The 143097-nt window shown below is 40.2% G+C and overlaps 9 protein-coding genes and 1 pseudogene across 19 annotated transcripts; 6 read left to right on the top strand and 4 right to left on the bottom strand.

Moving 5' to 3' along the window:
• Positions 1-228: 228 nt before the first annotated feature.
• On the top strand, positions 229-3578 carry LOC103724172 (leucine-rich repeat extensin-like protein 3). Its single transcript, XM_008815344.4, has 3 exons — positions 229-594; positions 688-1695; positions 3228-3578. The coding sequence occupies exons 1-3, from the start codon at positions 513-515 to the stop codon at positions 3257-3259; spliced, it is 1122 nt and encodes a 373-aa protein (XP_008813566.2). The 5' UTR covers positions 229-512; the 3' UTR covers positions 3260-3578.
• Positions 3579-5797: 2219 nt separating this feature from the next.
• On the bottom strand, positions 5798-21430 carry LOC103724169 (flowering locus K homology domain-like). Its single transcript, XM_039114246.1, has 7 exons — positions 21223-21430; positions 18718-19007; positions 9593-9839; positions 7715-7863; positions 7328-7588; positions 7028-7222; positions 5798-6243 (listed from the first exon to the last, which is right to left on the bottom strand). The coding sequence occupies exons 2-7, from the start codon at positions 18994-18996 to the stop codon at positions 6055-6057; spliced, it is 1320 nt and encodes a 439-aa protein (XP_038970174.1). The 5' UTR covers positions 18997-19007; positions 21223-21430; the 3' UTR covers positions 5798-6054.
• Positions 21431-44219: 22789 nt separating this feature from the next.
• LOC103724144 (ureidoglycolate hydrolase) lies at positions 44220-56174 on the top strand. The gene is made up of 12 exons (XM_008815310.2): positions 44220-44511; positions 44683-44768; positions 46235-46309; positions 48402-48530; positions 50222-50308; positions 50535-50737; positions 50814-50916; positions 52650-52741; positions 52895-52957; positions 53941-54181; positions 55338-55378; positions 55888-56174. The coding sequence occupies exons 1-12, from the start codon at positions 44314-44316 to the stop codon at positions 56001-56003; spliced, it is 1434 nt and encodes a 477-aa protein (XP_008813532.2). The 5' UTR covers positions 44220-44313; the 3' UTR covers positions 56004-56174.
• A 1761-nt stretch (positions 56175-57935) lies between these two features.
• On the top strand, positions 57936-66102 carry LOC103703544 (protein WVD2-like 1). Of its 4 annotated transcripts, XM_039114245.1 has the most exons (9): positions 57941-58087; positions 59607-59794; positions 60901-60908; positions 61029-61285; positions 61802-61890; positions 61977-62070; positions 62159-62230; positions 64480-64590; positions 65561-66102. In XM_039114245.1, the coding sequence occupies exons 2-9, from the start codon at positions 59781-59783 to the stop codon at positions 65840-65842; spliced, it is 927 nt and encodes a 308-aa protein (XP_038970173.1). In that variant the 5' UTR covers positions 57941-58087; positions 59607-59780; the 3' UTR covers positions 65843-66102. The 4 variants fall into 4 exon arrangements, with proteins under 4 accessions (XP_038970172.1, XP_038970171.1, XP_038970173.1 ...); XM_039114243.1 differs by having other exon boundaries at positions 57940-58087; positions 60901-61285; XM_039114244.1 differs by lacking the exon at positions 59607-59794 and having other exon boundaries at positions 57936-58087; positions 60901-61285.
• A 4734-nt stretch (positions 66103-70836) lies between these two features.
• Positions 70837-76866, top strand: LOC103724171 (renalase). Of its 3 annotated transcripts, XM_039114240.1 has the most exons (9): positions 70841-71090; positions 71127-71343; positions 71850-72119; positions 73320-73446; positions 74771-74832; positions 74957-75187; positions 75345-75466; positions 75557-75695; positions 76481-76866. In XM_039114240.1, the coding sequence occupies exons 1-9, from the start codon at positions 70957-70959 to the stop codon at positions 76634-76636; spliced, it is 1458 nt and encodes a 485-aa protein (XP_038970168.1). In that variant the 5' UTR covers positions 70841-70956; the 3' UTR covers positions 76637-76866. The 3 variants fall into 3 exon arrangements, with proteins under 3 accessions (XP_038970169.1, XP_038970168.1, XP_038970167.1); XM_039114241.1 differs by lacking the exon at positions 76481-76866 and adding an exon at positions 76081-76449 and having other exon boundaries at positions 70837-71343; XM_039114239.1 differs by having other exon boundaries at positions 70842-71343.
• A 726-nt stretch (positions 76867-77592) lies between these two features.
• On the bottom strand, positions 77593-80887 carry LOC103724167. Its single transcript, XM_008815339.4, has 2 exons — positions 80505-80887; positions 77593-80254 (listed from the first exon to the last, which is right to left on the bottom strand). The coding sequence occupies exon 2, from the start codon at positions 80148-80150 to the stop codon at positions 77910-77912; it is 2241 nt and encodes a 746-aa protein (XP_008813561.1). The 5' UTR covers positions 80151-80254; positions 80505-80887; the 3' UTR covers positions 77593-77909.
• Positions 80888-85666: 4779 nt separating this feature from the next.
• LOC103724168 (iron-sulfur protein NUBPL) lies at positions 85667-94955 on the bottom strand. Of its 2 annotated transcripts, XM_008815340.4 has the most exons (8): positions 94547-94955; positions 94321-94441; positions 93233-93355; positions 91890-91987; positions 91160-91286; positions 89780-89865; positions 87876-88001; positions 85667-86041 (listed from the first exon to the last, which is right to left on the bottom strand). In XM_008815340.4, the coding sequence occupies exons 1-8, from the start codon at positions 94592-94594 to the stop codon at positions 85871-85873; spliced, it is 900 nt and encodes a 299-aa protein (XP_008813562.2). In that variant the 5' UTR covers positions 94595-94955; the 3' UTR covers positions 85667-85870. The 2 variants fall into 2 exon arrangements, with proteins under 2 accessions (XP_008813562.2, XP_038970165.1); XM_039114237.1 differs by lacking the exon at positions 91890-91987 and having other exon boundaries at positions 93243-93355.
• A 679-nt stretch (positions 94956-95634) lies between these two features.
• LOC103724166 (pre-rRNA-processing protein TSR2) lies at positions 95635-99755 on the bottom strand. 2 transcript variants are annotated; one of them, XM_008815338.3, is made up of 4 exons: positions 99364-99755; positions 98937-99028; positions 98034-98147; positions 95635-96253 (listed from the first exon to the last, which is right to left on the bottom strand). In XM_008815338.3, the coding sequence occupies exons 1-4, from the start codon at positions 99578-99580 to the stop codon at positions 96026-96028; spliced, it is 651 nt and encodes a 216-aa protein (XP_008813560.1). In that variant the 5' UTR covers positions 99581-99755; the 3' UTR covers positions 95635-96025. The 2 variants fall into 2 exon arrangements, with proteins under 2 accessions (XP_008813560.1, XP_038970166.1); XM_039114238.1 differs by lacking the exon at positions 98034-98147.
• Positions 99756-103237: 3482 nt separating this feature from the next.
• On the top strand, positions 103238-109389 carry LOC103724165 (myosin-binding protein 1-like). 4 transcript variants are annotated; one of them, XM_039114235.1, is made up of 5 exons: positions 103238-103349; positions 103532-103729; positions 104539-105819; positions 105910-107470; positions 108909-109389. In XM_039114235.1, exons 3-4 carry the CDS (start codon positions 104643-104645, stop codon positions 107445-107447), a joined length of 2715 nt encoding a protein of 904 aa, XP_038970163.1. In that variant the 5' UTR covers positions 103238-103349; positions 103532-103729; positions 104539-104642; the 3' UTR covers positions 107448-107470; positions 108909-109389. The 4 variants fall into 4 exon arrangements, with proteins under 4 accessions (XP_038970163.1, XP_017702390.2, XP_008813559.2 ...); XM_026800397.2 differs by lacking the exon at positions 103238-103349 and having other exon boundaries at positions 103440-103729; positions 105910-107124; positions 107155-107470; XM_017846901.3 differs by lacking the exon at positions 103238-103349 and having other exon boundaries at positions 103425-103729; positions 105913-107470.
• A 763-nt stretch (positions 109390-110152) lies between these two features.
• Positions 110153-114392, top strand: LOC103724164 (annotated as a pseudogene).
• Positions 114393-143097: the final 28705 nt, after the last annotated feature.

Below are 143097 nucleotides of genomic sequence, written 5' to 3'. Positions count from 1 at the left end.
CTAAAATAATTTTCTGGCTGCAACTCATTTAACTGTCAGGGATGTGTGTCTGTTAGGAATTTGACCAACCCCATCAATCCCACTCAAGAAATGAGAGAGAATGTGTTTCATTGAGTAGATAAGAAGCAAGACAGAAAGGCTAAAACACCCTTCTTTCAGTTTCTCCTGCTCCAAGCAAGCACATATGCTAAAACTAGCTTAGGAGAAACGCAGGTTCGCCTAAATATAACAAGACCATCCAGCTCCATCAACAATTCATAAACAAGTTCCCAGGCTCATCTTTGTTCAGCCTCGCCAATTCTTTTTCTTCCAAAGAAGGAACAAAAGAAGGGCAGCAAAAGCAGCATCGGCGATAAAGCTCGGCATTCCACTTTACTGCCGGCCTCTCAAAGCCCCCTTCATCTCCCTATAGATGGGCAACACAGAGCTACTTCAACCGGCTATAACTATCCCATGCTCCACCAAGTGTCTTAAGAGTGGCTTTGGATTGACTCTAGAATTACGCCTCTCGGATGGATCTAAGAATAGGCTTCACAGGATTACTCTGCTTCCTCCTCATCTATTTCTCTACTGCAACCTTCTTCGTTCATTGTGGTAAGCCATTTTTTTTTTTTTAACTCGCAATTTATGTTTCTTAGCAACTAACACGACATTTGTGAATTCTTTTGGGATCTTTATATTGAATAGAGGCAAGAAGCTCAAGGCAGTCCCAGAACTCCTTAGGCTTTCAAGAGGTGAAATATCCACATAGAAGCTTACAACTTGAAGTGTCAAAGCGTTTGGACATCTACTCACCCTCAGATCCCAACTACGTAGGTTCTCCAGACTCATTGCCACCATTTGGTGATGCAATGGGCCCTACCTCCTCCCCCGATGAAAACCCGCCTTATTGTGTTTATCCCCCACTCACTCCCCTTCCACCTTCCACCCCCCTTCCAACCCCTATAGCCCCCATTCAACCATCACCACCATCTCCGCCTCTGCCTCCGCCTCCGCCACCAATTTCCACTGCTCCGCCGGTCCTCACCCCGATCCCGCCGGGATATCCCACACCACCAAGCCCACCTGAGGCCGCCCCAAGTCCACCAGAATTGGTGCCAAGCCCACCAACCTACATTCCGGGTCCACCATCCGGCATCGTGCCAATTCCACCAGCATATGGGCCCAGCCCGCCTATCTATGTGCCATACCCGCCGCCAGGCATCGTCCCGAGCCCGCCGGGCATCGTCCCGAGCCCGCCGGGCGTCTTCCCGAGCCCGCCGGGCGTCGTCCCGAGCCCGCCGGGCGTCGTCCCGAGCCCGACGCCTGTCGTCCCGAGCCCGACGCCTGTCGTCCCGAGCCCGCCGGGCGTCGTCCCGAGCCCGCCAGGGTTCGCGCCCGGACCACCAATCTTCCTACCTCCGGTGGTATACCCACCGCCGCTCGCACCGCCGCAGGCGCCTGGCGGGCCTTCTCGGGGCCTTTGGTGCGTCGCAAAGCCCACCGTGCCGGAGCCCATAATCCAAGAGGCCATGAACTATGCATGTGGATCGGGAGCGGATTGTGACTCCATCCAGCCCAATGGGTCGTGCTACCAGCCTGATACGTTGATCGCTCACGCTTCCTTCGCGTTTAATAGCTACTGGCAGCGGACCAAGGGGACCGGGGGGACGTGCGATTTTGGAGGAACTGCCATGCTGGTGACCAAAGATCCAAGTAAGTCTAGTGATGCATTCATGTAGTAATTAACACTAAAATTAATAGGAAAACGGTCTTTTTTAGATCTTAACCAGTTGCTTTAGTGGCTAATTAGTGATTATACACCGCAAGGGACCAGTTAATGGGCCATGAACACATTAAGGCTGAGCATGAATCCCTGTTAGTTGGTGTATGTTAGAGTTTGTATCGTCGCACATAACCATATAGATGCACTGATGCACTGGTAGGCATGATGTAACTGAACTTATCAAAAAACTTCAAATCGCAATAAGTTATTCTATGGCCAAATTAAAAATGGTAAGGACTGAGATTGCAACAGTAACCCTTGAGTTACCTCATGTAGGTGTAATTTTTAAGCTATATATACTTAACCAAGCACTGAAAATTGAATTAAATAATTATTACAAATACGACCAAATAGCTTTTCCACTTGCCGGAATTAACGCTATAAGCATCATTCTAGTTGCGTACAAATGGCAGTTGCTTGTAACTAAACTGGTCCAAGACACAAAATAAGTAAAAACATCATATTGGTATGCCACAAAATCAGAAGTCATGGGAACTCCTCACAAGGTGGGCGCATGGCAACCGCTTTACATGGCGAAGTACCAACCGTGGACGTGACTTTGCTGTCTTAGTGAAGATTTATATTGGTATACTTTAGGGCACTGTGCAATCTTAGAGGGTTGTCATCGGAGATGCACGACCATCAAATAGAATGGTCCACGAGCATATATTGTATTTTGACATGGTGAATGTTGTTAAATGGTCATCTATCTTCTGATAATGGCCATCGAGAGCTACATAACACTTTGCAGTGCAGCCTACGCACCGCAGAGAATTTGGTCAATTTAGATGTAACTAAATAACATCATCATGGTAGGTAGCAATATGTGATTTGAGATTTTTTTAGAACTTATTTGGTTTGCGGAAAAAAAAAAATTCTTATTGAAATATTTTTCCTAAAAAGCAGGTGTATAGGTATATAATACATGAAAAAGTAATTTTTGCATGTTTAATTGATCATGAAAAAATGTTACAATTCAGAATAGCTTATATTTGGTTGAGCATCTATTTTTTTTAAAAAAAATGTAAAATACTTATGATACTCTTAATAAAAGAATAAAACTTATTCTATTCTATCTAAAAGTTTAAGAGTACTTTTTTAAAAAAAACACTAGGAAAATTTAATTTTTCCATATCTCAAATCGATTTTTTTAATAAAATATTAAAATTTTATTTTTTTGAAAAACTACTTTTTATCTTTTTTATAAAAAAAAATTCCAACTATGTATAAAGTATTTTTTTTTAACTATATTTTTTTTCCTCCTCCCAGGTCAGCAATCTTTCTACTTGTAGGCACATGCCTAAGAATTTACTGCTCCGAGCGAGTTGCTCACATCATTATGATCTTTTAGATGTTATAACTGCATATTTTCAAATTTAACTGTTCTACAATATTCTGTACACGCGAATTTAATATTTAGAAGACTCATTGCTAACTTTTCTTTCTCCTTTTTTTTCCACAGGTTACGATGGTTGCCGGTTCATCGTCTACTAAAGCTACGAAGAAATTTGGATACACCCTAACATGATCTATACAAGCCAAAAAAAAGACTTGTAATTATTCATCTTTCTGTAATTTTCTTTCTTTACCTTTTTCTTTCCTTTTCCTTCAAATTGCTACCGTAATAGTTGTTTTTTCACAACTCAACCCTACATGGGTGCATTACCAGGCTGCCTAGGGAGTAAACGGAGAGTTTTCCCTAGTTTGCGAGAGAGTCATCTTTATTTTTATTTCAGATTGTAATATATACGTAGAGAATTCTACCGGTTCTACCGGGCTTAAATAAGTTCATGGAAGTTACATTTTAGTTTTACATATGTACCTAACTACTGTAAGACATATCTAGTATCTTGAATTAAGAAATGCCAATTGCCAAGACACCAGTGACTTAATCATGGCTTTGGTTTGCCAAAAATTAGAAAAGCGTCGCTGGAATAAAAAAAGCGTGGCTCAATCCGAAGCACCCCTAGGCTTAGTCTCCTAATACTCCTTTCTCCGAAAAATAAGCTTCCTGATACTACCCGTATTCCTTCCGAAGCAACCCTACGCTTCTCTTTTTCCTCTTCCCGCTAGAGCTTGAAGGCTTCGTTCCTGATTGACGTCTTTGAAAAGCGGGGCGAGGCCGGGGCTTTTCCTGCTATTGTGTCTCTTTCCTGACCTTTTCCATGGTTACACTCTCTTCAGTGGCAAAGAGGCTGCAGCCAGGCGAGTGCAAAACCTCGAAGGAAAAAAATAAAAAGAACAGGGCAGGTCAGGAACAAAGAAGACGACGGCCACGACGATGGGAAACCACGGCCTGACTGCTGGTTGCAGATCCCCGAACCCGTGCTCTTCTCGATCCTGAAGCAACTAATCCTCGTGAACGACTCCTTCGCCTTCAGCCAATTCTGCAGGGAATGGCGGTCGCTAACAGGAAGGCCATCGAATCAACCCCCCTTCCCTTCCTCTCTCCTCCAAGACTCCTGGCGCCTCTCCCAGCAAGAATGGCGATGGAAACCCAGATTCAAACCCTCATTCTTACAAGCAGCCGTCGAACATCTTGCTCAGGGTTCTGCGGTTTTGGACACTGATGGACGACAGGCGATGTCGATCGCTAACCTGGGAAACTGGGGCGGCAAGGGGGACCATATCAACTTGACGACAAGCTGCTGTCATATTTGGAGCGCGTGTTCCTTGGATGACCTGCATTGCTCGATCTTCTTGATTGCTCGACTAGAAAAATCTCGCTCCCCAGCTCATGTTATTAAATCCCTGGTGAATCGATGAGGTAATCGACAGGTCGCGTCAATCAGAACTCACGCTGGAAAGTTGGAAAGTTAAGTTCCCAAAGCTCGCGTAGCCGATGGTCTTCATGACCTAGTACGTTGCTAAAAGCGAGTGCTTCATTCTTGCGTTACAATGGGCTAAATTGAGTTGTCCATACCATGAGCTTGAAAAGCTAGATGACTCCGATGCGAGTTCCGTGGCAAGCAAGGTCATGGTTCATTGTTATGGACCTTGTTAATGAAATCTCTAGGTGGCACCATGCATGCAATATTTTAATACAAAAAAGGTTGGATACTCAAGTTTATTCGTACATTGCTTAGCATTGTTTTGCGCCTTCGTATAATAATAACTCTCTGCAAGATCGATCCCACATAGGCAGCAAAGATTCTGGGGGTTAAAAGCACAAGTTAGAGTTTGAACCGGGCCGGCCTACTCCCTTACCCGAGTCTGGTCCGAAACCTTTTCCGCCCTTCGAGCCCACATTAGGCCAGAAAGTTTTTTTACGAAACCCAACCGGGCTAAGGCCCTCGTTCCGTATATCATGACAGCATTACATCAAAAAAACATTGGAATCATCAATATGAGAGAAATAAGACAGAACAATGAACGCACCAAGAAATTCCATGACACGAAGCCAAGGGTTAAGCTTGATATCCCCATCTCCCTCATCAATATCCAGCATCCAACATCCGAGTTCTGGTCGTCCCAATAAGAACCGTTTCTGGGTTCCCTAACAGCAGCGACGGCAGATTTCCGGTACAGGGCGGCCTGAACGGGGCCGGGAAAAAGGCGCGCCGTGGCAGTTGTGCTCGTTGGAAGGGGCCTCGTCCCCTTGCCCCTCAGCATCGACGGGCAGGATTTGAATACGAGGAGAGAGGAGAAATGCGGGTGAGGTCGCCTGCTTACCTTTGCCTTGCTTGGACCGGTGACCAGCGACACGGTACAGACCAAGGATCAGGGTTTGAAGAGGGCGGAGAGGCGGAGAGAAGTCGAGAATCCCGGACCGATCCCATCGGACCAAATTGACCCTCGCATGACCTCGGGCTTGCCTTCCCATCTACCTCGTTGCCGAGCAGCTGGTAGAGGAAAAGCCCAACAACACCCAGAGCAGCTCGCTCTTCAACGGCAGCTACATAGCCAAATAGAATAGGCATATCTTCTCTACTCACCAGGACGGTACATGCCCTGCATGCAGGTACTGTCGTTGCAGGCAATAATAAAAAAGGCAATTAAACTTCAGCAAGAAATATCAAGACCATCACGGGATGTAAAGAATGCGCACAACAATCAAAAAGCGAGAAATTGAGGGAGGAATTTGTAAAAAGCACAGGTACAAGGAGAAGGGGACAAAATGGAAGGGGGGCAAGGCATGCTAAACATCCAGTGTTGACCTGACACGAGACCAGGCAAGAGATGTCTAAATGTAGCTGGTATCCACCTCATCACAAATCCACAAGTCCAAATAATCCATGACAATGGATCTCAAATAGACATGTCATCATCTCAACAAGCTTCTCGACTGCCTAGTATCTGTAGTTTGCTCCATAGGTTGAGTCGTATCCTCCAGCATTGTAGGAGGCAGGCGCACTGTGGACTGGAGGAGACCCATACATGGGCCCATGTGATGGGTAAGAACTGTATCCCTGATTGACAGGAGCCGCTGCGCTTTGTGCCGGAGCTGAAGCCGGAGCAGCAGCTTCGGCCATGAAATTCTGCAACAGCAACAACAATGATGCCTGTCAGCAATGAAGGTGCGCACAGAAAAATGACCAAATTGGTGGAGCCAGGACATGGATTGTTAAGGTGAGTCATCCATACAAGACACGCTTGATTCTTCACTGCTTGAAAATTGTAGTGACTACCCCAGCAGAAAAAAGCCAATGCCCATGACGAAATAAACAACATTTAGCATGGTTTACTACACTAGAGGGTGGTATTTCCTGGGTTTCAGATTGCTTGACAGACTAAAGACAGCTATGATTTGTAGATACAGATTAAACAGATGATGAAAGTATCTCCTAGCAAAATTTCATGACTCCAGCAAAGTTACCGAATTCTACTGTTAGTTGCCCTTGATGACCAAATGAGGCATTTTGTGCCAAATCAACTTTTTGTTTCTCCCATCTTGTTTAACATATTCTGCTGCTACCATTATACATGTTTTCCCCATCCTTGTTAAGTTGTTCCACCGGATGGAATATGCAGTAGTCTGAGCCACATAAAAATACATCTTTCTCCATGTTGCACATTTGTGCATGATATATCCATGTACGTGGCATACACATCAAAATGAGGCATCGGTCTCCTTATGCATATATCAACTCTAAATCATATTTACTTTTGCCAATATATATAGAAAACAATGAACAAAAAAAAGATGAACACAATAATCTGCTTATCAGTGGTACAATGGTTAAGAGCAAATTTGTTTAAATATATCTGAAACTCTGTAAAATGAAGCTCGTATGCATGAGATTGTAAGAGGAAGAACTATACCTGGATCAATTGCCGAGCAGTTTGAACTTGTGTAGTACTCCCAATAATCTCCACGGTCATCTGTCCAGGGAATTCCCATGATTCCTGTATTGTTACGCTTGCCCCACTGGCACGACGGATATAGCTGATACTTGCACCACCTGTCCCAATTACAGCATCAGCATAGGAAAGTGGGATGTGCATTGAATCTGTGACCTGTCAAGAGACCGAGAGCAACAAAGTTTGTTTAGCAAATCCATCTTGGAGGAGAGTTAGTTGGCATCGTCTTAAATATCACCAGAAACTACTTACAGAACCTACCTGGGAGATTGTCGGCTGTTGATTTGGAGTTGAACGGAGGAGTGGTCCATCTTGTCCATACGCAGAAATACCATGATGAGGTTGTCTTTCAAAGGGAGGAAGGCCTGGTGGAGGATAAAAATTGTCAGGCAGGTGTGGAGGCATGAACTGAGGATTGCTCCCATAACCTGGACCACCAGGATTTTGAGGAAGGCTTTGAGGGTGGACCCAGGGTTGAGGAGGTGGTTTGTTCTGTTCCATATGCATATTTGGCATTGACATCTGCGAAGAGTTAATGAAACAAACTTTGATAGGTTAGCATACATGCAGGAAAAATTCTTCACCGAGACAAACTATAGTCTGCCTAATCCATTTCTTCCCATACCATGCTCCAAAATAAAAGCTTACTTGCATTTCAAATAAGGGGAGGACACTTCGATCAACTAAAAACTTCCGTAAATGAGTTGCAATAAGTTCGACAGCTTTATGAACTCCCATGTGCTCTCCTTGTATCTCCACAACTCTGTCATCTTGCAAAGCAACAGGAGGTACATTTTCTGCAGAAATTCCAAGAATGTGAGGGCTGAATACCACATCAAGAATATCTGTCCCAAATATCATGATTACTGAAAAGAATATAGTCAAATTTACAATCAAGAATCAGCAATACTAAGACTACTTTCCTTTTGGCTGTAAGTTAAAAAAAAAAGAATCAACATCATCACAGTAAAACCTCCCAATTCTACATTAGAAATACCATAAACTGAAGAGAATTCAGGCTTGTGTTTTGTGTATTTTTCCCCTATGGAAAGACAAGTGCTTGCGTTCCTTGTATCTTCGTGACTCGGAGGTCACTTATGCAGCAACAAACCAAAGTTGGGCAAATCCTACATGAAGATGACCAGGATAGGGTTTATAATATGACAAGGTAGATGAGAATATACTGGTTACTAAAATGCTGGCAGAAATGAGACAATATCGTCAGAAAATGCTTCTTATGTGTCATTAATCGGAGAGCTGATTGGGTGTCTTTTCATACATCATGACTTTAATAGGTTGCAATGTTATTTATTAGTCCTTGAGAATAGCTGTTGTTCCATGCTTGAGAAGATATATCTTTCTTCGAGCACAAGGATAGGAGCATCTTTCTCCAAATACAAATTTAACAAGTGTCAGCATGGAACGAAAAACAATATCTACAAAGAGGTATGTCCTGACTCCTGAGGCCGGCAACTTCTGCTTTCAAAGGCTTTAGAGCTCAACAAGTACACAGAAAACACGTCAAGAACTTCAGGATACGTAATACAGGAAGAACACAGGAAAATCTGAATGAGAAAAGAACTTAGTCATCATGCTTCCCAGAATAATATAGGCGGATGAAATGGTTATCGCAATTGCAGATCCCCCTGCTTTCACAAAGCAGCCTAAGAGCAATCCTAAAGATGTTGGTCTTTTCACAATTTAGCATAAGAACCAACAATTGGATTAGACCAATATAATGAGGTAATAAGAATTGAGCAAAAGGCAGAATGCCAAATGAGGATTATTTTAAATGTCAAAGAAATAAAAGGGTGAGAGAACAAATATCAAGTAAATTTTAATTTTGCAGTGCATTCAGAACATTCACAATGGCACAAGAAGGCTTTAACTACCAGAAAAATAAAAAAAATGTGGCCCAATGCACGAGACTCCTGACTCCTGCCACTATAGGGTCTGGGGAGGGTAAGGTGTATGCAGCCTTACCCCACATGCAGAGAGACTATTTCTATGTTTGGAATCCATAATAAGCAGCCTTATTGTTGCGCCAGAGCTCACCCTCAACCACCAAAAAAATGTTGAGTCAAAATTTCTTGTGATATCCTCTAGACATGTTAAGGCAAGTTTGTGGAAGTTGAATCCATTTTTAGATATTGTGCTCAAAATCTGAAAAATTCACTAGGTTAATCACCCATGCCCCCCTCCCTCTTATTTTCTTCTTAAAACCATACCCAGCATACAAAGAACAAAACTTATGAAGGAAATAGATTATCAATCAATTCAGTGATTGTTTTTTGTTTTGCAAGCCAAATGTAGTTGCATCATATCATTTATGAACAATTTCATGCAAGAGTATATAAGCCACATCGACAATCAAGACAAGATGGCAAATTTAGTTACAACAAAATGCAAGATGTCATGGAAACAGAATGGCATGGAATGTAAAAACAAAATTTAATTTATCATACAAATGAACACCAAAATCAGTGATGCAATACACAAAAAACATAAAGTTTAGAGCACTCATACCAAGAATACGGATAACAGATTTAGTCGCCTCTTGTATGGATTTTATAGTTGCTCCCTGTTTTCCAATAAGGCTTCCAGCTTGTGAAGCTGCTACCAGTAGCCGTGTTGGTACCATGTTGCCAGTACCTGGTAGAGCTTGAGCAGATCTGCCATCTGTATAATCAATTATACATTTATGGACTCTTAGCAGACCATCCATAGCAGGAGAAATGGGTGCATCTGGCTCCTCCTTCGCTGATATCATTACCTTCACAAGAATCAAGAACAATAAAAAAAAGATCAGCTTCAAGCAGAAGCAAAAACCTGAAAACAGCATACTGAGGTTGACAAAGACAAATGCATACAGGTAGGCCTGCACACGAGCACATCTGCATAAATCATTAGGCAAATAAATAAATAAATAAAAATGATTTCAACCAGAACATAAAGAAAGGTCCTTAAAAGGATAAGAGGCATAAATATGATGGCGAGTATTAAGTAGTAACCATACTATTAAAGGATGGCTAACCTTTTTTTACCCCTTTTTTTGTTTTTTTTTTCCGCAGGGGAGGGGGTGTGTCGGTGGGGGGGCATATGAAGGCATCCATAATTGGTTATAAGAATTCATCAGTTTCTCCCAGAAGATACTTTGAAAAATAAAACCAAAAATAATGGTATAGACAACGTTATAACAAAAACAAAATGCATCAGTATGGTGTACATTGATTCATGAAGGATATTACTTATATCATAAATCTCGTTCATTATCCCATCAAGCGTTTCATGGAAAGAGGTCAGATTAACAAAATCTGTTCAGCAATTCTGTGAACCTTCGGAATTTAGGAAAGCTCCTTCATGTTAAAAGCATTCATAGGTAGAAGTAGAGCAACAAAAATTGTTAAAGCAATCCTAGTTAGGTGTATGCTCATACACTTATTGCTACAAGCAACATAACAAACAAAACCATTTAAAAAACCTAATCCATTTTTTTCCTTTTCTGAAGCCATATCTACACAAAAATATCACAATGAAGTTGCATGTTACATATGCAACTTAAGTTAATTTATCTAATATTTACCTACAGCTTTCCTGTTTAGCATAGCCTGGCATTCTCCAAGATCTGATGTCATCAATAAATCAATCAACTAAACCACAGAGCAGCAAGTCTGTATAGGGTTAAGCTTGAACCCAAGTCCTGATGAGCATAACTTGATGTCTAAATGACATGGTGAAAGTTGAAATGTGGACTTCACACCACTCACACATTTGCCGGATGCTGTCACTTCCTCAGCATTGCCAAAAAAATCTACCTTGGTATCAGAATCCCCCCCCCCCCTCCACAAAGCCACAAATAACTTTTTGAGCACTAGTTTAATCTCAATGCATAATCATTTTATTCAGAACCCCAAAGATGTGTATTTAAGTACTTGATATCGTCAGTTCTTCCGATTGGACTTCACCAGCCCCTCCAATATAGGATTATGTAGCAGTTTCCACGTTAGATTCCATGATGATCACTAAATTTTGCATGTTAAATTCACTCTTAACAATTGCATGTCATAACATAAATCTGTCCTCAATTCAATCAACACTTTCCTCATTAGCACTATTTGTATATGAAAAATTATTATGACAAAACAATTAAGTGTTTCCATAAGTCAATGCACTTGTATTAGCATCTCAGATCATCTGATCCCTAAATTGGTCAAGCTATGAGGAGCAAAATGCACTCCCCTAAACCCCAACCCCACCACATGAGTTTAGAGCTCCATGTGTAGACTTAACAGTCATTTGAGAGTGCTTGCTGATACATGTGGATCTATGTTTAGGAGGTTTAGTTATGTTTTTGATGTTCAGGTTATTTTTATCAAATCCGCTATTTTATCGAGTATCAGGATCTTTCTCTCTCTGTTTTTCTTCCCCACCCCCACCCCCTTCTTTTTTTTCTGAAAATAGTTTTCAAGATGTCAGAATTGAGTTTTAGAAGTAATCTGATGGCTCCCTATACAGTGCTCCATGAGAATCCAAATTTGGCTATCTCTAAGTTTCTGACAGCGTCTTCAGATGGCACTTAAAATCGTTTTAGTCAAGTGCCATCTTATAAAAGGAGGCAAAAAAGAGGGTATGCTAAAGAGATTTGATTTCTAAACCTGATAATTCACCCCAAATTGTGTATGCGACACTGCAACAGAATATTTTGTAAAAGTCTGCAAAAAATTGAAAATACATGATTCCGGTTCTTGCCTCTGTTCTCTACATTGTCACTGACAGTTTAAGCGTTATCTTCATTCAAAATTTATATTTTTATAGACTGCATCCATATTTATAATGCATCCTTATTAACTATTAATGCAACTGAGTACATCTTTCAGCCTTGCAATTATCTGTTTTTTTAAAAGAATTGGTAGCCCTTATTCAGAATTGTAATGATACATGAACATTATTGCTGCAGAGACAAGAAGATAACTTTAGTTACCAAACAAAGAAAATAGTCAAATATGTTCAATTTCTTGATGAAACATTATCTAGCTCCAAATCATAGACATATTGAGTGAAAAAGCTGCTTCCCAAAAGTCTTCAACATTAGAAACCATATTTTGAAAATTCTCCTACTCAACCAAATTTCCTGTGTCCTTACTTCTAGAGAATGAGGCTCAAGAGAGATGTCACTAGCTGAATGCTCGCATACATACACATGCGCGCAAACACACACACACATATAAAGATGAACGGGGCTCCTTTCGAGATAGACACACACAACACACACACACACACAGAGATATAGATATATACATATATATACATATACATAGATATACGTAGATATATATAGATATATACATAGATATACGTAGATATATATAGATATATACATAGATATACAGATATAGATATATATATACATAGATATACATGTATATATATATATACATAGATATATATAGATACATATATATACACACGTAGATATGTACATATATATACAGATATATAGACATACATACATATATATACACACACACATCCATACATATGTATATACATGCATACATATGTATATATACATATATATGCACATTAATGCTACATACATATATATACACACACAAACATATGCACTGGGAATCTTTGTCAAATTTTCTTCCTTGAGAAGGAAGAACAGAGAAGCAAATGATCATCAGATTCACCCTTAGGCTCCCTTTGGTTGTCAATATAACAAAAGAAATGAAAAATAAACTCATGCAAGAAAAGAAAACAAAAAGAAAGAAATTGAAAATTTTCTTGTCCTTCATTAAACTAAGAAAATTGCAGAGGAAGTTATAAAAGAGTAGTTTAGATAGGGTTGAGTTATTCTGGTCCACATGCCTTTTTATTAATTTCTCTCATAATTGTTACCTTTTAAAAAAGAAAAAAAATTAAATCCCCCAAGAGAAATTTTCGGGCCTCTATTTTCAACTTACTTTCCATCCATGAAAGACAGGGCGCTCTATTTTCGGCCCTCTATTTTTGACTTACTTTCCATCCATGAATTTTGTTTTCATTGCCAAACAATGGAAAAGAAGATTCCCTCTAAATAATTTTCTTTCCTCGCTCTCTACAACAAAAGACAGCCTAAAAGCACATAGAGAACTTTTACTTCCCCACTTAGATTTGTTTAGAAGATTGAGTATGATTAAGATATTTTAATAATTCACTGGAGTGCCTAAATTCTGACGAGAGCTTTTGGGTCATGAACTAGTTTATATGCCCCATTTCAGTCTTTGAAGATACGCCCCATTTTGGAGTGCCTAATCATTTCCCCTCTTCATCATAGCTTAGCTCCTGTTATATGTCAGTTGATCACCGACAGATGACTGTGTTTTCTTACATGAATCTCTCTTATCTCTGTTATCCTCTCCAGGAATATCTAGATCATTTGGTTAACTACATTGAATAATAATAATGTCTAGTAAATATCTTTAAAAAACTTAGTTCCATTAAATTAACGTTTTAATTGACATTTCGATGGTGAAGAAAAAGCTCACACAAAAATGGTGAAGAAATGACAAAATAGTTCTTGCATCAAGACAGCACCACAAGAAAATGACAAAAAGTGGAGAGATTTGATAACAAATGCAAGGCCAAAAAAAGTAAGCTCCACCTGCAAATTTGAAATGACAAGAAGACGTATCTCCATGCAAATCCTGCAAGGTTTTTCCTCCTTTTTTTGGTTAAGGGGAGCAGTATGTTTGTTTATAAGCAAACATTAAAGGATTAAATTTAGTGAGATGGAGACACAAAACTTTACTTATCCATTCATTCATGAATGACAGAACTATGAAGGATCATGCAGTAGGATGTCGAAGCTGAACAAGGGCCTGTCTAGATGTTGGAAAACATTTTCAGGATGATAAGGGTTGATCAGAGAGAAATTCTATTTATAAAAAAAAAAAGGATAGAGGAGATAGATAGAGTTAAACGGCCAATCTGGTTCTCATCTAACCTGATTTGTAGGGATAATTAGCACTTTTCTCAAAGTTATTTAGCTATCCTTCAAAAACAGGATCTGTTGTGTCCATTTGCCAATCAAAATGACCTTTCTTCTGACATCTCTAAATGACTAAAATCCCTGCTGGAAGCTCTAATGGCATGAGAAGGATCTCGGTTGTCCAAGCAGGCCCTTATGGTATCTTGAAGAAGGCCTTAACGTGGGCAACTTTGCCTTCAATGCTACCGAGTACCAACTAGTGCCAACCTTATCAGAGAAGAAGAGGGAAAGGTTGTACAAACTATTCTTTGCAAATTCTGTGCAGATGGTACCTCATCCACTTCATTAGAATTTGACAAAGAGTCTTTCAATTTATTGGATTTTCATAAGCAGCTTGGCCATACCTCCACCGCAGCATACCACAAGGTTCCCAAGATCATCCCTCCTTCGGCAAAAAAGCAATAGAGTTAGCACCTCATTTGACAAGGGTTCGTCCTCTGCTTCACATCTTCACAATAAGCATGAACCCAGTCATATTCTTGCACTCTTCTTTGATGTTATCATATTTCTTTACTATTACTCAATACAAGAGCAAACATGCATGAAATCATTACCTACTTGATAGGATCTCGAGACCTGGGAATTATGACATCTTATCACCACTCTGCCAGGTCACATACAAATATCTAAAGTCTCAATATGACATCTTCACAATAAGCATGAACCCAGTCATATTCTTGGACTCTTCTTTGATGTTATCATATTTCTTTACTATTACTCAAAACAAGAGCAAACATGCATGAAATCATTACCTACTTGATAGGATCTCGAGACCTGGGAAATATGACATCTTATCACCACTCTGCCAGGTCACATACAAATATCTAAAGTCTCAATATGCTAGCTTGGCGCAAGAGTGTGCAATCCTTAAAAAACCATCAATTTGCATGTGCACATGAAACTCAAAGTATCACTCTCACCAAAGTTATCAATAAAAAGAAGGTTTTACCTCAACTGTAATTTAAAAAAGGAACACCATATCAACAAGGACCAACATCATTATGAGGGCCAAAAGCAGGGCAGATGCTGCTTGCAGAAAAACCTTAAGTTCATAAAAAGAGGCTAACGATAAAAAAGAACTGGGTGGGCAAATAAAGAGTTCAGAAGACTATAGGAGGGGAGCCGAAATGCTTTACTGATTAACCACTAAGAACGTTACTGAAAGGCAAGGATGAAGAAACAATAAAGAAACTTCTTAATGCCAAGTTTCAAGCTCAATGTTTTCATAAAGATGAGAACAGCAGCACAAGTATGGGCAACAAAAAGATGAAAATACAAGCTTGAAACAAATGTATACATGAGCTTGCTACATCACTTGGTAGATATGGCATATGAAACTGCAGTCATAATGTCTCTTCCATTATCTATAGCGACTGTTACTCCATGAAAACACTGATATCAATTTATGTTTAAAAAGCAGTCAATTTTTTTCAAAAGATCTACTTGTCAGAGTCTGTTTAAGTCTCCCACCAAATATCATTACCAATAGGTTCCACTTAAAACTGAGATAAAGCTAATGATGACCTAATTGTTCAGCTTTTGCACATGGGAAGACCAAATAAGCATTACAAAGGGGATTCCTTTAACTTAACTAAGGGCTATCTCTGTTTGTGATATGAGAGAGAGAGAGATGAGAGAGAGGAGGAAGAGAAAATCAAATGGGAGATACCTAGAACCACGATTCTACAAAACTTTAATGAAACCATTCATGTCCAATTTAGACATGGAGGTAAATGATCGGTCTTCGTCTCCCACTTGATTAATTACATATTTTTGGGCATGAGTTACACGGTGAAGATTATATCTAAATCATCTTAGTTAACCAATATTAAAATTTACCTATGGAGGCATACGAGTATTTTTTTTCTTTTTGGAGGGGGTGTGATTTGTTAAATTTCTTGGACCATGGTAGACACCATATCTCCAGCATAAACTCATACATACAATGATAGAAAGCATGTTGATAAATGGCATTTAAGAATTCTCATTTCTTATTTCATAGGTTAAGTGTTTATTATTTTTACTCAATGAAGACAAAAAAACTTTTGGTAAATATTAAGTATCTCTGCCACCAATATATAGGTTACATCTACAATGCCATCAAGTAGTTTCCCTTGCAATTATGCCCCTTTTGCTTTTACCAAATTTGTTCAATGAATTAGCCCAAGTGTTAAAAATTTAGTCAACTGGGATTGAAGTTACCAGATGGTATGTGGAGCTTCTTGGCAAGGATGTTCATCCAACAAAACATAGAAAGGGCTTAGACCAAATTTGCAGCACTGGTGCTCAAAGACTGATCATTGCAAACTGAACCTTTCTTCTTCTATTTTGGATTCACAGTGGTGATTTGATTTGTTGCCTTAGCTCTGCAGACAGAACCTGCAAAGATTCATTTCGTTATTGTGATGGAAGGTGGTAAAGTTGGAATGTTCGTGGAATGTTTTAGGTGATATTATTCTCCCTTTTGATTATTAATGTGGTTACAAAGCATCTGAGTATCATATCTTATCTATACAAACTTAACTAGTCAGTAACTTTGGGACCAAGATGTTAATTAATATTTAGTTTCTGTGTCAAAAATTCAGATACAATTGTCGTTGGAAAGATTACAGGTGCTATAATTGGCATTTCATTGTGAGACTCATCATTAATCATTTCTCACGTAGTAATAATTATTAGGCTATATGAAAAAAAGGCATACTGGCAAATCTACTTAGCACAACCCTCAAGAAAAGTAGTGGTCTTTCCTTAATCGCATGAAAAGCCATCAGTTGCAAATTCTGTGATATCAATTTCTATGTCATGAAGCAGTATAAACCAGATGGAAGGCCTACTTTATGTGTATCCAAAAGGGAAAAAAATGACAATGGAGATAATAAATCACATAAAGAATCAAAAAAATGCTCCAGTTTAGATGTTGCAAAATTGGGAACACGAATGCTTACAACCTGAAGGAAAAAAGAATGATAAGGGCTGGATGGAAATAAGGGATCCACTGACAGTGAAAAATGTAAAAAAAAAAAAAAGCGTTTCAGAAGGAATGCTGAAGAATGAAGATAAAATGGTCATTTTTGGACACAACTGGAAGGCCCCAACTACTTTAGTTCAAAGAAATTCCCTTGCCAGATTTAAAGCTTCTTCAGCAAAAGCTTAAACAAAATATCAAGATTAAGAGAGGCCATTTCAGATGGAACTGATTTGAACCTATTACTGAGCATCTGTTTGTTAGGTCATAACGCAAATAAACGCGTACAGATGTCTTCTTTTTTTTTCCTTGAGTCAACAGAAATGAGGTCGCTTGCGTCGACATAGTAGATCATCTAAAAGGGTTTTCACAAGATAGAACTTGTCTTTGTGAATATTGAGACGCATTTGAATTTTGAAGCACTTAGATATTTCATTCCAGAAATTTGAGGAAACAATGAATTTTACAATCATTATATAAACATATATGTGTGTGTGTGTGTGTAAACCAAGCAAAATCTTTGAGAGGTGAAATTCAAGAAATCTGGGAATTTGAAAAAAAAAAAAAAAAGACAAATGACTAAGCAAAAAATATAGAAAAATTCCTAACAATATATTCCTTCCAAAACAAAATCAGACTAAATTTTTCAAATTTCACTACGCAAAGCTCATAGGAAACTAAATTGTCATGTTCCACATCAAAAAATCCTTCTGATTCCATGAGTTCATTCACCAGCCATAGTTATCTAATACCCTAAAAAATTATTCATGTTGTCCTATAGTCCACAAATAATAAAAAAATGAATAAATCAAAGAATACATCTTTACAATTTACTGACTTAAATCAGTCTGCTTGTGTCAGATTAAATGTATACTCAGAATTTGTAACTTAAAGTTTCTTGCAACCATGGAATTCTGTGATTCAAGTTCATTTCAGCAAGATTTGCATCATGTTAAAGCAAACAATCAAACTCATTATAATATCTAAACACAGTGAGAAGAGACTTGTGAACTTTTCAACAAGGATAAACTGAGAGACAAGATATCCTTGCCCGATTAATAAGAAAGGATAGATATGAGAACTTTCTAGCTTGTGTCCCCCCACAAGAGCATTCTCACATGCAAAAAGAGAATCAAATATAATCAACTTGATGATGAGGTAATTATTGGTGAATTGAGGGAAAAAAACCATATTTAGCATAAGGACATAAGCATATCACCAAGTATAGTGAGTGCATAAAATCATGGCCTTAAAACATATGTAGTTTGTTGTTTTATGTGTATCTAATGATGCATGTTTTTATACAATCATAGAGCAGGCAACAAGGAATAAAAGGACATTTTCCTTCCATATCTAGAATGTATTAAAGTGCATATGGTGATTGATTCATTATACGGTGCAAAACGGAAAGATTCTAAAGTTGTAACAAAAAGAAAAGAGAATGGATGCTGAAATTTTTGATCATAAAGTTTTCCATATAACAAACTCAATTTTACTGGTCATTGACTGACTGCATAAGGGTCTGAAATATTGTCTTGCAGAAGAGACTGCAATGATGCCTTTGTGGCCTCTATTTGACTAAACTAAAGTTCTATGCTCGTAATAAGTATAGAACTGTCCACTCAAGTACAGAAATATAACCAAGTCACTTACCGCTCTTTCTGGTGAGCCAGGAGGACCATCAAGAATCTTTATACGAGCTCTTGATTCCTCGCACATTCTTTTGATAGACTCTCCCTTGCGGCCAATTATACCACCTACTTTATGAGCAGGAACTAGTATTCGAAAAACATTCTCTCCAGGCCACCCAGGCCACCTCTTTTCACTAACTTCAGCTCCCAAATTATCAACCTGTCCTTGATTCTCATTGTCCGAGTTCCCAGTTGCTCCAGCCATGTCTTGCTCAGCCAAATTTTCCTCATGTGCATCCATAATGTTTGGAGCTGAAAGAGGGATATCTCTCATCAATTAATGATTTGCAATTACAAAAAAAAAAGTGAATAATTACAAGTTAAAAATAATAATTTCAAAGTAAAATCTGGTTTTTGCTCAATGCTTCCAAAGTTAAGATCATGCCAAAATATGAACAGTCTCAGGAAAAATCCAATAAGCATAAGGATGTGAAAAAGACTGAAACTATTCGTGCTTATTACAAACTTTTTTTTATCATTAGACCTTTCATCATAATATATGTAAGCCCCCGGAGAGGACAACATGGTCAGCATTTTGATGAAGATATGTTCTGTACTTTGTTTGGCCAGGAATTGCAAAGCAAAATTACTGATTTTGTTAAAAGAATCAATAAGCAATTGGACATGAAGAAGCTAGCACAGCTATTCATATTTATAATCACTACTCACTAAAATACTATAAACCATACGGGTATCTACAAGCATCAACCCCCAGCTAATGCAGGACTGCAATATATAATTCCAGCCTCTGTTCATACCTAATCAAGACTGCATCATAAAAGTTAGCAAGAAGATTCAAATCTTATGCATATTGTCCATCTATATCTCCTCTAGTTTCTTCATGATTTTCTCAATTCCCCTACCTATATCAGTCGTTACATGAAAGGTGCATCTTTATATGTCATGGATTAATACATCCTTGATTGAACATTAAACAAAAAAAGGGAAAATAACCAAATTATGACACATACAGGATATTGTCGGCTGAAAAGTGGTAACAATTCCATAATCTTGCCCAACCGCAAAGACTGGTTAGAAACAGCATGAATTTCATGTGAATTACCTAGACATTTCTTGCTTGTAGAATAACCCAAAACTTAGGAGCTTCTCATTCATCTAAGAATTTGCAATGTGATCCCATCAAACTAGGCTCGGTATCAGAGATGCCACAGAAAAGGATTTGATATAGATCTAATATCAAACAATAGGGAGGAATTATATGCACTATAAGAACTTGGGGAATTGTTTGTCAGAACAAGTCAGATGCTAGAACACCATAGCATGCTAAAAACCTGCTTATAATCAAAGCTTCCAGCTGCATTAAACATTCATTCCTTCTGAGCAATTTGATATCATTAACAACAGAAATATCTGAAACGGCATAATAAATAATTATAATTGGAAATATTGAGCAAGTTTCATGTATCTGTCTACTAGTGTGGTCTGACCACATAGCTTGGCAAAGTTGTATTTCAGAATAAACCAGGCATCATCTTTCTTTCTATACGTTCATTAACAAGTGATGACTTCCATTAGGATGCGGAGTGTACAAATAATTATAATTGAAAATATTGAACAAGTTTCATGCAGCTGTCTACAAACGTGGTCTGACCACGTGGCTTGGCAAAGTTGTATTTCAGAATAAGCCAGACATCATCTTTCTTTCTATACGTTTGTTAACAAGTGATGAATTCCATTAGGATGCGGAGTGTAATGCTAAGCATTAGGTGAAACGAGTAGTTCACCAAAACCAGAACCCAAGTCCACGACCTATGGAGAAGTTTTTGGCCTAAATTGACATAGACCTCTCTTTCCTTTCCACTAGTTCTTGAAACCTATGAATCCCTGCTTTTCCCATTTATTTTATCCCTCTTGCATCGGTTCTGCATCAGATGATGAGCCTATTCTACTCTTTCAATAAAGACCAGTATACTACCTGATATTCCAATGAACCATCGTAGATTTCATCAGTAAGGTCAAAAAAAATAACCCTTTTTGACCCTAAAAATTTTAAATTACGCATTGTTAGCAGATTTCATCAATTATTTCTTGTTCTTGATTAACATTATCCAAGATTCAGTCTTTATATTGGCTTCTCAGGAACCGTGAAATTAATGCTGTATATGATTTCGGTGTATATTCCTTATCTTTTCAGAGGCAGAGAGCATCTTAGAGTATAAGAAAGCAATACAAATCTAAAACCTCTAACATAAAACACTGTGCATAGAGAAAAAACCCATGAATCCAAAGATTGACCCATTAATCCACATAAAACCAACCAAACATGAATCAGTGCGAGAAAAGATCAAGAAATAGAAAGACAACAAGCAAGATCACACCAAAGCGCCAAACAAACCCTAGATATCTCTATTTAACCTTGCCGAAACCCAAATTAAAATTTTAACCCTAGAAATCCACAGAACCCTAGAACGAGCCAGGAAATTTCTTCTGGGTTCTTGATACTTACGGGTTTTGGGAGAGGTGCTGTCGATGGCGGGGCCGCACGCGATCACGACGAATGGTAGGAAGGGTTTCAGGGGTGAGAGGGCGGCCGCAGCTGGATTTCCAGAGCCAGTGGTTCTTGTCTGTTTTTATAGGTCTTTCGTCTGTTGATTTGGTGCCCTTCAGAAAAATCAACAACCGGCGGCTTGCGTTTTCGACATCGGGTTCACGGTGCGGCTTTGAAGCGCCTTTATTTTGGGTAGAGTTGTGTCGTGCGCGTGAACAAAAATATTTTTAATTACGACTTATTCCCATTTGGAAAGCCATTTGCAGTAGAATCTTTGAAAGTAGTGCCTTTTTAAATAAAATTTTTAGAAATAAAACTTTTACAAAATGTTGTTTCTTAATTAGTAATCATATTTTTAATATATTGTGAAACTTTAACATATGTTTCGTAAACAAACTAAGAAAATATTTTGGGTATGATAAAATGACCACAAAGAACATTACATAGATCCTGTTTGGAGAGCTTTTAGAGGGCCAAAAAGTACCTTCTGGCCCTCCAAAAGTATTTTTGGATAAAAAAAAGGTGTTTGCTAAAAATTTTGAAAAACTATTTTAGCTTTTCCAGAAAGCTAAAAATAGCTTTTTGGGAGAAGCTCCATTTTGGAGTTTTCCGAAAAAATTGTTTTGAGCTTTGTCGGAAAGCTGTTTTTTTGACCAAAATAGCCATAATAAAATATAACAATTCCATACTTTTTTCCTTTATAAATCTAAAAATCTGTTGGAATCCTAACAAAGAATCCTAGCCGTGGATCAAATTTCCTTCCGTGCAAAAAAAAGATATTCTTATTTCCTATTATTGTATTATACTATAAATATAATATTATATTATATTATATCATAATACATTAATATATTATGTTAGATAATTTAATATTATGTTAAATTATTATGCTATAGTATATAATGTTATATTACTATATTATAATAATATTATATTACATTACAGTAATATTATACTATATCATATATTTATGTATTAATATATGTTATATTTTATTATGCTCTGTTATATAATACTATAATAATATGGTAATTTTGTCATACAAAATTACTTTATTAGTTTCTTTACCAAATACATGTTAAAGTACCACATCACTTTAGAAATGTAGTTGCCAAACAGCAAATAGCTTTTTATAAAAGCTCTACTTCCAACAGTTCTACTTTCAAAAGCTCTACTGCCAACAGTTTCCCAAATATAGTCATAATAGTATACAACAGAACATGATAAAATATAAATATATTAATACATAAATATATAATATAGTATAATATTAATATAACATAATATTATTATAATATAGTAATATAATATTATATACTATAGCATAATAATTTAATATAATATTAAATTATTTAACATAACATATTAATGTATTATGATATAATGTAATATAATATTATATTTACAATATAATACAATAATAAAGGTATAAAATATTATTATAAAGAAATATTTTGTGTAATTATTATATTTTATTATGGTATTTTGGTCCAAAAAAATATTATAACTCAAAATAGTTTTTCGACAATTCGTAAAAATGCTTTTTGAGAGAAGCTCCATTTACCTTTCTGAATTATTTTGGAGCCTCTCCCAAAAAGTTGTTTTAGCTTTCTGAAAAAACTAAAACAACTTTCCAAAAATTTTACCAAACACCTCAATTTTATTTAAAAATGCTTTTGGAGGGTCAGAAAGTATTTTTTGGCCCTCCAAAAGCTTTTCCAGACGGAGCCTTAGGCCCTATTTAGGAGAGCTGTTGGTAGTAGAGTTTTTAGAAATAGAGCTTTCTAAAGTAGAGCATTTATAAAAAGTTGTTTGCTATTTGGTAACTACATTTCTAAAGTATTGTGGCACTTTAACATGTGTTTGCTAAACAAATTGAGGGGGCGTTTGGTAACCCCAACAGGATCACCACGGTGATTCGAATACTGGGGTGATTTGATCTCCAGTGATCTAAGATCAATATGTTTGGTAGGCCATAGTCTAGTGATTAAAAATCCCCGGATATCCATGAGTAACTTGTTTAGTATGGTACGGAAATCCAAAATCACTGACCACATAATACCACAAATACCCCTAATATATCTTAGATGGATTTTTTATGTATTTTTAATTCTCATGATTTAAAAATATAAGTCAATATGCTAATTTTTATAATAGCTCCATAATTTTATCATATATTCTACTTTTAGTAGCCCTTATCATATATTTATTAATCATATAAAATATATTATAATAAAATATTAATATATTTATCAATATATTAATTATTAATATATTCTATAAAAATATATTTATTACTCCTATAAATTATTTATCTTATAAAAATATGTTATTTTTCATTATAGAATCAATATTTTTATTTATACTTATAATAGATTTTTTTAATACTAATAATTATTTTGATTAGAAAAATAAGGTAAAAAGGAGTAATATAGTAATATATTAAATATTTTCATTATATAAATATAAAATATAATAATATATTTCTACTATAATTTAAAATTATCCTTCAATAATAATAGCAAAATAATATGATTAGTAATATATTATAATATAATTTATATCATTAATATACTATATAATATCAACATAATATTATATATATATATAACATTGACATAATATGTTGATGGTATATTGATATATCAATTTTTTTGCTAACTTGAGGGGTATTTTTATCTTTAACTTTTAACCCAGGATCACTGCCCTGGGGTGATCTTGGATTTCCGACCTCAAGAACGGATATCCTATCACTGAGTTGGGGGGTGATTTGAGGAGTGGAAGTGATTTAAGATCACCGCCACGTAGGATCACCGTGGTACAACCAAACGCGGTGATCTCATCACCTCCACCCACATCACCATTGATCCTGAGACGATCACCCCATACCAAACGCCCCCTGAGAAATTACTTTTGTATAACAAAATTACCATAAACGACATTGCATAGTATTATACAACAAAGCATAATAAAATATAACATATATTAATACATAAATATATAGTATAGTATAATATTACTATAATGTAATATAATATTATTATAATATAGTAATATAACTTTGTATATTATAGCATAATAATTTAATATAATATTAAATTATTTAACATAACATATTAATGTATTATGATATAATGTAATAAAATATTATATTTATAGTATAATATAATAATAAAGGTATAAAATATTATAATTATTAGCGTAAATTAATTTTTCATAATATAACATAATATTAAATTATTTAACATAACATATTAATGTATTATGATATAATGTAATATAATATTATATTTAAAAAAAATTCTCCTAAAACATGATCCAAAAGATGTATACAAAAATAAAAATAAGAATACATTTTCTTGCACGGAAGGGAGTTTGATCCACGGCTAGAGTTCATCGTTAGGGCTCCAGCAAATTTTTGGGTTTATAAAGGAACAAAGTATGTACTTGTTATATTTTATTATGGGTATTTTGGTCAAAAATAGCTTTCCAACAAAGCTCAAAATAGCTTTTTCGGAAAGCTCCAAAATGGAGCTTCTCTCAAGCTCGGCTTGAGAAGCTCAGCCTGAAGCATTAGCTCTAATGATACAAGAGGTGCACCCTACACGGCATACACACCTTCACGAACATTTGGCTGTAGCACAAGACAACCGACAACTCGGCTACTTCCTTCACTCAAGCTAAAAAAAATGACTCGAACTCGAAAGTCGAGGGGCAAATGATGGGAGGCAAAATGGATCGTCTTGCTCTAGCATGGAACCACCCAATTCCTGCCGAGCAAACCTTAGAGCCGAGCAGGCCAGGCCTCAATCCCGCTGAGAGCTAGACCGACCTCGAACCCTGCCAAAGGCCGAGTTGACCTTGACCAGAGGTTAGGCTGACCTTAGCCTCCGCCGAAGGCCGAGCCGACCTCGCCAAGCACATGCCGCAGCCTCCAAGCCTGTCCGAACTCACTCGCAGCCGCACCTGCACGCGCGCCCACGCTTGCACATGTAAACGAACATCTTAGCCTAGCCAGCTCCTTTCCACGAACCATTGCTTGCTGGCCACACCATGACATGCCAACCAAGAATCATGCCTTATTGCCCCAGCCATACTTGCTGCCAAGAGCCATACCCTGTCAGGCTGCCACACCTGCCAAGAGCCATACCCTACCACACCAACCAACACCATACTGTGCATAAGGACTGCCTAAACTGTGTGCCTCAAGCGAGCCCTGACCTTGGCTACATGCCACCTAGCCAAGACCATCTTCTCCCATGATGAGAATGGACCATATCACAGCCACTTGGGCACCCTTGTGAGGACTATAGATAAGCCATATCAAAAACACTTAGGAACTTTTTTTTCCAAAAAATGCTGGATCAACTCTAACTTAGCCATCGGAGGGCCTTCGCTGGAATCTCCGGCTAAGGCTTTGTGCAGGTACCCCGGAGCACAGGAGGTGGCCCTCTTTCTCCATCCTGGTCGGCATCTTCTCAGCTTCCTCCAGCATAGTCACACTCAGGCTAAATTTCAACCCCAACATATTATATTATATATTATAATTATAATAATATTATTACATTGTAGTAATATTGTACTATTAATAATAATACTACTAATAATACTAACAATACTAATAATAGTAATAATACTAACAATAGTAATAAAACTAATAATAGTAAAATCTGGTAATAGTAATAATAATAGTGATAACACTAATAATAGTAATAATTCTAAAAATAGTAATAATAGTAATCATAATAGTAGTACTAATAATAGTACTAATAACATTACTAAGGCCCTGTTTGGGGGAGCTTTTGGAGGCCCAGAAAGCACTTTCTGGCCCTCCAAAAGTACTTTTAGATGAAAAACTGTGTTTGGTAAATTTTTCAAAATGCTGTTTCAGCTTTTGCGGGAAGCTGAAAACAGCTTTTGGAAGGAAACTCCAATTTGGAGCTTTTGGGAGGAAGCTGTTTCAGCTTTTTTGGAAAGCTGTATTTTTGACAAAAATGCCCATATTAAAATAACATAATTACATAGTTTATCCCTATATAAACCTAAAAATCTGCTGGAGCCAAGAACCCAAGCCGTCAGACTCCCTTCCATAAGAAAATGTATTTTTCTTTTCAATTTTTGTATGCATCTCTTGAACCACATTTTAGAAGAAAAAAATTTTAATCCTTTTTCATACCTTCCAAAATCAATCTATTGTTTTTTTTTTTATCATCAACCTCGCGACCCACACTGAGGTCCTCCTCGAGCGTGGACCACGAAGAAGAGCCCCTGGACCGCAAAAAATTATTTTATGGGAAATTATGGAAAATTATTATGGAAAATTATTTTATACTAATAATTATAATATTTTATACCTTTATTTTTGTATTATACTATAAATATAATATCATATTATATTATATCATAATACATTAATATGTTATGTTAAATAATTTAATATTATTTTATATTATGGAAAATTAATTTATACTAATAATTATAATATTTTATACCTTTATTTTTGTATTATACTATAAATATAATATCATATTATATTATATCATAATACATTAATATGTTATGTTAAATAATTTAATATTATGTTATATTATGAAAAATTAATTTATACTAATAATTATAATATTTTATATCTTTATTATTGTATTATACTATAAATATTATATTATAGTACATTACATTATAATACATTAATATGTTATTTTAAATAATTTAATATTATGTTATATTATGAAAAATTAATTTATAATATTAATTATAATATTTTATACCTTTATTATTGTATTATACTATAAATATTGTATTATATTACATTATATTATAATACATTAATATGTTATTTTAGATAATTTAATATTATGTTATATTATGAGAAATTAATTTATACTAATAATTATAATATTTTATACTTTTATTATTGTATTATACTATAAATATAATATATATTACATTATATCATAATACATTAATATGTTATGTTAAATAATTTAATATTATGTTATATTACCAAATATTAATTTACTCTAATAATTATATTACTATTATGCTATATTAACATAATATTATTTTATATTACAATAATATTATATTATATCGTATATTTATGTATTGATTTATGTTATGTTTTATTATGTTCTGTTGTATAACACTATGCAATGTCCTTTATGGTAATTTTGTCATATAAAAGTACTTTCTCAGTTTGTTTACCAAACACAAAATAAAGTACCACAGCACTTTACGAATGTAGTTACCAAACAACAAACAGCTTTTTATAACAGCTCTACTTCAGACAGCTCTACTTCCAACAGCTCTACTTTCAACAGCTCTACTGCCAACAGCTCCCCCAAACAGGGCCTAAAAATAGTAATAGTACTAATAATAGTAATAAAACTAAAAATAATAACAATACCAATAATAGTATTAATACTAATGATAGTAATAATACTAATTATAGTAATGGTACTAATAATATTAATAGTACTAATAATAGTAATAGTGCTAATAATAGTAATAGTACTAGTGATAGTAATAATACTAATAGTAATACTAATAATAGCAATAATACTAAAATAGTTATAATACTAATAATAGTAATAATACTAATAATAGTAATTGTACTAATAATTGTGATAATACTAAAAATAGTAATACCACTAATCACAATAATAATACTTGTTGCTGGAAATTGGACCCGGGGGCCGCCGCGAAGCCGGGAAAGGAGGAGCTCCGCTGCTACAGGGGGCGGACGGCGGTGCGCCGGCCGGCTGCGTCCTCCGCCGCGGGGGTGTGCAAGTCCTGCAAGGAAAACCGGTGGCCGGGCTCCCCGGCGCCGGCCCTCCGATGCCTAAGTCAGAGGGGGCAAGTATGTGGAGAGAGCAGGGGAGAGAGTATATGGAGAAGACAGCAAGAACATTTGGATAAGATAAAGAAGACGAAGAGGATGATGTCCTCAATTGTGTCCGTGCTTCCCGGCGGGTTCAGTTCCGGGGATCTGTTTCCGTTTTTTGTTCTCCCCCCACCTTGGTTCTCCCCAGGTTCCCTTTTATAGGAGGGGATTACGTTACCTGGGAGGTGACCGGGGGATTTGTCCCTGTCTGTAATAATTGGGCACGATTTGGCCCATTTATGGCGTAGTGGAGAACGGGGCCGAATCAGACCGGAACCAGGAAGTTGTCACGGTCGATCGGACCTGTTGGAGTGGTTGAACCGCCGGCCGTGGCGGGCCTGGGGTCTGTGGATGGTAAGTGCATTTATTACCGAATGAACCGGCGGTCAGGTAGAGCCATGCGCTCTGATGGTTCAGTGATCCGGAGATCGTCTTGGGCCGTGTTCATTAAACGCCTGAGTGCATCGGAGACTTGAGGGAGTCTCGTGCATTAATGGCAGGTCGTGCCGAATGCCTGCAGAGATCTTATGCCTTGATGGCTTGGAGATAGTGGCAGGTCGCAAGCCGTAGGAGTTGTCAAGTCCCTTGGACTTTAGGCGGAGGTGGAACATTTGGTTAAGGCATCGGCTCGGCAAGGGTGCCGAGCCGAGCTGGTCGCCCAATGGGGCGCCCTGTGGCGGGGCTGCTTTGAGTACTCCTGGTCGGCGCCCTTTAGGCGAGCACCTTCTAGCAGAGCGCCTTGGCGCTGTCTTTGGTCGGCACTCTCTAACCGAGCAGCTTACTTTGGGTGGGGCACCTCTTGGCGCGCGCTCTGGTCGACGCCCTTTGGCCTAGCAGCTTTCCGGTCGGCATCCTTTGGCCGAGCAGCTTTCCGGTCGGCACTTCTTGGCCGAGCAGCTTTCCGGTCGGCACTCCTTGGCCGAGCAGCTTTCTGGTCGGCGCTCTTCGGCCGAGCGCCTCCGTGGATGTATGACTTAGGGTTTTTCCCCTAACACTACCCCCCGACTTCCGAGCTCCAGTTGGCTATCAGCTGGAGCGCGGGAAGTAGCTTTAATTGGGTTATTACGAATTCCGAAAATTTCGATTTACTGTGCGTTTTGAGCTATCGAACGCTTCAAGGTGCTTTTAATAGGCGGCGTCTCTTCTTTCCCGAAGAGCCTCATTATTGGGACACCTTTTGCGAAGCGTCCTCGCGTTGTGGGCTCATGATGGGGCCGCACGATCTTCGATTGCGGACGCCTCTCTGCGCGATCCGATGGGGCGCTTCGATGTTCGAAGCGCTAGCCCTAATTAAATGCGTCGCTCTGTCTTTTAGACCGACACGTGTTATCATCTAACCAGGACGCAGCGCTTTCTTCGCTGATCCGGGCCGTTGGGGAGGCCTATATAAACTCTCCCCCGGCCCCCTGTTCTCTTTCCATTGCTTTCTGCTTCCAGCTTCCTATTCTCCCAGTCTTCCTCAAACCGAAGTCCCTTCTCTCCGGCTTCCTTCTCAGGTCCCCCTTCTTTTTGATTTCCCTCTCTTGTAATGGGTTCTTTGCCTAGCGAAGTAGTGTCCACCATGAGTGTCCTGGAGGTCGAGATGACCGAAGAGTGGTTTTTCCCTCTTCACGGGTTCCGTTTGGAACCCGCCAGGCGAAGGGATCGGGTAACCGATCCTCCGGTAGGCCGGATCGGAGTGCACTCGGAGTCACTCTGGGCCGGTCTCCGATTTCCTCTTCACAGCTTTGTGAATGAGTTGCTGGCGGTATGCCAGTTAGTTCCGGCGCAACTCACTCCAAACGCTTGGAGGACAGTGATGGGTTTCCTGTCACTGTGTTTACTGCAGGGGATTCCTACCTCTGTCAACGTCTTCCGGCGACTTTTTATTTTTAAGTCGAACCCGGGAGACGGGGAGTGGCTCTACATCGCCCTCCGGGTGGGTCGGCCACTTTTTCATGGTGCCTCCTCATCCATTCATGGTTGGAAGGAGAAATTCTTCTTTCTGGGCTCTGAACGGTCCTGGGGGTTTGACCCCAGGTGGAGGCCGGCCCAACTTAAATCCATCAACAGGCTCCCCCAGCTTTCTCCGCGTGAGCAGGAGATCTTCGATACCATCCGCAGCCTTGGGGACGGGATTTTGCTGAACGGCCTCATTAGCGAGGACGCCCTGGTGAACGTGGGCTTGAGCTCGGCACGTCCTCAGGGTAAGGATAGTTACAGCAACTTCTTATCTCCTTATTGTTCTAATGTTCTAATTTTGCTTATCTTTGCAGACATCGCAAAAATGGTGACCAAGAGCGAAGTCCTTTACGCCCGCTTCCAGAAGAGGGCAGCTGAGCTCTCGGGGGAGCCTGCGGAGCCGAGGAAGAAGCAGAAGGTCTCGGCAACCTCGACTCCCTCGGCGGCAGTGGTGGCCGAGGCGGGCTCTTCCCGCCCTACACATCCCGAGGCGGGGCCTTCTCGCCCCGCTATCTCCGAGGCGGGGCCCTCTCAGCCCGCGCGCCCTGAGGCTGATCGGAGAGAGGGCACGGGCTCCGGGGGCTCGGGCTCCAGAACCCCGATGGCGCCCCCATGCCCGGCACCCTTGATGCAAGTCCCTGGTCGGCAGGACGCCCCAGTTGCCGACCAGGGGAGGAGTTCAGCGGGTCCCGTGCTTGCACGCCCCGCTGTAGTTGTGCGGCGGTTAGACCAGCCGCTCGCCCGACCCCAGCCCCTTAGCTCCCAGCCGGGGAGCGGTCAAGGAGCCTCGGGGTCGGCTCCACCTAGGCCAGATGGCGCTGGCCTCCCGGGCCCTTTGAGCTCGGAAGAACGGGTGCCCTTCGCACCCACCTGGTCGGTGTTCGAGGGCGATTCGGCCCTCGAAAACCCGCGAGTGGCGCGCGAAGTTTTTCGGCTCGCGCTGCTCCCGGCCGACCGGACCATAATGCAGTCCATGAGCTACAACGCTTTTATGGACGCTACGCGCTGCAACTCCGTCCGGGTAAGCAAAATTTTTCGCCTGAGTAATCTGTATTGTTTTTCTACTAGCGGCGTCTTATGTTTTCCTTTTCGTCTTCTTTACAGTATTTGCACGAGACGGAGATGCTGATGCACCTAGTTCAAGAATACCGGGAGAAAGCCCGGAGGTGCCAGCGCGGCTATGAGGAGGCCCAGAGAAGGTACATGGCCGCCGAGGCGAAGTACCAAGCCTCCGAAGAGAAGTACCAGGCCTCTGAGGCCGAACAACGGGTGCTCCAAGAGAAGGTCGGAGCATCCGATGAAAGGATTCGAGCTCTGACCGCCGAGCTCGATGAAGAGAAGGGCGCGCACGCATTGGCAAGATCCGAGCTGCGCGCCGCGGAGGCTCGATTGGCTAAAAGGCCGAGCAGGCATTGGCCTCCCGCGAGCAGGAGGTGGGAAATGCCCGCCTCCGACATTCGGAGCTCGAGCAGGAGCTGAGGGGCCTCGAGCGGAGAGCCGCTTACCACGAGGCCCGGGAGATAGAGGCCCGGGAGAACGCCCAAAACGCAGTGAAGCTCTTCCGTGAGTCGGAAGAGTTTCACGAACTCATGGCTGAGGAGGGCGTGAATGGGCTGATCCAAGGCTTCCGGGATTTCCGCAATCAGTTGCGGCGGCTTCTCCCAGATTTTGATGTTAACCTGCTTCAGCCGGGAGCAGGGAGGGCGGAGGCAGAAGCAGAAACCCCGGAGGCGGAGGCAGAAACTTCGGGGGCCGAGGCGGCCGCAGCTATCCCCGAAGTGACCGAGGTTGCCCCCGAGGTCGCCGCCGAGGCCATCGAAGAGGTCCCGGCAGCCGAGCCAACCACTCCTAGTACTGCCGAGGCCGAGGTGGTCGAGCTTGAGCCTCCGATGTAATTTTTGTTATTTCTTGTAAAATCGGGATGGCTTCCCATACTTGTAAGGGCCAAACCCGGATTTTGTACTTAGCCTACGGGCCTTTTTGAAATGAATATCCATTTCTTTTTTTTTAAAAAAACTCTGTCTGTCGTAGCCTAAGTTTTTCTGCTTGGATCCGTTTTAGGTTCCGAGGATATGGGCTCTAGGGCCTCAGCTTTTTCCGCCACAGGGTTTTGAGTTAGAGTTTGGCTTGCCGAGCTCCATTGCTCGGTTCTTCGACTAATGGTATAGCAACGCTTGTGCTTATACCAAGGGTTTGGGCTCGGAACGTTTTTCCGAGCCTAGTCCAGAATTCGACTAAGCCCTAGGGCGGTCGTTAGGACTTGGGACTTCTTAATGCGGCGAATTTCGAATCCGAGCCTCGGGTTGCCGGGGCGAACCGGATTCTTTTCTTGCAAATGGATTGGATACTCGTCAGCTCGTGACGGGGATTCACCGGATTTAGTACAATAATGTGTCGGTGTCATGAGCACTCCTTCGCCGAGGCGATTGAAGACGCTCCTCTACTCGGTGTCCGTTCTTTGAGGACATCGGCAGAGAAATAGATGAAATGATGCAGAAACATTAAATACATGGGTACCTTGTACCGTGTGCGTCCTGGCGCCGAGGCGACTGAAGACGCTTCTCTGCTCGGACTCCGTTTTTGGAGGGCGTTGACAGAGAAATCCAAAAGCAGAATAGATAATGTAGAAAACATTAAATAAATGGATACCTTGTACCGTGTGCGTCCTTGCGCCGAGGCGACTGAAGACGCTTCTCTGCTCGGACTCCGTTCTTGGAGGGCGTCGACAGAGAAATCCAATAATAGGTAATGTAAAGACATTAAATAAATAGGTACCTTGTACCGTATGCGTCCTGGCGCCGAGGCGACCGAAGACGCTTCTCTGCTCGGACTCCGTTCTTCGAGGACGTTGGCAGAGAAATCCAGAAGCAGAATAGATAATGTAGAAAACATTAAATAAATGGGTACCTTGTACCGTATGCGTCCTGGCGCCGAGGCGACCGAAGACGCTTCTCTGCTCGGACTCCGTTCTTGGAGGGCGTTGACAGAGAAATCCAAAAGCAGAATAGATAATGTAGAAAACATTAAATAAATGGGTACCTTGTACCGTATGCGTCCTGGCGCCGAGGCGACCGAAGACGCTTCTCTGCTCGGACTCCGTTCTTCGAGGACGTCGGCAGAGAAATCCAATAATAGGTAATGTAAAGACATTAAATAAATAGGTACCTTGTACCGTATGCGTCCTGGCGCCGAGGCGACCGAAGACGCTTCTCTGCTCGGACTCCGTTCTTGTACCGTATGCGTCCTGGCGCCGAGGCGACCGAAGACGCTTCTCTGCTCGGACTCCGTTCTTCGAGGACGTCGGCAGAGAAATCCAGCGAGAAACGAGCCGAGCTCGTTGGTTGAAGCTAGTAAAGAATGAGCCGAGCTTGTTTGGCCAATAAAGACAACATCCCAACGTATCGGGGCATCCCGATGAACCGGGGCATCTCGACGTCTCGAGGCATCCCGGCCGAGGTCGGGGTAGGAGCACGAGCCGAGCTCGTCCGGTCAGAGGACCGCTAAACAATCGATGGAGCACGAGCCGAGCTCGTCCGGTCAGAGGACCGCTACTCAATAGTCGATGGAGCACGAGCCGAGCTCGTCCGGTCAGGGAGGACCGCTACTCAATAGTCGATGGAGCACGAGCCGAGCTCGTCCGGTTAGAGAGGACCGCTACTCAATAATCGATGGAGCACGAGCCGAGCTCGTCCGGTCAGGGAGGACCGCTACTCAATAGTCGATGGAGCACGAGCCGAGCTCGTCCGGTCAGAGAGGACCGCTACTCAATAGTCGATGGAGCACGAGCCGAGCTCGTCCGGTCAGAGAGGACCGCTACTCGTGTCTCGACGCCTCGAGCTTCCCGGTAACCGGGGCATCCCGACGTCTCGGGGCATCCTGACCGTGGCCAGGGTAGAAGAACGAGCCGAGCTCGTTGATAGAGAGCGCACCATAAACTCATGGACATCTTTAGGGAGTCCACGCAGGTACTCCATCCCGAGGTATCAGGGCATCCCAACCGTGGTTGGGGAAGAAGAATAAACCTGATGCCATGAGATAATCAAGAAAATTGGTGAGCTCGGAATAAGTTTGCAAACCATCGGTTTATCGTGAAATGAAATTCATAGAGTGAAATTCATAGAATGAAATTTAATGGTTGAATAATGAGGGACCCCTTAGGGTTCTACTGGTGGTACACGCGGAGATTTTCAGAGCTCCAGCTCCGCGGAATGGGAGTCCCATCTAGAGACTCCAATTGATAAGCTCCGGGTCGGCGAATGCGCGTGACTCGGTATGGTCCTTCCCAATTCGGGGCCAGCTTCCCTCGCTCAGTTGGTCGGGAGGTTTCAGCTCTTCTTAGGACAAGGTCCCCTGGTCTGAAAGATTTGACTTTGACCCTGGCGTTGTAGTACTGAGCTGTCTTTTGTTGGTACCTCGCCATACGCACTCGGGCGACCTCCCTTGTTTCCTCGATCAGGTCGAGGTTGCCTCTGAGCTGCGAAGAGTTGGAGCTAGCATCGTGGTGCTCGACTCTTGGAGAGGGGAGCCCAATCTCTAGTGGAATGACGGCCTCCGTCCCATATGTCAGGTTGAAGGGAGTCTCGCCGGTGGGGACGCGGAACGTAGTCCGGTAAGCCCACAGAACATTGTATAGGTCTTCGACCCATTGTCCTTTGGATTTGTCGAGCCTGGTTTTGAGACCCTGCAAAATAGTACGATTTGTTACCTCGGTTTCTCCGTTTGTCTGAGGATGCGCGACCGAGGTGAAGCGGTGGTCAATGCCAAGCTCGGAGCAGAACTCTCTGAAATGGATGTTGTCGAACTGGCGACCGTTGTCAGAGATAAGGATGCGGGGGAGCCCAAATCTGCAAATGATGGATTTCCAAACGAAATCCCGCATCTTCTGCTCGGTGATCCGGGCGAGGGGCTCAGCTTCCACCCACTTAGTGAAGTAGTCGATGGAGACGACCAGGAACTTCCTTTGCCCGGTGGCCAGAGGAAATGGCCCGAGGATGTCAATTCCCCACTGGGCAAAAGGCCAAGGGGAGCTGATAGAAGTCAAAGGAGCCGAGGGCCGGCGCTGAACATTGGCGTTCCTTTGGCACCGGTCGCATCTTTGGACGAAATCCATAGCATCCTTCTGGAGTGTCGGCCAATAATATCCTTGGCGCAGAATTTTATGGGCCAAGGCTCGTCCTCCCAGATGGTTTCCACAAATTCCTTCGTGGACTTCGCGCAGGACATAATTAGCTTCCGTTGGGCGAAGGCATCTGAGAAGGGGAGAGGTGAAGGATTTCCGATAGAGCTTTTCCTCGTATAGTATGTATCGGGTGGCGAGGCACTTGATTCGGCGAGCCTCTCGTACATCAGCAGGGAGGGTTTCGTCTTGCAGATAGCTGATGAGTCCATCCATCCAGCTTGGCTCAAGCTCGGTGCAGAGGGTCTGCTCGGGCTCGTCTGTGCTGGGCTTTTGGAGATATTCCAGGACTGCCTCTTTGGGAAGCTCGCTCATGCGAGAGGACGCCAGCTTTGATAGCTGGTCGGCCCTGAGATTCTCCGACCTGGCAATATGTTGAATGTGGAAAGAGTCCAAGGTCGAGGCGAGATCCCGTACCTTCTGGAGATACTTCTGCATGGTCGGGTCTCTGGCTTCGAAGTCGCCCACAATTTGGTTGACGACGAGCTGAGAATCACTGAAGGCCTTCAAGTCCTTCACTCCTAGCTCTTTGGCTAGCTTAAGCCCGGCGACGAGCGCTTCATACTCCGCCATGTTATTGGAAGCAGGAAACTCGAGGCGCAGGGCCTGCTCGGCGACCACCCCCTCCAGGCTGGTGAGAATAAATCCTGCTCCACTACCCCCCGAGTTTGAAGAGCCATCGACATGTAGAGCCCATGTAAAACTCGGGGTCCGCTCCAGCGGTGGCTCGGGTTCAGGCTCGACCTCATCTGGTATGGTGCACTCGGCTATAAAGTCTGCGAGTGCTTGTGCTTTGATCGCCTGTCTGGGCCGGTACTCAATGTCGAATTCCCCGAGCTCAATGGCCCATTTAGTGATCCGACCCGCACGATCTGATCTCTGCAGGATCTGCTTGATCGGCTGGTCAGTCAGCACAGCCACTGTGTGAGCTTGGAAGTAGGGTCGGAGCCTCCGAGCTGAGATGACCAAAGCATAGGCGGTCTTCTCAAGCTTGGAGTATCGGGTCTCAGCATCCCTTAAGACCCGGCTGGTGTAATACACCGGTTTCTGAAGTTTGCCCTCCTCTCGGACCAAGACCGAGCTTACCGCAACAGGGGAGACAGCTAAATACAAGTAGAGAAGCTCACCCTGTTGAGGCTTCGTGAGTAGGGGAGGGGAAGCCAGCAGGTGCTTGAGCTCTTCAAAAGATTGCTGGCACTCGTCCGACCACAAAAAGTTCTTCGGCTTCTTGAGGGCTGCAAAGAATGGAAGGCAGCGCTCGGCTGAGCGGGAGATAAACCTCCCGAGGGCTGCCACTCGGCCCGTGAGCCGCTGTACCTCCTTGACCGTCCTGGGAGGCGTCATCCTTTGGAGGGCTCGGATCTTCTCTGGATTGGCCTCGATTCCTCGTTGTGTAATGATGAAGCCGAGGAATTTGCCGGAGGTGACCCCGAATGCACATTTAGCTGGGTTGAGCTTCATCTGGTACTTTCGGAGTGTGGAGAATGCTTCGTTGAGGTCGGCTATGTGGTCTTGCGCCGCCTTGCTTTTCACCAGCATGTCATCCACGTAGACCTCCATGTTTCGGCCTATTTGGTCTTTGAAGATCCGGCTGACCAGCCTTTGATAAGTCGCCCCGGCATTTTTTAGACCGAATGGCATCACTTTGTAGCAGTAGGTTCCCCCGTCGGTGATGAAGGCTGTCTTTTCCTCATCTTCTGGCGCCATGCGGATCTGGTTATATCCGGAAAAGGCGTCCATGAATGCCAGCAGCTCGTGACCCGAGGTGGAGTCCACGAGCTGGTCGATGCTGGGAAGTGGAAAGCTGTCCTTCGGGCAGGCTTTATTCAGGTCGGTGTAGTCCACGCACATACGCCACTTCCCGCTAGCTTTTTTGACGAGGACCACATTGGCGAGCCATTCCGGGTAGGATATCTCCCGGATGAAGCCGGCTTCAAGGAGCTTGCCGACCTCCTCGGCTGCTGCTCGTTGTCGTTCAGGGGCGGCGCCTCGCTTCTTTTGTCGCACGGGCTTGCAGGTCGGCTTCACCTGAAGCCGGTGGGCCATGACCTCCGGGTCTATCCCCGGCATGTCTACAGGCGACCAGGCGAAGACATCCATATTGTCCCGTAGGAAGTCGACGAGGCGACTCCTCTCGTTTTCGCCAAGGCCAGAGCCGATCTGCACGGTTAGCTCGGGAAAGTTCTCTCGTAAGGAAACTTGAATTAACAACTCACCAGGCTCTACCCGCTCTTTCTGGGGGTTGACCCGTGCCTCCATAACTTCAGTTGAGGGCTGGTCAGTCGTTGGGGCGGGCACCTCGGCTGGTTGTTTTGCCTCGTGGGTCGCTAGGTAGCATCGCCTTGCCACCATTTGGTCCCCTCGGACTTCACCGACTCCCTGGCTGGTGGGGAATCGCATCAGCAGGTGGTGAGTTGAGACCGCTGCTCGGAGGGCGTTGAGTCCTGGCCTTCCAAGGATGGCGTTGTAAACCGAGGGCAGGCGTATCACAAGGAAGCTCATACCCACGGTACTTTCACGAGGGGCGAGCCCGGCTGTGACCAGAAGGTCGATCTCGCCCTCTACTGGGACTGAATCCCCAGTGAATCCAACTAGCGGAGCATTCATCCTCCGTAGCTGTTCTTTTGTCATCCCCATTTTACAATAAGCATCAAAATACAAAACATTCGCCGAGCTTCCATTATCAACCAGGATGCGTTTTACATCAAATTTATTTATGATCATGGAGATGACCATGGCATCATCATGGGGAGTTTCGACTCCTTCTAGATCGTCATCTGAGAAGGAGATGGCTTCAGAGGTGCGCGGGCGCTTCGAGGAGGCTCCTTCCCCTGAGGCTTCCCCAGCCGAGGTCCCTCCTCGGATAGTGTTGATGACGCCGGCGATGGGCCTGTTGGCATTGGAACCTTCAGGTTGTGCTGCTCCTTCGGCTGGCTTCTTCCCTTCACGCCGGCCTCGCACAAACCGATCGAGCACCCCTCGGCGAATGAGTGCTTCGATCTCATTTCGGAGCTGATAACAATCCTCGGTATCATGGCCGTGATCCCGGTGAAAACGGCAATACTTCCGGAGATCACGCCGGATTCTGGTGTCTGGCTTTGGAGGGGGGAGCCGGATGCAATCCCGACTCTCAATCTCCATGAGGATTTCAGCCCGAGGAGCATTGAGGGGAGTATACTTTTCATGCCTCCCTTCAGGTGCACGGGCCTGCAGTGGGAACCTCGGGCGGAGTGGTGACCTCTGCTGTGGCGGTCCCCTCAGTCGGGGTGGACTATTCGGGCGGGGCGGATTCTTAGCTCGTCGTGGAGACGGGCTTCTGGGTCGGCCGCGCTCCTCGCGGCGTCTTTTCTTGGGGTTCTGCTCGGTTCCACCCCGCCTAACTGCCACGGCCTCTTCTGCCTTGGCATACTTCCGCGCCCGAGTGAACATTTCGGTGAGGTCCGTGGGGAAATTCTTCTCGATCGAGAAGAGGAATCTGTAGGACCGGGCTCCAGTCTTCAATGCTGACATGGCGATTGACTGGTCAAGCTCCCGGACCTCCCATGTTGCGGCGGTGAACCGGTCCAAGTACTCCTTGAAGGATTCTCCCTCCTTTTGTTTGATGTCAAGGAGGGAGTCAGATGTCCGCCGCTGGGGCTGGCTGGCGGCAAAGTTGCCAGCAAATTGTCTGCCGAGCTGCTCAAAGGAAGAGACAGTACTTGGCTTCAGCCCGGTGAACCAAAGCCGGGCTGGTCCTCGGAGTGTCGCCGGGAAAGCCTTGCACATCATGGCTTCCGAGGCTCCTTGTAGGGCCATTAAGACCCGGTAACTCTCCAGGTGGTCAAAGGGATCAGCCTTGCCGTTGTAAGGCTCCACCTGGGGCATCTTGAACCGGAGGGGAACCGGTTCATCTTCAATCTCCTGAGAGAAGGGCGACTTCGTATTGAACTCGAAGTCGCCGTTACGTCCCGATTTTCTCCCGTGGAGTGCCTGGATTTGGCGCTCCAGCTTTTCGACCTTCTTGTCGAGTTCATCATTCTAGAGGATCGCTACAGCGGTTCCTCCGGGTGCAGGTTGCCCTGGAACCGACTCAGCTTCTGAAGGCTGTGGCCAGCCTCCGTGATCTCTGACTGGATGCTCTCTCCAGAGGGAGGCCTGGACTTGAGAGTCCTGACCTCGGAGAGGAAGCCCGCTTGTAGGGGGCTCCGGTTGGACTGGAGCCGGGGGAGGCGGTGCTGCTGGAATGCCCCTGGGTTGCAAGCTTTGGACGGCGGTAGCCAACGCCTGCACTTGCTGCACCAGGGCATTAAATTGTTCCGGTTGAACTTGAGGTGCTGGCTCAACCGGGGGTGGTGAGTTCCGAACGGAACATTCTGGGCTTGGTGGAGGACGCCGAGAGGCGTTGGAAGCCCCTTTGCTTCTTAGCTTCATGGTAGCGAACTCGGGCCCTTCCTCTAGCGCCAACTGTTGCTGGAAATTGGACCCGGGGGCCGCCGCGAAGCCGGGGAAGGAGGAGCTCCGCTGCTACAGGGGGCGGACGGCGGTGCGCCGGCCGGCTGCGTCCTCCGCCGCGGGGGTGTGCAAGTCCTGCAAGGAAAACCGGTGGCCGGGCTCTCCGGCGCCAGCCCTCCGATGCCTAAGTCAGAGGGGGCAAGTATGTGGAGAGAGCAGGGGAGAGAGTATATGGAGAAGACAGCAAGAACATTTGGATAAGATAAAGAAGACGAAGAGGATGATGTCCTCAATTGTGTCCGTGCTTCCCGGCGGGTTCAGTCCCGGGGATCTGTTTCCGTTTTTTGTTCTCCCCCCACCTTGGTTCTCCCCAGGTTCCCTTTTATAGGAGGGGATTACGTTACCTGGGAGGTGACCGGGGGATTTGTCCCTGTCTGTAATAATTGGGCACGATTTGGCCCATTTATGGCGTAGTGGAGAACGGGGCCGAATCAGACCGGAACCAGGGAGTTGTCACGGTCGATCGGACCTGTTGGAGTGGTTGAACCGCCGGCCGTGGCGGGCCTGGGGTCTGTGGATGGTAAGTGCATTTATTACCGAATGAACCGACGGTCAGGTAGAGCCATGCGCTCTGATGGTTCAGTGATCCGGAGATCGTCTTGGGCCGTGTTCATTAAACGCCTGAGTGCATCGGAGACTTGAGGGAGTCTCGTGCATTAATGGCAGGTCGTGCCGAATGCCTGCAGAGATCTTATGCCTTGATGGCTTGGAGATAGTGGCAGGTCGCAAGCCGTAGGAGTTGTCAAGTCCCTTGGACTTTAGGCGGAGGTGGAACATTTGGTTAAGGCATCGGCTCGGCAAGGGTGCCGAGCCGAGCTGGTCGCCCAATGGGGCGCCCTGTGACGGGGCTACTTTGAGTACTCCTGGTCGGCGCCCTTTAGGCGAGCACCTTCTAGCAGAGCGCCTTGGCGCTGTCTTTGGTCGGCACTCTCTAACCGAGCAGCTTACTTTGGGTGGGGCACCTCTTGGCGCGCGCTCTGGTCGACGCCCTCTAGTCGAGCGCCTTCCTGGTCGGCATCCTTTGGCCGAGCAGCTTTCCGGTCGGCACTCCTTGGCCGAGCAGCTTTCTGGTCGGCGCTCTTCGGCCGAGCGCCTCCGTGGATGTATGACTTAGGGTTTTTCCCCTAACAATACTAATAATAGTAATAATATTCATACACACACACACACACACACACACATATATATATATATATATATGTACAGATATATACCTATATATATATATGTACAAGTATATATCTATATACATATAAATAAGTACATATATATATATATTCATATACATATATGTATATATAGACATATATATATATATATATATATATATATGTATGTATGTATGTATATATATATGTGTGTGTGTATATATATATATATATATATATATATATATATATATATATATATTACTACAATCATAATTTTACATTATCATTACTATTATTATAGTTATATTATGATAATATGTGATATTATTACTATTATAATATTGTAATACATGATTGATAATATAAATGATAATATATTAGATTATATTGCATTATATTATATTATATTATATGATTATATTATAATAATATTATATTATTATTAAGTATATATAATAATAATATTACATTATATTCTATTCTATTATATGATTATATTATAATAGTATTATATTATTATTAAGTATATATTATTATATTGTATTAATACTGTACTATTAATAATATATTACTATATCATATCATATTATGTTATATTATTATGTTGTAGTATTCAATATTATATTACACTATATCATAATAATATTATACAAAATAATAATATTTTAATATTTAATAATATACAATATTATATTGTCTTATACTCCACTATGCAATATCTTTTATTGTCATTTTATCATATGAAAAGCACTTTCTTATTTTGATTACTAAAATTTTATAGAACTTTAGAAATATAGTTATCAAACAGCAAATAGCTTTTAATAAAAACTTTACTTTCAAAAGTTCTATTTTCTGAAAGCTCTACTGCCAATAGCAATCCCAAATAGGGCCTAAATATATTTGTAGGTGTTGTTTTATTTATATTTTTTATTTTCTCTTAATCGTAGAAAGCAAGAAATAGATATTAAAAAAGGGTATTGTGAATTTTGGATATCAAATCAGTTTATGCAGTTGAGTTATTTTGTGCTGAACCTTGTAACAGGGCATTGGAGCCTCTTATTTTTCTTGCAAAAAAATTAATATAAAAATATAGACCAATATTTGTTACTGTTTCTACATAGGATGGCAATATTTAACCCGTTTTTTCCATTTTACTTAATTCAACTTATTGGAAATTTAGTTAGATTATTTGTTTAATAAGGTGGTCATATTCAAGCCTGAATTTTTTATCTGCTCGAGTCTCAAAGTCTTCTTTCACTGTGCTCGAACTCGTGACAAAATAGCAAATCTTGCACTCGAGGCTGCAGCTTTCTGTTTTTTTTTTTTTTTTTGGTAAAAGCGGCTGCTTATTCATATAAGCCTAACATGTAGGGGTGGCAATCAGGTCGGGTCAGGCGTAAACAGGTCGGGTCAAATACAGGTCGGATCAGAAAACTATAAATCTGAATCCGACCTGTTTATTAAACGGGTCAGGAATTACAAACCTGAACCTGACCTGTTTATTAAACAGGTAACCCGATCCGACCCGTTTAACCTGTTTAATAAACAGGTAATCTGTTTACCCGACCCGACCCGACCTGTTTAACCTGTTTGCCCAACCTGACCCGTTTAACCTGTTTAGACCTGTTTAATCTGTCCAACCCAACCTGTTTAACCTGCCCAACCCGACCTGTTTAGACCTGTTTAGACCCGTTTAACCTGTTTAGACCTGTCTAACCTGTTTAACCCGTTTAACCTATTTAACCCATTTAACCTGTTTAGACCTGTTTAACCTGCCCAACAGTTAAACGGGTTAAACGGTTTAAACGGGTCAGACATCTAAAACCCGTATCCGACCCAATTAATAAACAGGTTAAACGGATCGACCTGTTTACGACCCGAACCTGTTTAGGCCAAACCCAAACCTGTTTATGGCGGGTCGAACACGGGTCGGGTTGGCGGGTCGGGTCATATTTTGCCACCCCTACTAACATGAGTATACCCATCTAAATCATGAAAAAGTAAAAACAACAAAGCAAAAGGAACATCTGATCCGGATGTCTACAAAAAATCTCTGGAGTGCCGGACGACAAAGGAGGCGATCCAGTCTGCAGCCCTGTTCACCTCCCTAAACACATAAACTGCCTGAAAGCCACCCATCGATTAAGCCATCCTGCGTGTCTCCCGGATAAGGAGATGACCATCACCATACCTGTCCGCCCCTCGGATCCAGTCGATCACCACCGTTGAGTCCCCCTCAAAGTGCACCTGCTTCACACCAAGCACCTGCCTGGCATAGGATAATCCCTCCTATGCAGCCTGCAGCTCTGCCACAACAACAGTATGCCCAGGTGTCCGGCGCCCACCTACAGCAAACATTCTACCACAGTGGTTTCTGATCACAAAGCCAACCCCTGCAGCATTCTTACTTTCTGTTCGCTGCGTAGTGCGCCAACATTCTTGTACTTGTTCCTCCCAAATGCCTCACGCATCACACGTGCTAAGATCCTTCTCTCATCCTGTACGGTATATAGGCTGTTGTCAAAAGATAGATGGCTGTTCACAAAAAAATACTTTTAGTATAACAAAATAACTGTAAAGAACATTATATAGTATTATACAACATAGCATAATATAATATAATATATATTAATACATAAATATATGATATAGTACAATATTAATATAATGTAATGTAATATTATTATAATATAGTAATATAATATTATATACTATAGCATAATAATTTAATATAATATTAAATTATTTAACATAACATGTTAATATATTATGATATAATGTGATATAATATTATATTTATAGTATAATACAATAATAAAGATATAAAATATTATAATTATTAGCATAAATTAATTTTTCATCCTCTCAATAACTATGGTATAATATAACATAATATTAAATTATTTAACATAACATATTAATATTATGATATAATATAATATTATATTATATTTATAGTATGATATAATAATAATGGTATAAATAGACATTTTGTGTAATTATTATATTTTACTATAGATATTTTGGTTAAAAAATATTATAATTCAAAATAGCTTTTTGATAATTTCTAAAAGTGTTTTTTTTCGACGAAGTCCAAAATAAAGTTTATCCCAAAAAAACTATTTTTTAAAAATTTATCAAATACTTTTATTTATCTAAAAATATTTTAGAGAGTAAAAATTATTTTTTGCCCCTCAAAAATTTTGGAAGGAGAGGATAGGTCACGGTAACTCCTGAATCGGTTCTCCGTGGCAACAGCAGAGCCCATAAGCTCAACCCGCGCCCGATCCAAATAAAAGCCCGCAGACCACTCGCAAATTTTTAACCGGCGGCGGGGGTATCATCGCTGGATTCCCACTTCCCCGCAAGAAAGCGCAGATCCTATCGAGACCGCGGAAACCCAGGACATGGCCCCGAAACTCTCCCAACCCTTCCATCTACCGATCCTCGCCCTCCTTCTCTCCTCGATGCTCGCTGCGAGCCATGAAGACCCAACGAGGAGAACCATGGAGGAGTTCTCCGGCTACCCAACTGATCCGCCTCACTCTTTCTTTTCTCTCTCCCCTTCTTCATTGTCCGTCGACAAGGAGAGCGTGCAGAGGCAGGTAAGAATGGCAAAGAATCAGTACAGCTATATCTCACTCCAAATATTCCATTAAAGGGATCGGTGTCGGTAAATTTATTTGGTATTCGGAGAGTATATGTTTGGTTTTTCGCTGAAATTTTGTGAGTACAGCTTCGGAAGTGGATTTCATTTGATTCTGGATGTTCTGCAGATAGATGAGCTCTCGACCTTTTCTGACACTCCTGCGCCATCAGTGACTCGTGTCTTGTACAGCGAGAAGGATGTCTTGGCTCGAAGGTATCGTCAAATGATCATTGGCATCTGGATTGGATGTATATTTGGGATGATCGTGAGGCCACAACTCGTGATTTGAAATCATTCGAAAAATAGTTAGAGCTGCAGTTTATTTTATAACCTTATTGGCTTTTTTTGGAGAAACTGTTTTCTTTCTTGTTCTTGGTATGCGAGATGGTAATGGTAAATCTGCTGATGTGGAGACTTCTGACCTCTACTGACTACGTGGAGGATTTAGCAATTGAAATCTGAGTAGGAATAACAGAATTTTGCTGTTAAACCTGTTCTCCGGTCAGACTCTCTCCCTCGCTTTCATTTTATGTGCTGGAGCTACTGCTTTGAACTCCAAGTAATAATGGAACGACAGCTCCCTCCATTAGTTGATTTGTGCTCGTTTGAGTTGTTTGGTTCTCTAAGAGTGGGAAATCCTTGTTGGGTTTTATTGGGGTATGCATGGAGCAAAGAGAAGGGGATCTTATTGGGCATAACTTGGAGGTGTAAATCAAGGTAAGAATGGGGCTGGGAGGTCTGGTAAATCATAATTTAATGAAATGTCGTAGATAGTTTTGTTCAAAATCTCATAAAAACCAAAGTCAAAGGAGTGTGATACTATTCTGGCACGAATTATGTTTACAATATCATTTTGGCGGGATCATGAATGCAATAAAGATCTTTAACAAGGAGGAAACCTGATCTCTGTTTGTATTTGCTCAGGACTTATATTTTGATACATGCCTAAGATGTAATCTTGAAAGTCAACGATTTTTCTTCTTCTTTTGAAACAAGTTACTGGAAGTCTTAAATTCAAAATTTAGGCTTGATATGTAGTTTGATCAGCAAACCTCCTCCCCCAACCCAAATCTTCCGAATCCAACCTGCTCACTTCCCGTCCGACTCCTTTGCATCTCTTGTTCATGAAATATGCATATTAGCTATTTTATGCTCACTTTCATTTAGACTTCTATCAGCAGATGCTGCATTCCATCTTTGGTCCATTATATATCTTATGCTGACCATCTTATCCATCTTCTGCATGCATGATTCGCTTCTCTATCTTAGGGTCCAATCCTCACTCCAACATGTCTTAATATCACACCCGGCTCTTAACATCTCTTTAATCCATTCCAAGTTTCCTGCAACCACTCTTTTCCAGTGGCTCTTCACTCCCTTGGCCTTTAGAAAGAAGTATGGTGTCTAATTACTTTGCCCATGAAGAAAATAGAATGAAGAAGACACAACTTCCAATTTATACAGAGACTTAAGGCTCTTAATTCATCAAATTCCGAGTGTTATTTTTGTATAGAAAAATGGTAAATAGTAGAGACATTTTTATTTGGTTTCTGTACTAGTGTAACTGTTTCTTTATGTAGTATAGTGCATGTTGACATACTTCCAATGATGCATACTTTTCTTTATCCGTATACTCTGTTGTTGGCTCTTAATGAAGTCAATCTCAAATTTATCTGCAGGTATATCAAAAAACTGATGGAGCAAGCTGGTCTCTCTGTTCGTGAGGATGCTGTGGGTAACATATTTGGTCAATGGTGAGTTCAGAGTAAATGTTATCCTTTTTCCTGCTGACTTATTAACTTGCTTTTAGAACTTCAAACATAAGAAAATTTTTCTTATTATGAAAACCTGATGTTTCCCTTTCTCGATGATATATTATTCATCCCATTCAAATTTAATGATAGAAAAGCTCATCTTAGAATGTAACAACAGAGAGAAGTTTGTATTTTGTAACAAATGAAATCAGACTACAATGTCTAAAGCTTATATGATTAATCTTACTAATCAGTGGAGACTTGAATAGCAATTTTTGCACTTCTGAGTGTCACTACTAAAATGCTTAAAATTTCAAATAGCTTCTTCTTCTTCTTCGTTTTATTTTCCTCTTCACTTTTTGCTAGGGTGAAGATGGTTTCAATCCAAACTGTTGGCCTTGCAATAGGTTCTGCTAGCTCTAACACTAATTGTTGGACATAACTTTCTTTCCATAAGCAATGCAAACAATAAATTTGTCTTGAATACATTTTACAGTTTCTGTTTACATTACTCTCCTGTTAAGTGCTGTTCCTGATTGCTTTGTACCGTCCTAAGCAACAAGGTTGATTTGAACGCATTCTACTATTTAGATGACATTGCAAATACAAATACAACACATCTATATGCATTAGTTGATGTACAATAACAATATGATTTCTGTAGTCATGTAAGTCAACAATCGCCAAATTTAGTTGTTCTTCTACACAAAATATTGGCTTCTAGTTGGATAAATTGTAAATGACAAACTTGCTAAGGAGATGATTAAAATATACTTCAATGTGGCCACTAAGTGCATTTTCCTCTGTTCCAACAATAAGAACCAAAGGTTATGGTAGCTATGACCCCATTTACCTACCATCTTCTTATCTCTGTCCACTTTTTTCTGATTAGCGACACACTACACTAACCCTTCTGCTGCCTTAGTGCCTTAGATCTCTCTATCATGCATACTTCCAGGCTATTTAGTCCTTCGTTCTCTTTCTCATTACCAAATCTCCCTACTGTTCTCTCCCTAATTTTTAATTTAAGAGCATGTTTTCTATGTTGTCCCTTTCACTCCTTTTGTTTCCATGTTGCAGCTTTTGAGAAATATCCGATCATTTTTTTTCTCCTTCAACATTGGTGTTGCATTCTCTTCTCTTCCTTTGAATCCCTGTAGTTATAACTGGATCATATCCTTACCACTACTAGTGGGGTCTTTCATTACCACCAAACATGAATTTAGATCAATTTCCATACTCTTTTATTACCCATGCTATCCCTTGCTTTCAATAGCCAACAAGCATGCTCCATAGCTTTCAATCTCATAAGTTTGTATAAAGCACGTTTATTTACTGGATGGTCATTGTTCAGTTTTATATAATAAGGATACAACATGCATGTATTGTATATAGTAGAGCTAGTATGGACGCCTGCGCAACAACTGCAATAAGGTTAGTTCTACCGGATAACTTGGGATCTCGATGCTGATGATCTGAGCCATTGGATGTGGTCTACTATCCTTAAATTGCTTATTGTCATAAAAATCATATGATTTAGAGATCTCTAGCCTATGCATCCAATGGTAAAAAAATATGCATTGCTTGAATTATGAATTTTGGAGCATTAGATACCTTGGCTAAGAATCTCTAAAACATATGATTTTTGATATTAAGCAGTTTAGATACAGTAGATCACATCCAATGGCTTGGATCATTGGTGTTAGGCCCTTGGTCATCCAGTAAGGAGTGCCTTATTACAGCTATTTTGTGGGCACCCCATATTAGCTCCATACATGTATGTATATATATATTACATAGATATGCATTTACATATGCATGCATGCATGTATGTATATGTGCTTCTTGATGTGTGGACTTACACTTTCTCACGCTCGATATGATTGGGCAATTCTTAGTCTATGTTGCACCATAAAAGTTCTTTTATTCTCATTGCTGTATTTAAGATTGGAAGTTGGGGTCAAAAATTCATTTCATCATTTTATCTGGAAGAAATATATTTCCATCTACATCTTAAAATTCTCTTGCACTGATTTTGTATTTGCTAAATGCATTACTCATTAATCAAATTTTTGTTATTTTTTCCTTCCAGGAGCGGTTCTGAGCCAGCACTTGCAGCAGTTGCTACTGGTTCTCATATCGACGCCATTCCATATTCTGGAAAATATGATGGGGTTGTTGGTGTTTTGGGTGCAGTAGAAGCAATTAATTTGCTAAAAAGGTGTGCAATTTTCCTGATTGATTTATTCTCACATTAGTTGTTGAAAGATGAAATAGAAATGCTGGACCATTATGAGCTGGCTATCTTTCCTTTTCTTTTTTCTTTTATCTCTTGAAATGGTTGTCTGCTTATCTTGATTGCAAGATATTCAAAATTAGGGTTCTTTGAGGTATGTGGATGGAATCTCAAATTCCAGCATGTAAAATTATGGAGATAAGTCATGTCTATAATCTCCAGATCAAAATGCATGTATTTTCATGATACTTGATTGAAGAGAGATCTGGTCATTATGAAGGTCCATAAATTATGACATAGAAATAAATTTTAGAAAAGAAAACTTGCAGCTAGAGATAATAGGAAAAGACCTTACAGCAACACATGTCAAATATGTGGTGGGTCATGATAATGGAAAGAGGCCTTCAAGCCTCAAATTGAGCTGAAAACAAGGGCATGTCTAAAAGTTGTTTCAACAAGGCATGATGGAGTTCTATCAACTACTGCTTTAAAAACATAATTATTACCACTGAATTTCAAGACATATCAGCCAGAGCAACAAATAACCAAAAACTGATAAGATATGCATCAAACCACTATTAATATTACTGGTCATCGAGATGCCAACTATGGAGTTTGATGTGATCTGCAACAAATGAAGGAACATCAACAGACTTGGTTTGATCTGGACAGAAATCGTGAAAGGATATTAAGGAAGTCGTAAGGGGGCAAGGCAAAAGAATAAGATGAATGAAAATAAGTGACCATGGATAAACATGATCCGAATCTAGGTAGATAGTCTTGGTTAGGCTATTTTCAGACTCATAGATAACTAATAGTGGAACATGAGATCCTATGAAACCTGAGCAAAGTAGTCCAAATTCACATGTGCAAGAAAAATGGGCATACATATATGTACCCTTCAATGGCTTCAGAGTTCAGGCCTTGAAATGTTTCAGTCAGGGAAGCTAGCTGGATGTATTTGTTTCATTGCTAATTGCTACTGACCCAATTCACCACAAACCGACAAAAAAGAAAGGCAATTTTAGCTTTGTATCAAAGATGCAATGACAGACTCAGGACTGAAGCTAAGGCTCTATATGTTGCGACAAACTTTTTGTCATCTAATTAGCAAGAAAATTTTTGGATTTTATTGGAATATTACATAACTTTGCCATGGCAAGCGCGATCAGAAAACTATGATGGGTTGGAAAGATTTTTATAGTTCAATAAAAGAGAAATCCCATGAGAAGCTGAAGCTCAGATGGTGTCTTTGAAGCTAGTACAAAGAGTTTGGTTAATCTCCCTTCTCTAAGTATCAAGCAGCTATAAAAGCTGCTTTCATATGGGAAGAATTGACTTCAGTTGTATGAACTTGTATTTGAAAACTGAACCCAATTATTAGATCCCTCACCTTGCTGGATTCTCGCACTTATTTGACATTCAATAATACTTGCATCATTTGACATATAGAGTGGGTATTAGCTTTGGTTATAGGAGGGGCTCTAAGCACTGCTGAACTTTCTATGTAAATTGAGGCCAGTTCAAATTGGAACAAGAATATGTGCATTAAATTATTTATACTATTTTTGATATTACTGATGTTGACTTTAGTTCTTTATCAAGGCTGAGACACAGTCTGCTTTGTTCAGCAAATTAGTTTAGCTTATAAATTATTTCTATGGAATATTTAACAGGTCTGGCTTCCAGCCCAAGAGATCATTGGAGGTAATTATGTTCACATCCGAGGAGCCTACACGTTTTGGAATTGGTTGCTTGGGCAGGTCTGAACTTTCTCCTTTTGGGAATAATAAGATAAGTCTCCTGGTCATGTTCTTCTGTATTCAGTCTGCAGACTCAAGAACTCTAATATCCATAAAATGTGGCTTTGCTGACATCAAAACCTGTTTCTTTTCATCATTTATGGCTTTGCTGCATGAGTTGAGAATGTGACATCTGAAGGCTTGCAATGAATTGACATTTATCTCATTCCATATTTGAAATGTGCAGCCGCTTATTGTCAGGGAGTGAGACATTAGCTAATGCTCTTAAAGAAACAGTTGATGGTCAAAATATATCTTTCTTTGGCGCTGCTAAATTTGCTGGTTACAACATACATGAAGAACACTTGTCAAATGTCTTTTTGAAGAAAGGCAGTTATTTCGCTTTTCTAGAATTGCATATAGAGCAAGGCCCTGTTCTGGAAGACGAAGGTTGGGTTCTTCAATAATCAAATCCATATAGCTAGTGGCTCCAGTTAATCCTCTTAATTGCTTACCTTGATGTTAGGTGTTTCAATTGGCATTGTCACTGCAATTGCTGCACCTGCAAGTATCAACGTGGAATTTGAAGGCAATGGTGGTCATGCTGGAGCTGTCCTTATGCCAGCAAGGTTTGCATGCTTTCATCTTCTTCCAACCGTTTTGTGTTCCAAAATAACCAGTGAATGGTAGGCTTGGTCAAAGGGTTACATATGACATTGCTTATTACACATTGATTGGCATACTTGTACATTGGTAACATGCCAGCAGCATATCTGCCCATGCCCCATTTTTTACATGAAGAAAGCAAATCAGGTAGTCACCATACTGTTGCAATGAAAAGCTCTTTTTTGTCGTCTTATCTCTCTTCTTTGAAGTCATTGTCTCTTTTAGTTGCATTCATTTTCACATAAATATTATTGTTTATGAGAACAGGTATTCTCCATCTATATAGGGCAGTCCATAGAAAATCATCAAACTTGTATCATTTATTATATTCAGGCAATTTTACTTATATTGATAAGCAACTGCAGGGATCATGCACTAGAGCAAAAAGAAAGATTTGAGGCCCCCATTTTCGTCTTGTGATTTAAGTTCCCACTTAATAATTGTTTTCAGGACCTGTTACTTCTGTCTAACTGATTTACCTGAAGACTGCTAGGACTCGTTTATGCTCAGTGCTAAGCTCCCAGAGTGGATGATGAATTATTTTCCAGTCCCATGCTTTGACTTATCATCTCAGCAATCTTGTGAAGCTCCTGTCTATTGTCACTAGATTATGCTTTATATTCACAATTCACGAGTAAGGAAATTTTCTTAATTATATATGTTTCAGAACACCAGCTATTGCTACTCCTTGTACCCTTCTCATCTCATCTTCAGCTGGGCTTGGATATTACAACAGTTGTTGCAGTAGATGGTTCTCTTTCAGTTGAAGGCTGTATTAGTTGACACCCATCTTCTTAAAAAAAACAATATAATCATTTCTCATTCTAATGTGGATTCCGATAGCTGTTACGGAAGATATAAAATAACATTCTTTAGCTTATTTGGCTAGTCAAATATGTCAGATTTCATCTTCATATGTTGACAATTTGTACCTGAACAGCTATAGTGCTACTTAAACAGAAAGGGCTAAATGCCTATGGAAATCAGTGTGGGATGTACTACATATGAATAGAGCAATATGATTTTTTTTTTTTTTACTTATCCATTACAGTCATGTAAAAGGAATTATGTTGCTTTTGTGTGCTTAATGATCTACTTGTTTAATACATGGGTAAGATCCACTGTAGATTTTAGGAAGGGCTGGTTTATGTATCTTCTTTTCGTATCCTCGTTGTAAGTAATTTTGTACATCATATGCTTAGGAGAATAATCAAACTTCCTTATCTTTTTTCTGGCGATAATTGAACTTCCTTATCATACTCAGGACTTCTGCCATTTTTTATGTTATTTTTTCTTCTGACAGGTATATACTTTTATCTAGTATTTGGCAGACCCTTTTTTTGGTAGTTACTTGCACATTCGCTAGAAAAAGAATTATGCTCTGCAATCTGATAAATCTTCAAGTTTTTTCCCTCTCAGTTACTTGGTGTCAAAATTTCCTACTTCAAAATATTATATGTTTATAGTTTCACCTAGGAGACTTACAGTCTCATCTGTGACTAAAATTATAGGTCTCCTTAAAGCTGAGCTGTTAAAAGTGGAATTATTCATATCCCATTCGTATATGTTCTGCTAATTGAAGTGCTAGTAATTGTGAATACAGAAAAATATTCTCCATTGTTTCAAGTCTATTTATATGACTTTAGTTTGGATGCATATAACAAATTTAACAATCTTTTGATTGCATCATTAACAGAAATGATGCAGGACTTGCAGCGGCGGAGTTGGCACTAGCTGTTGAGAAGCATGTGCTAGACTCTGGATCTATAGACACTGTAGGTACTGTAGGTATGTGCCTTTAACATGATTTTGGAAACATATTCCTAATTTCTGCAATTTGTTATCAAATGCAGAGCTGTCTTTTAAATTGTCATCTATAGAATCACTGGTGGAAGTTTTGATATGTTATGTCGTCTTTTCTAAATCTTCTGCTTCTTCAAGGTATTTTGGAGCTGCATCCAGGAGCAATCAACAGCATTCCAAGCAAATCACATTTAGAAATTGGTATTCCCCTCCATTTAGTAGATATATCTGTCACTGATTGATTCAATATAATAATATTTCTTTCTTCTGTTTTTAGAAAAATGTTGATGTTTTTTTCTTGAGCGTATACCCTGATCAGCTTTTATTTAATGCTATTACATTTTCCTTATAGCCCCCTTAGGCTTTCTCTGTACTTTCTTTTGTGTTTTCTTTTCTTTTGTTCTCTTTCTTTCTTCTATCATGTTGCACTTTTAAACTCTCTTACACTATGTTGCAACAGAATTTCTTGAAGAAGCAATTTTAAAGCTCTTTTGAGTAATCCTAATATCTGATTTTTTTTATGATGCCAAATGCGATACCTACAGAAACATGAGCAGTACCAAATTTTGTCTTTAGATTGCTCACTATAACAACCTTGTTCAAGAAGTGTTCTACAGAAATTCAAGTATACTACATATTACCTAATTTGCTTAATAAATGATTCAAAGAAAAAAACACATTTTAAGCCATCAGAACCATAGATACTAAATCAATGCTGTTTTTTATGTACAGTAATTCTTTTTAACATGACCTTAGTAGTGGAAGGTAAATGTTGAATTAACAAGCATGCTGGACTTAGATAGTACCCTCTAATGCCACATAGATGACCCTGGGTCAGGCACCTTATATTAACACCAAAATGATCATAACTGAATAAAGCAAGAAAGATATCCAGGTACTTTCTAGTGCGTTAATTATTAGCAAGCGCTCATACATTTCTTTTCCATAAAGGAGTATTTCTTGAAATTATATCCAAGTTCTGCCATTTACTCTGGTGTTCTAAGTCATTTTCTGGTCAGTGAAATTACTCATCCCATGTATGTTTCCTTTGTCATACTTAGATGTTATGACTGAAGGGAACTGTGTAATGATTTTGAATACCTAATTAGCTTTTTTTCCCCCCCTCATTTGATATCTCAAATGTTGCTAATATCTTGAGATTGATGTCCTCATCTTTTATCCAGATACACGAGACATTGACGAGAAGAGAAGAAACTCTGTAATTGAAAAAATCCATCAATCTGCAATTGATATAGCTAAGAATCGCAGAGTTAAATTATCAGAATTCCAAATTATAAATCAGGATCCTCCTGCCCTTTCTGAGAAATCAATAATCAATGCCATGGAGGTTGCAGCGCAACATTTGAATCTTAGTCACAAGCTTATGATCAGTAGAGCCTACCATGATTCGCTCTTCATGGCCAGGTAGATAAACCTATGCTTGCAGTTACTTTTGCTCCTTTTTGAAATAAGTTACTGCATAACTAACTTAGTGCTAGTAATTAAATTTTGTTTGACCACTTATTTTTCTTGAATGTTCTCACATTCCATTCAACTGCTTCATTAGCTGTTCACATCTGTCTCATTTTTTGGCAGTGTAATTCATGTTTCTAGAGAAATGTTAGAGTAGATCCGACCCTGGAATCCCCTATTATTGGACTCCCTTATCAACAAGTTACTACCGATGACCTGCAACCCCTATGGGGCCAGTGTGTCAGTAAAACCATGTGGGAGTAAGAATTTATAAGATGTGCCAATGTAGAATTAATCATCACTTAAAGAGGTGAAAGGCAGAGAGGTTGCAACTATGATATCGCTGGCTAAATAATAGAACAAAAGGAAAGGAATCTTTTAAATGCATTACCTTATTCTCTAGTAGTCCTAGAAGTTCGCAGAAAATATCTTCTTTGACGGAAATATTAATTGCTTGTATGGAATTTTCCAAAAAGCTAATTAAAGGTTCTTCTCTCCAATAGTGAATATTGACACATGGATTTAAGATTTCCAATGCAGCAATCATGACATAAACTATCACAAACAAATTTTTACCATCAATTGGGGTCACTCTGCTCCACTTGCAAGACTAAATTAGCAAATAAAATATTCAGTGCAGCTTTGTTACAAGAAAAAATTCTGGGGTTAATATTACCTGGACGCATAACACAGGCATCAATGTCCAAGCGTATTGTTATGTAGAAGCATTCCCTTTGAATGCATCTATTGTTTCTTTTTTCCCCTCTTTCCTGCTTAATTTTTGTTGGTACTTAGCAATCTATGCATTTAGCAAACTGCCTCTGGATTTTGGAATATATGGGCAATCGCTTGGGAGTTACTGCAGGCAGCTGATTCTTAACAATCAATGTAATGAACAATGCCATGAGATAATTCTGTATTCCCATTAAATTTATGCTTATAAGTTACTCTCAACATCATTTCTAGAGAAGAAGCATAGATGTGTTTAAATGTCTAGCAGATGTTTTGGAATGTATGTGAAAATTGCAGATCTAGTGTTCTTGTTAATGCTTTTTAATGGTTTCTATGTACTTGCTAAAAGCTAACTGTGCAACGAATGCACCTGCAGAATATCACCAATGGGCATGATCTTCATTCCATGCTATAAAGGTTTGCACTCTATACCACCCCTTGCATCATTATTTTTCTCATTATGAATAGATGTATCATTAGAAATTTCCAAGGGAACAAAAGGAAGCACAGGGTTAACAAAAGACCTTTTAATTAGCCTTAGGGAAGATATAAGAAAATGATAAAGAAGATCAGCTGCTTAACTACCTTTGCATTTTGAGAATATGCTTAACTACCTTTTCATAGTTAAACCAATCTTCCTCTCTCCCCAAACTTTTTTTAAGTGTACTTATTTATATTGTTGATAAATGTCAAACTTTATGTTTCCAAAATCCGATTGCACATGCTAGTATACTGGTGTATGTGCCTGACTGCCTGTATGCAGGAGGATGTGTATATGGTTAAATTCTCTACCGCAGGGTAATTTAGCTCTGTTTCTTGGAGGCTTTGGCTTTACCATATCTAGTTTCTCAAGCTCATTGAATAACAGTGCAAAGCACCTGTTGCAGCCATATTTTTTTCATGACCTGTAGTATTGCTTGTTGCAGGTTTCAGCCATAAGCCTGAAGAGTATGCCTCAATCGATGACATCGCAAATGGGGTCAAGGTATTAGCCCTGACCCTAGCTAAATTATCACTAGCTACATATTGTGGCGCCGCATAGCACCTGCATATATATGTTTAATGGATGTAAGAATTTAGATTACATTGGAAGAACTCTGTAGTACATGGCATGTAGCAAACTAGCAATTTTGCATTTCGGGTGTTACACCGAAATCTGAGGTGCATGATGAAATAAATACTAGCTGGCCGTTTACATCCATTGGAAACTAAACTTGGTTTTTTTGAGTTATACTTGAATGGGTTCTGAGACTGGAATCCAGGAACATGAAACACAGCTTCTGATTGAAGAAGAGTGATAGATATCATGAAACCAATCTCTAGATTGATGAGAATGCTGTTCTATATTCCAACGAAAACGGATAGGAAAAAGCATATTCTGGACTGTATCACTGCGGCATCCTTAACAGAAAGCAGATGGGTGCAACAGACATGGACATCACTCTGTTTCTGGAACGGATGTAACAAGCAGCAAAGGCATTAGATTGGATGGCATGTAGTTTTGCGGTGCATAGAATCAAACAAACTTGTATAAATCAAAGATCATTGCTATGTATGCCCTAGAACATGCCAAACAGCAAATTTAACCATCGAAAATTTTCCAAAAACCCTAAGTAATATCTTTTTCAAGTATATTTCCTGGCGCATGGTAATTTCCAAATCAAAATCCAGACTCTTAATGAAGTTTAGGTACTACCTAGAGCATCATCATGGTGCTATCCACCATTCCATTGCACCTAATTGGAATGCAGATGACTCTAATGAGGGACATGTGACTCCTAAATTGTAGATTGATAATTATTTATTGGATTTAAATTTTGTCAAACATGTGTCAATCAACATCACAGCATTTGCATAGGATAACATCATCAAACCACGCAATCTAGGTGTCCAGCAACTCCTGCCCCCAGCCCAGGACGGTCTATTAGGTACGATTCGACTGAACTGGATGGATGAGCAGGTTACACTTGCCTTAGAAAACACCTCCCATCTAAAAAGTGGAGATTAGGGTATGATCACGGAGGTGAAACTCTTTTGTCAAAAAGGTTAGCAAGAACAAATCAAAGATGGGTGCGCAATTATTAAGCTGGACTCCTTTCGCCGTGAGACGGCCATCACTTTTTCTCACGGGATAACTACGGCGACCAATCGCAGTCCTCTACTCTCCGAACCTGCACCTGTTGTTTCACCAATATTTGTGGTTGACGTTTTAGAGTTTTTTCCAGACCTCCATTTCAATCTGGGACGGTCCAATTAGTGGCCTCATAGGAGCTTTCGGCAGACGATAAGGCGAAATCGCTTTCACACCGGGCTTCATATCGAAGACCCAAGTGTGGGCTCGGTAAAACGGCGCCCAGGTGAAATTTATCCACTTCCCCCGTATGGCGGGCACTGGTCGTACGATTCCCCATCCTGCAGCTGACGTGGCTGCCCTATTCCCTCAGCAACAGCTGGGTCCCACCTAATCACGATCGTACGGCCTCCACTTCCCGCCAGCCAGTTTGGTACACCACAGACGTCCATATCTAAATCCCCGAACCAAGAGAGGGTATCTATCGACGGCTCTGATCTACTTAATTTTAGGCGGTTGGCGGGTATGATCTGGGTACGAGTAAAGGAAATAAGGGGTATTTTAGCAATTTTGGTGGAAGTTGATCGGTTTCCGGCACGATTAAGAGGATGAGATGGCGTGCGTTAAAATAGTTAAGTGGGGTTAGTTTGTGTCGGGTGATCCGGCGGATTAGTAGGGGGATACAAATCACAGGAAGTTAACCTCCGTTCCGTCAACCAGAAGTCTGTCAAATGCAAACGTCCGGCAGACGGTAAGCTAACCTGCGCAAGAAACGGGTTAGCACCGTTTGACTCGAGCGCACGACCGGGCGCGACCAAGCGACTACGGTTTGACGCCTACGACTGGCCGTCAGTTGACGGCGTTAGAGCCGGGGAGCTATAAATTTTGCGACACGGCCACAGGGACCGTCGTTCTTCCGGGGGCGGCGGAGCGAGGAGGCGGACGCGGAGGAGCGGGCGGAGGAGAAAGGAGGAGGCAGAGGGGGAGGGTTCTTGGAATCGCGTGATCGCTCGGAGGAACTCGAGATCTCTGTCGGATTGGAGATTCGAAGAGCTGTAAGGATTCCGTGGCGATTTCTTCTGTTACTATCGTTGTCTTTGGGTTCTTGATCTGTTTAATTCGATAAATAACGCAATGCACGAGCGATTCGATGAAGAAAAAGGTGGAAAATCCATTGGTGGAAGTTTGGGATCTGATGCTTTTTGTTGGTGTTACAGGCAAATTAGGTTGAAATTCATATTTTTCTCTCCCGTCCATTATTCTTTTATTTTCTTAAAAAAAATCTTCAGTATATTTGATTGGTTGGTGGGAAGTGAGTTAGGTTTTTTGAATTCCACTATTAATATATATATATTTTTTTTTTGGGTGGGGGGGGGGGGGGGGGGGGGGGGGGGGGCTGATTGATTCTTTGTTATCTGATAAAGATCAGTTTTTTTGTTGATTCAGTTGGAATGTTTTCAATTGGAATGTCGTTTTCTTTGTAATATAATAATTCAATATGACATAGTCTGTTATTGCCTTTAAAAAATTAAATAATGTAATGCCAGTTGTGTCCTTTCGCTGCCTCCCGTTTAATATTGTATCCATTTTTTTTCTCCTGATTGCTGTATTTATAATAAATAAGGTGATAATTCAAGCATCCTCATCGGTTTTTTACTTTTTCTTTTTTAAATAAATGGATGCATGAGCTGTTATTTTCATCAGACTGATTTTATACACTGTTCTTCTTTGCATTCTATTTGTCCGGATCCATGTAGAAGTGGTTCCTGTTAAGGTAATGCTTTCAGCGTGATGTTTTCGTCTAGCAATGCTCTTAGCCTCTTTTATGAAAGAATGATTGCATGTTCTTGATCGATTCTTGGATGGCCATCGGTTCTTTGATTAATTTAACTTCCCTTCAGAAAAACCCTCATAGAAAAGAAATGCTAGTTTTGATGAAGTCAAGTTATGATAGTATAAAAGAAGAATTAGGATTTTATCTTGTTTTTCTCTGGAGATTATTTAATGTTTCAGAATGAGGAGATCTTAAATGTGATGTGATAGGCACCATGCTTGTTGGACCTGTTTTGTTTACAATTGATGATGTGTACATTTTTTGGATAATTCTTCAGTCACATACAACAGTATTTTTAGATTATCTGCAATTGAATGTAACCATTTTCAATCTTATTTTAATATTTTGTTCTGGTCAACAATTATTCCAGTTACAAGTTAGATAGGTTATACGTATAAAGCCCCTGTGCATGAAGGGGTTGAATATGCTCTGTCATCTTATGTTTTGTGGAAGCTGCATATAGCTACAGGTTCAAAAATAATTATCCCTTGCCCAATGAGTTGTGTCTTTGAATTCCTTTTTATTTTTCATAAATTTTCTTGATTCATTTTTATTTCTTGTTTGGATGGTACGGAGCCACATGATGAATGTACATAAGGACTAAATTCTTTGAAGTACATTCTTTTAATTACTTGACTAAATTTAATCACAAACATTCTTAATTTTCAGTTTGCAAACTCTATACAACTGTTTGTAGTTCCACTAGATTAGAGTATTAACAGGTATTTCCTCTGCTGCAGCCCTTTTTTTCCCTCACAACTATATTGTTCTGAGGTGAAGAAATGTTGATTACTCAGTGTTACGAGTCTTAAAAGACTGCCGTCGCTTATGGAAACCCAACTACCTTCATGAAACAATTTGATAGAGTTGCACGAATGGAAAGGAGGTTCCATACTAATGGGAATTTGTAGTTCATGCCAACCCAAAAGTATGGGGGGTCAACAGCATTGTTTATATTACATTTTTATTGTGTACAAAGTTATGCATAATTTACTTTTCCCTCAAGAAAAAACATATGTGGAATAAATTCTGTTTGAAGATCATGACTGTTTACTTTTACACAAGCTAGAGGTGAACATTGAGATACCCTTGTAAACTTCTTATTATATTGGGGTTTGAGGATTTAGTCTTGAGGGATTACAATTTTGTTTTTGGCATGGTAAAGGTAGATGCCTTAGATTTCTAACTGAAGTCAAACTGCAGAAATTTAATTACAGCATCATTTGCATTGTTCTGAGTTCATAAATCTGCTGATTAAGTTAGACACTTTCTTTACATGTTACGATCATAATTTGAGGAAATAGCAAGCATGGGATCTTTCAGGAGGTTTGCAACATTCAAATGATGCAATATGCTATGGTGTTTCAGATTGTTAGGCTCTTGCAATTTCTCTACTGGGCAGTACAAAAACCTTTTTTACATTTCATGACCTCATAGTCTATGCCTGTTTGAGTGGTTAGCTGTCATGTTTGCAGGATATCTCCCATGAGGTGGGAGTCAGCTGCAGAAAGAGACAGTACTTTTGGAGTTTCTTGAGTCTGATCACTCCTGCAATATGAAGGCAATTTAGGATGCTTGAAAAACATGTTTTTAGCTGGATTTTGGTATCTGTTAAAATTTTGGATCTGGTCTGTTGGTGTTGCAGTTTTAGCTACATTATTCCCCTGCTCCCACTTCTCATCCAACTCCCACAAATTGTGGGTGGTGACCTAGTATCTGTTAGTCAAGCATCCAAACAATCCCTTTATTAATTAATCTATCTTCTACCCCTTAACTGGTTGTCTGTGTATACATATGTGTTTAGGAAATATGCTATCTATGGTTGTGTAAGATTTGTGTCAATTTTCAAGCATCCAAACAGCCCATTTATTGATTAATTGATCTTCTACGACTCAATTCTTTCGTTCTTATTGTGTGCAATTGGGAAATATGTTATCTATATTTGGTTATGTTTCATTTATATTATTTTTTTCCCTGTTCTCGATCAGTTCCTCATCTGGAATAAAATTAATATATCTGCTTCATTTCTTGCAGTGCAATGGGTAAGGAAGCTTTAGAAATGTCCACAGATGAAGAATCATATATTGTTATATGTGCATCTAATGGCAATCCTGATCGAACTGATGATATTTCCTGTAAAACTTCCACACATGATGGGTCAGATGAGGCTATAAATGACGTTCAGGATTCTCACAATGGGCAAGAAGTACCTAGCATCGGAAACTTGAATTTGGATAATGACACACCTGAAAATAAACCCATGAACCATGAAGCTCAGAAGTCACCAAATCATAAGAAACAAGTACGGCTTAACTACACTGTCCCTCAGCCATTTGAGCTTGCAACTGAAAAGCGTGCTGCCAGTGGATGTCGTGAGTTTGCAGCTGATGCAGCTGGTGATGGAGATAAAGCTGCTAAGGTAAATAATCTGCAATCAGCTAACATGCTTTGTTGTCTCATTTCTTGTATTGACTCCTTTTAATTCATCTGTCATGTCTTCGTTGATATAAACACCAGTCCTGTGGCAATATATACATCTGTCAGCTAACATGCTTTGTTGTCTTTTTATTTCGAAAAATACTTCTTGCAGTCAACACATTTCCATTTTTACTTCTGATCTTAATAGATGTTAGATTTCATGTTTGTTTTATTCCGTGATAAAGGGCTTTCTTCCATCCTCAAGCCCCTTAGTTGTTGTTGATTCTATATTATTGGATTTGAAACACCAACCTAACTTGCATAACTTCATGGTATGCTCTTAGAAGGCTTTCAGAATGCCCACCTTCTTCTGAATCTTATTGGAAGGTTGCAAGTTATAGCTTTTGAATCTCTGGTAGAAAGTGACTTATTTTAAAAGCATTTTGTTGGTATGAAAAATTGTTTAGCAGACGTGGTATATCCATTATGATGGTTGTACTTTTGCATTGCTTTACAGGGAAACTCACCTCTCACATCAAGGAAGCCTTTCCATTCTGATAATACAGTACACACAGATGAAGAGGATTCTAGCTCTGTGGCTTCTTCGTATCCTTTTTATACTTCTGTGGGGCTTATGGATATGTTAATTGTCTTACATGGGATGGTATCAACTTTTCCTGAACTATGAATAGAACTGCAGCATCTGTAAGAATTTCGAAAGCTAGGACAACAGTGCCAACTGCCCCTATTTTCAAATGCAGTGAACGCGCCGAGAAACGGAAAGAGGTACTGCCTTTTCTTGCTGTATGAAATATTCTGGTTTTTTCTAAATCCTCAACGAGAAGGTTAATATTGCCTTTCTTCTTTTATTTAGTTTTACTCTAAATTAGAAGAGAAGCACCATGCTTTGGAGGCAGAGAGGCTGCATTGTGAAGCTAGGACAAGGGTATGTTTTTTGTCTTTTCCTTTTCTCCTTCTATCAATTCTTAAGACTAATGGTGCATGAGAAAGTTCAGCTTTCTGCAAGTTCATGCCCATCCTTTGTTATCTTGGTGTTCCATTTGGTGTTGAACCTTGAATTTATCTTCTTTTGCAATCATTACATATTCTGTGGAAATTTCTGAACATGGTATTTCACCATTAAAGTCTATAGTGAAACCTTATTCTCGGGCCTTCCCAACAGTCACCTAATGCTTCAAAAGCATCAGGTGGCTCCACAGAAACAACTCAGTTTGGAACCCGGTTGACTCGGTGTGAATCGGCCGGTTTGCTCCAAGTTTGCACCGAACCGGCCGGTTCCGGTTCGGTAGGGATTCTGGCCGGTACGGAGCCAGAACCGATTTTATTAGACGAACCGACCTGGTGCGAAATCGGGTCGGCTCGACATTGCCCGAACCGAGCAGTTTGGCCCGGTTTGGCAGACATTGCTGAGACCTCTTGTATCTGGTCGCTTCACAATGCATGGTTCAAAAGGATCCTCCCACTTGCCATGTTGCTAGAACTTACTATGGTAGTCTTCTACAATGCGAGTACCATTTTCATGTTGAATGAAGATTCTTAATCTATTGTGTTGAAGGCTTGAAGCACCGACCAAGTTTATGCTCGTTTTATAATATTGGATGCCACATTTTATCTTCTTCAGTTCCCTGATTGATATTCACTGCCTAGCTTTTCAAGTCCCAGATATGGGCTATCGAGTACAATGTTTTCACGATGAGTCTTTCTACCATTGTTTGCATCTTTATGCCTTCTTCTTTGCTGGAAAGAATAAGAGTATATTTGCTTCAAATTCTTGTACTCATCAAAGGTTATGCCTGAAGTGCAATACCCAAATCTCTGACATTATTGTTCAGTACAATTTGTTAGTGAGGTTGCAGCTGAAAATTAGATATCCAGCAAATAGGTTAACATTTTGCAATGTATTCCCTGTTCGATTTATTTCACTAGTCATTTGGAAGTTTGACATTATTTGAAGACCTTGCAATTAAAACTGAGACTCCGCAACAAATTTCCAGATACTGCTGTTAAAAGAACTTACCAAATATCTATGTTGCAAAGTCACAAAGCGTTGCCCCTTTTCAAATTGTGAATATCCACCCCTCCCCGCGTCTTCTTTAAGATACCTTGCCCATTTTGATTGCTGATATGAGCCTTAAGATTTTTTCTTCAGAACAGGCTATCCATGTGTTTGCCATAAGATTTCAAGTTTGTGATGTCATTGTTTGAATTGTTTATGCTGTCTAATTTTTTCCATTAGATTAGGTCATTGAGCTTCTTTCTGGCTTACAAATATTCTTTGCCCCTTCAATTTGGTACATTATTGGTAGTTGCTGCAATAAGATAACCACATTTTTTTCCCCAACAAGCCAGAGATGTTGGACCTATCAGTCTTTTTTGACATTGCTTTTAGTTACATTCTGCATTACAATTTATCTAGTGAGAAATTGGGGATACTCCATTGAGGCCCCGTTCATAAAAGATGGCCAAAAAACATAACAAAGTAACCGCTTGTTTTATTCTGATCTATTGGGAAAGGAACAAACAGATTTTGGGCTATTGAGGAAGTAGCAAGCAGATGTAGGGAAAATATCCAATTGGAATTAGAGTAGGTGGATTTGGGCATAGTTGTCCTTTCCGCATCATGATGAGAGTAAGTGGATCAATAGTGGCAAGACTGACAATGTTGTGAATCTGGAATATCAGGCTCTAAAGTGGTTGACACATCAATTTTTGTTGTGGATTGATAAATAGTAGTTTGGTAAGCAAAGTAAGGAGTTTGATAGCTAATGAATGGTAGAGTGACACTATGTTCATCCACAAGTAGATTAGAGGTGGCATTATATAAGAAGGCCTCTTGTAGGATTAAACAAGGGGGGAGAAGATTTAGTGATACTTGTTTGAAAGTTTTGAGTTAGAATATGTCAAAACTTATAGTAACAAAGGGTGTTGTACTTCATGGGGATGAAGGTAAAGAAGGACTCATATATTGTACTATGTTAGAACAGGTTTTTATATTTGCTTTAAGATTGAGATGCTTGATGATAGTCACTTATTGTATTGCAGTTTTGGCATCATGCATTATACTTTTATCATGACATGCTTGTAAGTGGCTTTTGTAAAATTGAACCAATCAAGTTGTTGCAGACATGGCAAGTGAAATCCATCACTAATATTTTTGGTTCCCATCAATTCCAGGAAGAGGAAGAGGCAGCTTTAAAGCAACTAAGGAAGAACTTGATTTTCAAAGCAAACCCAATGCCAAGCTTCTACCACGAGGGTCCTCCTCCTAAAGTGGAACTTAAGAAGGTAATCTACTTGAGCTTCTACTTAATTTGCTATTTTTAAATTAGAATTTTTTCTAATGCTGGCTATGTTCAAGTTAAATGTATGAAAGCTTAACATACTTTCTTTTTATGGCTGTCGACAAGCCAATATTGGTGGTTGAGCAAGTCGTTAACAGCTTATCCACTGGGTCTAATTACATATTCCATGTAAGATGGGGAGTTTTCCTTCAGAGTGGTGGCTAGAATCTAGTAGATGTGGTTATATGGTTGATTATGTTAAACCTGCCTTGTTATCTATGAAAAAATTATAAAGGCCCAGAAAGTTCAACTTAGACATAAATACATGATACGAAAATGTGGTTTTCATCAGGCTGTAATGCTTGACTTGTTACCACTTTTATGGTTATTTAGTTTCGGAAAGCCTGAGTTTTGTGTTTGTCTGGTACATTATAGGCAGAGGCACATGTGACTGCCTACTGTTGAGTTTGATGTTTCAGTGTAAGTGCGTTCGTACTTTCCTAGTATATTTTCTTTTCTGATTTATGGCACCTTTTTTAACGATTCAACTGCAGTTGCAGCACTTGTCAATTTCATTATGCAATTTGAGAATGTTAATGGATTTTTCATCTTAAGTTCCTGATGCATGTAATCCTCTAAGATATTTTTAGTATTGCCTGGATGTTCTCTGATGTTCTGATTCAGTGGTGATGCCGAGATGATCCCTAGCGAGACACATGAAACAGGTTCAGAACAGATCCAGTTAAGGAAAAGAGGAAAAGGGCACAGCCCCAGTGATACTACTTCTAGATTCCATCTTTCTGTTCCTATGAAATATGTCAATTTGCTTATCAATCAGATTGTATTTGACAGAAAAAAAAGTAATCCTTGCTTTGGATTTTCCTCACTGCAACACTTGATAGCCATATGCACTGGCATTGGTTAGATTCTGGAGTTTGTCTTGTTTTAATCCATTTTTTTTATTTGTACAAAAGGTGCCCCCAACTCGTGCAAAATCACCCAAGTTTGGTCGAAGGAAGAGTTATGGCGATGCAGTCGATCCATCCCAAGTAGATAACAGCAGTGGAGTATGCGATCGGTTGCAAGGCCACAGTCTAGGCAATTATAAAGAAGCTACCAACAAATTACAGAGTAGTCCTAAGGCTGGAAATGCAATTAAAGGGAAACAGGGGCCAAAATCTGTGAGGAATAGTTCCAAGCCTCTCGCTGAGGAGGTCACAGAGCAGACAGCTGCCGATATCACTGTGGAAACCTGATTCATGAGTTAATTTTTTTTCATGTTCTTTAAATTATAATTTTATCTTACAACACGAATGGCCCTTACTTTATCCAGGACATCCACGTGTTTGTCAAAAGTTCTCCCCCCCATGTGAGAAATTCGTGACTGAGATTTTATAATGTATCATGCTGTAAATTTTGTAAGTTATAAAGTGTGATGTAACAACTGATTCTGCAATTATGTAAAAACTGGAGTGACTCTTCTTTAAAAGTGTGGCTGAGTCTCTAAGCTTTATGTCATATTTTAACGCAAGAATTCTGGGAAATCCCTCCATCTTGACGCCTTCATGGTATAAATATTTGTTACAGAAATATGGATGCGATCTAAATATTTAGGTGTTAAATGCTGCTGGCAGAATGATCTAAATATTTAGTCTTCTAATAACGATGCAAGTCATTTGGGTTTTGTTCATGCCTCAAGCACGATGCTTCTTGGTGTTGTGATTCCATGGAACTGGGTTCTCTGATTCGAATTGCTTTTCCCTTTTATATTTCTTATCGGTTATTAAGCATTTCATGTAGCAGCTTGCCATTAATTAGGCACAAATAGTTCTTCACAACAAAGCTATAGTGTGAAGAAGACCTACCAGTGCGACTACCAACAAAGCACACCAAATGGTCTGTTTTTGTGAATGGTTGATAGCGTAAAGCTTCTATCACCGCTCTGTTCCCTGTTAAAAAATAAAATGACTACAACGTCAGCAGCGGGCAAGGGAGCGGCAATATTTATTATCTCTCTTCTTTTTTTATTTATTTTTATTTTTTTTTAATTTTTGGTTAAAAGAAGAGGGGGAAGGGATGAACCCACCCAAGACTCTATTGGGTCTTCCTTCCATCAAAAAATGTTTAATGTGGGTCGCAAATTTTTTCATGCCCTCTCTGACTCGTGGGCTTCCTCCACTGTGATCAACATACACGTGTGAGTACGTCACCCCAGCACCACCGAGACTACCAGCGAACCAATGAGCCCTTCCAATCCACGTGTCCGAGCAGGGAGCATCCAGTCTCCTCAATTTAATCGATGCCTGCGCATTTTGAATTCGAAATCACAGGGTTAAAAGTAAGGCCTCGTTCTACTGAGCTATCACCTCAGTGACATTATCTCTCTTCTTTGCCTAGCGATCGAGTACGAGACAACTGTCTAGTTGCACTGGGTTTCAACTATTTGATTGCTTTCTTACCATACCAACCCACCAACGTTCATATTGGCTTTCATGTCGTCGCTTATCATCACTGGAAACCGACTGATTTTGATCTTGAATTTGGTATTCCTCGTTAGTAGTTGGCATGCATCCGGATCTACCATATTTTTAGTTTCAGCCATTTGAATACTTTCAGACTGGCTTTCATATGTCATCGCTTATCATCACTTGAAACCCAGTTGGTTTTGGTTTTGGAGTTTCCTTGCTAGTGGTCGGCATTCTTGAAGCATCCGGATCTACCATAGCCTATCTCCGTGGCTGGCAATTTCAGTTATTTAAATATCTTCGCATCGTACCAAAGAGTTCTGCTGCAAGGACTTGTCAGATCACTGTTTAGTTCCCGTTTTGATGTACTAATTGGGAATTAGCACAGTACAGGGTGACATCAGATGGTACCAGTGGACCCCACCTACCGCTTAATCTATTAACAATTTTTGCATTTAATTGGTGAATTGAGTCGTGATCTGGTGAGTGATCTTTAAGCATTTTCCTGTAAGAAATTACAGTCTACCAAGCCGACCTGTTCTCTTCCATGGAGAAATGGATGTCGCACGGCCCCTCGCGTGGGAGTTTGAAAATGTAAAATAGGAAAAGTTTTGGCACTACGACGCGTAGGCGAAGAGGAATGAACGGCTATGGTCACTTGTCTCATTATTTTTAAACTTTTAAATTTGTATACGATGGGGGAGAATTTGGGTATCCTAACCTCGGGTTTATCCGACCTTTTTGACCGGCACAAGAATGATGCCAAATATCATTGCATAAATGGCAATAATGGCATTAGTAATGGTTGTATCAATACAACTATTGACACATGATCCGCACAGTTATCGCCAAGTATTAACTATGGCAAGCTGTTATTATGCAGTTAATACACAATCGGTTGTTATTATGCAATTATAGCATTGTCCGATAAACTAGGTAATGGATACTAATTTCATCCTCTATATATAAGAATAATTTGGGGACCCTTACGTAAGCAATATACTATTTGTCTCTACTCATTCTCTTTCTTCCACTGTTGTTCTAGATCTCTGACTTAACCATCGAAGGGTCTTCCGCCGAAAACCTTCCGGCAAGTAGACTTATTTATAGGTTGATTTTGTCTTCCATTTCGCTTTCAACAGACCTCAGAGTACCTCGGTCTCACCCGATCTTCGGTTCTGACTGACCTCAGCACACTTTAGGCAGAATCCGACCTCAATCTAGAATCTAGTGGCAATAGATTGGCACTAAAGGAAGGGCTTTACACCCACACTAAGGAAGGAAGAGAGTAGACTACCTTACTTAACAAATCACCATGAAGTCTCAGGGGAGTCATGGAGCTTCTAATGCATCACAACGACAAGCTCAACCCGCATTACATGCTTCCTTATAGAACCCGTCACATCCACCACAACTAACTGTGCCTATCAATCTCGAGCAATTCAATATGCTCGTGCAACAGGTGCAGGCCTTGACTGTTGTAGTTAAAGGGCTCTAATGGACGACGATGAACCAACAGAAGCCCGTGCCTGCTCAACCAAGTCAGCATTCTCGACAGCTGATGCACCAAATGCGTCCCCTAGTCATCAGTCGGGTCCATAAAGTCCCGAATGCTCCAGGCAAAGTTGGTATACCTGATAGAGAAATGCTGATTGGGACAAAAGGCGACGCGCTCCTAGTCCCCATTCCGACAAAGATTCCATTTTGAGGCATTCATCACCTTGTTGGTTAGAGCATGCCTCAAAGCAAGAAGCTGACCTCGTTTGGAAGATCGAGGAGATGGGACGTCAGATTGAGGCATTGAAAGGATAGACCTCGAGGCTTAATGATGACCTCAATTTCATTACTGATCTCCCTTTTTGTTGATAGATCATGGAGGGCTGATTCTACCTCAGTTCAAAATGCCTCAAGTGAAACCGTATGATGGCACCTCGGACCTTCTGGACCATTTGGAGAGCTGCAAAGCTCTCATGATGCTACATGGAGCTATCCTTCGCAAAGTGGCATGATTCTAGTATTTAGAATTTTGACCTGGTTCTATTCACTGCTTTGAGCAGTTTGGATTTTCTTCCCAGTGTACTTTGTCGGCAGCCGAAGATAGTGCCAAGGTTCCGATGCTCTGCTCGACGTTAAATAGAGGGAAAGAGAATCCCTCCGTGATTATGTCAATTGCTTTAATGTGGCGACATTGGAAGTTTGTGACCTAGACCAGTCGATCGCGATGTCATCCATGAAGAGTGGATTGAAGTCGTCTCATTTTCTGTTTTTCTTGGAGAAGTGCTTCCGCACGAACTTTGTAAAGATATTGGACCGAGCAGAAAAGTATGCCAACATGGAGAAAGCTATGGCATCTTGGCGAGACTCGGCCTGGGATAGGCCCGACAAAGGTGGCAAGAGGAGACGAGATAAAAGGGATGCTCCAGGAAGGGACACTCACCGAGATGAAGGAAGTTCTCATTGGCTGAAGAGCCCTTTTCTGATATTTGAGAGGTATACTCCTCTCAATGCACCAATGGCTTAAATTTTTATGGAGATCGAGAGCCAAAGTTATTTGCGGGCTCCTTGGAGAATGAAGATGCCGGCAAATAAGAGAGATAAAAAGAAGTACTGCTGATTTCATCAGAACCACGACCATGATACCAAGGAGTGCATCTAGTTGAAGGATGAGCTCGAAACACTCATACGATGTGGCCGGTTAGATCAATATGTTAACAATCGGCAAGGTCGAGAAGAACCTGCCTCGGATCAACGTCCACCTATGGAGTCGATTGATAACCGGCCAACGGTGGGGGTTATCAACACTATTACTGGGGGTGTTGGTGGGGAGCTGAACACTTCGAGAGGCCACTACTGAGTAGACATTATTTCTTACTCTGATGCCGACCTGTGAGGAGTTTATACTTCTCATGATGATATTGTAGTTATCTCTCTTATGATTTCAAATTATGATGTAAAAAGAATTTTGGTTAATAATGGAAGTTCAACCGATGTGTTATTCTACGATTCTTTCTAAAGAATGAAGTTACCTCCTAAACATGTGAAGAAAGTCAATTCACCATTGGTCAGGTTCTCGAGAGACTCTGTTCCTGTGGAGGGTGTAATCAACCTACCTGTCACCATGAGACATGAGCCTCGGCAAAGCATGATGAGGTTGGATTTCCTAGTGGTCCAAGTCTCCTATACTTATAATGCAATTTTAGGTCGGCTTAGTCTAAATTCTCTTCGAGTTGTAGTATCTATTACCATATGCTCATGCAGTTTCCCACAAAAAATGGAGTAGGAGAGGTCAGAGGCAACGAGATATTAGCTCGTCAATGCTATATGGACACATTCAAAGAAAAAAAACTAGTGGAAACATTGCTGATAGAGAGGTTGGACATGAGTGACGAGCTGAAGAAGCAGTAAGGCGAGCCATCTGAAGAGTTGATGTAAAGGAAGAATCTAACCAAACTGTGCAGATTGGCTCATAGCTGGACGAGGAGAATCAAGCAAAACTCATCGACTTTCTCCGCACCAATGCTAATATTTTCGTATGGTCGACTACTGACATGCTTGGAATAAGCCTCGAAATGATTGTTCACACGCTCAATGTGAACCTGGCTTACCGACTTGTGCAGCACAAGAAAAGAGTTTCCTTATGGAAAGGCAATAAATCATTGATCAAGGGGCTCCTCATTTTAATCTTCTCTGGTAAATCACGTGTATTGCACGTGTCTCAGCACCGGTATATAATCATAGACCAAGGGGTTCCCCATTTTAACCTTCATTGGTAAATCACGCACGTGTCCCAGCGGCGGTATATGTTGTCCTCGAGACGATTGAGATGGCAACACTAGGCGAGCGCCGTTGCTCGCGGACGGAGAGCTTCTCGCGCGCTCTCTTCTTCCTTTCCTCTCCTATAACCCATGACTGCCTCTTTGTTGGGCTCCTTCCTCGTCCTCCAACCCATCAAACCCTTGAAACCCCGCCTCCACCGAAACCCTAGAATCCCCCGTTCCTCAATCACTATCTGCGCGGCGGAGCCCAGACCTATCAAGAACGGCGGCGGCGAAAGGAGGAGCTCCATGGAGGTCGGCGGCGGCGGCGCCCCTCGAAGAAGAAACCCTAGAAAGAGCTCGTACGGGACCTCCCGGAGGTCGGTCATCAAGAAGTCATTCGCCCAGGAGCAGGTCGTGTTCGCCACCCCAGTGGCCAAGGACCCCGTGGTCGCCATCATCGGCGGGGGCATTTCGGGGCTGATCTGTGCTTCCACCCTCGAGGAAAGGGGGATCCGTTCCACGGTCTTTGATACGGTTAGGGCTTGTTTCTTTCGTCAACTTATAACAAGAAAAATGAGGTTTTTTTATCGGTCTTTGGTGCATTTTTGTCTTTATGAAGTTAAGCTAATCGAAAAGATTCCATTTTTTTCATCCAAAAGATCTGCGTTTAATGGATAGCCAGAGCATTTCAGACAGCCATGTTGAGATCAAGATATGATTGAAAACGACCAACCACGAGATTTAATGTTCGACTAAGTTATTGATTTTTTTTTTGCTGCATGTTAAATTATTTTAAACAAAAATTACTAACATATTTGAGATGCGAATTTCGATTGCAATGTCTTGCTACATAACTTTGTTGATCTATATCTGATTGCCGGTGGTTTCGCTTCTATTGTTTCCTTCTGTTTTGAATTTAGAAAGCGAGCATTCATTTTGAGGTTATTAAGATGTAAGGGCATCATCATTGTAATTTTAGTGTTGTTATTTCTATTATCAGGAAAGAAATGACTTGCCTTGGATTTTCTGGTCCTGTCTAGGGTGTGCATGGCTTAGGTGGTAGGATGGCGACAAGAATGATTGATCCCCAGCCACTTGTATTTGATCATGCAGCTCAATTCTTTACTGCAAGTGATCCAAGGTTTCAGAAGCTGGTTGACAGATGGTTGGAGAAAGGGTTGGTACGCCAATGGAAGGGGCTGTTAGGAGAGCTTGAAGCTGGTGGTCGTTTTACTCCTATATCTTCTTCTACTGCAAGATATATAGGCATGAAAGGAATGCGTCCCCTTGCAGATTCAATTCTATGCCAGGTTAGAAGTGTTTTTTATTTTTTGGGCAAAGCACACTGTAATGTCCTTATCATAGTTATAGAGTTTATGTTGCATGAGTTTGAAGTGAAAAAGATCCAGTTTCTTGTCTCTTAATTCTTTCAGTCCTAGACTTGCCTTTCCATTGATGAATTGGGAATACAACCTGGATTGTCGGCATTATTAAATTATTAATCAGCACGGGTGCCTTCCACTCAGCTTCACAATGATGCTTAACTGCATGACTTTGAGGTTTTGTTTTCTCTGATCTTATTGTATTCACTCATGAAACTTATGTAATTCTACACAGCAGAAAAAAAAACTATTTACATCTTGCCTTAAAGTGCACGGCCATGCATATGAAACATACATGTTCATACAGTGATTCTACCTTTTCGTTTGTAACTATGTTTATTCATGGTGAAAATGATTGATCTTAGTGCATGGAAACATTTTTTTCACAGATGAGACCAGGAAGGGGGAGAAAATCTGAGAATACTATAACAATGGTCCCACATCAACAATTAATTCATATTAGAAGTTGTAAATCTTTGTTAGTCTAAATCATTCTTAGTTACTAAGTGTTGAATGGTCCTAGAATATAATGATCAAAAACAATATTATACTGAACATCAGATAAATCTGCATCAAAGGAGACTAACTGCGAACAACAATCTGGAGTTTCAAATTTGATCAATGTTTATCTTTTTCTACTTTATCTTCTCTTCAAATAATCATTTGTGCATAGATGGTATTTACCAAGAATGTCAGCAAGACTGACTTTCTAGGACTCATTTAATACCTTCTTTAAAGCACTTCGATTTCTGTCATTGCCTCTACCTCTTTTCTAAGTAGCATTTCAACTGCAAGTGCAAAATCGTATGGTTAACATTGTGAGGCCTTGCTGGATAAGTAAGCTTGAGCCGTTTAATGGGATGTGGTATTTAACTGAGGAGAAACCCCATGGCCTCTTTGATGCAATAATTATTGCACACAATGGTAGTTATATTCCACTATAGATGTTCTTGGATTTCTGTTTTATGTATCATCAAGAATCTTAAGTGATCAAATTATTACTATTATAATTGTTGATTCAGCAAGACTGACTTTCTATGACTCATTTAATACCTTCTTTTAAGCACTCCGTGCTAGGTTGGTATGCCTCTACCACTTTTCTAAGTAGCATTTCAACTGCAAGTGCAGAATCGTTGGGTTAACATTGTGAGGCCTTGCTGGATAAGTAAGCTTGAGCCATTTAATGGGATGTGGTATTTAACTGAGAAGGAGAAACCCCATGGCCACTTTGATGCAATAGTTATTGCACACAATGGTAACTATATTTCACTATAGATGTTCTTGGATTTCTTTTATATGTATCATCAAGAATCTTAAGTGATCAAATTATTACTATTATAATTGTTGATTCTGTAGTGTGGTTTCGGTTTCTTCATCACTGGTGAAGAGGATTTCTGATGTTTTCCTTGTGCAAAATACATTGAAACATTTTTTTAACAACTCATTCTGGTTTCTTGGAATGGGGCATGTTTGGCTGGAGTGGTTTTGTTGGCTGCTACAACATGAATTCCATTCACCACTCAGCAGTGGAATTTGAGTTTTGTCACGACTAAAAACCATATTGGATCTCAGTTTTAAAAGCTCTAAGTTAAAATTGGTGCGGTGTTGTTTATCACATGTGCATGTGGGACATGAGCACATATTTCACTTAAATACGTGGCTTTTGACTAAAATGATTTCAATGAGACTAATTTCATTTGTTTTTTTTTTCTAATTTTAGATTCCGCTTTTCCTCATGTAAGTTGCAATTTTAATTGCTAACACATGCATTCTTCCCAACTAAAGTCATTTTAACTACAATCTTTGGACTAGTCATGAAACTATCTTAAACCAAGGCATTTTTGTCGATGCTAGCTGTTACACGACAGGCTAGCATCTTTGTTGTATGCTGAAAACGAGAGATCTGATTTAGCACATTCATTGTATGCTGTAAATAGGGTTGAACTGTATTTTCGTTTTCCATTCTTAGGCTAGATCTGTATTTATTAGATGCTTAGATTGATGCTTAGATTGAGGAGATTCTATAGCTGTAATTAAGTCTTGTATTCTATATAATTGGAAAAGATTCAAAGGGGAAGGAGATTTTTCCAGCAAAGTCTCTTTCTTGTCAATTTTATCATAATAAGGTGCTAATTGTTGATGCAGCCCCACGTGTGCGCCCCTCTGCTGTTGAAAATTGTTGTCTAGATTGTTTTCAATTTATTTCCTTGAATTCATTATAATGATGAAAGTAATTTTAACAGGTCTGTACAATTCACATTTCATGCACATTACAGGAGTGTATCATTTTTTTTTAATTCTCATCTTGACCCTTGTTCTCTTCACCTCCGATGTGCTATGAACTGATGTTTATGTACAATCCTTGATGCAATTTTGTGCTTCTACTGTTCTACTTCATGGCAGAAGTTTGAATGCTTGCTTGTTGAGATTAACCATATCAGACTACCATTGGACCACGTAGACTTGCTTAATTTAGATATATGATTGTTTCCCTTCTTCGAATTATTATTAACTATAATAGTGTTTCATATTTTTTATGCATGTTAGGATAGTTGATCATTCTCGTTCTTCATCACCAGGAAAATGTGCAAATCGATTGCTTTCGACATCTGGCTTGCCACTGCTAACAAGACAGATGAAGGTACTTAGCTTCTAAGGATACAACTTACTGGAAGCATTCTGATACTACAAACTATTAGGGTTAAACAGGCGTTCAAACTGAATAAACAAATATTTCTGATTCAACTTAATTTTGGTGTTTGTAGAGGCTGGAACTGAGTGCTGTCTGGGCACTTCTTGCAGCATTTAAAGATCCACTTTCAATTCCTCATAATGGAGCTTTTACAGACTTTGAAGGAGCTTTTGTAAAGGGTGTTGATTCTCTTTCATGGATGGCCAACAACACCAGCAAACTTTTTCCTTTACACAGTGACATGCCTCAGTGTTGGACTTTTTTCAGCACGGCTGCTTATGGAAAAAGGAATAAAGTGCCACAGGTTGGCAATTTACTAATCTTTCCTTTTATTTTACAACAATTAATGGCAAGGAAAAATCCATAATCCTGCAATGCTAGTGTTTTGCGAATTTTTGAGAAATTGTAATCCCATGGTAATGTTTTAGGTGTTTTCTAATGGAAATTATCATGTTCATCAGGAGAATATCCCTAAAGTCACAGCAGAAAAAGTAAAGGAGGACTTGCTTAACGATGTAGAATTTGCTCTTGGACTGTCTAAGGGATCACTTCAGTGTCCATTTTATACACGAGTCCAATTATGGTCTGCTTCATTCTTTTCTCACAGTTGTTCATGGAATCTTTATATAAGATTGCTAAGGATTTATTGATATTCTATGCTTGGTTCTCTTAGGGGTGCTGCTCTTCCAACCAACACTCCTGGGATTCCTTGTATCTTCGATCCACATGGGCGGGCAGGAATTTGTGGTGACTGGCTACTTGGGTCTAGTGTGGAAGCTGCAGCTATTAGTGGATTGTCTCTTGCAAATCATGTAAGTGCCATATCTTTTTATTCTACGCTGGTTCAAAATGCATAGTTTATGTGGATTGGATCATTAAAAAGCTGCTGTACTTAATTTAGGTAATACTTCTACCGGAATCCAAGTTGGGTCATTTAATTCAATGGCTTTTTAATAAAAATGGTGTGATATTATTATATTTCATTTATCTAGAATAAGACGTCATCTGATGATTTGATATGCGGTTGAAAAAGGCATGTTCATGATTTAATGATTATTACATCTAGAGTATTGATCTTACCTGTGTTAAAATCTTCAGTTGTGGGAAGACTATATTTCATTTCTTTGTTTATTTAAAAGATAAATAGATCTATTTCCAAAAGAAAGGATAAACAGATTTAGAAGTTTTTCTTGTCAGTGATGAAGAAAAGAAAAGGTGAAAAACTACTCCAACATGAACTACGGTGGAGCCAAGGATATCACACCCATGACCATGACTTGTGCAGCTGCACTGCATTGTGATTAATAACAGTCTACAACAGATTACTTGTGTTTGACACTCAGCAGCCCCCCTACAATCAAAAAAAAAAGAAGACAAATCAGAAGTCAACCTCATGGGAGTCAAACCTCACTAGCAAGCAATAGCAACTAGGTTATTGGCCTAGTAGCCTTTTGTTTTTTTGTTTACTTACAATTTACACCAAAAAAAAAGAACAGTGCTTGGTTGTAAATATAGGGGAAACAGGTCATATTTCTCAAATCCAGGCGGTATGTTGTTTATAGCTGATGTGCTTGATGGTTTTTCGTCTGCCATGCAGATTGCAGATTATTTCCAAAGTGGTGGAGCTCAGCCTGATGACTTTGCGGTTGGGTTGCATAATGAGTTTCATGCAGTTGCTGGTCATGATATTGGTCAGTTTCCTGGTTTGAAATCTGAAAAGCAAGTGCTTGAACCTCAGACATGGACGATCTGATCAAAGAGATACGTTAAGGTCTTCCTTGTCAGTGAAGTCCATAGCCTCTCAGACCATCCAAATACCATTTTGATCTATGGATGTAACGAAAGGTCAAAAAGCAGATCAAACTATGTCGCCCTGGTGATTTTCACATTAAGAAGTGACAGTAAAATACATTTTCTGTGATACTAAATGATCTGACGAGATATATTGGCTGGCACCTTGAAGTGGCTATCTATGACATTTCAGTAAATATCTTAAAATGTGAGAGAGCGATTGGAATTTAAAGTCTCTCTCTCTCTCACACAGATTAACAGATACTCATGACATCCATAAGCTTTGATGGAGAAATGGATAATGATCTTAATAGATGATTTAAAGCGCAGGACGAATGGTTTGACAATGGTACCTCCGTCTTACTTCTAAGCAAGATAATAGCTATCAGCTATTAATAGTGTTAAAGCATCAGTATGTAACCTCAATAAGGCCTTCCATCTTACCCGGTTCCACTAAAAGAGCACCTGCTGAACTTTCCCAGTTATATTATAAACATGCAGATATTCTTAGCTAGCGCAGATGAGAGAAGATACATTTGGTTCGTATGACAAGGAAAAAAATGAGGTAGCTGGGGCATGTCCTCTACCTGCGATGAAACCATTACTCTGTTTTGATAAACCTTTTTTAATTGAAGGTACAATCAGTACCCATCAAAAAGTAAGCGTAGAGAGTCATTATCTTCCTCGTAGTTCAGCATATTATACCGCAGCTGAAAAGGTAGGACTTAACTCCGTAACAGAGCCAATGGAACAAGCAAACAGCATAGATTATAGCAGAGCAGTTATGCAGTAGTTCTAATATATTTAGTAAGAAATAAAGTTCAATAAACAGGCTAAAAACTACCAATACACAACAAGATTTATATGCCTATATTGTAGGATATCGTCAACTCAGCAAAATCTGAAGCGGAAAATGGATGAAGAAAAAGCTAAGAAATAACTTTTAGTTCGACGAAGACTCAAAAAATCAAGAACCACTTAGAACAAAATGGTCATCTCATATTATACTGTACAATGACTTCACTGTCAGATGCTGCCAAATTGATCGGAAACTGAAGATCACAACATTATTAAGACAAAGCATTCTGAGAAATTAAAACCAAGAGCATTTTCCTAGAGGCACAACAAAGAAGATAAAAAATTATCCCTATCTGCAAGGAATCTGCTCACTGGAAGCTCATATAGGAAAAGCACACCAAACACTTCCACAGGAATGTAGCCACCAAAGGCAGCTGTTATATGGGTGCTGCACATGTTGTTCTGAAATGACCTGTTTGATTGCACCGGCTGCAGTGCACGACTCGCTTGACTCGACCACGGTCCTCTGCGCGAACTCTCTTCTTCCTTGGCCTGCCCGGAGGCCTGAGGGATTTGGGAGGGTTTATGACTATCTCAATTTTTTCCCCTCCATTGTGATTTGTTTCTGAGAGTTCCTTCCAAAGGCTCTTATCTGGAATGGGATGTATTGTCTGCGAATAGGTCTTTCTATAAGTGGCAACGGTGAAACAGCTCTCAGTGTACCTATGAACATTCTGTCGACAAGAGAGGAGTGCTGCCACCCCATGAGCACAAGGCAAACCATAGAGCTGCCACCCTCGACACAAACAGCAGCGGTTGCGAATGTCTACGATATTTGTTCCCTCGTGAGGGGAGACGACTTCAAACTCCGCCTCATTTGCTCGTCCTACTTGATAGCCCCGTGCCCGTTCTATGGCATCTGATACACGCCGCTCAGCCAATGGTACAAGGATTGTTGTCCACTGCATGCTTGTCTCGCGACGCTCATTGAACCAGGTCATCAACTGCCGTCGGATGCTCTCCATCATCTGAATTATCGGAAGCCCAGAGGCTTCAAGTATCCAACTATTTAGTGACTCAGCAATATTTGCTGTCAAGTGCCCATACCGTGTTCCCTCAAAATAAGCTGTAGCCCAGAGACGAGGAGGAATGCGTCTGATCCAGAAGGCAGCCTCCTGTGATATCTCTTCAATCTCCAATATCTTGGCTTCAAATTCAATAACTGTGAGAGCATGGGCAGCTTCCCAGAGGAGGTTGACAAGCATAGTGTTGTTGAACTCTTTGCGGAAACTTTCACTGAGGTGGCGCATGCAGAACCCATGAAAGGCGGTCGGGAAGTTGAAGTCTACCCCATCTACAATTCCTTTCTGCCTGTCTGACAGGATTGTGAGCCTTGGCATATTCTCTGTGTTGGCCTCAAGCAGAGCATGCAGTTCAGATAAGAACCAAATCCAATTCTCATCGTTTTCCTCATCAACCACCCCAAATGCTAGAGGAAATAGAGCACCATCTCCATCAAACCCTGTGGCAAGGAGCAAGGTCCCGAGATATTTACTTTTCAAGAGAGTCCTATCGAGCCCAATAAGTGGGCGGCATGCATTAACAAAACCATATATGGAAGCATAGAATGAGATGAAAAGGCGGCGGAAGCAATTATCATCTGGATTTCCATAAACTGATGCAATGCTTCCTGGATTTGTCCTTTTAACTTGTTCACAGTACTGCGGTAGGAGACGATAGCCTTCTTCAAAGGCCCCGCGGACAGAAGCCATGATCCGTTCCTTCCCTCTCCATGCCTGTTTGTAGGACAAAGTGATTCCATGCACCCTGTGGATCTCTTCCAGTATCTCCTTGGGCTTATACTGTGGGTTCTCCCGAAGCCGATCCTCCACAGAACTTGCAACCCACTGAACTGACGCCTGCTGATGCCCAAGATGGTTAATTCCAGAGCAGGAATGGCTCTCATGGATAGTCCTGATTGTGAAAGTGGGCACTCCAGGAAGCTTGGCAGCATGAACACGCCATGGACAACCCTCAGCTGCGCACTTTGCAGTGAAACGAGTCTTATCCGACTTCACTGTCTGTATCTCAAAATGGCAAGAAATGGCCATATCCCGCAACGCCCGCCGGCAGGCTTTGACATCTGGGAACTCCTGGCCTACAGTGAGCTGCTGTTCGGGGTTCACAATGATCCTGCGAGACTGCAGGACCTGAGGAATTAACATGTGAGCCTGTGATATATCGTGGCTGGATTGGAGACCAAGCTCCTGAGCCTGCTCAACAGACAACTGGTCCAGGTTGTGTTCGACGCCAAGATCATGACCTTCAGCAAGAGCCAATTCATGGTTGTCTGATAGACCCAGCTCATGGTTCTGTGCAGCAAGGGCATCCGGATCAGGATCATGGTTCTGACCCAGAGCCAGTTCATTGCTGTGATCATGGTCATGGTCATGGGGATGGTGGTGGCCGAGAACCAAACGGCTGTCATGGTGATGCCCAAGTCCAAGATCATGCTCATGTGCCTGCCGTAAACCAAGCTCATGGTCATGGGCATGCCCCAGACCGAGACCATGCCTCTGCCCCAGGCCAAGGCCGTGGCCCTGCCCGATAACCAGGTCATGGCTCTGCCCGAGGGCGAGATCAGGGTTCTGTCCGAGAACCAGATCATGGTTGGCCATATATAAATTATCAAACAACCTTTAGCTCAAAACCTTGGTGGCGATGTATAAGTTATCCAATAAAGAAACAACCTTTAGCTCAAAGCCTCGTCGATCACCGAATCCTTGAATAGCAAACCAGCAAAAGAAAAGAAAAAAATCAAATTTTTATGCTCCACTCGACATGACTGAGAAACAAATAGGCAAGAAAACACAAAACCTGCTCACACAAGTCCAAAATTTTCTCTCATTTCAAACAGCAAAATTCCACCTTTCGCGGAAAGGAAAAAAGAAAAGAAAAGAAAAGAACCAACGACAAAGTGAAGAAAGAGTCCACAAAGTTCATCAGGAAAAAAGTCGACGAAGAAACCATACCTCGGTTATGGAGTAAAGGAGCGAACCCCGTCCGCAGCGAAACCCGATATCAGAACACGAGATTTCTGGGGGGAAACAGTGGCAGAGAGCTCAAGGAACGAATCCCAGAAACGAATTGGTGGGAGGAGGAAGGAGGAGCAAGAGATCTAGAAGAAACCAAGAACTAGGTTTTGAGTAGGCCGAAGATGAGATTGTTTTTGAACCGAGAGAGGGAGAAGGGAAGTTGGCCTTGGCGGGTGCTGGGAGAGAAGGGAGAGATTTGAAGGAGGGGCAGTGAGAATTAGAGAGAGAGAGATTTAGTTGGCGAAGGGCAAGGAGAGGAGGAGAGAGATGGGGAGGCGTTGCAGGGGCAAAAGGGCAGAAGAGGGTTTGGGAAAGGAAGAGGGAGGCCGCGGCGGTGAATAAAAAGAGGGTATTTAGGTCAACCTCGCGAATCGCCTCCTTATCTCCTATAGATTTATTACCATTTTGCCCTTCACAATCTGAACAATTCTAACATTAATTTTCTATGCTACCCTCTAATCCATGGTCTAATTATAGCAAAGTTGGTGTTTGATTTTTTGTGTGTTGACAATTTGATTGAGATTGGATGGATTAGTAAATAGGAGCTTTTATTAGGATGGTGGGACCATCTTGATAGAGAAAAATAGCTGAAAATTGGTGGGTTTTTTGTCAATATTATAAAGCTAGAGTTCAATGCATCTAATATGGGTGGATAAAAGCTAGCTAACAAGGAGTCAACAATATGATACATAATCTAATATTTTGACCTTTTATTTTTTTTAGCAAATGAGATCGATGAAATGTACGGACATTTAGTAAAACTTTGATTTTGAAGTGATCTCTATATCCGCTACGATAATATGTGACTGGCCTTCTTTTTATCTAGACATCAAATTTCAAATTAGTTATGCTTGTGCATGAAAAATAATGATCTAAAATTCCAGGATATTTCACTAGATTTGATACTAACTTCGTGATACTTAGAGGAATACTAATTTGTTAAGCCAAATTAGTATAATTAAGATTTTTGAGAAAGAATATCAGCTTTGCTAACTAGTCAAAGAATTAAAATTACTCAATTGTACCAAGCTTTAAGGTTCAATATTTCAAGCTGATTTACCTTTTCTTAATTTATGCATTGTACTTTTGATGCCAATTAGTTTAAATTTCTACGAGTTGGAAAATGACAAGGCAATTAAGAATTTATCATGTATGACGAATAATATTTCTTCTTCTATCATATGAACTTCTCGTGTTGCATGAAATGCCACGTTAGCATAAATTAAATGAGATTTGATATGTGTCCAATTTCGATAATAGAAAGCGCACACGAATTATGTTGTGTGTGAATCTCTCTCTAGCCATACTAGTTTGATGGAAAAAGTTACTATGGTCATACTTTTCTTTTATTTATACACTATCTTTTTGTAGCCAAAATTTTTTAATTGAGAGGTCATGATTAATAATATCTCTAATGAAATCCTAATGCAATTAAAATACCAAAAAAGAAAAAAAATAACAGTATCAATACATCTCTTAGTTCTCCGAGACAAAAATGATTTAAAATTCTAGGACACTCTCACTACAACTGCCCAAATTTGGCACTAATCTCTACTTAAAATTTAAGCCCTATTAATTGTATTTTTTTTGGACATTAGATTTTTTCGCATCCACATATTTGATATTCAGGAAGAGATTGCGGTCACAATATATTGCCACCTAAATTGATTCCATGTAAGACTAGAAAACCAAAGAAGCAAAATTTTGGAAGCCATAAACCCACTTCCTTCTATATTCATATCTGAAACAAGAAAAAAGCAAGCATTCCACTTTCATAAATATTTTTCAATAAAAAAACACAATGATTTATATGTCCCATTATGTTCATGGAATGTTCAAAATAATAGCAATATCTATAATAAGAAAGCAATCGACCATTATTACTCTCGTCAAATCAATTTACTCTGTAATAGCTTAACTAAGCTTAGATGCTGAGAATCCTATTTCTTACTCCAAAAAGGTTTGCTAGGAAATTAAATTTGAAAAGAAATGTGAAGCATATTTTAAGAAATGCAGAAAACATGTTTGCAGACCCAGGTGAGAAAAAAATATGTGCTCTATGTGTTTCTCTTCCTTACGCACCTTGGTTTCCAAAATTTTCTCGAGTCGGACTAAGATTAGCCCTCAAGTACCATCCTTCCTATATTCTCTTCTCCACCTGCCCTTTCAGTAAGCCTCAATCCCATCTTGTATAGTAAGTAAGGGAAAAATATTAGATGGACATGACTTATGAGTTATCTTTCCACATAAGACATTTATTCAAGTTTCTTTTCTTTATTAGAAGTCTTATAAATATAAATTTTTAACTTAAAACAATCTATTATTTACTAAAATATGCGTGAAGCTATAGCAAATATCCATACCCATGAAAAAAATGAAGAAAAGTATGTACCCCTTCTATTTTTTTAAAAAAAACAAAAAAAATCCATAGGCAATGAGTGGAGAAGGATTTTTTATTGATATCCATTTTTAGAGGATTTTTCATGTATTTTTTTTATTGAATTTTCTTATGTCGGCCGGGAGGAATGATGTTCACCAAGATACAAGTTTCTATTGAACTATGTGAGATGTACTTCTTGTTTATTCTACTAAAGACTAATATATGAAAAAAATTTATCTGGTTTCCATTTTCCATATTATATAGTTTTGATCAATTATTTTCCACTCTTTTTTTATCATTTCTTGAACTCTTTCCTAACATAGCAACCATGTGACTAACTCACATTTTAAAGTAGAAAATCAAAAAAATGACACTCAATATAATTTCTAATTCTCACAAGTTTTATTGGGAAGCTATTATCTTTGTACAAATAGATACTAAATGGTAGTTAGGTTGAAAGAAGCTTTGGATAAAGATGAGTTTGCCCTAGTATTTTGATGCCAAGAACATGCGACTTGGATTTAGATTAAGTTAGCGATTCAGCAATGCTGGTTGAACCCAGAACCACAGCTATCTTATTTGTTTTGCCATGGCATGCTTCATAGTTAAGTTTGATACCTAAATTTATGTTCGTGTTCTCCCAGTTGGATGAGAAAAAAGTATATGCTTATCCACACATCGGGTCCCACCATCTTTTCTTTCTCTCTCCCCCTACGCTTTGGTCCCATCCCCGGGGAAAAAATCCGTTCCAGAGTTTTGAGATACCCCTTCATACAAGAGTCTTGTTCAAGTTTCTTTCTTTGATTAGAAGTTTTACAAATATAAAATCATATTTAAGTAAAGAAAATTTATTAATCACTATATGTAAAGAAAAATATATTTACCCTCTTTGCATGATTTTTTTTTTAAAAAAAAAAGACACATGGGGAAGAAGCTGAAGAAAGATTTTTTTTTTTATTGATCTTTTTTTTGGCGAATTTTTCTTCTATCTTTTACATTAAAGTATTGTGCGGTGGTTAGGAAAGGATGATGTAGACCATTTTAAAGATTTTAAAATTTTTCAAAACTTTATAAGATATAATTCTTGTGCCTTAAAATAAATATATTAATAATTTTATGATTTCATATAATATTTTCTGTTTTTTGAATTATGTAAATTTTCATCAAATATTTCTTGTTCTCACTTCTTGTGTTGCGCTTATTTCCAAACCTAAAAACTATTGTAAATAACTCACATTTTAAATAGCCAACAAGAGTCAACTTACTATGGTGTATTCAGATGCTAAATTTCTAGAATGACATAAACAAACGCCAAGTTGGCATAAGCATCATGTTGGTGCAATAGGTCGATTTGATAGATTAATACCTCTTTTATTGGTACATGGATATTATTAAAGTAGAAAAAAAATCATAACATGATACCGAATAATTTCTAAAAGGTATTCCGAGCATAGAAAACTTACATTTTGCTGCAAGTTTACTGGGAAACTATTAACTTCGTATAAAAATAGAAAATTAAATGATAGATTGAAATAAGCATTGACTAAGATGAGTCTGAGCTACTATTTTCATGCCAAGATCGTGTGAGTTGGATCCAAACTAAGTTAGGAACACTGTTTGAGTCTAAGATCATATCTTATCCATTTTTCCATAGCATGCTCAACAATTAATATCAACCGACCTAAAGGGTAAAAACTTGATTTTGTTATCATGTCACAACCGATAATTTAAAGGAGTATCGGTGAATGTCTAGGGATTAAAAGTGAAATGGCAATTTTCTTGGAGGTTAAAAATGTAAATTTGTATGTATGAAGGGCAATAAAATATCATGCAAGTCAGGGGCTTGCATGTCGCTGAAATAAGTGGGTAAAGTCGCACGAGGAGTGAAGGGTATGCCACTCGCCTATTTTTCTCCGTCCTTAGGAGGGCATTTTGTAATAGGAAATTAGGGTGTGGGAGGGTCAGTTTGGACCCTGACCCATCTCACGGCCGCGGCGCGTTACTCGCGTCGTCATGTATATCGAACCTAGTTGGCATGCATCAAATTCCTAGTTCAAAATGCCTTGCACACCAGAAGGCTCGTGCCACGTCATGATACTTGACACTAGCAAACGATATTATGGCTTTGCTTCCGGTTATAATCTACAATGTGTCAGAATTTGTGCATTATATAGATTCGATGTTGATGTAAGCCTCTGTGACGTGTGTTCTTCCGGTAAGTAGGTGCTTTAGCTACTATGTACGGATTGCAATCTCAAGGATCCTGACGCAGGGCAGATCATCGAAGGCACAGAGCTTCTTGTCATCACCTTCAGTAATCGCGCTAATACGTGTAGCATTCTAAGAACACTAATCATTTTCTGGCCAAAAAAGACATGCCTGATTTTTTTGATATTGGAATTGTTGATGGAAAGCCCAAAGTAACCCAATTGGTTTACTCTGTTTTGTGTTATCGTAACTCCCGTCAGTTTGATGTACGTGCCGTCGTAGTTTAATCGAAAACGTCGTGTCGCATGGACCATATCACTGGTGAAACTCACCGGATAAACTGGAAGCATTTCCAACTAATCTTGCTTCATAGAGGATGTAGGAAGACACGACACAACCTAAAATACCAACTAATCTTGCTTTATTTTCTTGACAATTGTGGCTCTTCTGGCGATATCAGGGCGCTCTTAAATCTACATCAATAAGCTCTCTCGGTCCCCCACTTTTTTTTAAAAAAATGGAAGAATCGAAATCAATAAACAAAGATAGAAGTTTAATACATAATGCAAGATTGGTGTCAGATTAAGGCATCATGATTAGTGCCAGATTTCCAGTAGTACCGATCAGGTAAATGATGGCCATGGCATGGCAAATCTTGATATACGTCTATAAGACAAAGTTAAAGTCATTTCGATACCCTTTGGGCTGCCCAGTTTCACAACATGATCTGCGGACCTTGCTGTCGTTCTTCGGCTAACTCCTTTAGTCTGTGCGCCACCTTTTCAGCCACATCAGTGTACGCTTTTGCAGCGGAAGAGTTCGGGGCCGATATAACTATTGGACAGCCTTCATCTGAACTGCTTCTGATATCTAGCTCCAAAGGTATCTAAAAGAGGAAAAACAAAATGCGATAGCAAACAAAAAAACAAATGTTTGCTAATAAAGAGGAAAATTGTCCCGTCAAACATGATGCTAAAGTAAGAGAGACGTTTCAGTAGAAAGGCTGAATTAAGTATCCACTAAATGTGGGGAAAAAGAGGTAATGCATGGATTACAAAACTACATATAAAACAGCGCCTCACCAATGCAATACATGCCCTCCATGGCTCCATATCTTTTGAAATATATATTATTTCACTGATCTACTGAACCAATGTCACTATGTTTGATGACACGAATCAGTCAAACAAACCCCTCAGCAGCACATTTCAATGAACATGTCAAACCCAAACTAATTAGAAATTTAATTTTGAAAAATTTGCTTCCCAACAGTTCTGCTGATAACTTTTGATGCAGATTAGTTAATACAATATACTATTTTATCTTTATGATGAATTTAATTTTGTAAAATTTGCTTCCCAACTGTTCTGCTGATAACTTTTGATCCAGATTAGTTAATACAATATACTATTTTATCTTTATGATGTTTAATAGGATTACAAATGAAAATACAAGACGATTTATTGTGCATGAAATATTTATAAGAATCAAGCATTTATCTGAAACATAAAGCAAGCGTCTGATGTGCTAAATGTTGAGACAGTACAATGAGGTATCAGTAAAATTGCCAAGCAGTATCTGGTATAAGCATGAAATTTTATAAACTTGAGCAGAAAACTCACCAAAATATCAGAATCAGAAATTTATAATAAACAAGAGAATGCAAACCCATCATATATATACACATATTCATGTAAAGAAGAATCATGGAAGAGGGAACAACTGCAAAAAAATACAAAAGCTCCAGCACTAATAACAGCAGTTTGCATCATCAATTTGTAATCCACGAATCTTCATGGAATATATCAACAACTTGTACAGTTTGTGAATCTTTGAAAACTGCTTGACTAAATCAATTATTTAAGAATACTTGAGCCAAACATTCAGTCTATAGAAAAGGGTAATAATGAAAAAAATTAATTTTTCAGGGTATATCATCACTTTGTATGTAAGTTCATAGTTAATACACTTCACAAGTATGTCCATAAAGAATCCATAATGTCTATATCATATGCCCCTTTCCTCGAATTCATGGCTAATCATCTCACGAGAGCGCCTAGCCCTAGAAGATACCAGAAATGCGTGGTGATAGGACGCCATTAACAAAGAAACCAAGCTTAATGGACCACATATAACGAACAATACTGTATATAGAACTGGAAGACAGAGTAGCAATTGAATTCAATATCAATGTTGCAACTTGTGCACTGTGACTATACTGTAAGAGAACATGGTGATTGCCAAACCTAAAGTTTGAAACTGATTCATATCAAGGTTTACAGTTCCAGTTTTGGTATCTATACCAATATCCCCAACTGTTACTATGTTGGTGCGGTCCAGTTCTTGGTACTGATACTTGATATGAGGAATGTACCGAATATTGGTTCTATATCAGTATGAGTTGATACACCTGGTGTCCCGTACCATAAACCATGATTCACATGACATGTCATAATACACAAACAAAACCATACGTGGGCTAGAGGCAGATTGCAGCAGTGACACAACTCAAAACCAACATGGACCCACCATCTATCAAGCCAAAATATGATGGGCACTAGGAGATTCTCAATTGTTCTCCCATAATAACTTGAATGAAATATTCAAATTTTTGGACAGTGACGATAAAGCAACAATCAGCCTCAAGATGGCTAACTCCAAAATGCACATTACACTGCATAAATATCACTATAGCGTATAGAGTTTGACAATAACCATACCTCACCAAGGAATTTCATATCCAACTCTTCAGCTGTCTTTTGTGCTCCACCATGTCCGAAAATATATGATTTCTCACTACAATGAGGACACTTAAAATAGCTCATGTTCTCAAGTAGACCCAAAATCTGCAAAAATACCAAATTTGAATGTCACGTTAAAAGATAAGATGCAGGGTTCAACTAATCTATTGAACCATATTGATAATGATAAGTCCTTATGTAACTTTCACTTAAACCTCCAGAAAATAACTTTTAAGCAACAAAAGAATATCAAGTATTTTACACAGAAATGGCAGTTTAATAATGTATAAAAGTTATTAAACTGCCTCTCCTGTATAAAGTAAGAAAATTAAGCAGCTATGTCAAAGATATATGCCAATATCCAAACATCAAATTTTATCAAGATCACATGCTCGCATATTTAAGGGAACAATTTGTAGAACTCGACCACTTTGCCGCCCAAAACTACAGTCCACCTTTCACAGATCTTAATGCAGCAAGTCCATAATTATAAGCACTCTGATAATAATTCATGTAACACTTTTAAGCAACTCAACAGGGCAAAAATTCAAGAAAGGAAAAGAAATTCACAGCCTGATGTAACACAGCTTAAAATGTCAGGCCAGATAGAAGGCTTGGACCAGGCTCAGTGTTTATAGGACTAGACTGTCCAATTTTTTCATATAAATGAAAGAGTAATCATTATAGGAACAGCTGCCAGAAAGTTATGGCTTGGACCAGGCTCAGTGTTTATTATTACAGACACATAGAATTCAATCCCACTAAAAGAAGTGAAAATGAGCATCTGAAATGATATCTTCACTTGCAAGAAAGATAATACATATTACTCCACATGACTTGGAAACAAGACACCCCCTCCTTTGGACCTGTCTCTAGCATGAAATGGCACATGGAAGAACACTACATACAGTACTCCCTTCATCTTCAGTATGACCACTAGTCTACCCCAATAAGCTCATCTGTAAGTCTATCTCTCCTAGTTTTACCACAGATCCGCCTCAACATCCTCCTGTTTATGAGACTCCTGTTCATGTGCAACGTTCATTGCCCAAACTTCTAATCTGAGCAGCAGAACTTGCCATCTTATAACGATATTCCAGAAGTACTAGGCAGCAGATATAAAGAGGCACTTCTCCACTTTATATGCCCACTTGGTTCATGAGCTTGCACCGTGAAATGGAACTTTTGAATGGATAAGGCAAGGGTCTCATGATTTACTAGAACATAAGTTGTGGTGACCCTTGTGATGACTTTGGAGCATTCCTTTAAAATAATTTCACTACATAATCATTATTGCTTTCACAACTGAATTGAGGTCACATAGAAACTGACACAAGGATTCCGATGTCATGTTAGAGACCACGGATGGAAAAATTATTGAAGTTGCGAAATAAACTAAAGAGTCAACATAAACAGAGAATCTTATTGCAGATATGCCCTAAGAATTCTAAGAACTTACCAAGATTAAATGATCAATGGTCTATTACTAGAAAGTTTAACTAAAATTTAGCAGAAAAGACCAAGCTCATATACCTGAAAATAATTTAGAGATTAATTAACTAACTCAACCGGAAGCTTCCTCTTGCTAGCTTCTTGCATAAATAAAATCAAAGGTAATTTGAAGAGGCAGCAAGGTTAAAATGAGGTGCAGGTTTTCTTATGCAGGAATGATATCTTTTACTCGCATAATCCAGTATTGATATCAGAAAAACTCTTAACTGAAATACTTGAAAGATATATCATAGGAGGTGGCATGATATGCACTTTAACATGTTGACCAGTATTCAAAAGATATGATACAACCATTCATTTAAAGGTTCAAGCCCCAACAAACTTTCAATCTATAAATTTATACAGAAGATAGTTCCAAAAGATATCCATACAGGAACTTCAACTTTACGAAACATGTTGGCTCCTCTTCGTGCATCAATCAAAGCAATATCTTGAGGAGTTGAAACAATCAAAGCACCTGTAGCAATGAGCAAGAAATTATTTAGAACCAAGATACAAGCATATACAACTTAATTAAAAGATTTAGCAATAAATTGTTTGTACCGATATATCTTCCTTGATTTGTGCTCATATAAAGTCCATAAAACTTTTTTTTAGTATACTGTGAACAGGGGCCAAAGTGGAGCAAAAAGACAAAGTTCAGATCTGAAAATTCTTGATTGGATAGACAGGATGTATCCACTCTCTTAAGTTACTATGATGATGGATCAACTAGTGCAAATATATCAAGATTTTATGACAAGAAATTTCACATGCATCGATATATAAGTTTAAGAAAATAAACTAAATGCCTGGATTTGCTTTTTATGAAAAAGAACCCAAGTTTAACAAATGGTCCTAATATGAGTCACACAATTCTCCTCAGACATGCAATTAACGCTTCCTACCAATAGAAGAAATTTTTTTAAAGTAACACTTGAAAGTAGATAATTGCGTTTTCAAATTACAATTCTGGAAGAAAAAAATTCCATGAGTAATATCTGTACTATTGCTGGCAAATACTATCAGATCAACTTACACTTGAGTATGAGCCCCTAGTATGAGGAATGTCTACAACATGCCGCATATGACCAGCACTCCACAGTTATTACTAATATAAATTCTAGAAAGATTTTACTTGTCTCTTAATTGAAAACTATTTACAATCCGCTCTTAGTGTTTTTCAATATGTAACCTCAAAACTTTTGTGCCTTGAGTTCTCCCAACAACTAAGCAAGTGTTAGATAAGTTCTTACCTTGCCAGCTCCTAGGCATTTTATTCAGTAATAGAAGAGAGCCCTGTAACAGGTAATAGTATTATAATAGAGTTCTCTAACAAGTAATAGAAATATTTACAGTTCATCTCTTTCAGAAATATTATGTGGTTCGGCACAGACATTTGAGACATATATCTATGGATGATGAATTAGCAAATGAAACTGCTCATACTGAAAAAAGAAACCACAAGACATGAGCAATGTCCAGCGAACAAAATGTAAAGGTACACTTAGCATTGATTTACTAAAACTGCTGCTTCAAATTTAAATTCAATAATAAAAGACATATCAAGCACCAATACAATTGCAATAGTGCAAATTTATTTGAATTTCTCTATATTGATTCTATCAGAACTTTATAATCATCTTGAACAAATAAAGTATTTTATTCGTATAGTCTGCATCCAGAATTTGGAATCCAGCCATTTAGATAGAAAATGAGAGAGAAAATGAAGCATGATTCATTTGGAGAGCTTTTTAGTCCTTTCTGATTACCAGATAACTTCAGTCTCTGAGATATAGACAGCTGAGCATCTCCAGTACCAGGGGGCATATCAACAACTAGAATATCAACACTTCCCCAAGCAACTCCCCTTGTTAATTTCTCAAGAGCACTCATTACCTGAAATTGAATTAGGTTGAACATCAGGGACTGTGAGCCTTCTAGGGAAAAAGAAAATGGACCTATAGGATATGGGAATGAAATCCATGTTGGACGAAAGAAGCTTTCTCATACATTTTTTGGGTTCTGTTGTTTTTTATTATATAGAATAAAAAAATTAAGTAAATTTAGTTCATCTCTTCAAATCATCATTAGACTGGAAGATTGACAGGAGAAGTTTCATATAGCCTAGAAACAATGTAACATTCAAGGTACAACTTTTTAAAACTATATTTTAACAGCAAACTAGACAGTTGCTCCCTCATGATAATATAATATTCCAGTTGACATTGTAAAATTACAGGGAGTCAATCTATCACAACAGGTGATGGAAAGAGAAACAGAACTAGCAAAATATCATGTTGATTAACTGATATGATGGAAATGGCAGGATGCCAGATGGAAATAGTCTCAAATTAGTCATCAAAAACTAATACTTCAATAAAGATGATTTAACAGATCGAAGCGAAATAGGAAACAATGATAGATATAAAAAAACATATCATAATTATGCAATGAATGGAGTAAAATAAGGGAAAATAAAGACACATGCCAAAGACAAACCATAGGACCTCTCCATACGATTGGAGCATCTTTGTCAACAAGAAACCCGATGGACATACATCGGACCCCATGGTTCTCAATTGGAACCATCTTCAGATCTGCTAAGGCAAGGTGACATTAGTTAAATTTACAAAAAATGTGGCTAAAGAAACAAAAAGCAAAAATTCTAGCCAAAAATCCTCAGAAGTGAATTGCTTCAACTTTACAAGACAAAATATAGCCCACATGAGGCAAATAATTCAACCATGAGTCCAAATGATAGAACAGATATATTAATTAAAAGCATATAAGGTAGATTCAACTGACATTTTCTGTTGAAAGATTCTTCTACTAATAATTCTCTCATGGATTTCGATAGAACCAATCTTCAGATATGCTCAGTCAACAGAGAGCAGTTATAATCGAAAAGATGTTGCCAAAGCAACAAAGAAAAAAGTCTAGCCCAAAGAAGCTGGTTATGAATTATTACAAAATATAATTCAAAAGGACCAAACTGTCCAGAATGAGTGGGCACAAAGCTTTGAAATTATGGAAATAACCTAGCAGGGCCAGCAAAATCACTGATATAGCTGGTTAGACAAACATTAAATGCATTGCTACTTAGTGATAATGCATATTTATAATTACAGACACAGACAGAATAACACAAATAAGGTAAATAGATTCTGGATTTCATGTAAAAAATAAAATTCTACTAAAAGTTCTTCTCTTCAAATGTAATAGAATGAGAACAAGAGAAAAAGAGGAAATCAGAGTACCAAAAATTTAAGCGAGAAGATCTTACCATTATCTATTCATATGAATGGTAAAAACTATGATAAATCAGGAAAATGCATCACAGCTCATACAAATCAAAAATTTGCACTGTGGATCATGATGTACACATCATAAAATACATATGGACCAAATTTAGTATGTTGGGTTACTTCTAATGCAGAAATCTCATAAAATCATTGTATGTTGCCCTTGAAAAGTCACTGTTTCACAACCAGTTGAAACATAACTGATAAACTATGAAAACATTTGATTTGCAACATTTGTGCCACTGTTATGCTGAATATCGTCGTCAAAAATGTCAATATGTAACTTGTGTAGCTACCATTTAATTTACACTAGCAAGATTCAAGCATGCATGCAAAACACAAGCACATATAGGCACAACACCTCATTTTGCAAAACCATATCAATCAAGTACTACAATAACTATGATGAATATTTGAATGCAAAGTATAGAACACAAAAACATCAAAAAACACATTCCAACATATTATGATTTCAACGACATGACTATAGTATAATAATCTAAGATACACAAATTATCAAGGAGAACAAGAGAACAACACCTTCACTCACTTCTGGCTTTCCACATAGATCCATCATTGTAGGAATAGATGGCCCATATATGTCAGCATCCAGTAAACCCACCTTGAGCTGACATGTTTTCGCAAGTGCAACGGCCAAATTAACTGTAGATTCAGAAGAAAAATGCTTAAATATCGAATGTGCACCAAGATAACACATAGCCAAACATCTAAGGTCAAAATAGTTCAATTGTATGCATAGATGCATAAATATGATATATATTTGTTGTTAAGATTAATTACAGTTATATAAAATAAATAACTAATAAGAGAGAATACAGTACTACCATTAAATGTTCTTTGCCCTTTGACATGCTATCGAGATAAGCATCACAAATGAACTTCTGGTCCATTTCAGGAAAAATTGATCCAAGAACAAAGGAATGGTAACTGTCCAGTTCACTTCTGCCCTTCAACAAAATGGTATTCAAAGAGGCGATAAAGAGATGGAATCTCAACAGGATGGTGCCTCTTTTAATGTCACTTTCTTGAGCTTGTTAGTTTTGCATTTAACATTGAAGAAAACTGGAGGATGGATCTAAAAATAACACAAATAACCACTACCAAAAAGGAATCAGAAAGGCTGACACCAACAATGAATGCAGGCTACAGTTGTAGAAGATAAATCACAAAGCCACCACCAAGCAGCAGGGATTTGTTTTAATGGTTATGGATTTATTATGTACCTTCAGATTTTTAAATCACAGTGGTTCATCGTCCATCTAACAACTTGGAATTCAATTACTAAATCCATGATGACATGCATATAGTAGATTATCATGCTTTAACAATTAAAAAACATACAAGATGGTTCTCTCTTTATCTCTCTCTTTCTAAAAACATCTAAGTGAGTATTATATTTGAATCATCTTTCTTTCTTCCTCCCGTTTCTTGATGGATATCTCTTTTGCTGATGAGACAACACATAATGTCATAAGCCTATCAGCATCAACCCACCGTCATTTCACACCGTAAGGAAACCCCAAGAATCTAATTAGAAGAAAAAAAAGGCTAAAATTCATGTTTATAGGAAAGGAAAGGAAAAGAATGAATGAATGCAGGAATAAGACCTGCCGTGGTAGACTTCCCAACGCCGCCTTTCCCCGAAGCAACAGCAACGATATCTTCGATACCGGCAATTGAAGGATCCTTGCCAGCAACTGCGCTATATCTTCTGATGGCATTCGACCGCTGCCCCAAAATAATCAAGAAAAGAGGCATTAATGCACTTATAGGCGAGTTTATGGCGTTTGCTCCCACAAAAATTCCAAATTTTAAAGAACCGGACTGACGTACTGTGAATCTCAAAAGAAGATTGAGGGGTATCAATCTATTCAAGCCCATCACCGAATTTAATCGATCGCCCTGACGACGAAGTTGCCAACAGTCGCCCGAACCCTAGATCGCTCGGATTTCCGCCACCGGATCGCCAGAAAGAGAGAAGGGCTTGCTCTTTTTGAACCCTAACGGCTGCAACAGCCGCCTGAACCCTATAAGGCTTGGATTTTGAGCCCCCGAATCGCCGGAAAGAGAGACCAGGATTGCTTTTTTTAGAACCCTATCGAGCCCTCAATAGTCGCGCCGGGCGCGGGGGGCGAGGGAGAGGGAGGGAGGATTGGGCCCTCGTAAAATCGGTGGGCGCTGCCGACTTTATGACATTCGTGACACCCACAAGGCATAATTCCGTCGCAACTTTGTCAACCAAAGTTGAGGATTCACACAACTAATCTGCTATAATTCCATTACCAAAATTGGGTCTCTTTCCGTCCTGAAAAAAAAAAGAACAACCTAACGTGTTACAGGTTCTGAAGTCAGTTGTTACACATTAGTCTCCGAGAATTTTATCTGCTACAATTTAGAAGTTCCACCAGGAAGGTAGCCCAACATGGACAGCTAAAGACAGATGCATGATTGCAATAAATAATTATCAATTTTTTTTGATTCAAATGATCTTTTTTGTTTATTTTCATGAACCACCATGGCGGATCGAGCAGCCACAACAAACAACTGATGCGCTATATCTCTGCACAATTGATAAGCTGCTGCTTATTTTTTTTTCTTTTCTCATTTTTTTGTTTGTTTGTTTTGAGGGAGGGGTTGCAACAAACCTGCATGATTCTATTAATCTACATTCCATTAACTTCCACTGGCAAGTTAACTAGTTCAATCCTTTATCACCTAATACATATTAACGAGCACAGCCCGGTCTCTATGGGTGATTCTCACATTGTTCAGCAACTTTCCAAACAAACAATAAACTAGCAGCAAAGAAACACAGCTGAGTTGGAACAAGCAACCTCCTGTAAAAGAACTTCAATACAAGAGCTGCAATTGTAGATATATTTGCTCAAATGAATATTGAACTCAAGGAACTGCAAAAGGAGTTTAATGGCAACAAATTTACTGTCATCAAAGAAAAGAGGGAGCGGGATAGCAAGAGATGCAATCAGAGGCCCCAGAAACAAAAGCATTCACCATGGACATGTACGGCTCCAAAACTACTACTACTACTATAACACACAAAATCGACTTCATGCATTTCCATCCTCCACATCTCTACAGCTGCTCGCGTTTTGAATAAATACAACCCACTGTTTTCTAGTTTTTATGATAAAGGAGAGAAACAAGTCTATTAGCCAAAATTGGCGGAGTATTTATTCATGAATGACAGGGAAGATCAGGTCACGGATTACAGCAATTCATGCTTCTTCTTGAGAGCTTTGCATGTTTTCATGCACTGGCGTTGATATGATTGCTCGCATTCTCTGGATTATTCTACCCCGACCTTTTACCTCTGTTACGCCTGGGAGGGACGACAGACCATCCTTCTTCATCAGTCATTTGTTTTGGCTTTGGCTCGTCCATGGCCATTTTATTTGGCTTTGGCTCGTCCATGGCCATTTTATTTGGCTTATCCACAGCCATTTCATTTGGCTTTGGCTCATCCACCATCATATCTGATATTTCTTCATCTGAACTCTCATCTTCCTTGTCATCAATCACCTGTAGCATGAGGAACAAACTAACCAATGTCAGCACTATTAAAATCACTGTGCAGAAGTTAACCATCAATTGTAAGGTTAGGAAATGTCAAAAAGAAAAAAAAAAGAAAGAGAAAAAAAAGATAGATTAAGAAAAGGGTTTTAATAGCAGAAATCAACCCATGAATGTCAATTGTGTGATCATTTAAAGATTTTTATAAGCTATAAAGCCACTTCTTGAATATTTTTGAGCAAATATATCTTCCAGGACAAGTCATTCTAACACGATGAAGAGATGCAAGCACACTAAGAACTTGCCTCAACAAAATTACGTATGGCTAAAGCACCCCTAAAATCTCCAAAATTGAAACAATTAGTCCACATAGATAACCATAACAACCTCACAAAACAAATGCACAACTCTCAGCAATACCTCAAAGGACATCCCAATACATGAGGCTCCTACCACTATGGGGTCTGGGAAGGGTCAAATGCACGCAACCTTACCCTTACCTATGGAGAGGCTGGTTCCATAGTTTAAACCCATGATATCCAAGTCATAATGAAGCAACCTTACTATTGCGCCAAGGCCTACCCTCTTACCCTCAGCAATAAACTCTAGTTGAAAAAATATCTGGACGAGAAAAAAAAGTTTTATTGTAATTTCAACATTTTGTTTAAGTATGTGATTAGAATGAGACCAAGTTCCCAGCTAAAAATAGCATGTTCTAGCATCATCATTCTGGTAGGGATGGAACTTACTGAACATAGCAGTACAAAATATGAACAGGATATAAAGCTATTCTCATTTGCTCCGAAACCATTTACAGAAGACCACTATGTGCTCCATTCCATATCTGTAATTTTTTCTTATGTTTAAACACCATGGGCAAGCGATACGATGGATCAAAATTAATTTTGATAAACACCATCGAGCATCCTTACCACATACCGCTCTTTAGTTAAAAAATGAGCGCAGCAGAGAGAACAGCCTCGTGCCTATGACTGAAAACCAAGATTATTCAAAATGACGAGTAAAATTTTATTTATCATATCTTGTCATTCATGCAGATCTAACCTAGTCTAGCAACAGTTCAAATGATATCAATAGCATGTCCATCCAGCATCACCCAATGGCATAAAGAAACTAACAATAAATTCCATACAAAGCAAACCCAGTAAACACAACCTAAATTCTCATCCCAAAACATAACTGTTTTCTTCACATTCCAAAACAAACTTCATATTGTGCTTCAAATCTTCTTGTGTGAAAAAAAATAAATTATATCCTATTTAGCAAGTCATGGCATTTGTGCCACATACGTGATGTAGCTGTTAACTAGCAAAAGTATGAGAGCATTTTCTCCTGATTAATAGTAAACAAATATTAAGATCTAGTTAGACAAGAGATAGGAAGCTTGAATTTGAACTCTCTATGCATCTTCATCAACATATGATATGACTGTTACTTAATGAACCAATGCTTGTATTTTGCATCTGTGGAATATTAAAAAAACTTCCTTTATAACATAAATGCTTCAATGTAACATTTAAAAGAAATTCAATTTAAAATTAGTATCACAGGACAACTTAATCATGATAACATTTTGCCCCCCTCTTCCAAAATATATATTGAAATTATCCTAGACATCTGTTGATATAGTCATAATTTGTGATAACATGTAATTCTCCCCCTTGCCAGCACAGGCATGACATAAGTCATGTAAAAATGGTCCAATCAAAGACAGTTCCTCGTATGTATACTGCAGAAGGAAGGAAAATAGAAGTCAAAAATAAGTTACCCGTCTACTTTGAGAAATAGCATTTGTCCCAGGACCCAACTTCCTCAGCTTCTCAATTGGTTCAAAATTACCTTTAAGACAATCTTCATGCATAATCATCAAATGTTCAGCTACCTGTTTATGAAAATGTTGGAAATATTTAACCATTATGTAAAGTTCAAAACTTCGGGAATAGCTTTAGTTACCTCCTGACAACCTAGCTCATATTACATACAGCATATAAAGGCAAGAAATATAAACAAAACACGAAGTGCAACGAAGAATCAACTGACAATATTTGACGCAGATGAAAACACAATGCATAGATACAAGATAGAATAGATGAAAGGAATGTGTTGAGGACGATGTCCACATCTGAAAGGCAAGAGTTCGAATTATATGCAGAAAAGAAGACCGAGAGGTGAAATGCAGACGTTCATATTGCATTAAGTGCAGAAATTAATATAGAGGGCGGAGGATAGCTAGCAAAAATTCAATATAGTGCTGTACAAATGGTTCTTAAGAAACTAACGTGACAAAGGGTAAGACTTTCAGTATATGGATGGTGAAGAGCATATACTGAAGAGCATATACCAAATTTATAAGCAACGCTTGCTTGTTATAATTTATGTGAAATAAGGAGATATGAGCTGGACAAGCAATCAATGATTTGCATATAATGCATACAAATTGTGTGCTCTTTCATTTCTTTCAACATTTTTTTTACATGGATTTCAAATCATATAGCATGTAAATCAGGTTCCTTACTTGCATCATTCAGTATGGGGTATTGCCCATAGGATGCATCAATTCGAGTTATACACTTCAGGCTACGCTCTGAAGACAGCACATTAACTCAAAGAAGCTTGCTCCAATAGCAAAAAAATGAAAATACGTAAAAATGATGAGAGAAAAGCAGAATACCTCCTCGACGCTGCCATCCTCGATTTCAGTGTTGAAAGAAAGCACCAAGTTCTCGTCTAGTATGTTTTCCAGATCATCAATATAAAGCGGAGCTTGAAACAAAAAATTTATGAAGAGTTAGCAAACAATTGGCCATCTTAACGGAAAAACAAAAAAAATCATATCTCTATTAGTCTGATTTAAATTCCCAATCTACTGATAGAAGGCAGAAGTATAATCAAGAACAGTTTCTTCAAAGGAAAAAAAAAGAAAAAAGAAAAAAAAAGCATGCTTTATATATGAAACTTGTGAAAATTTCAACCAAGAAGAAATTGACCCGATTATATTTCAAAAAAAAAAACTTGGGAACAATTTGTAACAGAGAAAAAGTTATTAAAAGCAAAATTCTAGAACGCTGGAATAGGAAAAGGGGAGATCGAGGTCTAACGTTTCGATTGGGTGAACCAGTAGAGGATGGTGGATACGAGCTCCTCCGATTTCCGATGGGAGTCTCTTCCGCCCCACTCGTTCTCGATGGCCATCCGCAGCGCGGTCCACTGGGAGAGGACGAGCGAGATCCCCTCGCGAAGCAAGGACAGCGACTCCGGGTTTAGAGTCGGAGAAGGTCCCGACCAGACGCCGGCGTTGGCCGACGAGGAGTCCATGGTTTCTACTCTCTCGACGCCGGTGGTCCGATCGCCCCGGAGAGAAACCTAAGGGAAAACTCTAGGGTTTTAGTTTCTCTTTCGGACGGGCGGCGCAACTCGGGAGCTTTGCAATGACGTGCGCCGCATGTGGAGTCATCTAACCTCTCCCGGTCTCCGCTACGCCTTGAATCGGGCCAGGTTGGGTTTGTATGGAGTCCAGGTCTCGCTCGGAAAGAAAATTCAGGTTCCGACTAGGTCCATACCCAGTTTTTTTTTCTAAATTAAATTATATTTTTTAAAAAAATTTAAACATAAATTATACTTATATACAATAGTTTAATAACTTATACTTACAATTTATTTTTATCCAACATTTTAACTCATAACTTAACAAAATATTAGTCAAAATATTAATTTTAAATAAAAAATTTTAAAAATAACCAAAATAATCTTAAGTGACATGACAGCCGGTCAACCACCGAAGACTGTAAAATAAAAATAAGCATCCTCCTCCCTACTTAAAGGCAATTTTAACTTTTTATTTGAAGTAAATGGTTTTACTAACGTCATTAATTTAACTAGGTGTAAATATAGATTTTATAAAGTATTAAGGGCTCATTTGGTTCGCTGGAAGTATTTTTCCTCCTAGGAATATGGTTCATGGGAAACAAATTCCTAGAAAGAGAATGCCTAGGAAAGTACTTTTGGTATGTTTGGTTGACCATGGGAAAGTGACAAATTTCCAAAGTGCTTATGTTTGGTTGGCCATCCACTTTCCTGGGAAAGTTATGTATAATTTCTATTATGCCCTTAATAAAAATTAGGTCTTTAATGCCTCTTTAATGCTACTTTAATGCTGAAGGGTCTTTTTGGAAAAAAATAAAAATAACTTTTCCATGTTTCTCATGCTACCACACGCTCATCCAATCACTTCTTACCATCGGGTTAACCTCTCATTAGCAAGGAAAACAGTTAATGGACATATCTCACAAGTAGTCGCTAGACTGACTAATTCAGTCTAATTGGCCTATAGGTCTTAGAGACTCTTCCTAGTGTAACAGCAGCGTTGATAAGCTAGTTCCGTGCTAGCACTATCAATTGTCGGCGTAACGGGTGTTTTCTATACTATTCTTCGACATGTAACACCCTCTCCCCCCCCCCCCCCCCCCCAAGCTGTCTTCTCCCCCTAGCTGTCTAGTTTATCTATCTCTCTCTCGCTACGCCCCTTACTCTTTTTTCCATGTTTCTCATGGGAAAGACTTTCCCATGAAATGTGGGAATCATATTCCCATGGGAATACAACTTTTCCATCTCTCTCCTTTGAAAATTCCAACCAAACAAGAGGCATCTCACTACTTTTCCGTTGACCACACTTTTCCCCCTTCTTTTCCTGCGAACCAAACGAGCCCTAAGTGTAAGTGAAATAAACATTGACCTCATGGAGGCTTTTATAATTTACTCTTTTTTTTTCAATTCCGGTCCAACCTTGGACTCGAACCTACTCCGGAGCCGAATTGGACTAATTTCTCAAAGCTTGTCCAACACAAAGATGAAAGAGATATAGAGAGAGGTATAGAGAACATAGGGGAAAGGAGAGAGAGAAGAGTCTGAGAGAGAGAGAGAGATTATGGAGGAGATGGATGGGGAGAGATAGAGGGAAAGAGTTGAAAGAGAGAGAAAGGAAGCACAGGGAGCGAGCAAAGAGAGAAGGGACAAGTACGTCTATTTTGTGTTCAAACTGAACCTACTATCAAGATCGATAGGCTGAGGCTAGATTGGAGCCCTAAAAGATTTTTGATAGAGGACTATTCAATAAAAAATTTAGGCACACTTCTATTAGAGGCAAATATAAAAATTATAAAAAATATTTTATTAAAATTAGAAAAATTTATTTGTATTTGGATAGTACTAGAATTTTATGGACTTTAGGATTAGACTTTTACTAGGGTTTTATGTTATCTATATAGATCCAATACTATGTTAATCGAGAAGATAGATTGCATTATTGAGATTCGGTAGTACAGAATGTCCAGTTGCTCTCTCCATCTCTACCTTCTCCTCCTCTTCTCTCTCTCCTCTTTCTTCCTTCTGTCTTGCATCGGTTGGTATCAGAGCTTGTTCTATCCTTCATTAAATTAGCATCAGAGCTTGTTCTGTCTTGTGCCAATTTTTGAGCTTGAATTTCAGGTTCAACTCTAACCCAATTTTTCTTTATTCAAGCTAAAAGTCCACTCCAAAGCTCGCTCGACCCCATTTCAACCCTAATCTCAACTAAAACATGGGTCCTGTTTTAACGCTAGGTAGTCACCTATACAGTAGAATTTATACCTTATTTTAAATACTGAATATATATAAATCACTTTCTTTGAAATAAAAGTTAATTGTAGAATTTATTTTATCATATATCTTAAGAATCGTAGTTTATATAATATTAACCAAGATTTAAAAATCTTCATTTTTCTTTTTTTTGTCTAAAATCTTGTTCTACTTGAGATGAATGAAGATTCAACATGAAAACCCTTTTAGTTGGTTCATATCTTCGTAATTAAAAATCTTGATGAGTTGATGAACATTCCATGGTGCTTTAAAATAACTATATTTGTTGTTGAGCTGTAGGGATGTAAATGCCACATATAGTTCTGCTTAAGTCAACATGTGACTATTTTTAATAAGTACATTATTGTTGGTTTAGTTATTGCTTTGTACATTTAAAGAAAAAAGAAAGTACTATATCTAAGCCTTGCTGTATTTACAAGTTATCCAATTATACAAATGCAACAAGCAAGATTTTTCAGATATCCTTTGCACATCCTGAAGACATCAATGTTTATGAGCATTTTTAATAACAAAACCTATTCTATAGTAATGCACAAATCAAGAGAAAAAAAACAGTCTATTAAATGGCTTTGAAATATTTAAACCATTTGAATTCAAATTTCTATATAATAAATTATGTTTATTATATACAACCGAGTTTTTTTGAATAAACTATAATTTTTTTTCTAACATTTATATTTATTATGTTTGCACTTAATAGCTTATAAAGTCTATACTTATGTTACTAGTAAAATCGTTTAGCTTATATAAAAAATCAAAATTAATTTTATAGAGAGAAGGATGCACACAATGTTATATTGCTTATGGTTATTTTAATCATTTCAAAATTATTTCTAACTTGATATTTGGATTTTATTTATGATTCACAGTTTGATTAACGATTCGGTTAAATTATGGGTCAAGAGGTTGGAGGAAAATAAATCTCTTGAGTTAAATATAGATTTTTTAAACTATTATGCAGGTGTAATTTATTTCTATTCTTAGGAGAGTTTTTATAATTTTTATTTTAATGAAGATATACAGCCGAGTTTGTCAGCTATCAAAAGCACGGGGTCAAACGCAAATCTTTAAGCCCACCTGTACTTCACTCAAGTCCATAGTAGAAAATAAAGCTTTCGCCGCCCAGCCGACCAGATCCGAGAGAGTCAACCAGTTCCTTCAATGCACCCACGAATGGCAACCCACGAAGCCTTTACAATTCTCATAAACTTCAATCGGACGGTCCTGATCGACGTTTTAAAGGAACGTTTGCTTCGGTCAAAAACAACGGTTGGGGACTCAGGTTCAACGGTATCTCGAAGTCTCTGTCAACAAACCCATCCGTAGATCCTTTCCTTCTCCCACTCCCGATTGCCACTATTTCTCTTTCCCTTTCTCAATCTAATCTTTCCCGAATCAACAGCTTTTCTCCCATTCTCCTTCCCCCAATCTGCACCATGTGGTAGATGAGGTAATCTTTTTCTAAGAAAACTCCAGGAAAAAAGTTCTGTGTTTTTCCTTTTTTTTTTTTGGGAATTTTAGCTGGAAAATGGCATTTTCTCTACTTTTTTGTCTTCTTATTGGTGGGGAGCTTGTCACGGTTTGCTTTTATTTTGTGGCCTTTCGGTTTGCCATCGCTACTTGGGATTCCAGCCGACTTTTGGCTGGCGACGTCAGCTTGTTGGAACAATTATTTATTAGGAGAGGGTGGAGATCTGGGGAGGGCAGGGGAAAAGCTCCTACCTTTCGGTTGCTTCTGTCTTTCTGCTGTCCTCAGAACCCATCTGGCCATCTCGGATCGATCGCTTCTCTTTGTTTGTTCGCCGGCTTAATTTGGGAGGAATTCACAAGGTGTGGATTGTTGCTCTTTCTCTATGTGTTTGTTTCGATTGGTTTCTTAAACTGGTTTGGCCTAGCTGATTTGCTTCTTATATTCTTTTCTTATTAGCTGTTATATTGATTCTGTCTTTTGTTGAATTAGTTTTGCTTTGATTGGTTTGATTGAATCTAGGATATATGTTTTCTTGCTTTGTTGAATTAGTTTTGCTTTGATTGGTTTGATTGAATCTAGGATGTATGTTTTCTTGCTTTCAGTCTGCTATGGTTGAAATATTGGAACTTCTCAGCAGGTAGATATTGAATTGCTCTTCCTTTTATTTGTCTTGAATTGGGTTTGAAAAATTTGGATCTCATCTAGGTTTTTTTTTGTTCGTTCAGTATTATTTTTATCTTTTTATGTTATTGGGATTTGAGTTGATAAGAGATTACCAGAAGGCATGCTTTTTCTTGTGGTCTCACCTGTTCGCTTGTAAATTTTTCTGGTCCTTGCAATGGTCTATTGAAGGTCAAACTTTTGATAGGATAGACGTTGTATTTGCTTTAGAGCTTTATTTAGATGGTTGTTAGCTTATTGCTAACATTTTGATTCTTATATTGTTAACTTTTTGGCTTGGGCTTTCTTTCTTTCTTTTTTTTAAATGAAATATGGAGGAGGTGAGGAACTTCCCCCATGCTTTACTAAAGAAAATTTACAAGGCTTGGGTTTTCTATTTCATTGATTGAAGAGTACCAAAAACTTCGTTAAAAAAATAATATTCTGATTCTTCATATTTTATTGAATCTGACTTGAGCTTGTTGATGTTTTCCATATTGAATCTCAGCTGGGATATTTGGTTTCATCAGCCTGGAAGTAAAGGGTTTGATAATTTCTCATCCTGGGTGATCGGCACGCATTCCACTTAACGGTCTTGCATATACTCTAGGAATGGCTGCAGGAACTCCTATTTCTGAATGGAGAAATTCTCGGCGTTTCTCGTCTGTTTTATCTTCTGCTGTGTTTGAATGGTTGTTAATGCTTCTATTGTTCCTTGGTGCATTATATTCCTACCTGGTGACAAAATTTGCTCGTCTTTGCAAATTGCAAAGACCGTGTCTTTTATGCTCAAGGCTGGATCATGTCCTGGGCAACGAGAAACCAAGTTTTTATTGGGATTTAATTTGCAAGGCCCATAAATCAGAAATCTCTTCATTGGCTTTCTGTCATGTTCATCAAAAGCTTGCTAATGTCTATGACATGTGCGAAGGCTGCCTCCTTACATTTTCCATGGAGAAGAAATCTATCCCTGAGACATACAGATCATTGGTGGGTAAACTTGAGGTGGCTCTTGATGATAGTGAAGACGTTGATCTGAAATTTCCTGCGGTTATCAATGGCAGTTGTCTGCAGGATGGACTTCATGGAGATGATGTGGTTAAAGTTCCTTTGCTGAAGAAGGATCCGGTGTCATTCATGAGGACTTGTTCATGCTGTTCTAAGCCTTTCAAAAATAAACCACATGCTGTCAGTTTGCTTCAAAAGAAATCCACTGGAGTTGACTCTGCTGAAGTTGGCATTTCTTTGTTAAATTCCACAGAACACAATGGTCTCCATCATGAAGATACAGGAGAGAAGTCTTTGGGGCCAACAACAACATATCATTTGGGGAATCAACGTTTTGATCGGCTGTCCCACATTGGATACAGTGAACTTAAGGTTAACTCTGATTCAGAGTCAGAAGTCCCATCCTCAGATGATGAAGATGGAAATACACTGGTTCATGGAACTGAGGAACTTAAGCAAGATTTTCAGCCTCGATCTCCACAACCAGAGGCTGTCACCATTATCTCCAACAGTTTATCTGCCACTATTTCAGATGATGCAGCTGTAGAAAAGTTGATTCATCCTGCTCCTGTCATGCACGAGCCTTCTGATTCCATTCCTGAGAAGAAACTCCATGTAGGTGGTTCTCATGACATATCATCTTTGGCATCTTCTATTGCTGCTGGGCCTGGTTTGGAGGAAGTAAAGTGGAGCCGAGTTGAAATGAGCGCCGATCCTCCATTATCCAAAATCACACCTCAAGATTCTCAATTAGTTCCTTCAGAAGTTTCAAACGTGGAAGGTGAGTCAATGTCTGTCTTAACCTGGATTCGTTTTTGCTCCAAGCTTCTTTTACTTGACCCTTCTCTAAATAATCTTCTCTTTCTACCAGAAGTTTTGGGAACTCATGATGATGTGCACATCTCTGCTACTTCTATTGGAGGAGTTTCCAAGGATTTTAGTCCAACTGAGATAAATTTGAAGACAAACCAAATTATGAGTGACCCTGGTCCATCTGTGAACACTCATATGGATCTAAATGATGCCTACAAACTTGCTGTTGGCAATAAGGGCAACTTGACATCTTCCAACTTTGCAGAAGTAATTACGGGGAGGGATTCTTCTAAAGTTCTTGAAGATCTGAAATTACTTATATCACAGATATCTGCCTCTAAGGGGCTTGAGACCCCATGGAGTGATATGAGTCCAAGTCCCAGAGTATATGGACAAGGTGATGGACCTGTGTTGCAGAACATTACTAAAAGGCTGTCTATTGAAAGAAATGAATCAGGTTTGGAGTCTCTAGATGGAAGTATTGTTAGTGAAGTGGAAGGAGAAAGCACAGTTGATCGACTGAAGCGGCAGATTGAGTTGGATAGGAAGTCCATAAGCCTTTTATACAAGGAGCTAGAAGAAGAAAGAAATGCTTCAGCAATTGCAGCAAATCAAGCAATGGCTATGATTACTAGGTTGCAGGAGGAGAAGGCAGCTATGCAGATGGAAGCTTTGCAGTACCAGAGAATGATGGAAGAGGAAACTGAGTACGACCAAGAAGCACTTCAAAAATCCAATGAGGCACTTGCTCAAAGGGATAAGGAAATACAAGATCTTGAAGCGGTGCTTGAAATATATATTAAGCAATTTGGAGATGGATCATTAGCAGACAGTAAACCAGAGAAGTCTGATGATTTAGAGTCAAGAGTGAATAATCCCACCAGCACAACTCTTGAAAAGGAGGCTGGTGCCTCCAGATGGAGTGGATCAGGTCCTTTGAAGGTTCCTTTGTTAGATTTTGAAGATGAAAAGGATTACATTTCTGATTGTTTGAAGAAGTTGGAGAAAAAGCTCCATCTCTTCTCCAATAATGGGGTTTACGTTAATCTTTCAAGTTTTGATGTAAAGGAAGATGAATATTCTGACAAAAGATGTGAGGATGTTCATAGAGAAAACTCTGAACAAAAAAATGCAGTTTTAGATCATGATGTTAAAAATGGTCAGTATTTGGAGAAGGCAGTGGGGTGTAATGATTTGGAACATCCTCACTCGAAAAATTTGTCTCCAGAAAGTAGTCAAACAGGAGGGAGTGTTTTGTCAGGTAAAAAGAAACCATCAAAATCCAACACAAGCACCCTTTTATCATCCAAAGGGGTTCAATCTACCACTCAACAAAATGGTGAGGATAATTCTGACAGTGATGGGCAGTACATCTCCATGGTTGATAAAGAGAGTGATTTAGCTACTCTTGAAAATGAAATTTCACATCTGAGTGAGAGGTTGGAGGCACTTGAAGCAGATCATACTTTTCTTGAACACACCATCAACTCACTTAGAAATGGAGATGACGGGGTACAGTTTGTTCTGGAGATAGCTTGCCACCTACGGGATTTACGGAGAATTGGGGTCACACGAAGAGAGCACACTTCAACTTGAGCTTACATGGTCTTGCCTATGAGGTAACTTTTTAAAACAAAACTTATTAAAATTCATATTTGTTTTACAAATTATGTAAAGCAGCTCTGAGGCTTTTAGTTTGAAATACCCTGGAAAATTTTAAAAGTTCAATTTATATTTGATGTTGAACTAGGAGGACATATTTTTGTTATGACATGTTGAGTTGTGTTTGGTTTGTCTATTTTTTAACCAAATAATGATAGGACTCATTTTTTTTGCAATAATCTTTCTGATTATCATTTTTCTGATCTCCAATCCTCACTTTCTATATTCTGAATAGACACAGTAACAATATCTTAGGAGACTGTTTGCTGTTTGAGAACAGGAACGAGTTGTGCTCAGTGTTTCTCCCAAGGTTCGCCGTACTGACCGTACCAATATACCGGTGCAGTCCGGTACTGGTACCGAACCAGTACCGTACCAAAAGTGCCACAGCGCGTGGCACTTAGTGCGTGGCTTTAGCCATGCGCTGTCTTCCGTGAAGAACACTCTGTACCAGTGCGAACCGGGTCGGTTTGCACCGGTACAGGTCATGAACCGATCAGTTCCGACTTAAATTGGGTTGGAACCGATTTTAATAGCCATACCGTACCGGTGCCTGTTGGTACCGGTACGCTACGGGCTGAACCGACCGGTACCAATCGGTTTGTAGACCATGGTTTCTCCTCAAGGTTTACGCTCTGGTCTGATCAATTATGGCAACATCTACTCATACTAGCATTGTGTATTGATGAAGGACTGCTGTGCCATAACATAATCTAATTTTCGACCAAGCATAATTTCATGCTCAAAATTGTTGCAGTGTTCTATCAACAGAAATACAGTCTCCCATCCCCCCTCCCCCTCCTTTTCCTTTTCTGCTCTACCAGTTTCATTATTGGTTTAAGAATCACTGAACAGCAATTTGAAACTATGATAGTCTTTTTTTATCCCAGTCTAGGGTGCACAGGTGACCTTGAGAATAGATCAGTGAGATGCTTTTCAGATGCCCATAAGTCTACATTTTCCAGAAGACCACCATCTGACCTCGTACTTCAAGTGAGCTACTACTTAGATGTATGATTTCATGTGAAATGTATAACATCAGAACTATTTCCAATGTTTTTGTGATGAATGTCCAATTTTGAATTCTTTATATGCATCTTTTGGTCGACCATCAGATCAGGAAAATTGTGTGTGTGTGTGTGTGCGCTTTTTATTTTTTTCTTGTTTCTTATTTCCTTTCCTCCAGTTATGACTTTAGACCAGTTATTAATTATGCATCAATCTTAGCTAGCTGTACCCTATTCTTTAAATTGGGATGTGATGCTATATGATGTAGTGTCATTTAATTATCCAAACATTGATTCCTATATTTTTGTGACTGTTCTCTTTGACTCTTTCTGTTAGCATATCTGAGCAATATGATTTGGACTAACGTAATGTAATTCACATTTTCAGATGTCAACTAGATATGAGCCCTGGATTTCAATTCCAACAACAAGCACGACAATTTGATTTGATTATTTGAGATAAGGTAGATATCTTTGGTGCTGTCCTATTGGGATTTGTAGGAATGGAGGATCCGCATAACATTGTACAGTATTATCAGTTTGAGTACTCTGAAGTATGGGCCAATGCTGGGAGTGATTTTTCCCTCTTTTATCCCCAGTTTATTTTTTCCTCCTACATATCTTGGCTTCGCAATTTTCTTTAATTTGTATTTTCCTTCTGTTAACTTGATTGATTCCAGAGTTAGTTTTCTTGATTGGTTTTTGAGATATGAGTGGCAAATTGTATAAACACTGATTTCTGTGTGTAACAACAATATTGTGTGTATTATAACAATTGGGTTAACTGCCCATCTGCTGACTTTTGTATATTGATCTATAGTTGGTTGCTTCAGCAGTTCTAGATATGAAAGTTGGACATTTATCAGAAAAAGTTTCCTGCTTCTATTGGTAAGGTCTTTGTTCTTGATAATTTCTGAAGCACCAGAATCCATTCTGATTCCTGGTTGAGGATCACTGAGATTGTTGTAGGTTTTGCAACTGGCGATCATTAAAATTGTTATGTGATGGAAGCCATGAAACATGAGGGCACGGCTCGGGGATAAGACTGCCTTCAAAACCTGCATGGATGAAATCTGTCATGCAGAGTCTGCCATCTGCCTTGCACCTCATTTTCATTACATTATCTGAGTGGAATAGGAACAATGATTTCGGAAGGTAATATGGGTGGCAGATATGGTGTCTGTATGACTTTGAGCAACTTAACTGATCCCTGGTTTGATGACCTGTAACAATCAGGGTTTTGCTTGAGCAAAAAATTAACTTGATCTCTTGTTTGAATGAGTATAATTTTTACTCCCCGACCTGGGTGAAGAAACAAGTATAATGAGTGCATGTACATGTATGAAAAACACGAACAAGTGTGTCGGGACATGTCAAAAGTGTATACAATTGATCTGGTGATTGTAAGTTAAATTAAGCAGAATTAAGGCTGTAATTGTTAAATAATGGTCCGATGAGAGGCAGGGAAATTTTTTTCATGCTTCTGTGTTAAGGAAGGCCATGTCCAGTTAGTGTCTGTGGAGGTAACCCTCAGGATATTCAAATATGGCCTCTATTCTTGGATATTGATGTAACTAAGCTTGAGTGCTACGATATTATTGGGTCAAAAGAAAAACAGGTGTTCAGAAACCCATGGCCATATCCAGCACTCCCAAAGGGAGATATTTAGATGTTATGGAGGTTGTAGTCTGTCTTGTGTTCTTGAAGGTGCTGGAAAATCATCGCAGTCGGTTTGACATGTTCAAGATGAGAATGTTATGTTATTTGATAGGGATGAAGCTTTATGACTGGAAAATACCAAGTGGATTCAACTCTGGTTTTCAGTTCACGAACCATCAACCTCAAGTAGGAGTTAAACCTGACGTTTTGAGCACTCCAGAATCCAACGATGGAACTGTCAAATGTGATTATTCTGATGAAGAGTCTCTTGTTCATCTTCCTCAGAGAAATCATGCCATGTAATGAGAGATTTAACCTTTTCTGTGGTTTTCTTGGTATCCTTGGCAGTTTTAGTAGGCGATGGTGATCATATTTATCAGTACTTGAGGATGTCCTCTCATATTGCTGGGATATGCAAAGCTTGCAAGGAATAATGGATTGGAGAGGGAACTGCAGACAATGTACAGACTTCAGTGAGTCATTGGAGAATTTGAAGTTCTTGGCTGATACAATCATAGAGAAGGGACACATGGACAGCAAAAAAAAGGTCTTTTCTGAGCGGACAGTTAGAGAAATTTCACAACACAGAGGCAAAATCGTGAGACTGTTGATATTTTAGGTGCTTCTCTTTGTTCTTATATCCTAGAAATCCTGTGATTGCTGTATGCAGAGAGTTTCTGAAAAAGAGCATGGCCTCTTGGAATGAACTTAAGATTCCCAGAAATTTCCACATTCCTCTGTTGAATGATACATACTTGCAAGAGAGCCATTTTTGGGCAAGGGAAAGCAAGGTTTTCTCAAGGTAAAGAGCACTTCCTAGGATCAATGGAGCTGACTAGACTTTCCATTTTCGATTTGATGAACTTGAACACCTTCGTTTAGAGGATGGCACAAAAATTTCGGAAGCCTTGTTTGCCTTGCCAACTCTTCTCCCTTATTTCCAGGTATAATTGGGTTTTTGTGTTTTGGAGTTCTGTTTAGCTTTTCTAATTGTTAAAATATTTATCAACACCTAGTTGGTTTAAAGCAGGAAAACAGTGCTGTGTCACAGCTTCTTCCTTCCCCAACAAAAAAACAGATTCTTGCATCAGGAGTTTTGTTTCTTAATTGGATTCAATACCAAATTGAAGGATACAACACAACCTGCACTTATCATCCAGGTGTGCCTTGCTGTGTGCATAAAGAAGCAGGTTTATAGCTTAATCCATCTTCCAAAAGTTGCTTACTTCTATGAAGCTGCTGAAACTTCTCATGGTTTTTACAGCCTAGATGGTTCATGCTGGTAAGCATATTTTGCCGAAGCTGATGAGTGATTGGAAATGATGGATGAACTAGGAGTATTATGTGCTATTTATTTTCTAGGTTCTGGTACTCTGTCAGATCAAGCCTGTCCCTTCATGTTGACATATATAATTCTTGGACATGATAAATAACATACTTTTTCAGGTGACCTGCTGCAGCAGTTCCTTTAGTAATTCTTAATAAGCTAGATAAGGGAGACTCCTGGGGTGATGATTTTGTATTGAATAGCATATTACAGGTCTGGCTTCATTAAGCATTAGATATAGACCATTTCATAAATTTGGATATTTGTGTGTGCACTTATGCTGATAGTATTCTACCATACTGAGAGGAATCCATTGGAAATTCTGCTGATGGCGCGCTTATAAGTGCCCTGGATTCTTTGGTTGCATCAATAATAAAACAAGGGGTTCTGATGATCAGGAAAATGCAAGTGCCAATTTCTCAACTCCCTGCAACGTCCGGAAACAGTATACTGACATTGATGTCCTTGATCTGCTGAAATTTACGTACAAGCTAGGTGCTCAATGACATGATGGTTTGATTTTTACACGGCTATCCTTGTTATTGGTAAGTGCCTAAAGATCTTCCATGTTCTAGGTTTCATGGCCACTTGACCTAATTGCTAACATGAGGCAATTAGGAAGTACAATCAGGTGAAGCTTTCCTTAGGATCTCAATGGGCTGTCACCTGAATAATCTCTGATCAATTTCGTTCCTGCTGTGCTTTTTGATATAGTCATGGGCTTTCTGCTAAAGGTTAAGGATGGCAAATTTGTTCTTGACAAAGCTTAGAAGTAGATGTGGAAGGTTTGTACACATTTAATTTCTTATTATTATCCATTGTTGTCAGCCATTTATTTTGAAACCGTCAACTCAAAGGTATGAGATAACACGGAATTACTCAGCTGAATTTCTCTGGTTATGTATTATTTCTTTTGACCTAAAAGGCATCCAAATCTCTGCAAGATATGCCACCAGCCTGTTTAATACATAATTTTGAACAAAGAAATCTCTCTTATTGTAAGATAATGTCCTCATGTGGATCTGGTCATGTCCCTTAGCTTAACTGCCCAAGCTAAAATTTGAAAATTCTTGATTATATTAGAAGGTGTTTGATGAGTGTTTTTTCCCATTCAATTTTGGGTTGCAGCAGTATCGGTCTTCTATTTCTCCTGGTTAGTCCATGCAAATTTTCATGGAAATTCATGGAATGTTTTCTTTCCATAATTCTGAGGCATTAAACCTTATCCTTGGCATAGTAGAGGCAGCACAACACACAATTACGGGCATCACTTGTTTGTGAAGCAGAAGCTCCTCCATTTTGTTGATGCATTTCATCAACACATCATGGATCACGTAAGTAATACCTTGCTGTGTAGTCTCTCGACTGTGGCCATGAAACTGACCCTGATTGATGAAGCAGGTATTCCACAGTGCATGGACCGAATTCTGAAGCGGCATGGCATCTGCGGGTTTCATTGATGAAGTCATAGAAGTTCATGTGGCCTATCTCTTGTCTATTCAGCTCCAATGCTTTGTGGCCCCGTATAAGCTGGTAAGATCTTCTCAATTTTACCATTGTTCTTGATGATGTCATTGTTGTATTCTATTTTTTCCTAATATATATAAGAATATTGCAACAACCTAGGACTTCACTTAAAAAGGCAAGCCAGAAGGTATTATTTGGGTTTCTTGATTTTGTATAAGTATCCAAGATCTACCCAATGAATAACCAATGTGCGACTAAACACACGCCCGCATAGGTGCTCACAAATATAGTATCAAGGAATCATATCTGGGATCTTTGCCAAAGTATATAATGTTCTGCCCAATTAAAAATTCCTTAATTCTTGTTAGTTTGTTTACCGAGAGCATTTTTCCTGATCTTATTACCAACTTCACTAAAAAAAATCATGCTTTAAGGAATTTCTTGCTACTTATACACTCATTTTATGAATTTTTTCCCTGACATTTCACAAATTATTCTGAAACTTCCCAGAATTTCTACTATTTAGTGAAATGTCTTCATTTTCTTTGTAGTCATGGAAGTTTTAATCCGCAGCATTTGTCTAAATTTTTACTCATTTTCTTGCCAAATTGTGAAATTGTGTCCTTAGTGAGTAACCCAAAAAATATGGAAATTTTACAATCAATTTTGAACTTGCTCCTACTATCTTTCAGAACAAATGTTGATGACCGGTGTTCTTTTGCTTACCTGCAGCGGGCAGCGGTTGCAAGTCAGATCAAGACCATTCTTGGCTCCTGCAATCAAGGCCATATGCGAGATGGAAGTAGATCGAATCGAGAAACTATTTGATGATAGGATTGCTTTTCTTTTGAGGGTATTTTCACCATTTATCTCTTCTTCTATTCTAATAAAAATTTGTTGATTTCCTTGAACTTTGATGGATATACCAGCAAACTAAGCTGCTAGCTGCTCTATAAATGCATGCAGATTCTGTATTCCAAGCTCAACATGGGGCAGTTTCCTCATCTGGCAATTACTTCTGATACTGGGAACTTGCTGGCAGTACCAACTTTGAGAGTAGTGCTAAGTTAGGAAAGACTTCTGCTTTTAGAAATGAGTGAAGTAGACATTCTCTGCATGTTAGTTCTTTCTTTTGTTCTCAGTTCTTTTGGCTGGGATCTTCTCAGCAGGAGCTGCTGATATCCCTCTATCTAATTTTATTGGGCCCTACTTAGCCAGCCTTCTGCATTTTTTTTTTGGAGGTCTGTTCATTGGTAATTAAGTGATATCAGCTCGGTCTTTTTTGTTTTTGGAAGAGCTGCCTTCTACTATACTTGTACATTCTTCTTCCTCTTTATGTATTCATTCATTTCTTTAATAAAATCAGGTGATTGGGGTTGTCTCCTGGCACCCTAATCTCCTTTTTTATCAAAAAAAAAAGTTCTTCCTTTCTTTTTCTTTTTTTCCTTTTTTTTTGTTGTTTTTTTGAATTCTTTGTTTCAATGTAGTGGCTATAGGATGCAGTGACTGCAAGTAAGTTGCTACACACGATGTAGGAATTGTTTAGTGGTCCAGCATTCAACAATGTGCGCTACCTTATCTACTGATGCTTTTTTTATTCTTGTGCCTAATACTGGGATATTCTTCTTTTAGGAAGCAATTGAAAGGGATTACATTTACACTCATTTGGATCATGAGAAGAATATCTCGAGAAGAATATCTCTTCATTAGAATAGTTTTTTTGAGAAGTTGACGTCTGGATATATAATACTTGGAAAAGTGGTTTTTTCATATTTGGTTGATAATAGAAAAGTGATGCATTCTAATATACTTTATATTTAATTGAACATCTATTTTTTTCGAAAAAATTGTGTAAAATATTTGTTAAAAAAAAATTCTATCCAAAAGCTTAAAAATAGTACTTTTGGATTAAAAAATTATCCCAACAATTTTTTTTCCAAAAAGTAATATGACTTAAAAACTATTAATTGTTGTAGGAACGAAAAGAAGACTCAATAATTGTATTTATAATTAGAGAAAAAAAAGTTCCAACACTTGCTAAATTAAATAAAAACATGACATTAGAAGAGTGGTTTTAGAAAGGTTCATGGAATGTAGAAATATGGTCTAATTGTGAGATACGGGGAGCCGACTTCAGCCCCGATCCTAATATGGGAGAAACCGGACAGAGGATCGCGATGGCGATCCTCTCCGGCTCCTTCGGGAACACTTGGGGCAAGGCGCCGCGGGCATCCCGCGGCACTCCCCCCCCCCCTCCGATCAAACCGCGGCCAATTACGGCCGCGGATCACGCTTGACTCGCGGCGGAGAGCTGTTACGAAGGGATGATAAAAACTCTTCTTCTCCTTCCCAGATCACCATCGAGCCCCTCTCCTCCCTCTGTTCTTGCCTCCTGAGTGACCAGTGTGCTCTCCCGGCCGAGCACCGTCCGAATCCCCTCGCGGCCTTCCCCTGTTTCTGGATCTACTTCCTCTTCGGAAAGTGCCGTCGCCGCCGCCGCTTGACACCGGATCGAGCCTCCCTTGGGCGAGATCCACTGTCGGTAAGCTTCCTCTGCTCTTTGATCTCAACCTTTATTCCATGTTTTTTCCTCTATTTCAGCCCCATAAACCAAGATCATCTTGGTTGCTTCTCCTCCCCGTCGGCCGCTGCAGCCGTCGTAGCGACCGCCGGCTGCCACCGCGGTCGGCTGGCCGTCAACCAAGGGGTGGCCTCCGGCCACCGAGGCCGGCCACCCAGCCAACCCTCTCCCCTCTTTCCTCTCCATTCTTTCGGTTTCCATCTCCCCTATCCAAGGGCGGCCCAATGCATTTGGGGGCCTAGGATGAACTCACTAATGAGGCCTTTTTTAAAATAATAATAATAATAATAAATTTTTAATAAGTATAAAATATTTTAAAATTTTATTTAAAAATAATCCGTCTAGCTTTTTGAGATGCAAAATTATTAAAGTGAAAAAATAGAAGAGAAAAATTGTAACAAAATTATAGAAATTGTAACAAAATTAAGAGAATTAAACGCTGAAAGTTGAAAATACAATCAAACAACAAAGGGAGATTAGAAGAATCACACCGTATGTCGTGCCACTGACTCACTGTCACTGTGTCACAGACTGACAGACTCAGTCTCACAGACAGTGAGACAGACGTGAGGCGGTGATGGGACGGCCGGACCCACCGGGGTCACGGGACTATGGGAGCCGGGGCCGGGGAGGGAGGCGAGGAGGTCACAGCCTCACGGGAGCCGGGGCCGGGGCGAGGAGCAGAGGTCACGGGAGTAACAGCCTGACGGGGTCACGGGAGCCGGGGCCGGGGAGGGAGGCGACTGGCGAGGAGGTGGAGCCGTGGAGGTCACTGCGACACTGCCTCACTGGTCACGGCCCACGGGAGGCGGGAGCCGGGGACCCGGGAGGGAGGCGAGGAGGTCGTAGCCTCGCAGGATCGTCGGGATGCCGGGGAGGCGGGGGCCGGGGAGGCGCTCAGGCAGAGGAGACGACCTCGCCGGCTCGCTGGATTGAGCTGGAAGGGCCGACGGGGTCACAGCCTCACGGGAGCCGGGGGCCCGAGAGGGAGGCGAGGAGGTCGCGGGCGGCGGGACCGCCTGGATGCCGAGGAGGCGGGGACCGTTGCGGGATGCCGGGGCCCAGGGAAGCGGGGAGGCGGACTGGCGGAGGCGCGGGCTACGGAGCCGCGGAGGAGATGACCCAGCCACCCAGGCAGTCATGGAACAGAATAGAAGAGGATTGAGGAGTGGAGGAGGAGTGGAGCACGATGAGGATTTTAAAGAGAGCTAGAGAGGAATGATGGGCGATGGCCGATGGGAATATGGGATCAGGATTGAGGAGTGGAGCACCCGCGTCTTGTCGAGGTAGCCGTTGGCTCCTGCGGCCTTACCTCTGCTCTACGGACACTGTAGCTAGGAGCGGGAGTTGGGAGGCTAGGAGCCTAGGATGTCGTCGTGCGGGGGCCTTCTCTCGAGCCGGAGCCTTGGGCGACCGCCTAGGTCGCCTAAGGCTTGGGCCGCCCCTGCCCCTATCCATGGGGAGTTTGGGGAAGATGAAGGCCCATCGTGGGCCGAATTGGGCCAACTTGGGCCCAGTTCACTGTGGACCCAACTTGGGCCCAGTTCATTGTGGACCCAACTTGGGCCCAGACCTGGATCTAAAATCTGAAACCCGAACCCGAAACCCAATTCAGACCCAAAATCCAAAATCCGGAATCCGGAACCGAAATCCGAAATCCGAAATCCAGTTTAGACCCGAAATCCGAAACCCGAAATTCGGAACCCGAAATCCAAAACTCGAAACCCGAAATCCAAAACCAGAAATTCGGAACCCGAAATCCGAAACCCGGAACCCAGAACTCGGAACCCGAAATCCGAACCCATTTGGTCAATAAATGGAATGTTGCACTTAAACCCTTGATAATATGTTATTTCACAAAAGGATCTTCTGTAATTTATGTTTGATCCCTAAAAGAAAGATTTATTACATAAAAGGTCCTCAAATATTATTATTTGGTCCTTTTACCCAAGTTTTATTACGGAACGGTGCTATGTAATTAGATATTGATCCCTGAAACGAATTTTTATTGCATAAATGAACAAATTAGAGGCCAATCTTGGGAGGGCCCTATTGGGCCGGGTCTATGCGGGTCCATTGGGCCGTATCCGATGTGGGCTCTATCGGGCCATGTTCATTATTGACCAACTCTGGGCCTTGTTGGGCTGTGCCCAGTAGTATTATTTCTGGATTTTGCTTAGCTCTGAAATTAACAAGGAATTAATTAAATTTAAATAGGTGAACCTGATCCGCCTATCTGAAATAGGGATTAAGCGAGAAGAGGTAAGTAATTTAATGCTTCAAAGTGCAATTTTCAAATTATTTAGTAAAATAACTATTAGTGGATTAAATTTTGAAATATGATTTGTATTTAGTAAAAATGGGTCTGGTATGTTTAAATTTCATCCGAAAATTTTGTTATATGCTCCAAAATCTGTAAACTATGACTGGATAATTTATGAAATCTGTTATATATATATATATATATATGCATTCTCAGCATGGCTATGATCTGTTCTGTTCTGTTCTGGCCCCACCAATGGGGATTATATGTTGGACCTGTCGACTTATAATCTGTGAGGAACCGGTTTCGACACCACGCCACCGGTGATTAGAATAGTGGCTTTTGGATACCGTTGCCATCGGTGACTAATAATGGTAGTTTCTGGCACTCTGTGCATCCCATGCCAATGGGTTACGTGGCCATAGCCTATTATGTTGAGATTCTGGTATCAGAGTTTTTGAAAAAATGATAATAAGTTTTGAAAACAGTAAAATGATGTTATTTATGATTTATTCCAATCATTATCCTATATTTTGATCTGATATGCTCTGACCCCACTTTGGAGTATTTTGTTGCTTACTAGGCTATTGTAGCTCATTATTTTATTTTATCTGTTTTTCAGATCCAGAGGCTTGATCGCACGGGATTGGGGAGTGCGTTAGACTTTTCGATGATTTCTTCAGTTATTGGCATTTTAGTTAGATTAGTTTGGACATTTGAATTATGTTAGCAAATGTTATTTTGAAATTTTGTAAGACTGCTTTTGAATGACTTTAATTATTTATGTCAATTTTAAGCATCTGTGATTAACCCTTAAATAAGTTTTGAACATCTATATTTGTTTTGATAGAATCAGCTGCCTTGCACGCTTGTGCGGTCCGCCGTGCGGGCATGCGGCGTCTGCCGTGCCTCGGCTCGGGGCGTGACAGATTTGGTGGTATCAGAGCCAGGTTAAGATCACTAGGGACCATAAGTGAAATAGTCATATTTGAGCCTAAATTTTAGGATTCTTAGAATTCGTTGGAAAGGTTGAGAGATGGGTAGGAACTAGATAAGAGGATACTGTTCATTTGTTTTTGTTAACTATTATGTATTATTGTGTTTGGATAAATTTATAACATTTATATATTTTCACCAAAATTAGAATGCTGCCTTGCCGTGTCCGTAGCTTGAATCAGATGGCTGGGGGCTCTCGGGGAAGAGCCCCTACTAACCAAATGGGCGAGGCATCGCATAACTCAGGGCCCCAAGGTCAATCAACTCCAGAAACTGTCGTTAGAAATCAAACTCGGGTGCTCGAACTGATCGAGGAGGTAGTCGAGTTAGTACACCAACAAAGGCAACAATCTCAGCAACCAATCCAGCGGGATGTTGCTCCTCCTGAGCAAAGAAAGAGTATAGCAGAATTCAAAAGAATGGCTCCTTCGGATTTTAAGGGCACCACTGGTCCTCAAGAGGCTGAAGCTTGGATAGATGAAATGGAGAAAGCCTTCAGGGCAATGTAATGCATTGATGAAGAGAAGGTCAGATTTGCTATCTATATGCTTCACGACCGAGCTCATCATTGGTGGATGTCTATGGAGCGCACATTGGCACATGAGCATGAGCTAGTTACCTGGCAGAGGTTTTGCACAGCCTTCTACTCCAAGTATTTCTCTTCAAGTCGCCTTAGGGAGCTAAAGAGGAAATTTCTAAATCTGTTTCAAGGAACTATGACCGTGGATGAATATGAGACAGAGTTTGACAGGCTATCTCGGTTTGCTCCCACCCTCGTTATGGATGCAGAGTCCAGAATGAAGAGATTTGAAGAAGAATTGAAGCCTCACTTATGTCGTGGTTTGGCCGTGGTACACTCAACAAACTATGATGATCTGGTAGACAGAGCCAAGAATCTGGAAATTGTCTGGAAGGAAACACAAGATACAAAAGATAGAATACAAAATAAGAGGAGTAGAGATGATGATACTCATAGTGGACAGAATTCCAGTAGGACTGCAAAATCTCATAACCAACCCTGGCAATCAGGGGAGCAGGGATTCTATGAGAAGACTACTCAGCATCAGTAAGACAAGCCTAAGTGTGATGCATGTGGTGGTATGCATAAGACTGAACATTGTAGACGATTATCCAGCGCCTGCTTCAGATGCGGCCAGCAGGGTCATAAGGTAGCTGAGTGTCCTCAACTGGACCTTCGATCAGTTCAGAGGCCTCAAGCTACAAGGACTCAGCAAGTGCAAGGTTCTCCTGCTCCGGCTCAGTTTGCTCAGCCTTCTTCTCCTAAGCAGCAGACAGGAGGGAGACCGCACACACAGGGTCGTATTTACGCACTGACTCAGCAAGATGCTCAGGCATCCAACACTGTGGGGTCAGGTACCTTGCCAGTTGCTTCTGTTTATGCTCATGTATTGTTTGATTCTGGTGCTACACATTTCTGTATGTCATCTACATTTGCGCGAAAACATGACCTGCCTTGTATGCCGTTAGAGTATGATTTGCAAATTAGTACCCTAGTCGGGAGTGGGATGTTTGCTAAACAGATCTGCAATACTTATCCGATTTAGATAGTAAATAGAGACTTGACTGCTGATCTGATAGTTATAGATATGCATAACTTCGATATAATTCTTGGTATGGACTAGTTGGCGTCACACTTTGCTACCATTAACTGCCATGAAAAAAAAAGGGGTAAACTTTCATATCCCTAGAGACACTGAATTCAGCTTCTAGGTAGTGGTCCTTATACTTTCCCTCGAGTTGTCTCTGCTATGCAAATTAAGCGGCTACTCAGGAAGGGGAGTATGACATATATTGCCATTGTAGTTGATATCAGACAATCAGATCAAAGATTGGAAGATATCCGAGTAGTGAATGAATATCCTGATGTCTTTTCAGAAGATCTCCCTGGCTTGCCACTAGATAGAGAAATTGAATCTGCAATTGATTTAATTCCTGGTACCGCACCAATCTCTATGACCCCCCTACAGAAGTGGTCCCCATGCGGCTTAAAGAAGATTTGACATATCTTGAGCAGCCTGTACGTATGGCTGATAGAAACGAACAAGTATTAAGAAGGCGCACAATTTTTTATTTTAAGATCCAGTGGAGCAATCACTCAAAATGTGAGGTTACGTTGGAATTGGAGGACGAGATGAAGGAAAAATATCCGGACCTTTTTGCAAGCTAAGGTATGTTAAATTTTGAGGACGAAATTTTTTTAAAGGGAAGAGAATGTGAGATACGAGGCTGAAGTCGGCAGCCCCAGCCGACTTCAGCCCCGATCCTAATATGGGAGGAACCAGACAGAGGATCGCGATGGCGATCCTCTCCGGCTCCTCCGGGAACACTTGGGGCAAGGCGCCGCAGGCATCCCGCGGCACCCCCCCTCCGGTCAAACTGCGGCCAATCACGGCCACGGATCACGCTCGACCGCTGCGATTTTCGCGGTGGAGAGCTGTTACGAAGGGATGATAAAAATCCCTCTTCTCCTTCCCAGATCACCATCGAGCCCCTCTCCTCCATCTCCTTCCTCTGTTCTTGCCTCCCGAGTGACCGGTGTGCTCTCCCGGCCGAGCACCGTCCGAATCCCCTCGCGGCCTTTCCCTGTTTCTGGATCTACTTCCGCTTCGGAAAGTGCCGTCGCCGCCGCCGCTTGACACCGGATCGAGCCTCCCTTGGGCGAGATCCACTGCCGGTAAGCTTCCTCTGCTCTTTGATCTCAACCTTTATTTCATGTTTTTTCCTCTATTTCAGCCCCATAGACTGTGATCATCTTGGTTGCTTCTCCTCCCCGTCAGTCACCGCAGCCGCTGCAGCGACCGCCGGCCGCCACCGCGGTCGGCTGGCCGTCGACCGAGGGGTGGCCTCCGGCCACCCAGCCAGCCCTCTCCCCTCTTTCCTCTTCCTTCTCTTGGTTTCCATCTCCCCTATCCATGGGGAGTTTGGGGAAGATGAAGGCCCATCGTGGGCCGAATTGGGCCAACTTGGGCCCAGTTCACTGTGGACCCAACTTGGGCCTAGACCCGAATCCAAAATCTGAAATTCGAACCCGAAACCCAATTCAGACCCGAAATCCATAATCCGGAACCCGGAACCCGGAACCCGAAATCCGAAATCCGAAATCCAGTTCAGACCCGAAATCCGAAACCCGAAACCCAGAACCCGGAACTCGAAACCCGAAATCCGAACCATTTGGCCAATAAATGGAATTTTGCAGTTAAACCCTTGACAGTATGTTATTTCACAAAAGGGTCTTCTGTAATTTATGTTTGATCCCTAAAAGAAAGATTATTACATAAAGGTCCTCAAATATAATTATTTGGTCCTTTTACCCAAGTTTTATTACGGAACGGTGTTATGTAATTAGATATTGGTCCCTGAAACGAATTTTTATTGCATAAATGAACAAATTAGAGGCCAATCTTGGGAGGGCCCTATTGGGCCGGGTCTATGTGGGTCCATTGGGCCGTATCCGATGTGGGCTCTATCGGGCCATGTTCATTATTGACCAACTCTGGGCCTTGTTGGGCTGTGCCCAGTAGTATTATTTCTGGATTTTGCTTAGCTCTGAAATTAACAAGGAATTAATTAAATTTAAATAGGTGAACCTGATCCGCCTATCTGAAATAGGGATTAAGCGAGAAGAGGTAAGTAACTTAATGCTTCAAAGTGCATTTTTCAAATTATTTAGTAAAATAACTATTAGTGGATTAAATTTCGAAATATGATTTGTATTTAGTAAAAATAGGTCTGGCATGTTTAAATTTCATCTGAAAATTTTGTTATATGCTCTGAAATCCGTAAACTATGACTGGGTAATTTATGAAATCTGTTATATATATATATATATGCATTCTCAGCATGGCTATGATCTGTTCTGTTCTGTTCTGGCCCCACCAATGGGGATTATATGTTGGACCTGTCGACTTGTAATCTGTGAGGAACCGGTTTTGACACCGTGCCACCGGTGATTAGAATAGTGGTTTTTGGATACCGTTGCCATCGGTGACTAACAATGGTAGTTTCTGGCACTCTGTGCATCCCATGCCAATGGGTTACGTGGCCGTAGCCTATTATGTTGAGATTCTGGTATCAGAGTTTTTGAAAAAATAATAATAAGTTTTGAAAACAGTAAAATATTGTTATTTATGATTTATTCCAATCATTATCCTATATTTTGATCTGATATGCTCTGACCCCACTTTGGGGTATTTTGTTGCTTACTAGGCTAGTGTAGCTCATTATTTTATTTTCTCTGTTTTTCAGATCCAGAGGCTTGATCGCACGGGATTGGGGAGTGCGTTAGACTTTCCGATGATTTCTTCAGTTATTGGCATTTTAATTAGATTAGTTTGGACATTTGAATTATGTTAGCAAATGTTATTTTGAAATTTTGTAAGACTGCTTTTGAATGACTTTAATTATTTATGTCAATTTTAAGCATCTGTGATTAATCCTTAAATAAGTTTTGAACATCTGTATTTGCTTTGATAGAATCAGCTGTCTTGCACGCCTGTGCGGCCCGCCGTGCAGGCGTGCGGCATCTGCCGCGCCTCGGGCTCGGGGCGTGACACTAATACCCTAACTTCAAGCAGTTAACCATGAGACATCATGTCTTAGAACAATGGAGTCTCTATTATTGCTGATATTCCAAATATATCCACAATAAGCTAAACCACTTGGCAATGGTGATTAAAAAGTAGTCATACCTACAGTTATCAATCTGAATCCTAAGTTTTGGACCCAAACCAGCTTGTTTCCTTCTTCCAGTTTTTGACCTCTACACATGTCAAGCTCCGTTTTTGTTCAAACCAGCGTGCAATGGTGATTAAAAAGAAATAAAAAAAAACATCCACGATTAGCTAAACCAATGCGCAATGGTAATTAAAAAGTTTGCATACCTACTGCATGTTGTGTATCTGAATCCCAAGTTTTGGACCACAACCTTATTCCCTCGTCCAGTTTTTGACCTTTACCACACGTCATTCTCCGGTTTTTTTCAAACAGAGCCGGCCCATTCCCCCAGTACAAACCTATACATCTTCACAAGGACATCAATTAAGAGGGAACAAGAAGGCAAGGTAACAACGGAGTGCACCAAGTTCCCATCATGGGGTCCTTTAAAGCTTATGGCTGACAATTATTAGGTGGATCAGATCCACCATAGATCTAGGATGAAATCACTCCATTTTTCCTACTCTTTCTTCTTTTTTATGTGTAATAGCAACATAATCTAGGATGATTTCACCTGATCCACCTAATAATAAGGTGAGGAATCATATGATGGCAACCCAGGTTGGGGTGGCTATCGGCTCCGACCGGAAGACGTGTTTGGAACCGTACCATGATCTTATCAACAAGTCCCCACCCCCAAAGCCAAAAGCACCTAACAACCAACTACAAGCTAGGATCGGGATCATTTAATCGCACCTATAGGCTTAAGTGGTTTTTCAACCCATCTCATGTTGGTTTCATTATTATGGAATGGGAGGTATGACCACCTGGATATTATTAAGTTAGATAAGAATATTAAGTGCATATATGGCAGTATCATAGCTTCTAAGCTTCCAGAAAACTTTGTAACCATGAGGTGCTTCGAGGGAAGCCTCTGCAGTTACACTCCACAGAGAGACATGAGAGAATTATTTACAGATTGAGGCAGGCCATAAGACCTACTACTGATCTTTCATGTGAGATTTGCCTCTCCACTTGAACTACAACCTGGTTGAATAACAGCTCCCATCACATGTTGTTTTAATCAAAAAACAAAAGTCCATGATCCATAACCTTATTTCATGCTGTTACTTGTGGCCAAATTTATCTTTCCAAGTTTCGACAATAGCGACAAGGTCATTAGGAAGTTTTCCGCGAACTCGTGTGCTCTACTAGGAAACATGAGCCTGTACGTAGTAGTATAAAATTATTATACAAAAAAATAACCCAACTTCATCAATGGAACTTGACTAGTAATTTCTTTTATTTCCAACAATAAATTATTATTTAAAAATTAATAAAAGGTCATTTACAAGCAATTTTGGGCTAGAAGAAGAAGAAGCAAGTCTGTAGATGGTAAAGTACTGGACAATAATGTATCACAAATATTGCAGAAGAAAGGAAGATTTTCTTGGATTAAAACCATGAATAGCTATGATTGGAGAACAAGTCCTCTCCGATTCAAGAACTTAGCTTAGAGAAGAAAAAAAGATCTATATAATTTGGGCTGGATGGCGTTTAGTTGATGCAGGACGATGCTAAATAAGGTTAAAATATCCGGACTTCGTCGTAAGGTTCTTGCTCGAAGCTTTTCGCTTCCGGTGAGAGAGACAAATGCGGCATTTCCTTGGTTCACCGCTTCTGGTTTCTTGCAAAATCCTTTGAATTGCCCATATACCTTCCCCACGTATACGACCTCTTCTGATCTCTGACCATTCTATATAAAGGTAACTATGTCCTCATCTACTCCCCCTGCCTTCATCCATCTACCTACCAATATCTTCACATAGACTTTTGCCAAGAGGGAAGAAAAGAACCGACTTCATATCTTGGAGAGAACATGGGTGCCTTTTGGAGACGCCTACTGATGATGCTCTCCATTACTTCCATCCTCTGGCTTCTCACTTCTCAACCCATCTCTGCTGCAAAGCTTATGGAGGAGAACTATCATGGCGTGCCACGAGGTGGCGGTGGGGGCGGCTGCTCACGGACTGAGTCAGGCTCCAAGTCATGTCAGGATCCCTATCGTCGTCAAATCCCAATGCCCCGACCCCCCAAGCCCAGACGAAACTGGTAAACAACCACGAAGAGCAGTCATTTAGTTGTGCCTTAGAGGCCGGCCACTGTAGCTTTTCTAGACAACTCCATGTTCCGTGACCTTACATGCATGTAATAAGATTCGGCGGCAATTGTTGGCTCCAACACCATTGCCTCCTTTTCCTCAAAAAATAAATAATAATAATAATAAACCCTTACGTTCATAGTGTCATAGTGTCACTTGCAGCCAAAGTCAACATTTTTCTGCTTTCATTACTCTTCAGACATGTCAATTCTGACCAAATATCATTATGCACATGTTATGGTTATGTTTAATTTAATTTATTGGTTCTTATCTGTTCGAGAAAATTTGATGATTCCTACCGATCATCCACATTGAAGCATCTACGGAGCACTCATCAATTAACTGCAAAATTGGAGAATAAGATAAATATATATATTCTTAATATATTTGAATCTCATATATATGATTGGCTCGATTCTATGTTTTAGGCCAATTTTATCACCAGCTTAATGACAACGAAGCAAGACATGCGTTCGATTTCAAACCCAAGCTGATGAAGTCGAACACCTACCTCCAAGACCCATCAGGCCATGACATTATTGTTTCAAAAGGAGCCGTGGGAACACCACAAATCAGTGCGCGAAGCCATATTTTGCTAAGAGAGAATCCACAGAAAGCGTCATCTTTTTTTAAAGGATTTTTTCTTCTGAAGAAACAAACCAAGGGAAGTTATACCAGATGCTTGCGAGTGGGTTAATTACCAAGAAACATACAAATACAAATACTGTATAACATATACGGGAAGTACGTAGTCCAAGGAGATGACTCATGTGACAGGTCATCTCTTTGGGGAATATTGGACACCATTGTCGTAGATATTCCCAATAAACTGAATCACTGTGCACTGTTAATTGAAAAGCATATTACCTAAAATGAGTACAATGAAGTAGCCAACGTTTTATCTCAGGTAGTTCTTTCAGAGAGTGATAAGAATGGTTCTTTGGGTGCATGGGACAAGCTAACCCCCTATGGAAGATAATGTACTGTAAGTCTTTTTTGCATGTCGACAATCAATCCAAGCAAAATGAGTGTTTTTAGACCTAAAATCACCATGTAAACCAGTCAAATCCAAGTATTTGGATCGAAATTCACCTCCTTAGTTTTGGAAAACTATTTGCTTACAAATGCAGCTTAAAATTCTTGCATGCAGCCAATCATGCTTGGGCGCTGTATCAGCACGCACAGGGCCGGCCCGAGCCTTAGGCGACCGCCCCGGGCCAATGGAAGGCCCCCGGGAGGTGGAGGGAGGGAAGTTTCTTGGGTCTGACCGTGACCAAAAGGAAGCAAAGGCCCTATATAAAACGGGAATAGGAGCTGGCTACGAGTCTTCCCCCTTGATGGAAGGGAGGTGGAGAGTTTCCTGGCCAGCAGAGGGGAAATTTAGGAAGTTGGGGACGGTAATTTTGTTTTGGAAGGAGAGAGAGGAGGGATTTGGTTGGCTTGATACACGCCTGAAGCCACTCTTATCTTTCATCCCTTCTCTTGTTTGGTTTTGATCTTGGTTTTCCTTCCCTCACATTACTCCTGATCCAGCTGGGCCATCAGGAAGAAAGGGGGATTGGAAATGGACTTCTTGGAGGGTGGAGATTCTTTTAATTTTCTCCTCTCGGTTTCTTCTCCCCTCTTGGGTGGTAGATAGAGAAGGAGGGAGGGGGTTGAATGGCTGCTGTGCTGTGATGCTGCGGTTGCTGCTTGGGTACTCACTTGAAGGGGAGATGGTGGGATGGGACTTTTATTAATTAGATAGAGTCAATTTCCCATAATGCCCCTACTTTCTCTTATAGAGAAGCTCCTTTCTGGACAAATTCTTTTCTTTACCTTGACCATAAAGTGCTATGGGATGATCTTTTCCTATTCTGCTCTTGCTTGACATGATAAACAATATTGCCAAGCATTATCTCAGTGATTTAATCAGTTTCATGGCCCTTCTTTTAGGATAATTACTTTTCTGCACTTCCATTCAAAAATAATATTAAATTAAAAAGGTTTCTTGCCTATCTTTGTTAGATTCATGTATCTTTGTTGAAATAGTGTACTTGATAGCTATCCATTTTCATATCATTTTTTTAAATATTTTATATTTATTAAAAAAATTTATTATTAAAAAAAGGCCTTATTCATTGGATTCGCCTTAGGCCTCCAAATATATTGGGCCGCCCCTGAGCATGCAATGCCACCTCCATGAACAGCCATGCCTAGCTATGCAGCAGTAATCTGTTTTTTCTGCTACTGCTTCAATCTTTCCGTTATAAGTGCGTTGTAGGACACATTAAGTGGCTTTTCCTCACGCGGTCCCTGTTGCATGACCTTGCTCTTATGGTTTCATTTGCTGCTGGAGCCATCTTTCTTCTTTTGCTAATGATGATCATGTTATTAGTGTTCTTTTTTAAGCTTAGAGGCAGTATTCTTTACTTTGGACCAGATTTTTTCCGGCTCCATTTGCATATTGGGATCATATAGCGCTGACTAGTTATTAAAACTTCTAAGTCCCTTTGTAGCTATTAAGATAATTGAAGATCTTTTATTTGAAAAAATCTGGAGTTCTACTGCTTTCAATAGGTTCAAGATATAGTAGTAAGCAGCATGAGAATGATGGGCCGAGCACATTTTGTAAAATGGTTCAGCCTTCAACCAATGCATAGATTTTCAAAACTTAGCTAAAGATGAAACAGTCTAAGAGAAGAATAAATGAACTTTTATATAGTGGAAAAGAACTTATAGGTGCGGAAGAGATGATCAATAATCTCATTTGTATCATGGCACAAAAACAACCGCCAAGATGTTTACCTATTGTTTTTCTAAGGTTGTCTTTAGTGTTAAACTTCTCTTCCAACACAACCAAAGAAAGTATTTGATTTTAAGTGGTATTGAATACTTCCACGATGAGTGAGCAAATGTATTTTTGATACCCCTAGTGTTCAAGATATGGTACAGTGATTTTGTGGAGAAGGACCCTTTACTAAGAGAAATAAAAGATTCATTAACTGAGTGCGAGCTTCCAAGGAGGCCGGGGATGGTCTCTTAAGTCTCTATATAGAATGTAGGTTATAATGATCAGCAATAATGCTATTTTTTCTCTTGCTAAGATTGTATAGAGCTAGAAATGGGAACTGGAAGGGTGCATTAAAGACCCAAGTATCCTTCCAAAATGGTGTTTTCTATCCATTCCCAATCTTAAAATGAGCTCTATTCCAAAAGGCAAGGAGAGATAATTTGACCTTTCTATAGTAGGCAAATTGTACATGCTTCCTCCAAAATACCGGGTTATATGAAAGATACCTTCATCCCCATTTTGATAATAGAGACATATTAAATTCAGCCAGATCCTTAACTCCCAAACCCCCATTTTTCTTCTGAAGGCTAACCGTACTTCAATTAACCTTATATGATACTCCAATAATAACTCGAAGAGCTTGACCATAGAAAATATCTTTGATATTTATCAATTCTCTTGAACACCCATGCTGGAAGCTTGTAAATTGATATAAAGTAGATAGGAAGAGAGGTGAGTTCGGAGTTGATTAACGTTAACTTCCCCCAAGAGACAAGAATTTTCTTTTCCATGTTGCCAATCTAGCTTCAACCCTTTGAATTAAGACCATCCACTCAGCTTTAATAGGTTTAACTTCACATAGAGGAAGCCCAAGATATTTGATTGGAAGAGATGAGCAACTACAATTTATCCAATCTACGCATCTTGTTGTAACCATACTATCCTGTTCAAAGACTTCTGAAGCAAAATAATCTCCGACATACTCATTTGCTCATTTTCTCTATTTTCTTGTTTTCTGAGGGATGATAGATCTTACGGATGTGTGGTTATGTTGGCCTAAACACTGCATTAGGCCTGCGACTTGTCTCCACCCACTATACCGTCCCATCCAATAAAGAGTTACCACCGGAGGTGATTTTCTTCCATCTTTTCTCTATTTTCCCCTCCTATTATTGTGCTAAGACAAGCCATCAAAAGACCTCGGAGGAAAGTCTTTCTTGCATGGGCCATGGGAGTGCTCACACTAAGAGGAGAGTATGGTCATGTATGAGTACAAAGTCGGAGACTCGGAGTTGGCCACATGGAGCAAAAGGAAAAAAGAGAGAGATGATTCATGGTGTTGTCTTGTTTCAAGGAGAGGCCAGGTGGTAGAAATCGATGGATCTTCATAGGTATCATCTATTTGCAAATAAGAGGGGAGTAATAGTGGGTAAGGAGAGGAATGTGGAGGAATTCCAACTTGATGGCTTCAAGACAGCTCTAGACTCATTAGATTTGGTCCCATGCGGGTGATCTTTGACCAACTCGTGTTGTTGGATCAAGTCCACCATTGAGTTGGTGGACCACTCCAACTGAGAAGCAATATGCACCAAAGCGTATGTATTGCACTCTTTTTAGTTTGTCCATCCTTGTATGTAATGCTCCATAGATCGATAATAACTTATTTTGTTTGTCCTCAACCCATGACATTTATGGAGTAGGAGACACTATAGCATAAGTTCATTTAGGTTGACCATGAACTGATTGTAATATTTGTGATTGGATTGGATTTGGACCCTCACACTAGCAAAGATTTCTAGACTTAAATGGGAAAAGTATGTAAAAATCCCTGCAGGCATGTGTTTACTCCTATATCGGTTATATATTGGGTAGATCTTAAGTATTTATATAAGATTAAGGAATTCAAACAACACCTTCCAAATAGTCATAAATAGTATCATCGTAGATCCTATCCATGACGCATGTGAAATTGGAAATACTGCAACAGATGCATATTTAGATAAGTTATGAATTAGTCGTAGTATTTGTGATTGGATTTAGACCTTTAATCTGATAAGGACGCTATGACTTAAACGAGAGGAGTATGTGAGGGCATATGTTGAGTTCCACATCGGCCATGCATCAGATAAACCCGACGTACATATATAAAGTCAAAAAATCTAAATAATAATTTTTTTTTGATTTTTTTTGGATAAGAACTTAGATTGTTAGAAAGGAGTAGAGGCTAACCAGCGCCAAAGGGCAGTCATCAATTGTGAGCTCCTCGTGGTCTAACATCTAAATCAACTATTCCAATGTCGCAACTATCTCAGCGCGTACGTCAAGTTCAACTACCAGGCCAAGACTAGGATTCTAAAAGCAAGTTGATTCGGTGGATACTGACTCTGCATGCCTCGTGCTTGTCATTCTCAGTCTTGACTTGGACGCACAATCCAGTCCAAACCTCACTGGGTTCCATTACCCAAAGTCCTCACCTTCCATCGTGCCGGCCCCCATTACCCGCACGCCAAGTTCATGACTCCAAGAGCATGGGTTTGGTGCGCGCGCATGGTCCGTGCCGTGGCTTTGGCGCCGGCGGACGCAGCGAAGTCATGCCCGGCCGGATCCGTTTGTCTCTGGGGTCCATCCACCTCAGCCCAACCCAAACTCATATAGGACGAGACTAAGCCCAAATGCACCTCCAGGCCAACACTAATAAACGGATACAAGTCCATGTTGCATTTTCCAAGTCTGTTCTGGTGATTTTATAAGAAGACCCATTGTGTTGCATTAAAGAATTTCTTCTCTCTTTTTTTTCTTGTGATTTATGTATTCTTCTAGTTGTTTTTAATCTACATACGCCAAGGATTTTGTGCGAGAAACAGAGATTCGAGAATAACACCACAGTGAAAATGGCTCTTTGTAAGTTGACAATGCTGATATTTGCTGAAGTTTTCTTTATTTTCTTAAGGATAGATGGGGTAGAGGCGTAGAGCAGACAATACAGCCAAAATTTAAGCCAACCATTCCACTATGGCAATTATCTTACCGCGCACGTCAAGTTCCACCGTTCCAAGGCTAGGATTCTAAAAACAAGTTGGTTCGGCGGAGAAACCTGTCATTCTCGGTCTCGACTTTTCCAACGCAATCCAGTCCAAACCTCACCTTCATATGCATGAGCATTGTTCGGCGAAGCACACAGAAGGAGAAAGAAAGATCAGATCAGACCAACCATGGGTTCTTCTCGGAGAGGCCTTCTACTGGTTGCAATCTCCATCACTTCCATCGTGTGGCTTTTGAGCTCCCAACCCGTCTCCGTTGAAGGGAGGGTTGCATGCACCATATCTATCGGAGTCTCACCGGAGGCAAACAAGAAGTGTGAGGAACCGATCAAAGGCAATTACCCTCCACGTGTGCCCGGGTGGCCACGCAGGATGCCGCCAACCCGAAACCCTTAGGAGGAGGTCATACCTCGGGGCCAAAGCCCACAGGGCATTCATGCAAGGCCATGTTGCAAGACTTCATTTCATGATCCTGATTGATTTTGGGGAACAAAAGCTTGCTGTACGTCCAAAGCCATCTTGCAGTTGATGAAGACTTCTTTTGCTGTGATTTATGTATTCTTCTAGTTGTTTTTTATTTACGTACATACATATGCTAAGGATTTTTGTTTGAGGAAGAGAGATCCGAGAATAACACCACAGGGAAAAGTGGCTCTTTATATGGTAGACAGTGCTAATATTTACTAGTCTTCTATTTAAATTAAAGCTTTCTTTCCTTTGTTTTCATAGTGGCAGATGGGGTAGGAGCATCCTGCCAGAATTATTTATTGGTAAGAGCATTTTTGTTGTATGGGGCATGAATTCTTTCCTTAGATTCCTACTGCTTGTGATCTCCATTGCTTCCATCCCGAACACGCAAGGGAACCAACCAAAAGCAGAGGTCATTTGATTGTGCCTTACAGATTTCCACGCAAAGATTATGTAGCATGACCTTGCTCTGTCCGGTCTACATAGGAAGTTTTATGCAGTCCTTTATGAGAAAAGTAATTAACAAATCAGAAGTGTTGTGATACCTATAAAAGCGAGGAATACATCACGTTGTAGATCTAGTTTAGTTTAGTCTAGTCTGTTTATTTGACATGTTGATGCTCTAGTTGGCCTTTTTATTTAGGAAAGGGCCCAGTGATGCTCTTTCGAGCCAGGGGAGGATGATGGATGGGTACGAAATTAATTAAATTGCATCTTAATCTTTTTTACGTGTTCAGGCGTGGGTGTTCTTTGCCTGTGATGTTGTATTTTGGTGATATTTTATATGTAGTCTCAGGGATGGAACGTAGGAAACATCTATTATTTTTATTTAAAATTCCAAAATCGAAATAGAATTGAAATCACCACCTTCTCTTAAAAAAATCAATGAGTTTTACCTTTTTTTGTTGTTGTTTGTTAAAAACGGCGTTTCATATAGCTCTTAAATGAGTACAGCCAGCTACATCAGCAAAAAGAAAAGAAAAAAAGCATCAAGAACATCAGTATCCCTAGTCTAGATAACCTCTCCAGAATGCCGGGCAACGAAAGAAGCAACCCAATCAGCAGTTCTATTTGCCTTTCGATACACATGTGCTGCCTGAAAGAAATTTATCTCCCTAACCAATCTGCAGGTCTTCCGAATCAGTGGATGGTCATCCCCAAATGTATCCACTCTCCATATCCAATCAATCACCATGGAGGAGTCACCCTCAAAATATACCCCATCTGCACCGAGTATCCTCCTCGCATATAAGACACCCTCCCAAGCTGTCCGCAGCTCCGCCTCAATGGCGGTCAAACTGGAGGTGCACCGGCCTCCTGCCGCAATCAGCCTTCCCGGTAATTTGACCACGAAGCCTACTGCTCGATCAACTCCTTCCATCGACATACCGCCATCGAAATTAACTTTGAGATGACCAAGGGGTGGGGGCACCCAAGAAAGAAGAGAAAATTTGGGCACTGTATCAGCGAAACAAGTACTCCAAATATCCCTAGCCATCTCAGAGGATCTCGATGCGGTTGCCCTGGTGATCTCCGCAGCATGCCGAAACGCCCTGTCCACCACCATCCTCAGCTCTGACCTACTGCCCTCAAAGAGGTGGGCATTCCTGTCCAACCATATGTGATAGGCCAGGTATGCTAGCATGATTCCCTCCTCGACAATGCTCGGTCTCCTCGTAGAATTCTGTAGATGATGCAGTAGGTCCTCCACTGACTCCCATGTATATGGGGGAGGAAAAGATGACCTCTCCCAAATCTGTATCGCCCTAGGGCAGCTGAGGATGACGTGGGTAATAGTCTTCTCAGTGTTCGGAAAAGCCTCACACACTAGGGTGGTTCGGAGCCCTTGCCCTGCTAATATCCTCCTGGTCGGTAGACAGCCTCAGGCCACCTTCTATAAGTATAAAGCCACCCGAGGGTAGATCCACATCCGCCAGATCCAACCTCCATCAATCTACCGAGCTGGCTCCCTACTGATCAGCGTATGAAGGTCCCTGGCTCGTATCCTAGATCGCCCTGTCGGCACCCATATCAGTCTATTCGACTCCTCCTGGGACGGAATTGAAAGAGCCAATATCTGCTCTGCCAAGTGCTCCCCAAAAGCCTCCCGAATCAACCCCTCGTTCAATCTACCCTCATCAGGAATAAGCAAGTCACCAACCCTGCATCCAGCTAGCCTAGCCGTGTCCACCATAGTCGGTAGTCGACAAGTAGGCAAGTTAGTCACCCAGTTATCTTCAAGGACATCAACTGAATGCCCATCGCCGATAGCCCATCTGATCGCCGGGAGCACTAGCTGGGCTTTGGCACACATCTCCCTCCAAATCGGTGAGCAGCGACGTCATACCGGAATGCTCGTCGCCGCCGAGATGGCCCCATATTTGGCCCTCATCAGTGAGGACCACATACTCTCCGGCTCTAATAGAAATCTGGCTACATGTCTCGCAGCATGGGCCTTCCTCATCACCAATAATGATGGCACCCCCAATCCACTAGTCCTCATCGTTTGACACGGTACCTCCCAAGCTAACAAGTGAATACCATCTCTACCATCACGTCTCCTCCAAATAAAGTTCCTGAATAACTACTCAAGAGTCCTCAAGGAAACCACTAGAAGTATGGAGTTGGACAGCAAATAGACGGGATCGATGTGAGTACCAATCATACCAGAGTTACCCTCCCCATCATAGAGAGAGCATGCATCTGCCACCCCTCAAGTCCATGTCTGATGCTAAGCTCCAGAGAAGAGCAGTCCCTGCAACGAAGATGTTGTCTGAAAATCGGAACCCCCAAGTATCTCAATATGCCATCCTGCTCATCTACTCCCAGAATCTCCATAATGGATGACTTTACCTGCGGTTTAGTTTTCGGACTGAAGCAAATAGCAGACTTTGCCAGGTTGACTTGTTGCCCTGATGCAGCACGATAGTCCCACAGTACCCTCCGGATAGTCCGAGCAGTCTGCATCATCGCTCGGGCTAACAGCAAGCAATCATTTGCAAAAAATAAGTGAGAGATCAGGTTAGCACCCTACACTGGCCTATAGACCTCCACCGCCCGGGAGTCAACTGCACGCCTAAGAGCTCTAGAAAGTGCATCTACACAAAGGATAAATAGCAATGGAGACAGAAGGCAGCCCTGGCGCAATCCCTCAGAGGACTCAAAGAACTGTGTGGGCGTGCCATTCACTGGAATAGCGAAGGATGGAACCCTAATGCACCCCAGTACCCATCTGATCCATATCTTATGGAAACCAAAATCCTACAAAGCACATCGCACAAAGTCCCAGCACATCCTGTCATAGGCTCTCTCTCCATATCAAGCTTTAGCCCCATCAAGCTCCGCCTAGTCGAGGCCCTCCTGAGATCAAACATAAATTCTTGGGCAATTAGTACATTATCAGATATGCTATGTCCGCCCACAAAGGCTTCCTACTCTAGACTAATAAGCCTCGGAAGAATGTCTCTCAATCTAACTATTAGGATCTTCGCCGTAGCCTTATATAATGTAGTGCAAAGACTAATCGGCCAAAAGTGCCCCGGCTCTGTGGCATCCTGCCGCTTCAGAATCAAGGTAACAAATATTCTCTTCCAGTCTAAAGACATCGCGACTGAGCTAAAGAACTACTGAATGGCCTCTGTCATATCCTGCCTGACAAGCATCCAATATCTCCAAAAAAATACTGGAGGAAATCCATCCAGCCCTGGTACCTTATCCTCCTCAAGAGACCACACTGCCTCCTAGATCTCTCTCTCTGATATCGGGCTGGTCAATACTACATTCTCCTCCTTAGATACCACAGCCAAGGGTGCTGGTAAATCAGGTGGGCTCTCACACCCGATCTGCTCCATTCACCTAGCTCTGAAGAACTGCTCTAGCACTGCTCTGATTGTATCAGGGTCCTCCAACAACTGACTATCCACCCTCTTGATTGGCCTCATCTTGTTCCGTTGCCTCTGGATGATTGCCGACTGATGAAAGAACTTGGTATTCCGATCTCCCTCTAGAATCTACTGCACTCTTGATTTCTGTCTCCAGAAAATCTCCTGCTGACGAAGAAAAGAGTTATGCATAGATAGAATAGATCTGAGCTTCCCTATCTCCCCAACTGATAAGCCTCCTCTGCTAGCCTCCTCGGACTGTAGTCTTGCAATTGCCTCCTCGGACTATAGTCTTGCAATTGCCTCCTCCAACTCCTCTATCTTTCAAAAGATGTTCGCTACCTCCTCCCGGTTCCATCTCCGTAAGTGCCTCCAGGTCAACTCCAGCCTGCATGACACTTTGTACATGGCATCCCCCCTCACCGATAAGCACCATGCCTCCCACACAATCTCTCATGACCGGGGATACTGGAGTTAAAACTTCTCAAATCGGAAAGGGCAATGGACAAGTGTAGATTGGGTGGTACTAACCAGGATCAGATTGTGGTCCGATGCAATCTTGGGCAAATGCCTCACATGATGATCGAAAACCTCTGAGTCCACCCAGCACTGGCGAAAACTCTGTCCAATCTCTCCCACATCCAGGCTTGTCCCTACTGATTGTTACACCATATGAACCTCGGGCCGGAGAAGCCCAAATCAATCAATCCATTCATCATGATAAACTCCTGAAACTCTCTAACCTTCCTTGTGTTGGAGAAAGCCTTCCCCCCATCTTCTCCTGTGGATCATCGATACAATTAAAATCCCCTGCTACCAGGATTGGATATCCCTAGTTGATCAGTTTGGAGGCCTCTTCTCACAAAACCCTCCTCTTCCTAAGGTCAGTACTGGCGTATACAGCTGCTAACACCTATGGATTTCCATTACTCTCCGATATGACCATAGCAACCTCCTGCTTACAAACTTTGAAGATGTCAACTTTGCAACACTTCTGTTTCCATGTTGCAATGATTTTCCCAGACAACCCCTAGGATTCTACTGCATGAACCCCCCAGGATCTCGACACAGCCCTCCTAGCCTTTTGTATATTTTCTCCAGACAATCTAGTCTCAAAAATCACACAAATCTCCAGGTTATGTTGCTGCACCAACCTGCATAGTGTCGGGGCAAAGCAAGGTTTTTCCACCTGCCGGCAATTCCATAGAAGGATTCTCATTTATCCCTTGGTATGGTGGCACGACCCTCTCCCTTGTAGTCGCCTCCATCATGTGCAATTGAGTCAAATGCAATTAAGTGCCCCACACCCCCTTGCCCACCTATGTCTGCTCCCTTGACAACCCCCATCAAGTGCATAAGCAATTGACTGTGGTTCAATTCACTGTGCATGCATGCCATTTGGCACGCCTTGTCCTCCAAACCCCCCTGAGTTCTAGCTTCCTTCTCACCACCCGCGTGAGTCGCCTCCTCACCTCCTCCAACTTTGGGCTCCCCCGGCTTGGTCGTCGGCATCCTTATTCCGACCGAGTCTGATGCCCTCCTTAACATCTCCGATAGGTCCGCCGCCTTCGAAGCCGCCCAAGCCATCCCTCGCCGAGGCGTCACAAAGCTCCCTGACTGCCGGTCAACCGGGTCTCCCTCCGTCCACACTGCCTCCCCGGTCCGGCGAGAGCTTATCGCCGAGAGGGGCGGAGGAGAGCTCCGGCTTCTTCGCCGCAACCCTCCTTTCGCCCTTCTTTGTTCCTTGCTTGGGGTGGGGGCTCGGAAAGGGGTGGTTCGTAGGCCGGTTGGAGACGAAGCCCAGCTAGTCGAAGCCCCCTCTCGGCTATCTAGGTTGGCCTGATGCTCCTTAGGCGGGCTTCTAGGACTTTTAAGTGGGCTTGGGCCCGGCCCAAGGTCCCTTAGCTTGTCAGCATCTGGGCCCTGATCCACTTGGCCCACGGATTGGGCCGCTGTTTCCTCTCCTGGCCCACCAGCCAGATCGTTTCCTGACTCGAAGTTTTCTCTAGGTTGACTCAGCACAGCGCCTGTCGCCTCTAACCCGATCTTCGGGTTCGTCTTCTCCAATGATCTCCACCGAGCTATTTTGGTGGGCTTTTTCCACCGATCCAGATCCGGCGGGGAGGCGGGTGCACTCGGCCCCCCCTTCGACAAAAACCGGTTCATCGACAGAACTCGGGCCTGACTCAGGGGAAGCTTTTACCGAGCCGGAGCTGGTTCCAGACTCCATCCCTTTAGTCCTGCTATTACCACTCTACATGCCTACGACCCGTTTGTGGAAATCCCTGAGAGATTGCACGAATGTTGATGCAGCTCCGATGCCTACGACCCGACCTCGACCTCGCCTTGATCCACCTCCAACAACTTGGAGCCCCTTTTACCCTTTAAGAGCAACAACTTGGTGGAAGAAATGTAGAAATTAATATTTCTCATAACTACAAAGCGGAGGAGAGAGAGAGCGCTCCGAACGTTGACATGTGATGATGGATAATGATGGGCAAATAACTTCTTAAACAAATAATAATGATAAAAGCATTTCAACATGTTCGGCAGGTTTATTTTTGTTGATTTAAAAAGCTTGTATCGTGGAAGTTTGTTTCAAGATTGGCATGCGAGGAGGATGAAATTAACCAGGTCTTATATTAACACAAAAGCTCTACAAACTCGGTTAATTAGCACCTTCTTTGTTAAAATTGGTTTGAAAATCAAGGATGTTAATTTGTTATGCTATAATTGGTCCCGAATGTGTGAAGGTATTGATTCCTATAGTTATTCTAAAGCGACCGTTCTAAGAAAGCCCATGCTTTTATTAGCTCCTTTAATCTAATTTATTTTCTGTTAAACCATCTCGTTCTTTTAGTTTCATATAGTTTCTTTTTCTTTTACTCATCTTGTTTATTCTCTACCCTTTCTTGTAAAAAAATTCGTTTTAATAAAATTAGGTGGCTATGCCTCCCCTTATCTCAAAAAAAACTATTGATAATTATTGAAAGACTTAAGTCTTTTCATATAAAGACTTTGAAATATAGGTTCGCTGCAAACACTTATAAAGTCCATTTTTCCACACACGTGATTGACCATCTGTCTCTCAAACTTGTCGTGCGGTTTCTTGAATTCCCACAGCTTAACCAGTCCTATCTTTATCAGTAGTAAGAAATTCTTAGAATTTATGTCCATGGCCAAAATGTACACATTCTCTTAATTCTAAAATCAACCTTCGTGAAATAGATGAAGACCAAGTTTGCAGAAATAACAGAAAGTGGTCATGTAACCGAGATTTTTAAAGACTAGGAGTAAGATCACCATCATCTTGTTAGGTGACTAAACAGATGTAGACTTCTCTGTATGCAATCTCCTATAGTACCTCCCCTGTTTCACTGAGAAAGCCAACGAGAGGAACGAGAAATAAGGCTACGCCTGTTCATATATTTGAGAAGCATGGGCGTATATTTAGTCTTATATCCGTTATTAGCCAAAGAAAAAATAGGACCAGACTAAACCCAAATGCACCTCCATGTTGCATTTTCCATGTCTGTTCTGGTGATCTTATAAGAAGCCCCATTGTGATGCATTAAGGAATTTCTTCTCTTTTTTTTCTTGTGATTTCTGTGTGCTGCTAGTTGTTTTTAATCTACATACGTCCAGGATTTTGTGCGAGAAACACAGATTCGAGAATAACACCAATGTGAAAATGGCTCTATGTAAGTTGACAATGCTGATACTTGCTGAAGTTTTCTTTGTTTTCATAAGGATAGATGGCGTATAGGCGTAGAGCAGACGACGCAGCCAAAATTTAAACCAACCATTCCAATACGGCAATTATCTTACCGCGCACGTCAAGTTCCACCGTTCCAAGACTAGGATTCTAAAAACAAGTTGGTTCGGCGTAGAAACCTGCCGTTCTCAGTCTCGACTTTTTCCAACGCAGTCTGGTCCAAACCTTACCTTCATATGCATGAGCATTGTTCGGTGAAGCAAAGAGAAGGAGAAAGAAAGATCAGATCAGACCAACCATGGGTTCTTCTCGGAGAGGCCTTCTACTGGTTGCAATCTCCATCACTTCCATCGTGTGGCTTTTGAGCTCCCAACCCGTCTCCGGTGCAAGGCATCTGGAACGCTTTCCACCATATCGAGGACCAGCTCGAGCTGGTGGCTGCACGCGGAACCCACTGGACGCAAACAAGAGGTGCCCTGAACCATACAAACGCCTTGTTCCTGCTCCCAAGATCCATATTCCTACCCCACCGTAAGCCAGCAGGGCCCCCTCCGGACATGTCCATGGGGCACTGCGGTATAGCATGTTTTAGAGCTTCTTTTGTATGTTGTTGCTGCTATTGGGTTTTTTTTCTCCTCCTTTTTGCTTTTTCTTTTTCTTTTCTGAAAATAATTGTGGGAGCGCAGCAAATGATCGATGGATCTAAGCATCATATTTGTCGTCATCATTGTTACTTATTTGACGCGTTTAATTTGAAGAATGTTGCAGTTGGAAGTTGTTTTTGAGACTTCTAGGAAGGATTAAATATTAAGTGTCAATAGTCGTATGTGTATTGCCATCAAGCTCAGTTGTTGGCAAAAGAAAAAAAAATCCGAGGTATTATATTCAGTGAATGATTATCTTGAGTAATTATTGCATAACTATTTTGTGCTTAACTTTCTGATGATTAATCTAAGATCGTGAAACCGTGCATCCAAAAGAAATTTACCATCATGATGATCAAGATCGTGAAAATTTCCTGGCATTGCCATTAGACGAACCAAGCCATGGAATTCCATAACCATGATATCGTCTATTTTCATGGGCGACGGAGGCCGAGATAAAAAGGCCCAAGATCTTCAAGAAACCTCAGCCGATATTTTCCAAACGCCTGGGTGAAAACTTTTTCCATACAAGTTGGCACATCAGATGCATACGTTCAGGTAATAAAAATCCTTCTAAAATCTGGCTTTTAAGTTCCCAGACTTATCTCCGCCACAAAGCCTATGGAGGAGTGGTACCACGTCGGGCCACCAAGTGGCTATAGCGGCAGCGGCTGCACCAGGACTTGCCGGGGCTCAAAAAGTCATGCATGGATTAATTTGGTCAACCTGCTATAACTTTACAAGGGCATATGCTGGTTTGAGAATTAATGCATATTTTGATAATTATTATGTGAAAAAATTGAAATAATTGTTTAAAAATTTGTTCGTTGCATTCGAGTGGCATGCGCCCAGTCTTCTGATTGGTTCTTGATAATTTATGAGAGGAAAAAGGCTCCCGGATATTTCACAGGGTAATCTAAATGATCAGCTTCCATGGATGACGATGCCCAGGTTGTGAATTTTTTTGGACTTGATTTTAGGATAGTCCCATGCAATTGTTTGTAAGCTATATCTATTAGGGTTTAGACTTTAGACTGATCTATGCTCATTTTGTCATGCTCGAACCAGTCACCTGGGTCGATCAGGTAACATGGCCGCATGAATCCTAAACCGGTGCCCTAAAGATCATGCAAAGCCTAAGATAAATAACTTCTAAATAATTTCAGAAATTTAAATCAGCAGTGAAGTCGAATAATCCAACTAAATAGATCCACTATGATCAAATAACTAACTTGTTTAATTACAAAATTTTCAAATATTATCGATATCAGAAAATAAACTCACTCACTCATAATTCTGACACTTGAACTCTACGCCCAACCCATCCGAAATTACACATCCCAGAACTCTAAAAGAAGAAAAGAAAGAGGTAATATGAGTTTTAGAATCTTGTAAGAATTACACACACTTATACCAATATAGATAAAATAAATTTAAAATAGAGATTAGCTATAAACATATCAAAATGGAGGTAAAAATCATAAAACTTCTTACGATTATTCAACATAGCTCGAGTAAATCTACATAAATATGCATCCATAAATGTACATCGTCGAACATACAACTCATTTCAAAAAACATGTGAAATATTGTCATATAGGGATTTCATATATTTTATCTTTCATTTTATTGAGATTTTTTATCAACCAATTATTTTTCTAATTTGGACTATCCATGGTCACGCTTCAGCCCATGACTGGCAAACTATAATTTTACGCTTTGGCTTGTGGTGCTAAACCATAGTATTTGTATTTCGGCTGGTGGTCGGAGTGAACGTCTACCCTAGCACGACCTCCAGCGACAACATAATAGCAACGTCATCGGCCACGGTGGCCGGTGATGAGGAGAAAAGAAAGAAAACCAATCCTAGGTCAGCTCAAAAATAAGAAGAATGGAGTAGCCCGACTCACCGACTGATGACGGCTCCCTCTCAAGTCATGGAGGTGGTCGAGAGCTCGATGAGAGATCCGACAGGAGCCTCGGCCCCGAATAATGATGGATTCAAATCGGAATGAGGGAGAAAAGAGTCAAATAGGTGCGGCTCGGATTCATGGATTCCGACGACCATTGGTGATAATCATGCCGTCAATGAAGGCCAGGGAACTCAGAGATAGGCATGGAAGAAATATTAAGATGGATTACCTCGTTCTCGCATCCGATCGACAGTTCCTCGCCGAGGATGCCCAATGAAAAATTTAGGAGACTTGGACGGATCTCACCGACGATTGATCGGCGATTAAGAGCGGTGCATAGATGAAAGAAAGGAAGACTTGTATAGGTCTCCTCTTCCTCAACGGACTCAGAAAAAATGAAGACTATGATTGGGAGTCTTCTTCTTTGCCCCCACCACATGCCAGTATGCCATGCATGTATATGGCCCAAGCGGCTGGTCCAAACCAATTTCAGGCCAGCCTAGGCCCGCCATAAAATGGGTGTTACCCATGTCCTACATTAGCGTGCTAGTACTAGCATGAAAAAGGAAAAGATAGAAATTGAAGAGGCGCAAGAGACGAGGAAACGGAAGAAAGAGGTTTTTTCATATCTACGAGCAGAAAAGGGAGCTAGGCTTAATTAATTTCTTTTATTTTTTTTGGGAATGTGTTTTGTTTCCAGATAATTTTAACCAGCAAATAATTTTGAATAATTTTTTTTCTCTTTTTAAGAAAAAAGGTGGGAAAGACTATCACTCATTTCATTACATGAAACGGGTACAGAAGGGAAACTAAAAGAAATCGTAGGAAAGAAAATTTTAAAAAAGAAAGAAAGTAAAGACATGAGTGTTTTTTTTTCTTTTGAGGGAAGGGGAGGCTGAGCCACCCAATTTATTGAATATGGGAGAGGAGCATGTACATGAGAGTGAAAGGAAACAGTGATGGAATGTACAGTGCAAAGGCAGGAGAAGGATGAGTAACAACCAGTGAAAAAGG

Source organism: Phoenix dactylifera, chromosome 16 (assembly GCF_009389715.1).
Source record: "Phoenix dactylifera cultivar Barhee BC4 chromosome 16, palm_55x_up_171113_PBpolish2nd_filt_p, whole genome shotgun sequence".
NCBI classification, from domain to species: Eukaryota; Viridiplantae; Streptophyta; class Magnoliopsida; order Arecales; family Arecaceae; genus Phoenix; species Phoenix dactylifera.
This window is presented reverse-complemented; position numbering and strand designations above follow the sequence as displayed.

Coding starts and splice junctions, on each gene's coding strand:
- LOC103724172 (XM_008815344.4), top strand. CDS start 513: ATGGATCTAAGAATAGGCTTCACAGGATTACTCTGCTTCCTCCTCATC. Junction 595..687: donor AACCTTCTTCGTTCATTGTG/GTAAGCCATTTT, acceptor TATATTGAATAG/AGGCAAGAAGCTCAAGGCAG. Junction 1,696..3,227: donor GCTGGTGACCAAAGATCCAA/GTAAGTCTAGTG, acceptor TTTTTTCCACAG/GTTACGATGGTTGCCGGTTC.
- LOC103724169 (XM_039114246.1), bottom strand. CDS start 18,996: ATGGATGCACATGAGGAAAATTTGGCTGAGCAAGACATGGCTGGAGCA. Junction 7,589..7,714: donor TCCCCTTATTTGAAATGCAA/GTAAGCTTTTAT, acceptor AACTCTTCGCAG/ATGTCAATGCCAAATATGCA. Junction 7,223..7,327: donor AACAGCCGACAATCTCCCAG/GTAGGTTCTGTA, acceptor GTCTCTTGACAG/GTCACAGATTCAATGCACAT.
- LOC103724144 (XM_008815310.2), top strand. CDS start 44,314: ATGGCCCCGAAACTCTCCCAACCCTTCCATCTACCGATCCTCGCCCTC. Junction 50,738..50,813: donor CCCTGTTCTGGAAGACGAAG/GTTGGGTTCTTC, acceptor CCTTGATGTTAG/GTGTTTCAATTGGCATTGTC. Junction 50,917..52,649: donor GCTGTCCTTATGCCAGCAAG/GTTTGCATGCTT, acceptor CATCATTAACAG/AAATGATGCAGGACTTGCAG.
- LOC103703544 (XM_039114242.1), top strand. CDS start 58,167: ATGCACGAGCGATTCGATGAAGAAAAAGGTGGAAAATCCATTGGTGGA. Junction 58,259..60,900: donor TGGTGTTACAGGCAAATTAG/GTTGAAATTCAT, acceptor CATTTCTTGCAG/TGCAATGGGTAAGGAAGCTT. Junction 61,891..61,976: donor TCTAGCTCTGTGGCTTCTTC/GTATCCTTTTTA, acceptor AACTATGAATAG/AACTGCAGCATCTGTAAGAA.
- LOC103724171 (XM_039114239.1), top strand. CDS start 70,957: ATGACTGCCTCTTTGTTGGGCTCCTTCCTCGTCCTCCAACCCATCAAA. Junction 71,344..71,849: donor GTTCCACGGTCTTTGATACG/GTTAGGGCTTGT, acceptor GGTCCTGTCTAG/GGTGTGCATGGCTTAGGTGG. Junction 73,447..74,770: donor AATAGTTATTGCACACAATG/GTAACTATATTT, acceptor CTTCATCACCAG/GAAAATGTGCAAATCGATTG.
- LOC103724167 (XM_008815339.4), bottom strand. CDS start 80,150: ATGGCCAACCATGATCTGGTTCTCGGACAGAACCCTGATCTCGCCCTC.
- LOC103724168 (XM_008815340.4), bottom strand. CDS start 94,594: ATGGGCTTGAATAGATTGATACCCCTCAATCTTCTTTTGAGATTCACA. Junction 94,442..94,546: donor ATCTTCTTTTGAGATTCACA/GTACGTCAGTCC, acceptor ATTTTGGGGCAG/CGGTCGAATGCCATCAGAAG. Junction 93,356..94,320: donor TGGGAAGTCTACCACGGCAG/GTCTTATTCCTG, acceptor CTGAATCTACAG/TTAATTTGGCCGTTGCACTT.
- LOC103724166 (XM_008815338.3), bottom strand. CDS start 99,580: ATGGACTCCTCGTCGGCCAACGCCGGCGTCTGGTCGGGACCTTCTCCG. Junction 98,148..98,936: donor AGGATGGCAGCGTCGAGGAG/GTATTCTGCTTT, acceptor TTTCATAAACAG/GTAGCTGAACATTTGATGAT. Junction 96,254..98,033: donor CTATTTCTCAAAGTAGACGG/GTAACTTATTTT, acceptor CTCATGCTACAG/GTGATTGATGACAAGGAAGA.
- LOC103724165 (XM_039114235.1), top strand. CDS start 104,643: ATGGCTGCAGGAACTCCTATTTCTGAATGGAGAAATTCTCGGCGTTTC. Junction 105,820..105,909: donor AGAAGTTTCAAACGTGGAAG/GTGAGTCAATGT, acceptor TCTTTCTACCAG/AAGTTTTGGGAACTCATGAT.